The 131163-nt window shown below is 40.7% G+C and overlaps 13 protein-coding genes across 14 annotated transcripts; 5 read left to right on the top strand and 8 right to left on the bottom strand.

Moving 5' to 3' along the window:
• Positions 1-2873: 2873 nt before the first annotated feature.
• Positions 2874-7789, bottom strand: gpr157 (G protein-coupled receptor 157; the record flags this gene model as incomplete). Its single annotated transcript, XM_079225819.1, has 4 exons — positions 2874-3092; positions 3839-4033; positions 4930-5143; positions 7413-7789. 4 exons carry the CDS (start codon positions 7787-7789, stop codon positions 2874-2876), a joined length of 1005 nt encoding a protein of 334 aa, XP_079081945.1.
• Positions 7790-32316: 24527 nt separating this feature from the next.
• spsb1 (splA/ryanodine receptor domain and SOCS box containing 1) lies at positions 32317-34710 on the top strand. The gene is made up of 2 exons (XM_079225917.1): positions 32317-33025; positions 34573-34710. The coding sequence occupies exons 1-2, from the start codon at positions 32332-32334 to the stop codon at positions 34698-34700; spliced, it is 822 nt and encodes a 273-aa protein (XP_079082043.1). The 5' UTR covers positions 32317-32331; the 3' UTR covers positions 34701-34710.
• A 4582-nt stretch (positions 34711-39292) lies between these two features.
• Positions 39293-46670, top strand: slc25a33 (solute carrier family 25 member 33). Its single transcript, XM_079226564.1, has 7 exons — positions 39293-39423; positions 41151-41324; positions 42626-42703; positions 43886-43986; positions 44317-44383; positions 44957-45237; positions 45321-46670. Exons 1-7 carry the CDS (start codon positions 39386-39388, stop codon positions 45518-45520), a joined length of 939 nt encoding a protein of 312 aa, XP_079082690.1. The 5' UTR covers positions 39293-39385; the 3' UTR covers positions 45521-46670.
• A 1796-nt stretch (positions 46671-48466) lies between these two features.
• Positions 48467-53044, top strand: LOC306743191 (uncharacterized protein). Of its 2 annotated transcripts, none has more exons than XM_079225683.1 (8): positions 48467-48576; positions 49296-49334; positions 49420-49728; positions 50074-50382; positions 50997-51311; positions 51538-51687; positions 51771-51843; positions 52409-53044. In XM_079225683.1, the coding sequence occupies exons 1-7, from the start codon at positions 48546-48548 to the stop codon at positions 51812-51814; spliced, it is 1197 nt and encodes a 398-aa protein (XP_079081809.1). In that variant the 5' UTR covers positions 48467-48545; the 3' UTR covers positions 51815-51843; positions 52409-53044. The 2 variants fall into 2 exon arrangements, with proteins under 2 accessions (XP_079081809.1, XP_079081810.1); XM_079225684.1 differs by having other exon boundaries at positions 52406-53044.
• Positions 53045-54057: 1013 nt separating this feature from the next.
• Positions 54058-57826, bottom strand: LOC306743192 (uncharacterized protein). The gene is made up of 7 exons (XM_079225685.1): positions 57690-57826; positions 57412-57510; positions 56886-56914; positions 56429-56454; positions 56250-56303; positions 56095-56157; positions 54058-54634 (listed from the first exon to the last, which is right to left on the bottom strand). The coding sequence occupies exons 1-7, from the start codon at positions 57769-57771 to the stop codon at positions 54430-54432; spliced, it is 558 nt and encodes a 185-aa protein (XP_079081811.1). The 5' UTR covers positions 57772-57826; the 3' UTR covers positions 54058-54429.
• A 913-nt stretch (positions 57827-58739) lies between these two features.
• LOC306743314 (uncharacterized protein) lies at positions 58740-61062 on the bottom strand (the record flags this gene model as incomplete). The annotated part of the gene is made up of 5 exons (XM_079225818.1): positions 58740-58863; positions 58962-59081; positions 59171-59240; positions 59354-59420; positions 59508-61062. The coding sequence occupies 5 exons, from the start codon at positions 61060-61062 to the stop codon at positions 58747-58749; spliced, it is 1929 nt and encodes a 642-aa protein (XP_079081944.1). The 3' UTR covers positions 58740-58746.
• Positions 61063-62255: 1193 nt separating this feature from the next.
• dnase1l1l (deoxyribonuclease I-like 1-like) lies at positions 62256-64282 on the bottom strand (the record flags this gene model as incomplete). Its single annotated transcript, XM_079226659.1, has 8 exons — positions 62256-62336; positions 62418-62514; positions 62662-62819; positions 62920-63032; positions 63585-63706; positions 63799-63885; positions 63971-64059; positions 64142-64282. 8 exons carry the CDS (start codon positions 64280-64282, stop codon positions 62256-62258), a joined length of 888 nt encoding a protein of 295 aa, XP_079082785.1.
• Positions 64283-65167: 885 nt separating this feature from the next.
• Positions 65168-71158, bottom strand: traf3ip3 (TRAF3 interacting protein 3). Its single transcript, XM_079226606.1, has 14 exons — positions 71035-71158; positions 69878-70315; positions 69626-69770; positions 69420-69528; positions 69303-69330; positions 69176-69205; positions 68388-68483; positions 67665-67736; positions 67310-67450; positions 67086-67223; positions 66874-67009; positions 66644-66786; positions 66182-66298; positions 65168-65886 (listed from the first exon to the last, which is right to left on the bottom strand). The coding sequence occupies exons 2-14, from the start codon at positions 70280-70282 to the stop codon at positions 65686-65688; spliced, it is 1761 nt and encodes a 586-aa protein (XP_079082732.1). The 5' UTR covers positions 70283-70315; positions 71035-71158; the 3' UTR covers positions 65168-65685.
• A 713-nt stretch (positions 71159-71871) lies between these two features.
• Positions 71872-76554, top strand: atp5pb (ATP synthase peripheral stalk-membrane subunit b). Its single transcript, XM_079225656.1, has 7 exons — positions 71872-71980; positions 72878-72914; positions 73008-73153; positions 73866-74029; positions 74223-74348; positions 75480-75659; positions 76306-76554. The coding sequence occupies exons 1-7, from the start codon at positions 71953-71955 to the stop codon at positions 76381-76383; spliced, it is 759 nt and encodes a 252-aa protein (XP_079081782.1). The 5' UTR covers positions 71872-71952; the 3' UTR covers positions 76384-76554.
• A 1728-nt stretch (positions 76555-78282) lies between these two features.
• Positions 78283-83519, top strand: eps8l3b (EPS8 signaling adaptor L3b; the record flags this gene model as incomplete). Its single annotated transcript, XM_079225817.1, has 17 exons — positions 78283-78320; positions 78497-78609; positions 78721-78785; positions 78875-79037; positions 79664-79809; positions 79987-80072; positions 80190-80323; positions 80508-80626; positions 80793-80872; positions 81093-81156; positions 81259-81330; positions 81417-81562; positions 82316-82556; positions 82880-82996; positions 83072-83160; positions 83268-83400; positions 83475-83519. 17 exons carry the CDS (start codon positions 78283-78285, stop codon positions 83517-83519), a joined length of 1851 nt encoding a protein of 616 aa, XP_079081943.1.
• Positions 83520-84375: 856 nt separating this feature from the next.
• LOC306744111 (glutathione S-transferase Mu 4-like) lies at positions 84376-87454 on the bottom strand. The gene is made up of 8 exons (XM_079226691.1): positions 87376-87454; positions 86532-86607; positions 86362-86426; positions 86192-86273; positions 85936-86033; positions 85234-85329; positions 84757-84867; positions 84376-84533 (listed from the first exon to the last, which is right to left on the bottom strand). Exons 1-8 carry the CDS (start codon positions 87409-87411, stop codon positions 84438-84440), a joined length of 660 nt encoding a protein of 219 aa, XP_079082817.1. The 5' UTR covers positions 87412-87454; the 3' UTR covers positions 84376-84437.
• Positions 87455-95194: 7740 nt separating this feature from the next.
• On the bottom strand, positions 95195-100647 carry LOC306743157 (glutathione S-transferase Mu 4-like). Its single transcript, XM_079225648.1, has 8 exons — positions 100579-100647; positions 97578-97653; positions 97404-97468; positions 97234-97315; positions 96948-97045; positions 96764-96859; positions 95561-95671; positions 95195-95337 (listed from the first exon to the last, which is right to left on the bottom strand). Exons 1-8 carry the CDS (start codon positions 100612-100614, stop codon positions 95242-95244), a joined length of 660 nt encoding a protein of 219 aa, XP_079081774.1. The 5' UTR covers positions 100615-100647; the 3' UTR covers positions 95195-95241.
• Positions 100648-106603: 5956 nt separating this feature from the next.
• Positions 106604-125020, bottom strand: ampd2b (adenosine monophosphate deaminase 2b; the record flags this gene model as incomplete). The annotated part of the gene is made up of 18 exons (XM_079225624.1): positions 106604-106819; positions 106940-107050; positions 108247-108420; positions 108646-108766; positions 109478-109641; positions 109732-109858; positions 110103-110266; positions 110373-110504; positions 110614-110808; positions 110910-111039; positions 111243-111332; positions 111469-111610; positions 112578-112767; positions 112940-113036; positions 113120-113188; positions 113302-113432; positions 113536-113660; positions 124921-125020. 18 exons carry the CDS (start codon positions 125018-125020, stop codon positions 106604-106606), a joined length of 2478 nt encoding a protein of 825 aa, XP_079081750.1.
• Positions 125021-131163: the final 6143 nt, after the last annotated feature.

Below are 131163 nucleotides of genomic sequence, written 5' to 3'. Positions count from 1 at the left end.
GGATCTTTGATCAAACAATGCTGGAGGGATACAGGAATAATTAGAGGTTAGAACTATGTATGCTGAGAGCAAAATATGACAAAAGAAGTTTTTTTACTTATTTATATATTCATACAGTAACCTGAACAACAGAGCGGTTTGATTTGTTTTAAATACTTAGAAGACCCAACAGACTTTTCTACATGTAAATTGTGTTAATAGCTTGTTAACAGAAACATCTGCCAGCAACATGAAACAGAATCGTTATTATATCCTGTTCTTTTAAAACACAGTATTGGGCCAAGTAAAAGTTCATTATAATAGTGGTTGCAATATTAGCAGTTAACGTCTGGGGGAGCTAAAGATTGGTTGCATCTCAACATTCAAAAAAGAAGAAAGAAGAAGAAGAAAGACATGTCTAAGGTATAAAGTTTAGTTCCGCTGTGTCACTGTAATATTGTACAGCCTAATGACCTCTGGCTTTGTGTATCTAGAGTTTCTGAAGTTTTCCATTTCACTTGTGAACATTGTTCTGCCACTTCTAATCTAAATACAAGGTTGCAGCTCTGAATTATTGCCCGTTACCTTTGGTGGACAGTGTGTTTAAGAACTGACTCTAAGAACCCCTAACGCAGCCAAATGAACAGCCTGTGTTGTGAAAAAAACCTACTTCCATTATCTTGACTGGTGAGTGGTCACCTCACGCAGTGTAGTACGGCCCTCTGGTACTCTTTAACTTAATGAATTAAGTGGGCAGAGAGCCAGCGGGGGAGACAGTATAAACCCCTTCCTTAAGTGTTTCCACGAGCTCCAGTTACTTCAATGTCAGCCAAATCTCACAACTGACACAATGGATTAATTCCTGCAGGAAATACAGTAAGTGTCGATCGTCTGCCGTCCTCAAGGTCAAAACACATTTCACCAGCAGTTTTAGATCCCATCAGCATAAACAGCATTCACTTCCTCCCATTTCCCCAGACCTGGTATCCAGTGCTGTCAATGTTACTGATGGTCCCGAGAGAACGACCTCTGCACCCTTTCACATAACTTGAGGCCAGAATTACCAGAATAGATGGAACTAGTTTGAAGGAAATCACCTTATTCCGTAAACAACTGTGTATTTATGTTTTTAATATTTCTTGTATAAACAGCATAAAGTCTCCATGTTCTGGAAATGTCGTGCGAGAACTAACTGCCCTCATAGGAGCAGTGTTGTTTTACTGTAGTGAAAAGTCTGCCTGATATATAAAATATATAAAATATATATATAAAAGCTTATTTCAACAAAATCCCCCACTTCTACATTGGCTAATTCATCAAACAGGCCAACAGAGACCATCCAAGGTATATTAATCCACCTTTATGATGCCACCTTCACAAATCAAACAAGGGTTTGCCCTCCATGAGTCAAACAGGAATCACTTGAGGATAAAAGATAATTGGCTGTCAACAAGGTGGAATTCCTCCACAGTATGAATCTAATTGCAATTTAGCTCATCGTCTCTGAGACAGGTTCATTAAAACTCAATGGATCTTAGACAGTATTTCAAAGAGCTGAAGGAACTGTGGGAAGTGGCACTGTGTGGTTGTGAGCCAGGTTGGTCCCGTGAGCCCCATGGGGTTCAGTGGGTTCACACTCCTCGTTGGTATGCGTTGGGCCTGTTGCTCGGTTGGGGGGACGGGAGCCAACAACAGCAGGGGTCAAAGGAGAAGTGAGGCTCACAGGGAAGGCTCAGGTTTCAATGAGGAAGGATGGCATGTGATGAAAGATCACACATCCTGACCACAGTGACAGTTATGACAAGTTCATTTTTGGTCGACACGTCACACACTCGTGGGGTGTTGCAACTAAAGTCTGAAAAATGTTGCAACTATGAAGTTAGGCAAGTATTGATATCTCATATCAAGGGAGTGAATACTGGATACGAGCATCATAGAAGAATGTTTCTATATTTTAATGTAAAGTTTAATGTGGATGTGTTTAAGTGAATTATACACTTTATACATTATTCTCGTATCATGTCATTTTCTGAAGAGACAATCAGATATGATCAAAGGGATCTACTCAAAATGTAAACAAACACAAACAAAAGGTGTAGCAGTAAGATGTAAAAAGCTTGCAGTTTCCTCTCTAAAGGCTCGAGTTCATGGTGACAGGTTTTAAACTGGTTTTCACGGAATACACATTCTTTCAACCTTCTCAAAACACACTTGCAGCATCATTAACAAGAACTTCGAGTTAATCCACTCCACTGACATGAACACAAGCTTTTTGCAACATCTTTCAAGAGACACAGACCTTGATAGTCGCAAAGATAAGATTATGGGTGGGTTCTCACTTAAAGCTTTCTGTCAGTGACAATTGAGTTTATCACTGAAAGTGAGAATGTTGTACAGAAACTAAAATGTGGGTAATTTCTTTACCCCATAAATAGAATACTCAATGGAGAAAAATAAAAACTGAATATGCATTAATTTCACAGTGATAACACTAGAATGTAATCAACACAGAGCATGATGAATAAAGCTGCTAACCTGTCTTTCACGGTGTACAGCTGTTCACAATTCAATCAGAAAACATGTGCAAGTTAACAACTTAAAGTGTAATGACCTTTTAAAGTTTGATGTGCAGCACATATATGATGCGGCAATGTTCACGTGCAACATATTCAGTATGCGACACTCAAAATCCTTCATCAAATGTTGGTGCAGAGCCAGCAGTATCACCCTCATCACCCAAAGTGCCGACACGTGACTTTTCTTGTGACACAGATGTGCATGCACCTGCAGAATCTCCAACCTTCTTTGCAGCCACTTGATGTAATGAGGTTTAATGTGAAGCAGCGACCTCCAACACGCCCTCCACCTTTGTCTGTCTTCTCATCCACAGAGCATCATCGATCAATCCCGACCCGACTGGTGCTGTCCTCTTCCCTCTGTGTGGAGGTGTCCTGTCCGGGCAGCAGCCGGTGAGAGGCGCCGTGCGAGGGCTGCTCGTCTGCTCGACACTTGGAGCAGCAGCAAAGCGCGGCGCAGAGGCGTGTGCGGATTGGCCGAGTAAGCAACACAAACATGATGCAGTTGGCTGCTCCCTGCAAGGTGTTGCCTATTCCCTGTTGGGCCCAAACGAAAGCCTTTAAGGGCAATGCAGCAGTTATAGATTATGACTTTAATTTTAATTATATTATCTGACAGAGTGATAACATCATATTATAAGTTCAGCTCGTCATAAGAGTTTTATTTTACTGCAATATCTGTTTTAATTGACCAATACAATGACACAATTTCTTCTGAACTATTGTAATGTTGTTATATGAAATAAAATATTTTACACACAGTAACAATATGATGTAATAAAACTGTCCAGGAAAGTAATACATTGGAAAGGTTTTATGTCAAATTTTCTTTCTATGAATCCTTCAATACACACACACACACACACACACACACACACACACACACACACACACACACACACACACACACAAACATATACTGTATACACACACACTACCGTTCAAATGTTTGGGGTCACTTAGAAATTTCCTTATTTTTGATGTCCAAACATATCAGTTAACACAGGAACCTTTATGATCAATATGTGATGATTCACAGACTTGACAGCGTGAAACCACATCACCACAAGTTTAACAGCGCGTGAACAACTGATCACCCTTTAGATTTTGTCTGCGTGAGAGTTGTTTTATGTGTCACCATACACACAAAACAACTCTCACGCAGACAAAATCTAACGGGTGATCAGTATCACAGAAAAGAGATAAAATACATTTTAGGTTAGTGAATGAGATTAAAGTGAATTAGCAGAGATCGTTGGTTTAAAAGGAAACTTTAAACTCACATGGAGAGTGACCAGCACTGGGTTCAGTCTGGCTGGGGAACCGGCCAGCAGCAGGATGAAGCGCACTGTGCTCCAAATGCGCAGAGCGATGAAGATGATGGGAATGAGAGTTAGCTTCATATCAGCCATGGAGGAGAAGGAATGGGACGGAGGCCTGTCGGCCAAGATGGGACGGTACTCAGACAGTGCAGCATGCTGTGTCAGACACACAGAGAGAGACCAGATTTCATAATAGCAAAAAGAAGAAAAATCATATTTTGATATATGAAGCAGAAACTAAAAGAGAATAAGATGTGTGGAGGATAGCAGATGACAGCTGCTTGAGACAGATGTAACTTAAAAACAAGAAGTTGTGTCTCTTATTCCCTCTGTTTTAATGTGCTCTGTGTTAGCTGGATATCTTCAAAAACAAAACAACTTAGAGGTCAATAAATAACTTTGAGTTTTTTTTTTTAGGTGAATACTTGTCATTGGAGAAAGAACATTTTAGAAAATATGTTGTTATTTTGCACTGCACTTACATGAATGAAAGAAAATGGCATGTGCATATCATTTGTATCCGTTTGTGTATTATGCTGGTGATCCAAACACAGATGAAGATTTTAAAATTCTAAATTCTGTAACTTTGTTACATTGTTCATTCTGTACACATTACATATATTGCTTCTGTCAATCTAAGGAGAAAGTTTTTTTCTGTTTTTGTGGGAGTTTTTCCTGATCCGATGTGAGGTCCTGAGACAGGGATGTTGTGTGTGTGCAGATTGTAAAACCCTCCGAGGCAAATTTGTAATTTGTGATTCTCTGGTCTATACAAAATATTTTATTTATAATTATTTTTTTTTATTTCTTAAAACAAATTAAGAATGCAGCTATGGCTGAAGTATGCACTCTCTCATTGCTTTATAGTTTTGACTAGAATGCATTATACATATTTAATATTGTTCATTTAATACAAATATAATTACATTTTTTCAATCTATGAGTGGTTGTTTTTGTCTTCCACCGCTCATGCCTTTGCAATTGGGTGTGATAAGAGCAGTGCATGTAATCTGCAGCTACATAGAGACCATGTGGCTAACAGGTATCCTCACCGCTATGTGGATGTGCCTCTTGATCAGGATGTAGAGGACTGGCAGAGTGAGGTAAGCCAAGAACTCCCAGATCTTTCCAGTCAGCAGCATCCACAGGACCCGGTCCGGAGCGTGGATCCTGACCCAGCACCAGCCCACCGACACCTCCGACGCATCGTAGCCGATCTTGTTCAGGCACACGGCTGCAACAGTGATGGCCAGAGGGACACCCCAGCTAGACAACAGCACAGAGCGTTGAGAGGATTGAGCATAACTTCTTCAAAAGGTCATCTTTAAACATCTACACAAAGTGTGTACAGAGATGTTTGGAGGGTTAAACATCCACCAATGCTGCAAAGACATGTGACAGCATGTGATAGATTATATTGTCCTTAAGGCCTGTGTGTGATACATAGTGCACTCTGCAGGGTCAGACCACTGTTGTTGCTTTAGCTTTGTGCATCATAAAAGCACTGAATGATTTCACTTTAAGAAGCAATGTTTCCCCACAAAGAATACTTTTTCATCTTAAAACATTACTTTAAAAGGATACGATATAGAGCAGATTATATATTTATTCCCTTGTGCATTTTCTCATGATTTGTTTTAAGCTGTCAAGAATGTCGAGACAAGAGCTTACTCATCAGGAAACTCAAATGTGGCTCAGAAATGAGCATAAAATGTCAAAATTAGATTTTATTTTTAAACAAATCTGAAAACAAGAACGTACATGTTACTTTGGCTTCAAGATTGAATCGGCAACGGCTAAAATCTGGAAAGGTTTAGAAGGTCAGTTCACTCAAAACATTTCTCACTTCCCTCTGATGGTATGCAGATAGTTATGGTTTTCCTTGTGAAGCTTTTGAGATATCAGTCCCAAGATTAAAGTGCTATCATAGTGTGTGTGTGTGTGTGTGTGTGTGTGTGTGTGTGTGTGTGTGTGTGTGTGTGTGTGTGTGTGCGTGCGTGTGTCTCTGTTGTGTGATCTTCAATTCAACATTTGAGAATTCACAGAAGCAAAATTAGGATGACAACCACAAACCCCGCGTTGACGTGTACTCAGGGGTAAAAATGTCCCTGTGTCCAAAAATAGAGCAATGACACAGCGCTACACCCTAGCAAAGCAACTCCCTTCCTACATCTTCAGTCAACATGGACTGAAGGAAAGGAAATAAGGAAACCCGACACAAAGGATGAAACATGTGTGCCGATTCAGAGCGTTCCAAATAACGTCTACCTTTAAAATAAAGCAAGTGGTTTGCTAAACTTGTTAACAACCTTCAAGTAGATGCTCGTGAAACAGTGAAACCTTTTTTAAAGATTTGCGTAGCGGTGAACTGTTTTTAGTTGGGGGGCCTAAAAGACATGATATAATCGGTTAGCTTGTCAGCAACAGGTATTGATTAAAAATGATCGCGTGTCTGTCATATGTGTCATACCCCTCACTCTCTCTTACAGGCGAAAAGGCCAAAACATAATGAAATATGTCATAAATTCTGCCTTTTATTATGTGAAAATGTAGTCTGTTTAAATGAAACACAAATCAACTAAATATGTTGTTACGGTCTACATTTCGGTGCCTGTCTTTGTGATATTTCCATGAGTTGATTTCCCCAATTTGTTATCTAAAATGCTGAAAGGCAGGGTTGGTAATCTTGAGAAACCAGAAAGAGTACACTAGATTGTAAAAAATCATGGGAAAGCATCGTAGTTTATATGCCTCAGGTACTAGCTGATCTTTTACATCACCTTAAAAACAAATTAAAAAGGTGGGATCCATCCAGATCTCTCAATTTGAGTGCACTGACATGTGTATTCAGTTCAGAGTATTATATCTCTTTTTTACATTCTCTTAATGCTTTCTATGTCTCATATGCAGTGAAGACATAGAATTGCTTTGTCGTTAAAAGCTGCTGTACAAATGCACTAAAGAGAAAACAGGTTAGGGCCATTAGGGAAGTTAATCATTATGAACCAGAGAGGAAATACAGTGTAAACTGTCGGTGCAGATCAAGTTAAACGGACAAATACCAAGTTAGTTTGTTCCTCAGTTGTTTTATGAACATAAAGTTACAGATAAAGTTACAGATGTTGTTGGTAGTAAATAATTATATCTGAAAGATCACGAGACCCTTTGGGTGACACGCCCCCTACCGCGATAGTGTTACTATGGAAACGAGGCTCTCAAGGCTACACTATGGTAGCTGGTGAGGTCCAATTTGAAGTCTTAAACTGAATCTCTTTATTTTAATAAGCAAACTAGACAAGTATAACACACAAAAGTAAGCCAAACCCAACTTATGTTACTAGTTACTCCATTTGAGAGTTTAAGGGAGCAGGTGGCCAACGTGTTTGGGTTTTGCTGTCCACAATTAATATAACTACTGTCCCGTGATGCTTCATGGTACAGGCTCACCCAACGTGAGGATCCCGGGACTCATAATTCACCTGTAGCTTATAGTTCACATCCATTAAAAAGAAACGAACTAACGCAACTCACTCACCTGACGAGGTGGAACCACAGCACCAAGCTGTCCGCCACTCTCTGGCTGGACCTCACGATGAACACGTACAGGTAGACGGCAACGGCCACGGTCCAGAAGAACGAGCTGGTGTTGGCGAAAGTGGAGATGGCCCCTTGAGCCACGCAGGCCAGCGAGTCAGTGCGGAAAACCCTCCAGACTCCGAAGGCGTAGGAGACGGCGGACAGCCAGTCAGCCACCGACAGGAAGACCAGCAGTCTCCTCGGAGTCGTCCTCAAGTCCGACCACAAGATGTAGGTGAGGATGATCAGCGAGGAGCCCACGAACGACAGCGCGCACGAGCACAACACGACCACCTGCTCGGACAAGTACACAACTGTCTGATTTCCCTCTGCCATCGTGGTTGAGCGGGATTATCTGCTGACTTTCATGTTGTGCGTGTTTTTAATTACCACGGTCTCTCTGCATTTAAAGCCAGACGAGCTAAATGACTTAATGCACTTCGTCCATTGCTTTTGAGGCAGCCAGACAAACTTTTCGTCCCGTGTTTAACCCCTCCTTCCTCGCCTCCTCTCTCCTCGCCTCCTCTCTCCTGCACCCAAAGCAGAAGTCAGTCAGCTGGTAGTGGGCTCATAATGGTCTATTTTTGGCCCCGATGCTTGTTACTTGTGCAACCCTAAAGCTATGACAAATGTGTCCCATAAACACAGAGGACCATTTGTAGTTTTTACCCCTTGCAGGGATAAACAAATATTATTTCAAAAATAAAAGTAAAGCTTTGCTTTACAGTAAAAGTAATAAAACAATCATATAAAAATGTCCTTACAATTGTAAAAACATAAAAGGGGGCATAAAAAACGTCATCAGGTAAGATTAGATAAGACAGTAAATCACATAAATGCACATTTGTGCAAAGTTTGAATTCATCAATACATCTAACGCTATTATTAATGTTATCATTTATTTCAGTACAACTCTAGCAGCAGAATTGAAATCTGGAAAGAGATTTTGTTTTTGATAATGTCATGTCTGTTCTTGTGTGTAACTGTATAAAAGCGCCAATAGGCATCTCAAAAAATATAATTTGTACTGCAATTAATGATTATTTTGCTTTTTAATAAATCTTTCAATAATTCTTTTGGGTGAGCTGGATTCATTGTATGTCCCAAAAACATCTTACTACTGAAAAAGACCTGTCACAATATCTGAGAACCATGTATTTAAAATAACTTTAACTTGTGTCTCACCAATACAGCAAGTATTTCATTTAGTTACATAAAACAAAAACAACAAATCCTCCAGTTTGAGCACCTGGAAGCAGTGAATGTTTTTTTTGCTTTGTAAATGATTAGAATGATTTATGGAGCATCAAAATGTTATTAAAATTGTGTTCTTTTTCTGTTGATTGAAAAACCAATTCGTTGAATTATAATTTAAGGTCTAATTACTATGATGGAAGATTTTCTCTGTCGATCTGTTAAGGAGGAATGAAATCTCTGAATCAAAGTTGTCTTACGTCCGTTTATTTCTTGCAAGAAGGAAAAGTATGCAGCAGCTACTCAGAGCTGTCTGTGACACAAGATTCAATGAAACAAAAGTCACCACCTTACTTTATACAGCATGAGGGTTACCCCTCCAGGCCACAGTGAAGGAGAAGAGTCTGCAAGACCCATGAACCCCCCAGTTCTCGTCATCAGAGAAATTACATTTCGTTAATATTAAGGTGTTATATTAAAAGCCCTGTGCTCTATTGCTGAACTGACTGAATCCTAACTGAAATATTTGGAAAGATTGCATTGCATTACTTATCCAACATGTAAGCTTTCCAGGAAAACCTGAGACTGTCTCAGCATTCTGGGCAGTATAATACTTTTTGAATGAAATAATTATACAAATTTAATTCCAATGTGCTGCTGGTGGTCACCTTTTCTCTCAAATTAAATGTCCTTGTTATCAAGCAGTTCTTTGGGATCATAGGCCGCCCATAATAAAGTGCACATTTGAGAAATTTTTGATCAATAAGTAATGTCTGCCGTGTTCTGTGTCGCGCAGCTGTTAAATCTTTGGTGTGCTTATAATCGTGGTACCAAAGGATTGAAGTGCAGACAGATTTAAAGCCATAAAGCAACAACCTTGTGCGAGAGCAGGATTTTTTTGCTTCTGAATTGCTGTAGCCCAGAAAAAAACTGCAAGCTCTTTGTGTTTGCAGCAATGCAGTGGCACGGTGTCTTCTTTCCTGCAGCAAATGCATCTGCATTATCGTGAGAATTACACATTTACCAACAAACTGTTTTACAATACACAATGTTTTCCATTAAGTTTTAACAATTAATTAACTAAAGATTCTGTAATTCTGTAGACAGAGGCTTAATTTTGGATCTTAAATCAGGAGCACACTTTACATTCAGCTGCGTCTGTGTTTAGTGTGTGTGTCTGTGAAAACCTAAATGAGTGTGCACCTGGCATATTGGCCATTCTGCCTCATCTGCACTCATTAGGTCTCCTCTGTTCGCATGGCAACATCATTTTTTCAAGGGTCTCAAAGTGCTGCTTTTACACAGTTTATACAACAATACATTTGCATAATTACAAAGTGCATACTGTGAAAACAAACCAGACCAATTCATAAATTTTTAAGTTTTATGTCACTTTTATTTCCTCCTTTTTTTGCAATTACATCGTATGGCGTAAAGAAATTATGAAGTTGAAACTAATAAAATTGGAATCAACCACAATAACCACAATAAGAACTTGCAAATTTATGAAGCAAAATTATATTTGGTGACAAAAACAACATGCATTTGCAACAAAAAAGTAGGAATCTGAAGTCATGGTAAGCCAAGCCTTTTTCTGAATGAAAGAGATGTTATATTGTCTCAATGGAAGAAAAAAAAATAATGTAGGTTTTACAGATTGCTGCAAATGAACAAAAAGTATGCTGAAGTGTGGATTTATGTCACAAGATGGCAGCAGAGGGTCGTAAAGGTACAGTTTGAGGCTTTGATCCAATTGTAAATATTGTAGATGCTGTTAACAAAAAGGCCATGCGCTCAGGTGATCTATCATCTGTTAATTCTATAGCAGGTCCTCAGCTTGTTACTTCCTACAGTGTCATCACATGTGTAAAAACTTACGGTAGCAGACGGCTCCGTGTTGGCTTCAATGCCGATTCACGTTTTTTCCCTTCCTCTTGTGGTGGCTCTGATCCCAGGGCCTCTTATTGCAAAGAATTTCTGCGGCAGTATACTTGCTGATTGCTTCGTTCTCACTTCTCACAACAACCAGCTAAGACACTGCCAGAGAAACACCCACAGCAGCCGCATCCAACCGTCTGTCCCTCCGCCTGCCTCTCCCCTGCAGGATCTGGACGGGTATCTGCCGTACACCTCCACTCGCGAGTCTGGCACTGCAGGCGCTCACACTTTCTATGCCCAGCTTCCTGGTGGTATTGGTTGTTGGTAGGCAATGGCCTCACAATAAAAAACCCAGGGGGTGGCGTGGTTCTATGCCAGCAGCTTGAAGCTCTATAAGAGAAGTATGAAAACATAATTCGGTAACAATTGGTCCATGGAGTAAACATAATTCAACCTCACAAATTGTAAAGTCAAATACAAATAAATATCTGTTTCTTTTTGGGATTCGTGCATTAAGATTTAAAGACGCACTCCCCTGCATAACCCCGTTATATGGCTGCGATGTATTGATAAGTCTACGCTCCGCTGCACAAAGTGACCCAAAGCTAGTTCCCAAACAGATTCTTGATACTCCTCTCGGCTTTTACGCAGCATCACTTTAAGTGCACACAACTTAGGCAAACACAAACACCCCCCACCTAAGAATAGACTTGCCATGACTCATGACTTTGCAACAAAATGCTGTGTTTGATTTAGCTGTCGTGTGTGTGTGTGTGTGTGTGTGTGTGTGTGTGTGTGTGTGTGTGTGTGTGTGTGTGTGTATACCATATAATGCACGTACCTGGGTGTTTATGTACCTCAGGGGCCATAATCCCCTCCCTATCAGTTGTGTTTGCTCGCTGCAGTGCTATTTTGGGCCGGCTGACCACTCCATACTGTCCTCTCCCTGTGGATTTTGCTTTGCTGACAGGACAACATGGATACTATGAACTATCTGCAGTCACTAGCAAATGAAGCAACAGAGGGAGCTCTGAAGGATAGAGAGGTGTGGAATGCGTACAGTCGGATGAACATCCTCTATCTGGAGTATCTTTACTGTTGAAATCCAGCAGCAATGCTATTTGTAGCTCTCCATGCTGCATTTTATGACGCATTTGTGGTTGTATAACTGGAAATTCCTCACTTTATGGGTGGTGAGAACATCTTGACCCTATTTGATGTATTAAATAAAATAATTTAGATACTTCTCAAATAAATGATGTGTGACACCCTCAGGCTAATGCTAACACTAAATATGTATGTGTCTGTCTTACACACACGGACACAGGTGATGTGCACTGGCAAACACTGGCGTCCACTTTGCCAAGTTTGTCTCTTTGTTGCGAGCCAGAAGCTGCCCTTACTGAACACATGATGACAGGAATTCCTTCCTGCTCAGGGCTTGATGTAATCCTTAATACAGGATTGAGGAATGCTAGTGAAAACAACACCCTGCTTGCTAAATGAATGACTGGCTGCCTCCCTGCATCACACAGCAACCAGACGCAGAAGCAGCAACAAGCCTCGACTCACAAACATGGACACAAATACGTTCCAGGCTTCAGCTTTACTGACAGGAGAATGTCTTACTATTTTTGTACTATTGGCCAAAAGAAAAAAATTATGCGGATAGGAAATTTGTTTAGTGGAAGGTGTAGATGAATATTGCATCAATTAATATAGATTTTCAGGTTTGCCAAGCTAAAAGAGGGTATTATTTTGACATAGGTATAAGCTTAATTAGAGATATTAATATCCAAGTAGCATGCAATGGATTACTCATAAGTCCTAAAATAGGCAATTGTCATAGTTAAAGTGTGCAAATACAGCAGCGGGATACTGGTGCAATAATGACTAAGAGGCCTGGAGAGATATCCAAATGAATCAATTTGATTATGCATCTGCTTTCTTTCTTTTTCCTTTGCATTTAATTGCACATAAAATAGAACATTTAACAAAAATATATCAATAATAATTCTATTTGTAAGGGATGCCAGAAGCCTAAATGGCTTTTCACGAGTCTCCCCCAGTTTTAGTTTAAACAAACAAATGACATAAACTTAACTTTTTATAATGTTTAATAGAAATACATGGCTTCAAATGTCTTGTTTTCTCTGACCAACTTTCAAAAATCTTCATTTTTACCATCACAGCAGAGAAGCTGGAACATGGACTTTTCTGTTATTTTGATTTGGGAAATTACTTTGATTAAAATAGCTGTGGATAATTAATAGCTTTGATAACTTATAATGGTAATTTATTGTTTTTTTATGAGGAAATATTCTTGAGTTAAGATGACCAAAAAACACTACTGCTAGTTAAATTAAGTTTGGCTTATTTTGTTGGGTGATAAAGGATTTAAATGAGTGAATAGGTTGTTTTTAAAAGTAGCATTCTGGTAAGTGTACATATTTTATATATTTAACTGACAAATGGTTAAACTTGAGGCATAAAGGTGCCTCATCAAACTCAGACTAGAAGCTTTAAAATCTTCTTTTTATATATATATATATATATATATATATATATATATATATATATATATATATATATATATATATATATATATATTCTTCTTTCTTAAGAGCTAATATTTGTCAGTTTATTAGTGTATTAGTGTCTGTAGCCACTGTTTCAAGTGTAATAGTACACAGAATACAGTGTTTGTCTTTGACTGGCCTTTGTTAGTAACCATTTAACTCTCGTCTATAGATCCTGACAGGTTCAACCTACAGATCAGTAACCTGGAAGATTTCCCACCATAACACCAGAAAAGACTCATATATAAATATACACATATATTATATACCGTAACCCCAGACCCAGTAGTAACACTAGTTGGGTCCCTCTGCTGGAAAGCACGTTTACCAATAGCTCCCCCACATCATCAACCCGCATGCGGTACTTCACCACCTCGCTCCTCTCCGCTGTGCACTTGTTGGTCGTTCCAGTGTCGGGTAGCAACGCTCAAACAGTCATGCCTCCCCGCTGCAGTCCCACTCTACCAACCTAATCATCTTATGGCTAACAATGACACCTATTTAATGCGGAGCCATGTTCCTGAACAATGCTACACATGACAAGCACACCGACGGCTTGCCTGCTGCTGGAGCTTAGCCTCTCTCGAGGTTTAAGTTCCTATATTCTTTTTAGCTTTCTAAATGTTTTACTTTCAAGGTAACTATTAAAATCCATCGCTGGGGGCGTTTAATTTGATAGAAAATGATTAGAAGTAATAAAAGTCTCGTCATGACATATATTCTCCTACCTTTGTTGTCAAGTTTTGAAACTTGTTCGGGGCGATAATTAGTTTTGTGAGCATTAACGTATCATCATTACAGTGTGTTATTTATTATATGGTTTTGAGTCTTGCCCACTGTGCACACTTTACCTGGTTACCAGAAAACAAAGTTGCCCAGTAACTATATGCAGTCTTGACGACACACAAGTAAAATGCAGATCATAGTACACAAGACACCAAATGATTAACATTTGAGCTGCATGAGTGATTTATGTATTCTAGTTTTTACCTTAGAGCTAATCATTGTGACAACATGGATCTGCAGTTAACGTTGTCTTTATCTGCTTCTCTCGCAGTAAACGTACGTAATCGTCCAGACTCAAACAATGATTTTCATTTCGAGAGCAGAAACTCAAATCAGCGCCGTCTCCCCTCCTGTATTTAACCAGATATAAATCAGTTGCGAGACATGAGGAACTCTGAAGTCTTTATCTCTTTGGTCTCGGGAAAGAGAGGCAGCCTGCTGGGTCTCCGGATGGAAACCGGCTTGCAGTCTGAACAGAGGAGAAAACAACAATACAAACAGCTGTCCTTCTCTGTGAGGATCAAACTGCGGTCAGACAATGATGGCTGAGTCCCCAGGGACATGTGAAATGTCCAGTGGTGGTGCTCTGTCTGTGGAGAGGTAACTGTGCCACTGTGTGAGTGGTAACCGCGTGTTTGGCCGAATCACACTTACATTCAGTAACCTTTTGTATAGTTACCATGGCGTCATATTAGCATCAAAACTAACAAGCACAACACTTCCAGCTGTGCACTCCAAGATCATATTTTCTCATTTATACTTCCATCAAATTTCAGGCCGCTTTTATTAAGCAGATATAGAGGCCTCATTTTAGCATATTTATAGTTCAACACACTAATTAGTGTTTCTGAAGTTGTACCTTAAAGTAAAGGAGCACTGTTTTCCTCTTTGCAATAACAATTAACCTATACGTTCAAAGAAGTGCTGAGTTGTAATATTATTTATCCACACTCACCGAGCAGCGAGGCAGCCGTGGAGCTCCTCCATTCACGCTCATCTCCAGCGAGGGCGCTCTGACATCAGCAGGAGTCTGTCCAAAGGTGCTGCAGGGCTCTCTCATTGTGTGGGTCACTTCACACACTGGAACACTGTTGACCACAAGCCTCTCCTCTGTTTCCCTCTCTCCTTCTGGCTGTGTCTCTCTGCTCCACTCAGGCAGCACAACAAGTCAAGGCATGTTCCAACATGCCACCAACAGCTGGACCGGGTGTATGAGCCTGCTCCTAAACCAGAGAGGAGGGAGGAGCAGAGGATTAGAGAGGGGGGGAAACCCAGGAAAAAGAAGAAAAAAACAGCATAACTCAGCCTGCTTCAATCAGTTAGCATGCACAGCTTTTACTTTGAGCTCTTTAACACATGAAGGAGTTATTGTTTGAAGCTACATTAAGATTGATTTTCTAGGCGACGTGGTTAACTAGATTTCTTTATAAAAGAAGAAGTGGTGAGATGAAGTGAGGGATGAGGGCAACTGAATGAAAAAGTCTTGAAGAGAAGAACGTTGCTGTATTGGACTGACTTGTCAGATCATCTTTGCCATATCATAAAGAAGTACAGTTTGCCTGCAGGCAGATACTTCTTTCTATTTTCTCTGCCCAGCAGGTGGAAACATATCCAGCTGATGCAAACATACTTTAGTCTTTACTGGTAAGATGACAGGATGCAAGCCAAATGAATATCAGTATTGTTTTTCATTCATTCTCTTATTAGCAAGTAGTTCTGTTTTCTTTTCATCACAGCAGAATTAATAGTTTACAGATGCTGTAACTGGGCACCGGCACAGCATGCTGATGAACGCTGCTGGTTCATCAAATCATCTTATGACCACAGAAGGTAAGGCCACATCAATTACAGATGAAGCTCATCCGTATGAATTACATGACTGTGAACATCTTAGGGAATGCATTAGCAAAGATACGGAAAACCTGTGATATATTCACATTTTCCTGGATTTGTGATGTTTAATGTCAAATATTAATTTAAAAGCAACTCATTAGTGTAGCAGAGAAATAACCTTTTATGTGATTTATCAGAGAGAGAGTAACAAATGTACATTTCATTCTATTTAGCTTCTGACACATTCAACCGTATCAAATGTGCAGAATCATCACCATTCACGAGGGCTAATTATGCAGAGCTGCTCTGATGCAAGCTGAGTTTTTTACTAGAGGAGGGGTGATGTCAGTTTATCACTGCTGTAGTGGAAGTTGATCACTAGGCAGATTCTGGGTGCAGCGGCAGGAACCAGCTCAGCAAAACTCACCTGCTACAATATGGTCTCAGTCTGTCTGCCTGAGCGTCTCTACAGCCCTGTACTGTACATCACTGGTGCTGCTCTCCACTGCAGCCCGTCAACAGACTGATGACCTTATCAATGAAACGGCAAAGTCACTATGATGTTACGTCCAGAAAGAACTCAAAGCACTTTGCTGCTTGGAGATTTGTTTAGTCCCTGCTGACAGCGACTAAAAAAAGCTGTACAACTTTGTAAAAGAGCATAAAAAGGCGTATTTGCCTGCAGCCACTTGGTTTAATTTATTGGAAGGGGTGATGCGGCACTGCACTGCCAGCAGTAGTTTCACCAACTGAGTTGTTTCTTAATTTATGGAAGCGTGAGCTATCAGTTTGCAAAAGAGGGAAATATGGACAATCGTGCTGGCCCACTCTCAGGAAATGATCTTCTGCACTTTTAGCTAAATAAACAAATAAAAGAGTAATTTATTCATCTTCCTACCTGGGACACAAACTGCAGCTGAGGCCTCCCACTTGCATCCGTATTAATTGGGGGAAATCAGAAATCGGGGGGGAGGGGGGGGGGGGGGGCTAGAGCCCCTAGCCCAGCAAGTTCAAAGCTTGCTGCATTGATTACATCATCGGAACTGGAGTGCTGGAACGGGACAATGCACCATCGGGGTGGGGGTGGTGTGGGGGGGGGGGGGGGGACTAACTAATCTCTCCATTGCCTCCCTGTGGAGCTTCTTTGGGCAGTGTGTGCGTGTCTCTTTCTCCTCTGTCTCTTAACTCAGCCTAGTCCGGTCCAGAGTGAGACGGCCTGCTCTCCCTCATTTACCACCACTGTGTCACGTGACTGAGAGAGAATGATGTGCAGCCCTGTGTGTGATCTTAGAGGCCATGCTGCAGGAACTCAGCTGCTGCAGGATACTGCAGGATTGCTGCTCTGCTGCTGGCTCACTGGCTCCTGCTCTCTCTCTCTCTCTCTCTCTCTCTCTCTCTCTCTCTCTTTCTCTCCCCTCTCTCTCTCTCTCTCTTTCTATCTATCTCTCTCTCTCTATCTCTCTCTCTTTCTATCTATCTCTCTCTCCCCCTTCTTTAGTCACTCAGACAAATTTCTCAAGGAGGATGGTGAGAGCATGTGCTGCATACCTTTTCAGTAGGGGAGTGAGTGTGAGTGGAGGAGGGAGGAGGAGGAGGAGGAGGAGGCAGAGGCAGAATCACAGAGGTGCAAAGCATGCCGGTGAGGCGCTGTGCTGGGCAACTGTACCTCTGAGGGAGACTACAGTAGAGAAATTGGAGACGAGGAAGGGGGAGGGAAGAGGAGGAGAGCGGGCGGGAGGTGGGGGGAGGGCAGAAGTGAGGTGCAAGGAACATCAGGTGAGTGCGGCAATTTCCTTTGCTGGCAGTGCAGCACCCACCCTCAGTGAAAGTGTGAGCAGGAGAACTGCAGATGTTCCAAAATGATGTCAGGCTCCGGATGTGGTGCGGACCTGATGTACAGTTTGCTATCACTCTGTCCCCTCGCGCTAGCCTGCCTGCAGTGTGGAGAAATCCAAAGGCCAGAGAGATGCTTTGGACTTCTGCCTCACAAAGCTGACGACGCAGGGCCGGCTTTTTCAAGGTCTTAGCACAGTTACCTGAGGTGAACTCAGAACAGACCGAGACGGCATACAGGCAAGCTGATCCGTCTAGATCCATCATCCAGATGGCTTTCAGAGCACATTTTGAACTGACTCACTTTAATATGTTGTTTTTTCGCCCACAAACTATTTTTACATAGCCTTTGAAAAAGGCTCGCACTTGAGCGTAGACAGTACAATATGGCATACAAGACAAAAGCCGCCACACTGACTTTTAGAGGAGGAGAGTTGCTGAGATGCTGCTGCAGAGATATTATCCAGAGTATTTCTGCTCTGAGAGATTTTTTTATTTCTGTTTTTATCCAAGAGGTAAATATAAACTTCATAAACGCATGCACAAACACTTCCCTAAAAATAAACAAACAAACTTTTAGGATGGAAGAAAAGTCCTATAGGTACAGCACAACTTCATTACTGCACCACAGCTCCCCTGTCCCATGCAGGCCACTGTAGCCTCATTCTCCTTCCCCCATTTTCAGCTCTCAGACACCGACAGATCAGGACCACTGATACAATAGATATTTCTCTCCAGTGTCCAGCATCATATTCACAACTAACACATGCTGATAAATACAACCACACAAGCACCAGAAAAAAAGTATGGAGCCAGGACTATGTGTACTCTTCTAAAAGCCAAGTCAGCAAAGATGAAAGTCTCCTCTAGTGGAGGAAACTCTTTGCGTCCTTGTTAGTCTATTTGTCCTTGTGTCAAATACAGAGTCTTCTCAACCGGCCGCTATCTGAAACGCCGGCTGCTATTTCCAGCCTGTACCATGTGTTAAACATGGATGAGGGAGCAGTGGAGCCTGACTGCTAACTGACTGGCTGTCTGGCTGGCTGCTGCCTAGTTATTACTGGTGCAGAGGAGGCTGACAATGTAGAGACAGAGGCAGCTGGGAGCTTCAACACTGCAGGCATGCACACACTGACAGACATATATCAAGTCCCGTAAGGCTGATTTAGGAAGTGTACCATCCTACACAAAGAGGTATACACATAAGAAGACAATATAGAAAGGTAAATAAGAAAAGAGAGGAAATATTTACCCAAAGATGAGTCCCGGATGGCATCGCACACCCGGGGCGGAGAGGAGGAAAACTTCTCTGCACTCACGCTGAGCCTCTTGGGTGCTGGTGATGTGCCTTCATGGCGCTGCAAAGTTGACTGCAGCATTGCCTCCTGAACAGAATGACATTGTTTGCTCTCTCTCTTCACTCCTCCTCCTCCTGTATACGCGCTCGCTCCCCCTCCTCTTCTTTGCACGCGTGCTGGCAGCATAAACTGCACAGCTCAGCAGTGTTCCCCCACTGCCGCAGCAGATCCTGCATGAGCTCTGCGTATCTGAGTGGGATGGGACTTTTAAAGGGGAACGCAACCTCCAGGGTCAGTGTGTGTGCACATCCTCAGTCGGCCCTCCTCTGCCTCTCGGTCCTCCTCTGCAACGACCCCCCCTCCCCCGCAATCCCCCTGAGAATTATCCGTGTAAAGGACTCCTCACAAGAGAGACCCCCTCCACGCACACAGAACTCTCCATCCCCTTTTATTAATTTTCACACTACAGCAAAAGCTGCTTTGAGATATGAGTGTGTTCAAACCTCAATGAGGAACAGTTTGCTCCACAGAGAGGCCATCTACTCTGGTGTGCTTTGATACTTGCCACACTATGTTTGAATTTGAATTTCCTCGAGGGATTTATTCAGGTATGAGTTGCAAAACAGATGTGTTTGACCATTTAGTTAAAAAAACTGAAAATTACATGCACGATTTCTTTTTTTAAAGGTAACGGTGTGTCAAGCTAATTGAAGGAAATGACAGACTTGGTCACCATTTTTAAATAAAAATGATTGTCTCCTGGTGATGCACAAAAAAAACGGGGTTACTTTATTTGACCCATAAGCAATTGTTAAGAATCATATAAATCAAGTGCGTAACGTCAACAACGTACAAAACACGAGGAGCACCACAGGATTATTGCACAAAGTCCGCCATACATCTCAACAAATGAGCAATAAACATGAAATCAGTTAGTGAATGTCGCTATCTAAAAGCGGCTATTTCAACGCTGCTATCTCAACGCTGCTATCTCAACGCTAAAAGTTTCAAAATTCTCAAAGGTAAAAAAAATCCCCTTCTGTAAAGTGAAATGTCCTTAATCTGCAATCCCTATTACCTGCCTTTCATTACCCAAGGTGCACTGCTCTACTGGTGCTATTCTGCAGTGCACTAAAATATAGAAATATCTTGACCAACCAAATTTGTCTTTTGCGCGTTGCACAACTCTGCGAGAGTGAGATCATCAATCATTTAGTCAGCCAATAAGGTTGAGCTTCTCTTTCTGCAATGTCTTTACTTCACAAAAATGCACTAGCTAGTACCCTTCCCAGCTTTCAGGGATGACATTTGTGGTGCGCTGCATGGGCTTTGTATGGATAATGGTGACTTCATTCTAAATGTCTTTTGGGCATCAGCCTCTGCAGCAGTGCAGCGCTCTCTGCTTCTCACTGCAGGAGCAAGGCTTTTTTTCATGACTTTGTTCTCCCTGGGCCCCCACTTGAACCCTGTGATCTTTCATCCTTTGGTGCAAAATTTGGAGCTGCATGTGTCGCATATTAACCCATGAATCCATCAAGTTACGGTGTGTGCTTTCCTGTTTTCAGCACATTAGAGTTTGTGTTTTATATATCAAGGCTTTTCTCCCTTATTAGCTTATCAGCCCTTATAAGACACGCCACTGCTAGAACAGATCGCGGAATCAGCAAAACTCCTATAATCGAACATCTCTGACTACCGGGGATCAGCTGCATGAGGCTGTCCATATGAGTCTGTGTCGGTATTAATCATAGGTATGCATCAAGCAAATTGTCCATCAGCTGAGAGAGAAACCTCGTTCTCTGCATGTACGATCTGCATGCAGTGCTGCTGCTGCATCAGTCTGCCGAGCCTCGCAGCATATGTTCTCTCCTCTGTACTCTGTGACACCGGGGAAAATGCTCCCGCCAGCATATCCCTCACATAGCCAACGCCATTCTCAGTAATGGCATCCCCTGTGATGAATAAGCCATGAGGAGGGACCCTTTTACATGTCCTATTAGATTACCTCCCTATGCTTTACCTGGCTATACTGTCACCTCATCGCCTCTGGCTCTGCACTCTTCTTAATATTCTCTCTGGTTAGCCCAGCCAAGGGCACAGTGTGTAAATATGTGTGATAATAGATCATAAGAACGTTGAAGTTTGAGAGTTGAGTCATCTTTGCAGTTCATTGAATGTGTATATACACGACTCTCACTCATGTTTATGATTCACATTTAAGCTCTGGGAAAACTGCCTGGTGATTAGCATTTATTTGCAGTTGATAGGAAATGTTTACCTAAATAGGTGATTGTTTTTTGTTTGTGGCTGGGATCATAGCAGGCCAGCATCATTATATCATAAAACCTGAGCTATAACAAACCTGACATAATGCTCAGCTGAAGGAAATGTTTGAAAATAGCAAGTGTGGACAGTCTTTACACGTGCAGATAATCGAGTCGAGTCAGACCATCGGATGGTGAGTTCAAATCTTTTTTTTCCTCCTTCTTTTTTTGCCATTCACAGCCCATTCCTCAGCCCATTGATCTGCCCAGAAAAGATAATAGACACATTGATTCACAAGCTCAGCAGCTTGCTTGGTTTACACATCAATTCAGACTAATTCTCAATAGTCCTCAGTCAAGGAGGAGAATTGCCTTGACTGACGACTGACTCCTGGGTCTTTTGAAATGGTAGATTCAAAAGACGCGCTGAGGAGGCTTTCTTCTCGCTCTCTTTTGGGTGTACGGCAAAGCAGAATTTACTTCTGAAAATCTGACAAAATGTAAAATTAAAAAAAATGACTTTTGTGTGCATGAATGATTATGTGATTATAAAGGATATTCTCAGAGGGAACCTGACACTGACAATGGAAGATAGAGTCAGAAGAGGTAATTGAGCTAGCTAGCAATGAATTAACTTCACAAAAATCTTTCTCCAACTGTCTGGCACAAAGATTGACTGAATGAAGGGATCTGATTTTGTAGAAGGTGTGTGGTGTGTTTCACTGCACCAATGCTTCTTAGATCTCATTTTGTAAAGCTGATCAGATTCCAAGGCCAAGTGGAGTGAAAAAGACACCGTCAACAGCAGCACAGGTCAAACGTGGTTGTCCAGAAATGGCTGTCAGCACAATAATGAATTGATACAAGATGAATTATTCCAGATGTAATTTATTTTACTGACATGGAAAAACTTTTTTCATTTATCAAAGTATCACTCCTGACATTACTCACCATCATTTTTAAAGATCCCGTTTTGAGAGGCAGAGCTCTGCATGTGAAACACATGAAGTGCGAGGACTCATCAGTTTCTCCTTCAGTATGAAATAAATAGTTGTAAAAGGTCTGTGATGGATTGACACTATGATGAGTGTCTGAACCTCTGACAGCTGGCTGCTCTGTTGTGGCGAATGAGCAGCCGCTCCGTCAGCTGTCGGTGTCAGCAGCATCCAGTTTGCTCTCTACAGAGGTGTTGAGGCAAAGCAGAACGCACAGATCAGCTTTAACAGGGAGACTGCAGCCTTGATTAGGCCTTCACAGACATAGAAAATCAATTCCAAGCATTTCTACGTAATATGTAAAGATAAACTGTAAAAAAATAATTCAGTAAATTGTGTGTTTGTCTGAATTTCTCTTCAATATTGGCTGCAGTTAAATGTGCACATTGTAGTGCAAGTTAGGGAAATATTTCTCTGAATAGAGAATAAAGACTTTGGACTTTGAGTTAATCTTATCTGTTGCAGTCATATGCACATGCCATTACGCTGTAAACCAGCTGCATTGCACCTATACATATTACGTTTCAATGCTGAATTTGCAATATTGGTAGATGCAAGTTTACACTGAAAAACAAAACAAAATGATCATCTTGAAAGCACTCAAGCATCATTTGATATTTTTCTATTTGTGTGATTATGAGCCAGAAAACAATATTGTGTTTCATAGAAAATGTGCCCCTCTACTGAGTTTCCAGTGTTATTTGTGCCATTTTCCTATGTATACATGGCTAGCAGCTTGCTATTTTGGTCTCCTTCCTGCTGCATTGTGTTCTGCGTTTCAGGTTCTTGGAGGAGTGTTGCATATCCTCCACAATAATCCGTGTCATCTGGAGATGTGTGCTGACTCCTGGCCTACATTCACTACTGCCATTTGTTACCGTCAAAAACAGGTATGGCACAGAGGGACACAGAGAACCAGTCGGCTCCTCCAGAGTGGCCTGTCGATGTCTATATCTGCCTGTGAAGCGTTGCAGCAGCAGCTCCGTGACGATTCCTGACATCTGCACCGTCTTCACCAGGAACCCGGGAACTCTGAGAAGTCTGCTGCTCAATGAGAGAGTCGTAAACTGGAGGAACGGACTCACATTCAGAGGTAGTGTGGAACGGAAACCAACAATGCAATGGTTGTGAGTCGGTTTCTTTGTACTTTTCGACTTACCTATCTGTAGCTCTCAGCCCCAACAACATTACAAATTACAAAGCAGTGTAGTGTTTAGCAAAGGTGACTAAAACAGGAATAACTTGTGCTTTTGTTGAGAAGTATTTTCACCCATGGATTAATTAATACACACTCGGTGTGCTAATGAGCATTTTTGGCAGCAGGACGCTGTATGTGGGCTCAACTCTGAATGAACTACAGTAGCTCTGTTCATTGGACAAAGGGAACATGTTATTAAGAAATATTAGTCTTTGGATACAATACTTTCAGATTAAAACTTGGTTTTGATCTTTCGTGGAAGCTGACAATAATAAACATATTAAAAATCACCAGGTTTATTCTTTAAACTTAAATGTGGAATGTTACACTGTTTAGCCCTTCATTATTAAGCCTATTTGTGTTTGCGCTTGCAAATAGTAAATGCATTGTCACTGCAGTATGTCCATTAAGGTATTAACTTATTGAGTTCATATAGTGCAACACAGCGGGCAGTTTTAATACAACAATGTAGTTTTGAGCAACAACTACACGATATGTTTGTTTTTTATGTATGTTTTGCACCGGTCTGATATGCTAGAATGATATTGGTGCAGATACTGATACTTATTAAGCAGATCAGGTGTCACAAGTGATCTATACTAAATACAATACAATATTGTCAATGTCTTCATCACAATTTTGCGTCACTGCATTCAACCGACGTTACCTTATATAAAAAATATTCAAATGAGTTCTATGCAGAGTGATACAGTATGCAGATTTTAAATGTGGGGAACAGGAGCTCTGGCATCAGATTAGTATTCTGCATGGGGAGATGCAACTACTGAGGTAATGATGAAGGTCAGTAAAAACAAATCATTTTTATGCTTATGTATTTCTGAAAGGTATACCAAGCTCACATTGTCATCTCATCAAATAACTCGCCTCTCTCAGTGGGCTTGATATCACAGAACATGGGGGTTATAACACCTTCATCTGCCCCAGCCCGGAGAATATGGACCGGCAAGAGTGAGTTTCTGAAATCTATTCATGACCTCCGTTAAAGGCAGCTCCATTGTATTCTGCAGCTGTTGGAAACTATGATATGCATTACCTCGATTCATCTTCATATTTTCTGTTCACATTCTATTCTCTGTCGACCAGGAAAGTGTTTCCGCTGCTAATTTCCATTCTGGATGAGTCCCACGCGGAGCTCGTTGCCACACACCTGCCTTATGGAAGCAGCCAGGAGAGCCTCGACCACGTGAGGGCCTGCATCCGCCATCTGCCAAACTACTGTGTGACGGATGAGGAGTGCCCACCCGTGTCGTGGACTCTGTCTGACGAGCTGTGTGAGCTGAGGACGGCCTTTACTCTACCAGAGTACAGACGGGCCGGCCACCTCCTGGCTCTGTCTCGGGCTCTAATCCGCAGGATGAGCTCTGTGGGTCTGCCCGTCTACTGCAACATTAACCGGCAGAACCAGGCCGCCATGAGATCACTCGGCTTCTCCGCTTGTCCCAGTATGGAGGAGAACTCAGTGCTGCTAATACGCAAGGACAGAGTCTAAGTCTGAGGGAGCCAAACGACAATAGAATCAATAAAATATTAAGCAAAGTTTTATTGTAAAAGTTGAAAATGTAACAATGCATTTCCTTGCCGTACTCAGGGAATACTGCACTTTAGAGAGTTTAGTCCACTTCTGACAGCGAACTGCAAATAGAACAAACTCAAAAAAAACATTTTCTGTGGCTTAAGGGGGAGGTGATGAATGCCAGCCTTGCTGCTCTATTTTATTCACTGTAAAAATATCCCACCAATATAAAATAATTCTGTAAGGACAAAACAAAACTTCCGTTTGACCCTCTGGCGTGTGCTGAAGATCTGCAGATCACCCAAGGAGGCTCTCGTCCACCTGGGACCCCTCCCTGGAGGTGTGCTGTTCCACTGCCGATTGCCTCTTTGTGTTTTAGCAGCAATGCACCACTCAGTCTGCAGGCCACTTGACAAATGAGCAGCAATCTGAGCAGAGGGGATGCTCGTACTGCACCACACATCCTGTCCCATCCACATCCCCCGGCCCTGCAGTGGTGCACCTCTTTTAACTGACACCCTTTCCTTTTTTGAAACCTTCAAGCGCTCTTCTCAAAGTCACACAAGTACTGTACACTCTAAATGCATGGTTGCTGACGCAGGTACATATAAAAACACAGCTAAAAGAGTCAGCAAACACAAACCTGTATTTTCAGTGCTGCTCCTTTATAGAAATGTTGATCTGTATTGTAAACACGTTGCACAAATTACAATACTTGAAATAATTCTTGTTTTATATTTCATTTTGGAATATCATCTCGATAAACTTGTCAATAAAGCTGAAACAATAAGTCGATTAATCAAATTGTAAACTATTTTGGCAACAAAAAAGCTAATCTCTATTTCTATATCTTTAAAAAAAAAAGAAATTAAAAACAATTTGTCTCCTATGTCTCTGAGGAACTCTGAAATATGTTATTTTGTATTATATGACATAGATAGATATATAGATAGATATATTTTGATAGACTAAATGATTATTGAGAAAATAGTTAAGGGATTAATCTGTCATTATACAAAATATGTTTAGTTGCAGCACAACTGTGAAGAATAGTGTGATAAACAGGTTGTGTAAAGATGTACAAATAATTACAAGAGGTGGATATTCCCAGAGTGAATACATTTCTAAACCTTACTGTCCATGCACACTACTCTGCTGAAGAATAATTGTATCGCTGTCAAAAGATTTCTGTTTTACAAAGCTGGATTGGTTTTATATTGCAAGCCATCTCCTGAAATATGAGAGGTCTTCTCACCTCCGTCATGAATCTGTTTGAGTGCTCAACTCTCAATACAGTCAAAGAGGTGTAGGGCAATAATTTAAAAAAAATGCCCCGGGAGAGTTTTATGCAAGCTGCCTGGGTTGCAGATAGTTACTTATCTCAATGCAGATTTGTGAGTCAGCTAAGTGGTAAAACACTTGAACTACCTGACGACTGAACTAGTTATGTGGCTTCATCAGTATGTTGCCTGCAACTGTAACCATCACTTGAGGACCGCATCCACCCACTGGCCCTTCTCAGAAACTGCAGCCCAGAACAAGTGAGGAGCCGAGAGTCTGACGCAGCATGCGATCATTCCCCTTGGCTGCGAGTGCTGCTCGGACTTGCCTTGGTGCAGCTGTCCACACATAACCCCCCACCAACACCATCCATCCCAACCCCCCTATAGAGGCAGTGCACTCTGCCAACCGTGGAGTGGGACGGACTATCGATCCTGCTGAAATGATGGTTTCTAAAAGGGAGGCAGTAAGCATGTCTACGCTCCCCTCCTCAACTGTGGAGGGGGCCTGAGATATCACCACACTCAGCACATTGCACCATCACTGCATGAAAAAATGGGATTTTCACCGCGAGACAAGCTGAGGGGAAGGTAATTCAAGCCCTGAAGCTATGTTCCCCACCAAGGATGTAAAACGAGCCATATTACCTTCAGACGCCTCATACAGTGGACAAATAAGGTCATTTTAAATGTCCTATTATTAATTACAGTACTTGTCACAGATGCCAAATCAGATGCCAAATGGTCAAATCTGCATGAGCGCCAGAGTTAAGGACATGAAGAGGAGGAGGATGTTCATTCAGTAGTTAACCATGCATTGATGAGCACGTATGCCAACTTGTATGATTTTGAAAGGAATGTTATTCTCAATGAGTGATAAAGGAATGAAGTAGAGCTTTTTGCAGACTGGTTAAATAATCTAATGTGAGGCTCTACACCTCAAGAAGAAGTTGTTTATTCCAGAGACACCACTAGATGGCAACAGTGTCCTCCTATTTCCCAACACTCAGGTGAAATTTGGTGCATGTATGCTGTGACTCACACAGGGCTGCAGATTTTGAGGGAATTCTGAGCAGGCTTTTACAGTTGTTAGTGTTTGTTACACAAACCAAAATTAAACAGGAGTTATAATTGTTTAATGGGGGGTCATTATTTTAGGAAAAATGACTTGTTTCCATTCCCATTTATGAATGAACTTGGTCGTTGTAAAGAAGATGCTGCTACTGAAGATATTTGCCTGAAAGATTAGAAGTGACCGCATCGGTTGTGCAGCAGATGAAGGTTGTGTGCTGGGTGCTTTGTCCTTGTCAGTCAGCACACTTGACATTTCCCTGGGGTCTCAGTGTGTCAGTCAGAGGAGTATGATTTGGACTCACTAAGCAGCAGTAACTGCCTTTTTGAAAACCGTGTCAGCGAGGGACTAAATGGTCTGGAGGTCAAGTTGAACAACAAAGTGCTCCAGTGTGGGTCACTGTGTGAGCAATCATGGCTCACTGGTGCTGTCAGGCCCCTGCTGAAGTTGGTCATATGGGGTGTGTGTCTGTGTGTCTGTCACAGACTGGAGTGTGAATGATCAATTATGGCTATACTTTCACTATCACACATCCCATGGATGCCCTTAGGACAGTCAATAATAGCTTAGTTCTGTCCAAGAATGCATTTACGGAGGACACGAGTATACAGGAAAACATAAATATTCTGTTATTTGTTAGGATAGCCCTAGAGATACAAAGCACAACCCAACAGAGTACTGCAAACAACGTGTAAACCCAAAGCATCTCTTTATAGTTTCGTTATAAATGAATGTGACATGTTTTGACTTACTGTCAAACTAACAAAGACGTGCATGAACAGTGGTTGTGTGATGTCCTACCTGACTTGTTCAGCATGTGAGCTCATTGTAATCGACAGTTCAGGTTGCACATTGAACGAATCTGTGCTGTGTGGCGATGCACTGGACTGAAGTCAGTTTTATATTTGGTGGAGGCATTTCAGTGGAGAATATGTTTTTACCTTTAGTTTCTGTTTAATGTCGAGACTTTGTGAGTTCTATTTCGTGTTTATCTATATTTTTGTCAAATAAGTGAATATATCTGTCTGTCTGTCTGTCTGTCTGTCTATCTATCTATCTATCTATCTATATTTTACAATACATGATATTCCAATTGGATCCATTGGAATAACTATGTCCCTATGAATTACAGCTGTGGAGACAACTGTTTCATGTGTGTGTGTTTGTATATATATATATATATATATATATATATATATATATATATATATATATATATATATATATATATATATATATATATATATATATCCTTACAAAAAACGTCAATATAAACGTGTCTAGTATTTTAATAGTTTCTGAACATGAGAACTTGTTAAAGTCTGAATAGAGTATATAACAACATTACAATAATATGAATTAGAGCAACATTTGTGGTGCAAAGGTTTTTATTCGTATTGTTATTAGCAATATACTTAGCAGCCACAATGCGTTTTAGGATGATACTTAAGACTTTTTTTATTCTACAAGTATAAAATTAAAAAATCTATGACTTATAGTGTGAGTCCTTTTGAATTGAAAGTGTTTGTGAATGTGACTTAAATATCATAAAAATAAAGCAATACAAATTAAAGTTATATTTCAACTGCGACATTTAAATGTTTTTTTATGTGTTTCACGAACATATTTATTTACAAACACAAAAACACGACATCCGCATGAACTGCACTCCCAACACGAAGCGGACTTCGCTCCGGCTGCAGCCCGTCAGGAGGGAGGTCCTAATCTAGCGGAGCAGCTGGGAGCGTTTTATCACGTGACGCAGAGATGGTACAGAGCAGCCATCACCATTCCACCTAGCTCATGTGCAGTCTGAAATGGTCAAAGGTAAGACTACAAGCAAACTGCGATGGAGTAACTAGCCTCTGCAGCCTGTCCCGGTCTCACCCTCTCCATTGGGTCCCAGTGTCACGAGGTGTGTGCCTTTCATCCCTTTCTCTCCTCTCCCTGTTTTCTGCTCATATGGTGGCTGCCGAAGCGCCTGTTTCAGTTTCTGTACGTCTCTTTACGTCACATTTACCTACATTACATGGAAAACAATCCTCCGCAACGGGTTGTCATTTCACTAACGACCAGTTCAGGAGTCTGTTTGTCCTCGCGCCTCATTGACGTGAGCCATGTTGTGGTGCTGCTCATGCTAACTGCTGAGCTGCTTGTTGTGTAACGCGGTCGAGCTTCAGGTGACGTGAACCGGGATCGATACTCCAAATCAACGCTTGACGCACGCGCTGCTCTGGTCTGTGACGTACCTTGAGCACGCGGCTACCTGGCCCTCGAGTCCACGGGAGAAGTGTAGGCGGCTTGTACGTTAGCTAGCTGACGAGCTGCTCTGGGGTAACTTGTCCCAAGGCCTGTACGCAAAGGTAAAAGTTACTGAGGTGTGACATTACTACTTCCCTTAAACACCAGGCAGCACCTGTTCACTTCCATAAGGTGAGGTTTTTTGTTTGAACTGTTATGGTACTGATTTAACTTTATGGTCATTCTGGAGGCTGTAGTTATTGATACTATTGTTTTGTTCTGATATTTTGTATAAGTATATCAGTTGGTCTCGACCACATATTAAAAACACACCTGTGTAATATTTCAGTTCAATAGCAGAAAACTACACCTTCCAAACTGACCTGTTCTTAACTAAACAAAAAGTACCAACTAAGCCTCAGACACAGTTTGAATGTCTTCATCGGACATAGAAAAGACTGCATTCTATTCTGTAACAGTTTTCTGCACAACAGCTTTGTATCTGCACAATGGATGACTTTGTTTTTGGTAAACCTTAAGCTTTGTAGACTCAGCAGGTCAACAAACAAGCCAGGGCTTAGGTTCAGGTGGGCCCGGTCTAAATTGGGTCGTACAATAGAGAGAAGTGTTTCCTTGGCTCAGCAAAACCAGCAAGCCCTTCCTCCTGCATCTTAATAAGCTGCTAACCAAACCAGGGGCCCAGGAACCCCAACCAGGCCAGCCCAGGATCCTCGCCTAAATATATCCCTCCACAAGCCACCTATTATACTACTAATGGGTATGTTTGTTTTTAAGTCCATGGTAAATGTGGGAAGACCTTTTTTAATTGTTTTGTGCATTGTAAGGTGGGACTTTGCTATCGGGAGAGGAATGGTAAACTCCTGGCTCAAAGTACAACAAAATGTGCAAATTAACATGTTTCCCTCTCCCTGGGTGTTGGACAGGCATTGCAAAAGAGATTGTTTACATTCAGATGCTGGCCACCCGCTGCTTGCTTTTTCTCCCCCCCCCCCCCCCCCCCCCCCCCCCCCCAACCCCCTGTTTTCCAATCACTGTAGAGACATGACCCATTTAAATGGTTGTTTACTTGCATTAAAAGAAGAGCCAAAGCACTTCTCAATGAACTCTTGTCTACAATTCAATTAGAGTGGCCTTCCCACATTACACAATGCTCTCTTCAGCCTCGCTGCAACAGAGGTACGAAGACCAAAGAGCAGCCGTAGTCACAGGTCCCCATAAAAGAATGTCCTGACTGTTGACCTGAAGTAGTCCTTATTGGCATTCAGATGGGTTTAAAGTTTCATGGGACTTGTTAGAAATGGCTATGCGAGGTTGGATTCGGCAAGAAGTGCCCCATCAAATCTGTGGTCTATTGTAATGGAGACGGTGAAGTGAAGCACAGCAGGTATTCAACAGGCCTTTATTGTTTCTGAAACTGTTCCTGCCTCAACAGAGCGCCGATCTCCCTCAAACATAATATCACTACTTTTCTTTTTTTTTAAGCCAGACGTTTTATTACTGCTTTTCCTGTTGCCCTCTGACTAGACAACCAAATAGTTTTTTTTCCCCCCTCTATTTTTGGAGATTGTGGGAATAGTAGCTCAGTCAGCCAATCGAGGGCATGGGAGCTACTTTTGTGCTGCTTTTCATGTCCATTATAACTTTGTGTGTGTGTGTGTGTGTGTATATATATATATATATATATATATATATATATATATATATATATATATATATATATATATATATATATATATATATATATATATATATATATATATATATATATATATATATATATTCTAACAGTATTCTAATACCATAAAACTTTCTCTCCTCATACGTTTATACATGTCAGAAAATGACAGTCGGGAAGGCAAGCCCTTTATGTTGTTGCTGCTTGGAAACTTGTTTGGACACCTCATGATCACAAATTCTAGGATAGACTCTAGGATTGTTTTATCAAGAAAAGCTGGGCAAGAAGTAAGTGTAAAATTGAGGACATCAAATCAGGTTTTTTGTTTTTCTTCATTATTGTGCACTCTAATCCAAAATGAGTCACTAAGCAAAAAGGGCACGCATTGTGACTAATTAGGCCAGTCTAGTCTCTGTAGTCCGATCCATTTAACAATATCTAATCAATAGCAAATATTTTTACTACTAGATTGGCAGAAACTTGTTGGTCTTGGTTGGCTCACCATTATATGAACTCAACTGGTCGGGAGTCAGTCCATACACTCTGGCTGCTTCAGATTTCCGATGGCTGTGGGAACACTGAAGTGGTCAGCAGATGATTGTTTTATTCCTGTTGTGTAATGATGTTATTTGTGTAAATGTAGGTATTTGTTTCCATCTCTGATTACACTGCCTTCTTTATGTTTTATACGCTAAACATCACATGAGAACAAAGCCACTTTTGAGGCTGCTCAGTAGCTCTGCAGCTAATGTCCGTTGTCATACACTTATTTAATCAATCTAGTTAAACCAGTGCGTTTACCATTACATGTACTGTAACATTATCTATAAATGCAGTATGATGTAATTGCAATTTTGTCACACTCAAAAGGCATGGTGAGGATAGACTCCCTTATGTTTAGCTTGCCATTGCTTTGTAGGATCTTAATATAATGTTTCCTGGTCTAAAGGAATTTGCTAAGATAAATTAATAATGATCTGCTTTCATGTCTTCTAATCTCTCCAGGTACGCTTTGAACAACACCTGGTGTGACCATCTCTGCCTGCAGCTTGTGACAAGAGGAAGCAACAAACCTGCTGCTTGGGTTGCAGGAGCATAGTGGAGGAGACGTTCTGAGGCTGATTTCTGCCCCCATTAAGTCTTTGAGGAGGGGGGGAGGAGAAGGAGGAAGAGGGAATTGCTATAACCACCCAGAGCATGGGGCAAAAAGTCCCAGGTGGCATTAAAACCATTGATATGCGGGATCCAGCATTCAGCCCCCTGAAGCTGGAGCTCCAGGCCCTGAGTCACACCAAGCCGTCCCGACTAGATCTGCTGCTGGACATGCCACCTGCCGGCGTAGACGTCCAGGTCCAGCACTCGTGGAACAACGAAGACCGCTCCCTAAACATCTTCGTCAAGGACGACAACAAGCTGGTGTTTCACAGGCACCCCGTGGCGCAGAGCACGGACGCCATCAGGGGTCGAGTTGGTTACACAAGGGGACTGCATGTGTGGGAGATCAGCTGGGCTATGCGCCAGAGGGGCACGCACGCTGTGGTCGGAGTGGCTTCGACTGACGCCCCGCTTCACTCGGTGGGATACACGGCTTTGGTAGGAAGCAACGCCGAGTCCTGGGGCTGGGACCTGTGCAGGAGTAAACTCTACCATGACGGCAAGAATCACCCAGGAAAAACCTACCCGGCCTTTCTCGAGCCAGACGACACCTTCATAATACCAGACTCCCTTTTAGTAGTGTTGGACATGGATGAGGGGACTCTGGGTTACATAGTGGATGGACATTATCTAGGGGTGGCATTCAGAGGACTTAAGGGCAGGAAGCTGTACCCTGTGGTGAGCGCCGTGTGGGGACACTGTGAAATAAGAATCCGGTACATAAATGGACTTGATCGTAAGTACAAACTTTACATGTTTGAAAATGGTCTGTTCCTCTTTTCTCTCTGCGCTGACAGTGCTCTGCCATCTGTGATATCTTGTGTGTATCTCTTACACAATCAGTGGCAGCGTTTATTAATGCAATAAACAAAGGTGGGCAGTTGAGGGTTCGCACTACTGTCTAAGCCGGACATATTCCTGCAGACGGTTACTGTAGAGCTGACTTGCATCAGTATTCTCCAGCCATTATGTAAATCACTACCTGTGATAGCATGACATTTGTATTATGGCTTTGAGGTCCAGAATATTTAACATATCCATGAATTGCCTTTTCTCATGTGAATTATGTTTCTGTGTCCTGATCTTAGTAAGGAGTTAACAGGGAATAGGTATCTCACTGTAAACTCCCCTAGATTTAGTCTTTTAAGGTATTTACTTGTAATTCTTTCTAACTCGTTAGAAAACGTATTCTTATTAACTAATTAGCAAACTGTACTTTGCCTTGTTTTTAAAACCATTATAGATATTATAGTTCTGGCTTTGAAAACATCCAGTGGTCCTTAATCTTTAAGTCTAAAGACAAATACATTTTCTAAATATTTTTATTGGACAAATGCTACATTAACTCTACGGTGGAAGGATCATCCGCTTTAAATGAGGAAACAGTTTTTTTTTTATCAAAACATGCTGTACTACCCAATGTCCCAAGTGCTGTGTGCTCATTACACTTTTATGTTCAGCTCGGATCCCGCGACCTAGTTTAGGCCTGTGGAAAACGAGCACTACAGATGCAATGATATGCATAAAAGCCTGTTTTAATTGTAAAGAACATTCCTCTCACTGTCGAATATCGGCAGGGGAAATACGGGCATATTAAAGGAAGTTTGTATCAGAAAATATAGTTAATCTTTTTGGCCCTTTGGATTCAGTATGCAGTTAGAGAATAAGCAGAAAGTCAAAAATATTTTTCCAAGTCAGTTTTTACATGGCAAAAAAGAATTTAAATCACAAATTTTTGTCTTATCTTTTTTTATTGCTGTTGGGCTGCTTAAAATGAAATTCATTAATCTAGATTTTGTTCAATTAAAGGGAGTTTGTAGAAAATGTTTTCCAAAACAATATAGGTACTAAAACTATCGCAATGGAAATTCTTCAAGATGCCCAACCCTAAATTTCCATCACGTTAATACCACCACCTCGTTTCATTAGTTGAGGGTGGATTTCACATCCGTGTGAAGTTCCTCCTTGAATAGCCGCCTTCTGATGGAGGCAGCAGGAACTGAAGCCAACAACTTCATTAAGTGAAGTGTATTAAGAATCCTATTCTTCAAAGCACAAAACCGCTCAAATGTTGAATATCTAATTAGCTGGAGGCAACAAGTTTTCTTCTAAATGATTTGTGAATCTCTTGGTTAATTTGTATTTTGCACAAAAACTACGTTATGGCCCACAAACGCATGAGACACCGTCCCTTGAGTTAAGGCTTGACATGAACACAATCCTGACATGAGATTCAGCCATTGCTAACCTCCTCATGCCTTTCCCCCCTCTTGTCTCCTCCAGCTGAACCCCTTTCTTTGATGGACCTGTGTAGACGTTCGGTGCGGGTGGCATTAGGAAGAGATCGTCTGGGTGAGATCCATAGACTGCCCCTACCGGCCTCTCTCAAGAACTACCTGCTCTACCAATGACGCCGCCGCCGGTAACCACACACTCGGCACACCCTCGTCTCTTTCTCGCGTTTCTCTGGGATTCCTCTTGGGTTGAACCCGTTTGACAACATTGCTCAAGCATCCTGGACTGACTCAGCCTTTAACAAGTATGCTTCTGTGACAGTGGGTGGACACCTTTTTGATTTTCTTATCCTGTTTTTATGACTCTTTGCAAATGTATTCTCAAACTTTATAAAATCAGGAATCACTGAGCGCTATGCACATGCTGATCCAGACGATGCCCTGACGGTCACCATGTTGGTGTACATCCTCTAGTTTGTAGGTTAATGTGGCATTTGTGGTCGGTATCTCTGCTGTGACTTCGTTATTATGAACTTCTATCTCGTAGCCTTTTTAAATTCATGTGTTTATTGATTGTGCTGTAACAAAATTGTGTGATGGAAATTAAACTTTGCGTTGGTGCACAAAGCACTCACCGCATCTGACCACAAGGTGGCAGCACACAATTCTGTTCAGCCTCTCAAATTATATTAAAGTTTTTAGGAATCATGGTTTTTAAATGAATACTTGACACATAAGAGATGCTGACCACTCCCCATGGTGAGTCTGAATGCAGTGTGGATGAATGCACTGCGAGGCAGCTGTAGAGCAGCTCCAACCTCTCACTGTACTCAGGTTTCTCTGCGACTATGGAAGTGTGCCACATTGCTTACCATCAAGGCATCCGACAGGAACGTCCACAGCAGAAATTTTAACATACGGTTAATGTCACTGTGATTATTTGTAGCATGCATCTGCAGGAAATCTTTCTCAATACAATCACGTCTTTTAAAAAAAAAAAATCCTGTCACTCCTGTTTTTTTTCTTTCGTTTTTTTTTTTTAATGCAGTAGTTTTTAGCCGCATGCGATCAGGGCACAAGTGTTGTTTTTTTTTTCTTGTTTTTTTATTTTTTTTATTCAACCAGTCTCGCCATCAGCTGATTTCACTGGTTTGCACATATTCAGCCAGAGAATGGAAACTAACCAATGAAATATCCACTGAAGTGGTTCTTTGTGATGAAAACCTGCTACTCTTGGGTCTCACTGGCACATGGCTGAGAACTATGGATGTAGTGTTTGTTATGACATGTAAAGGGCAAAAACTATGTAGGTGGATGGCGTTGTGCCTGAATCCACACACCTCAGATTTAGGTCACCATAACAAGAGAAAAAGACAATCTACAAAGTGCTGCACAAATGTAATAAAGATCTGATTTCCAATATATTGTCAAATGCCATATCATAGACCTGTTAACTAGTATTTTTAAATGTGCAGACATTGTCCGTATTCAGCGCTCAGCTGGACGTGGACACACTGTGCCTCACTCTATTTTCCTTGACTGATTCCAGATTCCATTTTATTTGTATTCCTTGTTGTAGATTTGTTTATGTATCATTAAAAGTTTATTTCAAAGTATATATTGTCTATTGTGCATTGTACAGGAATCCACTGTGAATGTCAACAAGCTACAGGGGATGGACACACGCTTAGTTGCTGTATTTGGGCAAAATCTTGAAATGCGTCACAGCATGTTTTTCTTTGTAAAGTGAATTTCAACAATAAGGCAATTCAAAGTGGTTTACACAAGACAAAAAAAACATTAGGACAAGATATTAAACAAAAAGCGTAAAATAACATCCAATTATAACACGCACAGTATTCACCATTCAAAAGTCTTCAACCTATCTTGGTCTCTGAGCGGAACGACACTATACAAAACCAAGCAACTGTATTTTAGGCCAGGCAAGAGTCAATGGAAAACAGATTTCAGGAACTGAATACTTTGACCATAAATACAGTACATAGTACAGGGGAACGGCCCTCTGTTTCCAGAAGGGAACTCCTTGCTGTCTGAAACTCTGAGATGTTGAGTCACAACTTAAGGCTTCTTGGAAATGTCCTCTGCTCTAAAACATGTTTCCCTCCTGCTTGCTGCTTCTATTTTATTTACAATCGCTGTTGTGAATTTTATGCATACTGTAGATTCCATTTATTTCCTTTTTTTTGTCTCTTTACGCATGCAAGTAGGAAATACTTTGAAAAATGTTCCCAAGCAACTAGCTACAGCTGATAAAGACAATACACTTTTAAATTAAAATGTCACAAACTATCCACTCAAAAAGGTGATATTATGGTACATTGGGTTACACTCGATTGCAAAAAAGAAATAAGCATGCACACTTTTAAACCACACTTTAAAATGCATGAATGTCATTAATTGTTGCTAATCAAAAATATCAAATATTTTTGTGAATATTTAACTAGCATACTAACCCTGAAATACTAAGGCAAACCAGTTAAACGCTTTTGAAATATATTTAAGTGTACTTTTAGCCAAGCACCAGTGAAAACAAATACTGGTGGGGGTGAATCACTGTTGCACCAGTCTCACACTTCTGTGACGGTTTCAGTGAGGCACTTTAATCCCTGTAATGGTTTAGCTTTTGATATGCGGCACAGGATTAGGTCCAGCTAAATTGGCACATATGCACATGTATGTGTGCTGATTCAAAGAAACGGAGTGATTTCTGAAAGCACCCAGGAAACTCAATAAGATCTCAAATTCAGTGGCAATTTAACAATGCCAGTAGTTAAAATAACACTAATGGTTTTAAAAAAAGAAGGCAATATGTGAACTTAAGTGACAAGAGAAATAAAGCTAAAAGCTGAGCTGTTCTCCAACTGTATGTTTCACATTTGGTCACATGGTGTCGGCATTTCCAACTTCTACTGTATAAAACCATGACAGTCGTTGAAGATCGTCCAGTCTCATTGTGAATCCCTGTGTGACTGACAATCGGTGGTGAAATAATTTAAGAAAGTACCAATACAACAATGTAGAAGTCCTCCATTACATTTTACATGTTAAACTTGTACATTTGCACTCTTCCTACACTGTAATGAAACTGTTGCTCAGGAAAAATAAAATTGTATCTTATCTCAAGGTATTATTAGGAAAAGTATTTCTTGCCCTTTGGACTGATCTTATATTATAAATGACATTATTAGATTGTTAATACTGATGCAACAATGTGCAAGCAGTATTGTACAGTTGTAGCTTCATGGTGGAGGTAGTTAGTAGCCGATGAGAGGATTCGTGGTGCAGGAAAGAAGAAAAAGCAAAGTCCTGCCTGACATTTATGTAATACATAAACATCTCAAATTTAAAATGTATATTTGAGTGAAAACAAAGAAATTGTGCTTTGAGTTAAGACATCTGGGTTCTTGGCCTGCGTCTGACTTTGGACTGGCTGCAGGTCGAAGGCTGCAGCAAAGCCGGATCTGTGGCTGCTGCTGTTCGAGTCCGAACTGAAGGAGTTTCTGGTGAACCTGCGAACATTAGTCCAATTTTGCTCAATCTGACCTGGTGGCACCAATGACGAGCATTAAGCGTATCTTCTCGCTGGGGGTCTTGTTTACTTGTGTAGAGACATTACTAGTAAATTCAGAGTTTTATCACCAGTTCAAAGTTCCTCACACTAACTTTAAGTACAATACTGGAGTAAATGCACATTGTTACTTTAACCACTTTAAAATACATTTGCCAGTTGAAAGTTCCTTTCCAGAAGTATTTCTGTATCTGGTTTGAAGACCTGTTGTGCAATAAGAGAAATGCACTTTATTGCTCAATCACATATTTGTTTACATGTTTATGTCGGTCTACACTTGATGACAAACCTGTGTTATGATTTGAAATAGGACGAAAAGCAAGTGCAGCTGATTTGACGAGACAGTATTGACAAAATTACAAAAGATGTTATTGCACAGACAAAAGGACAGATAAAGCGCTAATATTCTTCAGTAGATTTATAGCCTAGATATCTCCAGGGTGACAGCATACCAACGATGCTCATTGGTACACAGCACATACCATAACATCACATGCCCATCATGGTACACAAACAGGCATGGAGTCATATTTCCTCTCCAATTAAAATCAAGAGCCATGTTGTTCTGTGGTGTTCCATTTGAAGAAGATAAGACGTTTTATGCTGATTTTTAAATCTCCCGATCCATTTCTTATGAGAGTAGGAACAGCCACTAATAGTTTGATGGAAAGTAAAAAATGGCAATTCAGACTTCACTAAAAACCTGAAAGTTCTACGTTTGTATTCTCATGTTGCATTCTTATTATTCATATGTACTTCACAAGTGAAGTGTGAACTAAATAATAGTGTTTGGTTTATAAAAAAATTAATTGAAGACATTTTAGTCTCTTTATGCACCGATTACCTCTTTTTAAAACAAAATAATTGAATGAATATTGTTATAAAATGTGCAGAATGAAACCCGTTTATTTTACACTGAAACCAGTGAAGGTCAGGAGGAACTCAGAAGTACAAAGTGTTGTTCTCGGGGTGTTTTTGTGGCTGGTAATAATTGTCCAACAACATGAAGAAGAAGAAAAAAAACAGCCCACTTGCGCACGGTGGCGAGCACATGTGCTGACGTCACGGACAACACCCCCGTCCGGCCCTCTGACGTAAACCGTGAGCAGTTCGTCAGGTCACCCGGGCGCCGCTCCACCGAGCCGGTAGAGAGATACGGGCAGCACACGGACACGGGGATCACACCGCCGCGGATCCTCTCCTTTCCTCCGGCCCGACGAGATTTTAACAAGCGGCATAACACGAGCATGGTGGCGGTGTGAAGACGAAAAGGATGCAGAAGGACACTCTACTGAATCTCTTTGCAGGGGGGTAAGTGAACGCTCACGTTACTGCTTTTCGCCGGTTTAAGGGTTATTAATAACTCAACAGGTTCAGAGGTAAGGCGACCTTGGGTGCCACGGGGTTTGTTACACGAGTCACCCAGAAATGACTCGTGAACCTCACGCGCGTTAGAGAGCCGCGGACCCGCTAATGGAGGGAGCCGAGCTAGCTCGTGTTAGCTTAGCACTAGCTGCCGCATTTAACACCGGGGACATCGGTTTATTGGGCTGTGCTCTTCTTTGTGGCGCAAATGGGCGATACGGTATATTGACTCACATTTGTATTAAGGTATGGATCCTAAAGATGTTATTAAATAACGTTGTTGTCGTGGACAACGAGCGTCTCGACCACATCTTCAAGTCCCTGGATCAGTAGCTAACCGAAACCTCCTTGCGGAAGTGTGCTAGCACCCGTCCGCTAGCAGGGTCCCGCTGCAGCGTGTCTGGTCTGGAAGGTGCTGAACAACGTGATGGTATACTGCGTTACACCCCTACTGTGTGTAACACAATCCTGTGAGGCTGCTGTCGTGTCGCAGTCACCAGAGACGTCCGGCTGTAGGTCGCTAACCTTAGCCGACGTCCTTCGCGTTATGTAACGTTCAAAGAGGCAGATCAACTCCTCAGTGTCACATTTGGGCCTGTGGTATTACGACAAGCTTGTTGGCTTCCACATGATGTTAAAGTCACATTTTTAAACTGCGCTGACTTGTTCAAATGACGCCATTTTACCCTTGAAATGTTGCGATGAGCCTTCAGGTTACCGAGCTATAACTTCACACGTTGTGGCTCCACACATGAAACCGGTTTTAAAAGGAGTCGACTGTATTATAATAATAATAATAAGACTAAGATGTTGAACTGTATCCACCTGAATCTCCTCATAGACTCTTAAAATATGTGTCGAACCGTCTGAGGAGAAATGTGTGTTTACCTTTCGAGGTAACCATTACTCTGAAAACCGGCCGAGCTCGTTTGACATACTAACAACAATACTTAATAAACACACGCAAACACACCATTTTAAAAACACACTGGTCATTTCCAGACTGCTCACACTCTTTCAACCCCTTCACCTGGATTTCTTAATTTTGTGGTCACAGGTCATGGCCAAAACAACAACGCGTTGTGTCCTCATGGTTGCAGACTTTTGTCAGTCAAATTAGGTTGTGCAACGTGGAACATCATGTAATAATTAAATAACAAAACACTCAGATATGTGTGGACAGGTGACTTTCCAAATGTAATACCTGACCTAATTGCATCATATTTATTTGACTCTCTCCCCTCAGCACAAACCATACAGAGGCTTAGTCTGATCCCTTCCAGACGTCTAAGCCTGTCGCTGACAAGGTTATAGACATAGTTGATAAAGGATGTACCAATTAAACTTTTAAATAGCTAAATTCATGCAATAGTTTATGCTTGAATAGATTTTCAAGAACAGGGAAATGACTCTGCAATTAGAGCGTCTGAGCCATAAAACCCTCTGCCCCAGATGTGTTGGGTTGACTTGAGTATTTCCATTGCAGAGCCAGAGATCGGTCTTTGACCATAATTGTTCATAGCTCCTCAGCTGTGTTACGATGGAAGAACACTCTGCTAGTCAAAGCCGAAATGCAAATGCAAGACCAACTCTAACTATATTTGCTTGTAACATTTTAAACACCCGAGAGTCCATAATCCTTACTTGTATGTTTTTTTTGTGTCAATTTTCAGATGTAGTGGTACGGTGGGAGCCATCGTGACCTGCCCCCTGGAAGTGTTAAAAACACGGTTGCAGTCTTCTGGCCTCGCCCTTCGACCCGTCTTCCAGGTCCAGATGGGCACCCTAAGCGGTACTGGAGTTATTCGACCGGGTACAGTTACTCCAGGGCTGCTTCAGGTCTTACGGTAAGATGTTATTTTCTTTTGTTGGCTGTTTCTTGAGGTAGTTGCATTTTTCTAACTGCAACAAAAGTAACAACAATACACACAGCTGTTGCTGCTGTTTAGTGTGACTACCCTGAAGGGACTGTCATTATTGTAAGCTGGTTGCCTTTACAGTTACAAAGTGACGCCTTGCTGAGTTATGTTGTTTATGTTATGTTGTTTATTTATGTTGTTCATATGTTCTATTTTTTAACTTTTAACTGTTTTTGCACTACCCACTTTGTCAGACAGAAGAGAAACACAATTTCAGATCTTCTGCATGTTTGCACAAATAGAAGTGACAAATAAAACTGACTTATACCCTGCTATATATACATTTATTTATTTTTGTGTAATCTTGTTTTTCAACTGCTCTTTGGGGCAGCCCAAAACAGGGTGTCCCACCATGGCTGACATGTTTTTTTTTTTTTGTGGTGTCCATGCAAGCAGCTTTTTTATGACTAGTAAATCCTGGCGTGCCAAGACGAAGAAGGGGAGATTTTATCCAGGGTGCTTAGAACGACTCGTATTACACTGAAAGGACTGGGGCAACCAACTGAACCAGTCTGGACTGTTCAGATGTTGCAGTTAAAGTTGTATATCAATATGCAAATACATGTATATTTCAAAAGCAAAAAAAAGTATATGTACAAATAACACACATTTTTGTGTAAATCTAGATATTTTGCTAGTTTTTCCAACTTACCTCAGCTGATACAAAAATATTTTTTTAAACTGTGAGGAAATTGTCTTTCCATTTACAGGCTTATATTTATGCAAAACTATTTCTGGACTTGAAACTCCTTCTCCAAGTCATTGACACCACAATAGTGATCACTGTGTTATTGGGTTTTTAAAGTCATTGTTGTGTGAGAGGAGGTGTCCGGGTATCAGCGAGAGAGGTGGAATGCGTGAACACTACTCGAGAGACACGGTTTGCATTACAAACACCAGCACAAATTGCAGTTTTACCCTCCCCCTTAGCAAGGCCCCAGACAGACTTGACTAGCATCTGGCCAGTGAAGTTCACTCCCTTCAAAGAGTTTTAAAAAAAACCTTGAGGCGACGTTACCAGTCTCTGCAGAGAGGACTGGGTTTCATGTTTAAACTTGGTTAAACCAGCTCAAGTGAACAGGACTGGCGAAACACTTTGCAGGAACCGTCATACTCATTCCCATAATAGAACCGGTGGGGACGGTCCTCCACAGGCCTTTGCTGTAACATATGTATGTGTATGTAATCTCAAATAGTAGTGTTTTGATGGTGGTTTTCTTTTGTTGCAGGTCAATACTAGAAAAAGAGGGACCAAGATCACTGTTCCGTGGTCTGGGGCCAAATCTTGTTGGTGTGGCCCCCTCGAGGTACAGATACATCAGTGTCCCCACTACACTCAATCTCACCACCATCCTCACACATTGCTGTTTTTATTGAACAAAGACCTGACACTGGCAAGCTCTGTGTGAATAATAACTGCCCTTTAAGAGAACAGGTTTGTGATGACACCCTTTAAGTGATATTCAAAAACGATAAACAAAACAGGCCAAGAAGACTGCAGAGTGGTGGTTTCTCAGTGAAGTCTGTTGTTGTTATGTGGCAGGACACTTCAGAGTGTATTAATGCACAGCCACTAACTAAAGAAAACAGAAAAGCAGGAGGCTGTGTTTTATATTTGTAACTTTAATGGCTGACAGCATTAACAGTCTGTGTAAACGGGAAGCTGTTGTCATTGGCTTACCCCTACCTTACAGTGTTCTTTGAATCAGCTGTTTTGTTTTTGTGTGCAACGGTGTCTGTCAACACAAATCGTCTGTATTTGATCAAACTTATCTTGGCACAAGACTCATAAGTTGAAGAACAAATAAGAAACTATGTTTTAGGTTTTAGTTAAACCGTTTGTTAAAAAAATATTATACGCAGTACTAACGATGGCTTGATAATAACGAATCTGCCATAGGTCAAAGTTCAGTATTATGTTCGGTACATCTTGTTTCGATTTCACGTTTTTTTTAGTTTCAACAAATAGTCAGGACTTTGGCACGTTACCGTGTGGTTGATAATCTAAACTCAATAAAACCCTAAAATTCACAGTCCTGATGAATTTGCCATAAAATGTTGATTTAGACTTTGAGACTCTGTTAAGATGAAAAGGTTCATAGGTTGCGTATGTTTTTCACCATAGTTAATGAGTAGCCACAGCATGATCCTTTGCCCAGTAATTCCACTGTCCCTCGATTCCACTGGCCAACTTCGACAGGCTCTCATTCAGGGCCGCTCTGTGGTACCCAGTGCTTATTCAGCCCATTCTGGTGCAGTGACAGTTTGTTCCAGAAGCCAAGTAGAGAGAACAGGCATTGGGAAACCGACTGCTCTGGATGCACTCTGTCAAAGGCCAACACAAGTCCAAATGTAATATTTTGCAGAATTGCCCAGCTGTTTATAAAACACACACTTGCATATTCAAATGCATTCATTTAATGACTGTGTTCTAATATTTACAGTAGTGTCTGTGTAGAGTTCTCACCAGTTTGTTCTCTGTGTTTCAGAGCCATTTACTTTGCCGCATACTCAAAATCTAAAGAGACGTTCAATGGGTTGTTTGTCCCTAATAGTGGAGTGGTGCACATGTCCTCTGCTGGTCTTGCAGGTGAGCAGTCTCCTGTAAAATGTAATGCAATCCAGGGTCCTGCAAAAATATTATTGCTCATGCCTTGTCTACCATGTGAATGACATAACAGAATGCTTGCATGCCATTATTGACTATTAAAAACCAACATGGTAGACTTTTTTAAAAGGTCACTCTTTACAAGGCAAGTAATGCTGTTGCACGGTAATCCTGCTGTAATTCCCTGAAATCAATTAGACCGCATACTTCTATTCTTACAACTTTATTATGAGTTGCAATGTTGGGATGAAATAAATCTTGTTAAACTGAAGTGTAAAACTGAATGTGCTTCTGTACCCCCCCTGTTCTCAGCTTTCGTTACAAACTCTCTGATGAACCCCATCTGGATGGTCAAGACCAGAATGCAGCTGGAGAAAAGGTTTGTACACCTAATTTCAGCCATCATGTGTGTACTTGTATTTTAGCGCTAGTATTCCACGTTAGAGCGGTGTTGAACAATATGCCTTATTTTAGGGACTTGGGTGGTGGTAAGTTACTCCATATAATATGACCTTTGACAGAAACCTTTAACAGAGCTCCACGATGGTGTCCTTGTGAGACTGAGTGTGTGACCCGGCTCCATAAATACACACCGCTGACGCACTGACCTGCGTGCAGAAGAAGAGTCTATATTTACATTACAGAGTACAGGGCAGTAGTATCATGTGAGAACCCAGGAACAGATCTGGTCACTCTGTCTGGAAAGAACACCTGTCTTGCAGCATTACAAAAGTCAGCTTCAACTACACTAGATACTCATTCAACTCAATAAGGAAACTCCAGGGTATTGCATACTTCCTCAAATGGCTGAAAGTTGATGAATCACTTGGACAATAAACAGAAACAAAAGATAAGATGATCATTTACAGTTAAAATAGCTGTTATAGTTTCAACATTCCACCAAATATGATTTTGGCACTAATGAGACTGACTGACTGGTTTTACTCTTTAGAGCCCGAGGAGAGAAGAAGACGAATGCTCTGCAGTGTGCCCGATATGTTTACAAAACGGAAGGAATTCGGGGCTTCTACCGAGGCTTGACTGCATCGTATGCTGGCATCTCGGAGACCATGATCTGCTTCCTCATCTATGAGACACTGAAGAAACACCTCGCCAAGAGCCAATTTGCCTCCTCAAATGGTGAAAAGGAGAAGGGAGCAGCAGACTTCCTGGGTCTGATGATGGCTGCTGCTTTTTCAAAGGGTTGTGCGTCCTGCATAGCCTATCCACACGGTAAACACTAACATCCATTGTTTGTCTCTTGCAACACAAGTATTTGTTTTGAAGACTAATCTATTTTCTTTTTTTGTCTCCAGAGGTAATCCGGACAAGGCTGCGGGAGGAAGGAAGCAAGTACAAGTATTTCTTCCAGACGGGGAGGTTAATAGCGGTGGAGGAAGGCTACGCAGCTTTTTATAGAGGACTCATTCCACAGCTAATTAGACAAATCCCTAACACCGCCATCGTCCTCTCCACGTATGAACTCATTGTCCATTTTCTTGGAGAATCAAAGTGAAGAAAATGCTGTAAAGTTGGGATCCTGACAAACGACGGACGCCACACAAAACCCAAAACATGCTGGGCAAAAGACTTTTGAAAATGCAGTACATACATTTTATTTAATGTGGTGCTACAGAGACTTTTATGGTGGAACTGAAGCAGGTTGTACTGTTATCCAAAGAGCTAAACATATTTTATTGAAAGCTTGTTGTTAGGAGTTTATCAAAAGAACTGAAGAAGTAAATTAAAACTCCAAACCTGTGAAAAAGGTCATCTTCTTGGAGGACTCGTGTTAAGTTAACTAAATTATTGTATATTTTGTTCTTTTATGACATTGTTTGTTCCCTTTTATCAGTGGTAAGTGTACCAACACGCACAGGTTGACTATTTTGGTAATTCAGATGAAGTGCTAGTAGTAGTGCTGTTCCTTGAACTGTAATGACCACAAATCCTTTTGAGTTTTTTTGTTTCACAAATTCACTGGTTTTGAAGTTTGATTTACAGAGAAATGTATCATATTTTTCATATATCTACATGTAGATATATTGAAATATATCTATATATATATACACACAATTATATGCAGGCTTATCTGTATGTTTTCTTTGTGGGAAAAAGATAGTCACCTTTTACATAATATAATGAGAACTTGAATGCTTATTTGACCAATGGCTCAATAAAATGCATCAAGAAACAATATAATTTGGTGATTCACCCAAATACTGAAGATATTATTCTGTTATTGCCAAAATCCACCATTACTGTGATAAAAGCAAAAGGGCAGAGCAGAGTTGTTGCACAAGGGACAAGTTGGCTGGTTATGTTCTGAAGTCCAAATATTCCATTGAATTCATTTAATTAAGAAATTCTCTTTGACTGCTGAAAAATAATTTGGGAGGAAATAATGTGTCTTTAAGGAATTCATCCCACTTTTAAGAATATTCTACATTTTTCCAACCTAAAATGTGCAGTAAACGCTCCTTTGCTCTCTATTTGAAACATATGGTAGTCTATTTCTGCTTTGACTGAACATCAAGATGTGTTTTCTGTTCACTTTTGTCCAATTAATGTAGGTTGCTGAGATTGTGTTACCTTTTTACAGTAATGCCTCGCATACGGTCACAGATCTGGAAACGAGTCTTCCACATATGCCTATAAAGATATTCACCCCCTTTTGACATTTTTGTACTTCGTTTTACAACATGAATTCACAGTAGTGCTAGTCTTTTATGGCGTTGCGCAACAAAAGGAACATTATTGATGAATAGAAAAAGGTGGCCACATTGAGCTAAATTAAGTACAAATATAAATTGGATTAGAAGTGTTCACCTTAAATTGTAAAGACACCGTTGGCAGCAATTACAGACTTGATTCAGAGTAAAAGGCTTTATTATTAGTTTTAAACATTTAGACAATTTGCCCCTAATCTTTTTTTTAAACCTGACGGCCTGTGAAGTTGCAAAGGAACCACAGGTCAACAATTTTCCAGTCCTGCCACAAACTACGGATTATATTGAGGTCTAGACTCGGATTCGCTCATTTCCACGACTCCAACATCTTGGCTTTGTGGCCTCTGTGGAAAATACATATTCAGCCAATTTGCAGTTCTCTTTCAGACTGAAGCATGTTTTCATGATATCTATTATTTTGCACTATACATTTTCACCCACTGCCTTCACAAGCTCTCCAGGCCAGGGCCGGCCTCTGAGGAAGTGTCTCTGTTCTGGATGACTTGTGGTCGATCACGGATTCAAATGAGGTACTGAAAATGCAAACCTACAAAACAAAAACAAAAAAAGAAAGAAAAAAACACCCTAGTCCATAAGAAAGCCCAGTCATCTCTGACCGGAAAATGTCATCTGGCATTTTATTGTGTTAGTCACTTGGTGTCGATTTCACATTTCAGACATGAATCCGTACGTATATAATAATCTTCTTTCTGATGTGATTTTTGGTTGAGTCATCCACTTTGTCCTTTCTATCTTGGAAGAACGGGCTTGTGACAAAATGATGGGAAGAAGTGGGAGGATTGCAGCAGGAGGAATTGTGTTGTAATTCTTTGGATGGTGTGGCTATCAGTGTCTACAATAGTGAAGGAGGTGTTGGTCACCCTTCTCCAGCTGTTCTTCCCACGCTCTCTGAAATGTTTAGCCTACTACAGGGTCACAACTTTAGGCTACCAGGTTATGAAAAATCCTTTCTGCTATTCTTTCACTTCCTCATACATAACGGTTACTACATGTTATTACAACAATCTGTCTTTTTAGTATGAAATTCCCTTTTGGGTGCTGAAATAAAATACAGTCACAGTCAATTAAGACGGCCTGTCCACGTTCACATTATAAATATATAAATCAAATTATAACTTCTCGAAAAGACAATTCAACTTTGTCAAATACAATTTCAAAGAGAAAATGGAAAGAAATACATTATTAGTATTCTCCGATTTTACAATGCAGCAGTGTCCCTTTATATTCATGTAGGCATTTTGTTTGTTGGATAAATCCAGTGAACCATTTTAAAATATGCTGCGTTCAAAGACCTTGTAGTGATTGCACTGCCCTCGAGCAGTGACTCCCAGGAGAAGCGAGTGGGATACAGCGGCGCTGCGGCTGTGGTGACCTCTGTCTGCCGCAGGGAGAACTCTGCTCAGCCCCGGAAACCCCGACAGGTCGCTGTTAGGATGGCGGCCTAACGGTGAGTGCTTGTGCTTTCACAACGTTATCCCGACGATGATGATGGCGTAATGGTGACAACCACCCGGACTCATCAGCAGCCTCACTTTATTCTGGTGACAATAATCAACTGTTTACCGCTGCGTTAGTATCGATCAGTTATCGATAAAGCCTTTGGAGTCAGGTGGTTTCAGCTAGGTAGCCGTTAGCTGTACGTTAGTTAGTAAGTTCGACGGGACCCTGTGTAGCACACAAGCTAGCTAACGTTTTTTTTTTCACTAGCTCTCAACGGCTGTCTGTATCCTCGTCACCACGACAACGGGCACCCTTCCCACCCGTACCACTGATGGCAGGGTGAGGGGAGCCATGCTGACGTTCCTCCATATCCCTTTAACAGGTAGGTAACGGCGGGGGAAACGTGTTTGTCAGCTAGCTCTGAGGCAGGACCAGCTGACGTTCATGTGTTATGCAACAGGATCACTTAACCTGAGCTGAAGTTGGCACAGTTCCTTTGGTTAGTTAAGCTAGTTAATTACATTGGAAAGGAAATAACGTGCTTCTCGTATTTATGACTTCCGAAACTGTATCTTGTATATTGTGATACTATTCATGTTAAAACAGTTTCTCGTAGCTCGTTGTGATCCCGTTGGTTAACATTGTGTTTATCGTGTCTATCTAACGTTATCTCAAATAGAGCAGTGTGACACAACGGCCTGTCATAAATGCTACTCCATGAAGGTTATTATGTTCAGTGTTGTTGTTGAGAGGCACTGTTACAAAGCTCTGGTTATTTTGGAGACTTGGGTTATGGTGCTGTTGATTTGTTGTATTGTGTTGAGGGATGTTATAATATTTAGTCCATGCCATAGTTAAATAGGGGGAGCAAAATATAGTTTTGTAAAAATCTCAAGTTACAGCCTTTCAAAATGACCATAAAGTTGAATCGACACATCTCAAAAACACACTGATAAAGGGAGCATTCAATGCAGCACTGTTGTATTAGATCATATTACTTTGTGTAATTAATACATTAGCGACTGAACGTTAGTAGTTGCCATTTCTGTCATCTTTAATGGATTTTAATCTGTATTTTTTTTGGTTGTAATTTCCTCACAGGCCTGTTAGGTGTTCTGTGGGATGGAGTTGCTGCTTTTGGTATGCATGGGATTGATATAAACCTCCTGCATCCATAGCTGTTCCCACATTTTCTGTCTCTGAGTGATTTCTCTTTGATCCACAGGTGGGGTCAGACTAGTGGATGGGGAGAACAAGTGTTCTGGCAGAGTTGAGGTACTCCGCCATGACCAGTGGGGGACCGTGTGCGACCATGGCTGGGACCTTCGGGAGGCCGATGTGGTGTGCCTGGAGCTGGGCTGTGGCCTAGCTGAATCGGCCCTTCATAGTGCAGTGTTTGGTGAAGGCAGTGGAGAGATCTGGCTGCGACATGTCCAGTGCTCCGGCCATGAGTCCAGTTTGACACGCTGCGCTGTTGTCCTTCACAGTAACGCCTACTGCACCCACGAGAAAGATGCAGGGGTGAAATGCTCAGGTGACTGTCTACTCCGTTGAGGCATTTGATCCACCAATGAGCAGTACGAGGTGGTTGAGTGATTTCTGCTGGGTTGATTCATAGAGGCTACTCTGGTCGGTGACCAGTCAGACATGTATGCATTCAAATTCATACTGCATACAATTTTCAGGAAATCTAAAATCTTAATCCAAACTCTTTTGCTGCATCTCTGCCTCCGTGGTGGAACGAGTTCCCAAACTCAGCAGAATCCCACACTGCCTTCAAAAATCACATGAGAACCTATCTTGTCTGCGATAACTCACTTACTCACTTACATTTCACGATCTAATTCACGTTTTGTGATCAACCTGTCTTTACTCGCAGGTACCCTTTTAATGCCCACCCTCACCCTCCTGTCGCCTCACACTGTGTTCTCTCCTGGCGAGGCTGTTCGCTTCGCCTGCAATGTTTTGCTGGGTCACCACCTTAGTGACTTCCACCTGTACAAGCATGGAGTGTCTACACCACTGGTTACACAGAGGGCGGACCAGACCCAGACCAAAGTGGAGCTGACACTGTCAGACATAGAGACCTTCCACCAGGGCAGCTACAGTTGTGGGTACAGGATCATGGGCGGCTTCCCTTCTCAGCTGCTGAGCTCCCCACCAAGCAACTCCATAAACATCACTGTTGGTGAGTCATAACCACATCGCCTTATGTGTTATAACTCTGTTGCACCAGTGCCCATTCCCATAGCACAGTGTTTGGTTATGTAATATTATGTGTTTCATTCGATGTCCAACTCAACCTAATGGGTGTTTTATTTTAATTTCAAGTCCCTTGCCTTAAATACATTTTGATTTCAGTTTATTAAAATGATTTACTTCTAACATACAGTGTGTAACATGTAATACACATCATGTTTCACCAAATACTAATCTCAAGCACAATAGTTTACGTTTAGCCGGCTCTATTTGCTATTGTTATTATTACACATTTTTATTGTCACGCCTACTCTGAACTGTCATGATTTGTTTGTTGTGCTTCGTTTGTTGTTAATATGACTGTCACCGGTTATTTATTAGCAAAAATCTATAGTATACCCCGACCGAAAAGGTCATTTTATTTAAGATAATTTGTGAAAACATTTAAGAGTTGTAAGGAAAGTTATAGTTTTAATGTTCAAGTCCAAGTTGGGTTTATAGAAATGTTAATTTTTTTTTCAAGGTTTCTTTTTTTTGCCTGATCAATTGTCTGTATTACCCTGAACACAATAACCAATTTAATTATTTTCTGAATGATCTCAGTGGAACTCCTGACTCCCCAACACTGGTACAACACGTCCGCTGAGGCCCCGGCTGGTTCCGTCATTAAAGGCCACAACTTTAACATCACCTGCTCCACCCCGCAGCAGTACCCTGGAGGCTCCTTCCAGCTGCGTCTGATCCGCTCCAACGGCACCGTGCGCCAGTCCCTGCCCGCCCTCACCCCAACCGTCACTTTCACCTTTCCCAACGCGCAGAGCTCCAACGAGGGATACTACTACTGCCTGTATCGGGTCCAGCTGGGTGGGCGCACCTTTGTCTCCAGAGAAAGCCAGCCCCTGCCTATCGCCATCAGAGGTGACACTGATAATATTATAGAGACCAATGAAAGATCAGTAACATTGCATGTGTTGTGCTTACATTTTTTTAATATTTGTTATTTAGATTCTATGTCGATATTCCTGTGCAGTTATTTTTGGTGTTTCTCGTTTTTTGACTGTACTTGTATCACATTGCTGCAGTGGAAGATGCAATCCCATTCATAAAAACTCATCCTGTATGTGACATCTCTTCCCATCCTCAGACCCAGATCCAGTACTGAGTCCAATGGTGATCAGCTGGCTTGTGTCCGGCCTGACATTTCTTGTAGCTGTCATCGTTATAATTATTGTGGCCAAGGTGCTGTGTTACAAGGAGAAGAAGCCCACTGAACTGGAGCGAGAGACCAGAACCTGTAAGTTCCTTTAGACAGAGATGGGATTTCTCGATAACATCCTATATGTCTGCCCAGACTAATAGATGTGTTTCTGCCTACAGGTGTGGATAACACTTATGTTGCCTTATCGATTAACAAGCTATGAAGAGTATGCAGGCTACCATATCACTAAAGGTATTGAAGGTCATGCTTCTTGCACATTAGCTGCCTATCAAATAGTATTTATACCTCCTTGGAAGTTGTCATGTTTATAACAATAAATCAAAGGGGATTTTATTTTATATTTATTGCACCATCCTATCCTTATAGTGCTCGTTTGTCGTCACTGTAGGAGTTTTCCCACTTGTATTGTGGCAAGTGTTACAGGTGTATAATACTACAATCAACTGAAACCCCTTGACCACACATAGGTGCGGTCCATAAAAAAAAAAATCTATCAGCACCAGAAATATTTTAGTTGTCCTATTTAATGGGGTGAAAGTCGAAACATGTTTTTTTTGGTAATTCATTTAGATCACTTTGTAGTCTGTTTTCATTTGACAAAGGATTTTTTTGTTGGTGTCAAAAATCCACATGAAATCTACTTTGATTCATTGTTGCTTTAATGAAAACTTGCAAGGAGGGGTGAATACATTTTATAGGCACTGTAATATTTGATTTGTCATTGTCTGTGGGTGTATTCTTAATTGTGTCACACTAATACATTAAAGTGAAGCATGTCGTTTCATCCTTTAAGCAGAATCACACATGAGGACAGTCGAGGGGCTCAGACAGCGTCCATCGTGGATTCAGCTGGCAGGAGACGTGACGCAGAACCAAACAGCTCGGTCTGCCATCCACTCCTGAAAAGAAGCCCCACCATCCAGCTCAGTAGTCTGGATAAGGCAGTTTTTATTGGACTTTTTATTGGACTAACATAGACCTACATAACACTAAATGGATGTGCTTGGCTTTAAAGCCTTCTGTTATGAGATGTAAACTACAAGCCACAGAAGACTGACCGTGTAGATTATTTCCAGTTCAACGTCTGTAGGGGTTTCAGATAGACTTTAGATTTGGCTACTGCCATGACACCAGATGTATGAAGTGGAAAACTGCAACAAAAAGCCAAACTGGGGAAAATGTGATGCAGATCCTTCAGGTCTGTGTTGATGCATTTTAAAGAAATGTAGTATTTATTACAAAGTAACACTAAAGACGGGCTCAACTAGCTTATTAGGTAGTCGCTTCTCCAGATCAATGATCCTTAAAGGATTAGAAAATGTTTTTGTATTTGAAGTCTAACCCAATGCATCTTATGCCATTTACAATATGTAGATCACTGCACTTTAAGTTAATAGAAGCTGTAGTTGATTAAAACGTGCTGTTGTTGGAACTTCTGGGTTCAATTTGTTTTTGTTGACAATCTACAAACATTTCTGCATAAACTGTAGGTGGATTTCTCGCATCAGATTGAACTACATTGGAGGAAACATCTTTTAACATAATTCATAATTTAATCAATTTATATAACCTCAATTGTGTAAACATTTATTGTTGCTTTTGAATAAATTACTAGGTGCTTCAAATGTTTACATATGCAAGCTCTTTTAATAGTTTGAATAATGCAATAGCAATACAAAACACATCACATCAAACTCTACAGAATGTAAAGGTTGGACAATATAAATGTGTAATATCTCTGCTGGAACCAAGCATAAACATGTCATTACAACTTGTATAAACAGTTAAATTTCATATTTTTACCCAAGATAAAATGTTACTACTTATTAAACGCTGAAAAAAAACAATTAAATCCCAATTATTCCTACAAAACCACTTAGGCACTTGTATTACAGCATGTCTGAAAGCTGTACTTTTTAATAATTATTTGTGAAAACTGACAAATGTGTGTATATATATATATACATATATATATATATACATATATATATATACATGTATATATACATATAGTATATATACATATATATACACATATACATATATTTGAAGAAATATCTAAAAGTTTATTACAATTTGGCGAAATTAAAAATTCTCTTGATGGAATCTCAAATTTAAACAATGGCCGATGAAGTCAGAGATTTGTGTCCAATTCTGATGTGAAGTTATACATTGTCTGTCAAGATGTGGATAAAAAAGTGTGGTCTTCCCGTGCAGATAGATTAATTGTGAATTGCTGAGACTTATAGTATATTTAATTGACTGAGGCTAACAATAATAAAATGGGGTTGACTGGCAGTTTGATCCTTTATGCGCAAAAAACAACAACTCAGTCAACATAAATATATCTCTTTCTAAATATCAAACATATTATTATGATAATCCACTGACCTTAAATTGAGATAAAAATCCGTGGATATGTAATATGCAGCTGCGACGTATTTAGCCCTAAAAGGAGATCACCAGTGGGTGCACTGTGATGTGGATGATGATGATGATGATCTCAAAAACTTCAACAGATCACACTGAAATTGTCCAGGTAAGAGGAAGAAGGCTTCTCTGTATTTCTGAGTGATCTTTTAGAGTGGCATCCTCATCTTTTCTAGTAGTGGTCAGTGGTCATATAGCAATGCTGCTTGACAATTTTACCCATAAGCAAGCAAGTAAACTGCAACTATAAAGCATAAACATATTGCATAAAGCCCAATCTCAGCAATGTCTAAAATAAAAGGCATTAACCAAAATACATTCATCTAATTAAAAATGCACAATTATGTATAATATCCTCAAACTGAGCATGAATTCAAAATAAAAAAATCATTCTATTCCTTGGAGGGATTCATTTGTCTCCATACTTGAAAAAACTAAGTAGAGGAAGACTGCCACAGCCAGGAACACCACAAACTGAACCCAGAGAGGGATGAGGCGAGACTTCGGTGCCTTCGGAGCATCTGGAGATTTCATGGGTGCCGAGTTCATGTAGGTGTTTCTGTAAGTGGACGGTGTGTCGTACATGACAGGCCTGAAAGGAAATGAAATGATCCTTGAGTACATTAAAAGAGTGCTGTTATCACGGTTCTAACAATGTTGGGTTAAGTAACAATGAAGAGACTAAATGTATTGTCACCCCAAATTTGAATTGAACAGCATTGCGATGCGGCCCTTTGTGGGACAATCAATGTCATTTTGACAGAACTTTAAACAGCAAGACCTTTTGATTATCAATTAATTGCTTTAAACCCTCATAAATCACACATTTCTGGCACATTTCAAAAGACTGAAAGAAAACGCCAAGCAGGACTCGGACAAAGTTTCATTTCTGTTGGTTGGACAAAATAAGAAGTTATCACCTCGCACTCGAGGAAACTTGTGCTGGGCTTTTTGTAGTATTTTTAAAAAGTATTCCTACATTTTATAGACTGAACAATGAGTGGGGGAGGAAGTATTCAGATCCTTTACTTAATTAAAGGTGCCATATACGAGATTGGGAGCATTTCTATTGCCTTTCAACGACTCAACATGGTGACGGCTCGCAGTTTGGGGGGGTCGGGTGAACAGCTAAAGTCTTCACCTGAGGCTGAACCGAGTGGTGGGAGCTTTCTAACATGGCCTCGGCCAGTCGGGACGGCGTTATCAGCTGTAACCGCTCTACGAGAGCAGTGCCGTGAGCTAGCCAGTGGGGCACACTCACATGCACAAACATGCCCAAATACCATGAGCAGCCAGTCCGGTATGGCAGGAAATCAAGGAGAAGCTCCAATTACAACACGCGGAGAGCAAGAGACTTCATTCTCTGCTCAGGGAGACGTGACTATACGATATCTATACACACAAAATAGTTGTTTGCTGTTGATGGTCTGAATCACGTATATTGCACCTTTTAAAAGTAGCAATACTGCAATATAATACAAAACTAAAAAGGTAAAAGACAGGTAAAAGTTCAACATTGAAAATACCACTGAAGTAAAAGTACATAAACATACTTGGCACAATATACTTAAAAAGGTCAAAAGTAAAGTGAGTGTTTCTGTTATAGTTTAAATTATTCAATTGTTATTACTGATGCATTAATGTGTGCGTAGGATTTTACTGTTGCAGTTGGTCGAGTTGGTGCTCATTGTTGTTTAATCTACATCATATTTCAAATGCTCAAACATTTTGTATGTAAAATCTTAATCTTTAAAGTAACCAGCCACCATAGCTGTCTAATAAATGCCCTAAATAGTCCAATATTTGCCTCTGGAACTATGATGGAGTAAAGGTATGAAGTGTGTGTGTGTGTGTGTGTGTGTGTGTGTGTGTGTGTGTGTGTGTGTGTGTGTATATATATATATATATATATATATATATATATATATATATATATAGTAAATAGTCAAGTAAGGTACTTGAAGTAAAGTACAAAAGGTGACTAACAAATTTCCCAATTTGAACCAAAATAGATTCTGATGACACTATTTGACTTTATATAAATACACTTACTCATCGACAAATTCCCGTCCTCTGTATTCAGGCTTTGGCCGTGAGTAGGTTGAGTAGGATTGCCTGTCGAGAGTAACGTAGAACAGAACATGAGTGGAAACGTCTCACCAACTGAGACAACAACAACTGCAAAGATGTATATATTTATAACTTACTCATGTTCAAATTCCCTCTCATTCCACTCTGGTCTTGACCTCACGTAAGAGCAACTAGATAGACAAGAAGGAAAGTAATCCATAAATTAAGAGTTTTATTTTTCAATTTGATTTACTGAAATAGAAGAAAAGCAATGAATGTTTGGAGCTGACAATAGAGGACGTGAGAGAGAACTGACCTGTCTCCTGCAGCTTCACTCTTGACCTGCAACGTGGGAAGCAGTGATAAGTAGTGAGCTTTTACAACAGTGTTGATATAAACAATGTATACTTTTAACTGTCCCTGCATTTCATTTACATAACGTTTCATTTATATTTGTATCTCTGGCCCATCCATGGGACACCCCTCCTCAATAAGATTAGAAAACAAAGTATAATTTACTTGACTTTTTGTCAACAAACTAAATCTCTCAGACTCGGGGCCCTCAAACTAAAAGGAGAACCTAAATGACATTTGACAGTAATGGAGATGCCTAATTTCAGGGCCAATAATAATGGCAGGTTATAGATGTACCTGTTGAATTCCCCGAAAAATATTTTTTTTACCAACAGTCCTCAGCAAATATGAGTCTTTGTTTATTCATTAGACGAGCAAAAATATTTAAACGGAAAAAAAGCATGGACAGATTTACTTACAGGTGTCCTGTACTCATAGGTGACTTCCTCTGAAAAGAAAACAAACATGAGGATAAATGTCAAGTGTGCATTTCCATGACATAAATATAATTAGTTTGTAACAGTACAGCTATAATGGCAAAATATTACAGTTATACAGTAAATGTAGATCTTTTTTTAAAGGGATAACAAAGTTTACTCATACAACATGTAAGTAGACTTACATGTTGTATGAGTAAACTTTGTTATTCAGAGCCACAGCAGACTTAGTCTAAGAAAATAACTTGGATTATCTTGTTTTTGGCCTCCTTACTTATCCAATGTTTTTCTTAAATCATTTTTTTTCTCCAGGTAGGTCCCATTAAGGTTATGAGACTAAAGTCCGAATATCTTGGTTTATATTGCTTACATTTTGCGACGATGTATATGTAATCCTTTGGAGAAAATGAGTAACACTATGAGGAATGTACAATTATCTATAATTAGACTTCTGGTACATTTGTGGACTTGTGTATGCTCTCTAACTGTCCTGTATTCATCAACGGACCCTCTTCTCTGTAGTAGGTTTTATCAGATGACGGCTTCGCTGTCTTCCCTTTGGCCATGGCCTCTTTCAGCTTCCTCTCATACAGACTTCTGGTGGAGTCTGAGAACACAAACGAGTCATTAGAGATAACGAACACGTGTAGAAAGTGAGACACACGGATTGAACGCTTATTACAGGAGTGGAGTTCGTTCACACGCAGGGGAGGCCTGTGAAGTCAGCTGCCAGAAAAGTGGATTCAAAAACGGGCGCAAAGTGAGCGTTAACCGCGAGCCACTCACCGACCACAGGCCCGTGCTTTATCCCGTATTCTTCCAAAAGGTCGCTAATGTCCTCCGCGGATTTACTTCTGAGCGAAGACATGTTTGTAATTTGATTTGTTCGTTCAGATTTCTGTGATTTGTTGGTATTTTTTGGCGTGTTCCTGTCTCGGTTAGGCTGTTAGTTTATTTTACCCAAAACAGACCAACAGCCCAAACTCTTCCCTCCGAGGTGACCAGTGGCAGCTCGTTTTGTGACACTGGTGGGAACAATTCTGTGTGGAGTCGAACACGAGTTTAGAAAAGAAGAGAGGGTTAAACCCCGCTCCCCTTTATTGACCCAGGTGTTAAAAACATTCGCCTTTTCCTTCAAACGTTACATCGTTTCCGTTTGACACATTCTTCTTTTATGGTTTCTAGTCTGTTTTCTTTCCGGAAATATAGCAGCGTCACCTGCTGTCTAAATATGTTCACGTTCACACATGCTAATACTAATGTAGGTAAGTAAGGTCATGCTTTTATTACTAACAGCATAACAGTAACTATCAAAAAGGAGTTTCCCGTTTGAGTGTCGTCTTATTTTTTTTTAGCATTTTATTTCAGATAACAAAATACTTTAACCAATACTAAATAAATAAATTAACCACTTTACACACTGTTGCACAGTTTAAGCTGTAGTAATGTATTGTATATTGGAAGTTAAATTCGGTATGGCAAAACGTGTATCTGCAAAGCATATAACTGTCAGATACTTTGTACCAAATGTCCCTCTGTGTTGATGCAGAGAAGAACCAGAAGTATCTCAAAACTGTAAAGTACTATGGTAAATGTACTGAGTTATTGTCCACCGCATTAGATGCCTTATATTTAGGCCTATTTAGCCCTGAGAAAATTGGAAATATGACTTATAGTTCATACAAACACATCATTGTAAACAAAGATATATCTTTATTAAGCACACATGAATGTGTAGCACTTTATATTGCATTTTTACAAGACAATATTGTCATTTTGGATGTTTCTTTCATCAGCCGTAAGCATGTGAACAAATCTCAACTACCAAAAATTAGGGTATGACCTAAAAGTGCGACACATGGCTGAACCAGCCCGCGTGGTCTGTGGCAAACCAGAGCATCAGCAGCCCCGTAAGTATCACCAGAGCCATCTTCAGTGTCAGCTTCAGCATGTTGAAGCACTGCGGGAACAAAGGACAGGGCCGAGAGGCAAAGTAACTAAACCATTCAGGAACAAATGAACAAAGTGAATGTCCAGAAAAAGCCAGTGAGTACACACTTTGTGTTTCCTGGTACACATGTGTGTGGTGCTGATATCTGGCACGTTCTCCGGTAGCTGAGTGTTTGGGGGGTCACAAGCCTGTGACATTATCGTGGCGTCGTCAAGCTCCGTAAATTCCTGGACAAAGGCAAAGCAGTTAGTAAATCTAGTTAAGTGTTCATCTAAATGTTTTTTTTTAATGTGTTCTCATGTGTCCACATGAAAACCTCAGATGTCTCTGCAGAGCTCAGGTCCTCCTCCCCGTCTGTGGAGCTGCTGAGTGAAGCTCTGTCACTGCTGAGAAACAAAAAAGCAGACACAGTTGTGTTTTGTTTGGAACTGTCGTAGCTCAAGTTGCAGCTTTATTATTACACAAAAAGAAGTGTAATAATACGAGGAATCTTGCTCACCTGTCAGTTTCATAGTGAATGACTTGAGACAATGGATCTGCACAAAACTGAACTTTTATCTGTCTTCCTATAAAATGCACAAATGGAAACTGATCAATTGTTTGATAATGTGATTCCATATAAAGAGTATATACCCTTCATCGTCTTCACTCACCTTCTCTTTCGTTCTCACCGTCGCTGTCGTCATAAAATTCATAGAAAGCCTTGATTCTCTTTTGCTCTTGTTCCCAGTTCCTCTCCTCTTCATACTCGTCTTCTCCCAACTCTCCAGTCTGTGTGATCCCAGAGGCTTCAGTTTCTGTGTTGAAGAAGAAGAAGCTATCATCCAGGGATCCCTGGCTAGAGGGGTTTGTTGTTTTTGCATCCCCTCGCTGTACCACTTCTTCTGCAGAACGCTGAGTCACATCTGAAAGCGGTGTATCTGCTTCATCTGTGTCCTCTGTGGTTAACAGGTCTTCAGACAGAAGCGTATCAGTTGTTAACCCGTCTAGATTCCAATACTTGTTGAAATCTGCTGGATCCACTCTGTGGTAGCAGCCAGAAAAGGATGCACCGCTCCCACCGTGAGTCTCCTCCAGTTGCTCGTTGCTTTCAAGATCTTGTAGACTCATACAATCAAGGAGTTCCTCGTCACTCCTTTTTTCTTGGACCTCATCATCACTGGAGGTGTAGGAATCACTCTCACCTGTCGCACCTCCATCATCAACCGCTGTTTCAGCTGCATCACCAGACACATTCTCCACATTGTCTTTTTCTCTATCCGCCACAATCAGGCTCCTGAACTCATTGGCATCCACTTCTAGATCTCTGCTGTACAGATACCCGTCCCCCTCCTCATCAGGTTCATCAGCTCTTCTAATCCACATTGCATCTGTTACAGCTCTTTCCTGACAGGTTTTCTCCTTTGTAATTGAATCGCTGCCGGATGCACAAGCCAAGGCCTTTGACTGTTGATTCTTCTCTTGACTTTGACCTCCATCTTCTACATATTCACATGAGGAAAAGTCTGAGGGGTAATCTGCAAAACTCTCACCTGCATCTTGGTGCTCCTCCCCTGAAAAAATCTTAATTTTCTCTCTATATTTCTCACTATCAACTTCAGCAATAAGATCCTGCAGATTTTGCACTGATATTTCTGGAAACTCCAAATTGGCTTTCGCTGGGCCATCCATGCAAGGATTTTCAAGCTTCTGCTCACGGGACAGAGCGAGAACGGCTTCTTCTTGTTCGATTTTCATACCCTCACGCTCAGAATCACACGAGTCCTCTTCCTTTTCTCTTTCTTGCTTGTCCTCTTCAATCCCATCACCTCTTACCATCATCTCACTGCCACGTTCAGGGACTCTCTCAAAATAGGACACCTCCTCATTACTCTCGATCTCACCTTGCTCCTTGTTTCTAACTTGAGGGTTTTCAGCACCCTCCGGGGCCAGAGGTTGTCCCTCAGTAAAGATCCGGTCCTCTTTATTCCCATCGCAAAACTCGTTGCTGCTGCAAACCAACCTCAACACAAACTCTGGTTTCTCTCCTGTTCCCATAGTGTCTTCCTCATCCTCTTCCTCTTCTCCAGAGCCTATCTCTTCAGTCTCTCCATCTGAGCTTGAGTAATCCTGCTCCGGTGTTTTGTCCCTGTTCAAGACCCCTCCACCTTCAAAATCCTCCTCTTCGCTTTTATCACCACACTGCTCTTCGTCAACATTTTCAGCCATGTTTATATCTTTAGTTTCCATGCTAGACAAAACTGCAGTTTGACAAGTTGCTTCCTGTTGCAGAGACCCGTCTTCCTTTGTGAGAAAGTTTTCTTCAGATCTGTCTGCCTCAAATCTTTCTTCTGAATTGAAATTCTCAAAGTCCAAATCTTCATCAGGGAATGATGTGGCAGCTGTTTCTGTAACATCACCGTTTGAAAATTAAATACTTTCACAACTAGTTTAAAAAGAAAAGTAAATACAACAGTACTAAGACATATAAGACGTATGCCTTACCTGAAAAAGTATCACTTAGTAGATCAGCAAAACTTTGTTCCATCTTTTCAAAAAGGGAAAACAATAGTTCATATAGTACGAGTTATATCAAGACAAACATTACTGCCACAGATCGTCTCTTCTCATAAAGGAAGAGAGCGCGATCTAACTCTCATCTGCTGATGCTGTATGTGGCTTCCTGTCAAACAGACGTTGCATAGATTACACATTAAATCTAATGTATTTGGTTCAATATATAACTACAAATGTCTACATAATGTAAGCCCTACCGTAACACTGAAGGTGATCAAAACGTGTGTCTCGCTAAAAAGTTAAATCACAAAAGTAATGTTTTGCATGTCTTCAGGAACTTACCTTCATGAGCTCATGAAATGAGGTCAGCTTTGATGTGGTCTTGGTTTCAGATGCACAACACTCCAGCAGTTGTTCCTTCATGTTGAAACAACTCATGTTTATTGTGTCTTACTGTACATAACTTTGTACTGTTGTATTGAAGACTTTTCTGTTTGTGGTTGCCTTTAATTTAACCAGATTCTAGGATAGCAATACATTTCTGCATCTCACTACTGCATTTTAGTTCTTAAACTGCACTGCAACTTTTATTCTATTTCTTGCTTTTTGACTTTTTTTTCTATTTTAATGAATGTTCTTAATTGTTTTAAAATCTTGTTTTCTTTTGCATTATGTTTTGATGCTTTTAATGGTTTTATGTGAAGCACTTTGAATTGCCTTGTTGTTTAAATGTGCTATACAAATACACTTGCCTTACAGTGCCACTTTAGTGATGAGTTGGAGTCATTAAAAAAAACTATTATTGTCAGTGAATCTTTTGATGGTAACTTTGATTTATTTTGACAACTAATATCCAGTAAAACTACAGTTCAGATCAGACCTCATCCTGGTTTGTTGCTGGTTTCCTACAGCTCACTGCGGAGGAGGTAGCGGTGGTTAGGCTTCAGGTCAACTTCCACAGGAAAATGATCACTCACCTGAAGAGCCTAAAAGTAGAAGAAATGAATGTTAATTTGTATGTAAATAACTGAATCAAAGGAGGGTATATGTATAGATGACATGTTTACCTCCTCCTCTGTTAGATGGAAACTCTTTTTAAAGTTGAACGGTTGAGCTGAACCCGGCACTATACTGGAAATGATCTCACGTCCGTGGACAATGATCCTGTAAAATCCAAATTGTGTGTATGACATTACCCTGCAGCAGAAAACCCTTATAGAAAAATATATTATTATAGAGCGTATACATGCATTTCATTGCTGAACACTTCTTCGGTGACTTTATGTAATTCAGTTTTCAGCAGTCACAGACCTGTCATAGGCGCAGTGTGTCTTCTCACGGACAGTAGTGTCTTGCTCATCTCCAATTAACCAGCGGAACTTTGGGTCACTCCTCAAGCGCACGGCTCTCCAGCCCTTGATGGTGACATAGCTACAGCCGGCGTTGAGGTCCCCTAAGATCATCACGTTCTGGGTGAATGAAGGGAGGCAAAAGGGGAAGTTCAAGAGCTAAAAAAAAGAAATATATATAAATATACTGTGTTTTAATGATGATGATGGTCTAACTTACATCAGTCTTCCATTTCTTGTAAATTCCTTTGAAGACAGTATACAGTTCATTAATCTCCTTCATGGCGTTTCTTGGACAGGTGTGTTGCCCAATCAGGACAAAATCCTTCACCACTGCAAAGTAACAACAACCACTCAAACATTTATATCTTCAATGAATGTGTTTACATGCAAACTTCAGTCTTTTCTTGATTTTGCTCATATGGTATGATCACACATATACTAGTGCTCACATGGAAAATAGAGAACCCTGATTATTAATATCCCTGTATACATTACTATAATATTACCCAGGGTTTAGTTGTCTGTGCACGAGCAGACGTGCGTCTCTTTTATTCCTCCAAATCCTGTATAGCAGTTATTTCAACAGGTGTTGTTACCACAACTGTTGAGGATGAACCCAGCTTGGTTTCTGGCTGTTTGAACTCGGCTGCATTTATCATTCTGCTGCTTGATTTAGTTTTTTCATCTGATCGTCAGACATGAGAGAATTGTTTTAAAAACCTGAATAACGTGTCAATATCCACCTACCAATCAGGTTTTTAAAACAAAGGAAAATAAAGTCGATCTTTGTGAAACTGGCCTCAAATCTTAGCTGGGATTATATTGTGTGCTAATGTGGCTACTTTCTGTTTCTGTGTGATTCCAAAGATTGCCTCATCGTACGTGTCGTTGGGGAGTGAAAGCGAACGATGAAAGGCTCTCTGGAGAAAACATCTGTTTCATTGGTTCCTTCTCCTTCTAGTTTAGGATACTGATAATGCTCTTTGATCGTCAGCACATTGGTCCTGGAGAAGATGAGAGAGAAAAAAGACAACATTAAGGATGTCATGTTAATCTGACCCTTGAGAGCAAAAGGTTGTGTTTGATTACGGGTTACCTGTAAATGTAGACATACTGCTCTTTGTAAGTCTTCCTGCCCAGCCTTTCACTTTCCACATAGGAGTATGAGTTGGATTTGTCAAACCTGCGGATCACCACGTAAATGAGAAGTTTAAAGTTGCAGTTGTGACAGAGCTCACTCAGCAGTTTCAATCAAACAAAGCTCGTACCTGTTGAGATCCTTAACCAGAGTTTGTATTGCTGCTCCTTTAGAGTCTCGGACCTCCTGAATAAGACACAAGTCGCACCGAGAAAGAATCTTGGGAGCAAAATATAAAAAAAGATCTATCAGTCATCTAGTTCTGCGTGGATATCGCTCTAGCTGTTGCACAGTAGAGTACCTTTAGAAGAATCCCCATAACCTTCTTGTTGTTCGCCTTTGATTCACCAAAGCTCTGAACATTGAAAGCGCAGATTTTCAAGGAAGATGCGGCGTTCAACGCACAAAACCCCACGACAAACAGCAGAACTGCAGTCCTCATCTTGTGTAGGATTATCACTCTGTGGGTAAAAGAGAGTTCTGCAAGATCCTCCCAGTCATATTGTGAAATATGTTACAAATACTTCTTCACTCATCGGCATCTACTTTGCAGCCTCTTACCTTCCGTGCCAGTTTCAACAGGAGACTGACCTCAGTCCAGCAAAGAGCCATCTCTTCAATGAGCTGTGGTGTGTTTGGGGAATATGCAGGTAAACGTGTGTGAAAGATCTGTGTGGTGGATGTGCTGTGTCAGTGCCGGTGGAGAATGGAGCTTTATCTGGAACAGTTAAAACCACCGAATACAATGAACAATAGTGTGTTTTGTCTCTGGGTTTGAGTTTAATCAGACAATAGACGGTGCCATGTGTCATGTCTGTCAGTTTCATGAACATTTGTTTAGAATTGACAACATATTATTCATTTCAGTCATTTTAGCATTGACATGAGCAGCTGGTAGTTGCCACACAGAGCCATCACATCACTGGGACAATTCATGCTGTACACTGGTGCAGTCTTAACTGTGATGGGGATGGTTCTACCTCAGAACTGTGAAGTGACAATCATTTTTGTTTCATACCAGATCTTAGAGAATAAGTATGAGTGAGTCCAGTGGTACACAGGGATATTTAGTCTCTAAGTAGGAGGAGATCTTCCTCAAAGGGGAATATATGTTGGTTGATGGATGATGATTTGTTTAAAATATATTAGGATTCAACCAAGAAACGGACTAACTTAAATGGTCCTTTCTTACAAAGCCTTCATGTATCTCACGTATCTGTTTTAATCTTAATCCAGCATGAACTCAAGACTCCAACCAATGACACTGTATTTGATTTCAACGCACAAAGCTTAAAAATGTTTCTCAAAAAAACTCAACAAACAGTAATAGTAGATATTAGTTTATTTCTGACAATGTAAAACTCTAATGGCTCTTTATTGCATCCTCACTCTCCCTTCTTTAGTTTAGAGCAACAGCTGACATTTTCCATTTGTATAATGTTTTTTTTAATGGCTTTTTATTAATTCAAGGTGCTGCTATTGACCAATCAAGCTGTTTACAGTACAAAGAATACTTCCAATGTTCTTACTCATGGCTATTGTGTTGATATTATTGACACACAACTTCTTAAAATCGTATTAACCTCAGCCAGCTTGTGACATTTGCTGAAACATGTTTTCATTGTTGTAATAATTAAAAAGACATTTATACTTTTTCACACTGGAAGTGTTTCTTTATATTCTGCAAACATCCTACTACTCATGTCAAATCAACATTTCCACAAATACTCTGAGCTCCAAGTCTCAAATTATTTGAAATATAAAATTAGAACTAAATCCCATGTTTTTTAAAACAAAGCAACACAACAACAACAATAATTCCAATGTTCCTGAGCAGTGACATCATCATATCGGTCTAAAACAGCCAGAGTGTTGAGGAGACGCCATGTCCATGAGATATTCTTCAATACGTGCTTCTATGTCTGAGTACAGGTCTTCAGCTTGCTCCCTGAAAGGAGGATGCCACAGCCACAACATGGCAACCCCCACCACACCAAGGAGAAGAAGGAAGGTCATAGACACTTTCCACCAGGAGCCACACTGTGTCTAAACAAAGTGGGAAGAAAATTATAATTATATATATACAGCATATATTAAATCGATGTATCTTATCTTATTGCTTAAACTGATTTGGCCAATGCAGCAAAAATGAAGCAAAATAAATTGTGACAATGTAAGGGCAAATGAGCATTTGAGTATAGCAAGGACATTTAGTTTCTCACACACACAAACACACACACACACACACACACACACACACACACACACACACACACACACACACACACACACACACACACATTCACACATTCACGCGTGCGCACACACACACAGGGCTCACCGGTCTCCTGCTGCGGTGGCTGAGTTGCCGGAGCTCGTCCCTGCACTGCGACAACCGGGCCTGGCTTGACTTACACTCCTGCTCCATGGCATGCAGCTCTGTCTGCAGCTCCTCGCACTGTGCGCACAGACATATGCAGATCAAATTTGGCTGCAAAATGTTACTTGAAATAGCAATATTTAATATAAAATGCATATTGATAGTATTTTTTTTTATAGATTTTGACTTTCATTTGAAATGTATTAGTAAAGTAGAGGGTATACTGAGTAATGTGGAAGCTGAGTTAATTTAGGATTTGTTTTGTCAATAAATATAAAATACATTATCATTATGCATTACTCTAAGCATTGCAGAAATTGTAAATGAGGGAGATATTATGTTTGACTCACAGTCATCAACTAATTCAAACTAAACGTTTAGCTTGTGAATGTGCGACATTGCACTGTGATAGCTCCACTTCACCTCTCTCTCCTTGAGTCGGAGTTTGTCCTGAGTGTGATGGAGCTGCTCCTCCTGAGAGTCTCTCCTCGGTGTCAGTCGTGGCTCCTCTTCCTCCGACGTCAGAAGCCCCTGCATCATGGAGGCCTGGCTCTCCTTGCTGCCATCTAGGAGATATAAAGCGGTTTAAATAAATTAACCATGTTGCCTTGCACTCTGTATAAAAACATGACTTTAAGGTCTTAAGGTCTTGCCACTGAGGTGCTGGATTTCTTCTCTTAAAATCTGATTGTCTTCTTCCAGCAGGCAAATGTTGTACTGTAGCTCCTGCTTCTCTTGTTGCAGTGACATCAACTCCTCTCTCGTCTCGGCCTCTCTGGCTCTGAACAGCTGCACAGGACACACGTTTTTCACAACCATACACATTGATACACATTGCAAATCCATATGGTCACAGATACCATACCTCCACTTGGCTGTGCAGCTGTTGCAGCTGTTCATTATTGAGGTGTTGGTTTTCCGTTAGCTGTGCAGAGCTCAACTTCAGCTCCTCGCAAAGGCTCTGCCACCTCAGTGCTTCTGCCTTTGCTGTAATTAGTGCTTTCTAATGGCAAAAATTACGAAGTTATTGACAGTGTCTTTCAACATAGTCAAATAAAAATTTTTGGGGTTTAAAGCTAGATATTTGACCTGCATTGTCTCAGACTTGATGACCGCCTCAGTTTTCTCCTGTGTGACCTTCTGCAATGCGACCAGGGCCTTCTCCTCATACACCAGTTTCTGCTTCTCCATCTGTATCACCAGTTTCTTCACTCCATCCTTGGGAAACTTCTATAAGGACACCACTGTTGAGTTAAACCTACAAATGCTTTCCAAAACCAGAGTAGACACTGGATTAACACTGCATGACTGAGGGAAAATGATAAGCAGGTCGGCTGTTTTAGGAAGGACCAAAGGTTTGGGTTTTTACATTGAAATGACGTTTTAAAAAAAGTTTTAAAAAACACTCAGTGTTTGCGTCTTTACCACCGGCTGCTGTTCTTACCTGCAGGCAGACTTGCAGCTGCGCCTCCAGAGCTTTGATCTTGTTTCTCAGCAAGTCTTCACTGCAGCGAGCCTGTGGGTTAGAAAGGAAATGACTGACTGTCACGCTGTAGCCTGCAGATGGAAAATGAATGGTTCATCAACCAGAATCTGTGACAGTATGTTCTTTCACTGTCTACACTCACTGGTGCACAAAGGCAAATTGCAGCATCAGTGAGCCTCAAGAAAGACCAGAATGTCTGATCTTTGTGATCCCTTTTTTTTATTCGAAAACATATATAACATATAAGTTGCCTAAGGATGACATACCTGAGTGAGAAAGAAAAAGCATAAATTATTTAAACTAAACCAACTTCTAGATCCACAGCAGTTCAAATCCAAATTAAAACAACAATTAAACAAAAAAGGGAAACACTAAGAATTAATGAGGATTCATAGCACCCATAGCTGCTGACTGTCACGCCCTTCCTGTATAAGAATGGCAGTGTGCTCTCCTCCTATGCAGCAGGTTAGAGCAGAAGCAGGAAGCTCCAAACCACAGACTACATAGGCCTTCCTGAGGTAGCAGCCACCATACATGACTTTGACAAAGACATTTTCAGTGTAATATCAATCAGAGAGCCAAAAAAATAACATGACCTTATAAAACGAGAGATATGTGTTTGGTGTTTGGAAACTGTAACTGTGACCCACTAGGGGTGTTAATACTGATGCAGAGTCTTACCGTCCATATTGTGTTCGAAGAGTTCATGAGGCTTAACGTGCTCTCCTGGAGGGCGACAAGCTTTTTCTTCACGGCCTCCTCTCTCCACAGGGCTTCCTGGTAGAAAACAGACAGCAGAGGAGAGAGAGAGAGCTACAACATTGTGCAAATACTGAGTGTAACTTAAGTCAGTCAGAATCTTCTGTTCAGGTTTTAGACTGATAAAATATGCTCGCCTAAAAAACATCAATAAAACGGATCTATTTTTGTCTCAAACATTAAAGGCAGGAAGATTTACTTTGCACAGGAATGTGCTTACAGTAACTTCAGAACAAACAAACAAAGTAAAAACATCCTTTAGTCGGTTATACAACTATCTAACTAGCATCTGCTAATATTAGCCACTATAAGCTACAGGCCATACAGTGGCTTCAGATAATATAAGAAAGCATCTGTTTAACTTCTGTTTATTAACAACCACGGTAGCAACCAGGGACAAGTATGGGGTGATTTTGAGTGGGAAAATGTAGTGTAACAGAAGGATAAGAAGAGAAGAATCCCAAACTTATTTCAGTAATGTCATTTCAAAGCCAACTCTAGCTAACCTTTGCTAGCATTAGCCACCATAAGCTTCAGATCATACCAGATCAAGTGAGGCTATATCAGTAAAATTATGAACTTTATTGCTTATGAATTTAACTTGTAATTCAGTACAGAAAGAATGTGTTATTTAATGTCAAAAGTGACAAAGTCCTGATTTAAAGAACAAACAACAGCATAGAATTGATTTGGAAAATAATGATGTTTACCTGCAAGTAGTCAGTTAACCTCTGAAGATCCTATGTGAGATAAGAGACAGCAAAAACAGTTACATTTGATTCAATTTTAGTTTTCTAATATGCAATTCATAGATTGATAAATCTGTTTGAAACGTACTGACTCCTTGACAGTGATGAGACCAGACCTGCACAGAAGACAACATCTCATTATAGAAATACAAAGCATTATCACAGCTGCCTTTTACAACAAATTTGAGATTCAAATTCAACCCACTCTGTCTGCGCACTAGTCTCTCGCTGTATATTCTTTTTTTCAGTTTGGACGGAGAATCTTTGGTGAATTTTTTCTGCTTGGATGAATGTTCTGATGCTTGTCTTTTGAGCTTTGAGAGAAAGTAAAAACAGCATTATTAGTGGGCCAATAAAAGATTATTTGACAGTCTCTGATACACATGTTAAACAACTGGGCAAGATGCTTACCATTAATAGTATTCTCTCTTTTATCTGTGCTTTTCGCCCTGTGCTGGTTATATTCCTTCATTGCTGGTGTGGAGGTAGATGCTTGCTTCTTTGCATGGCCCTTCTCTGGCCTCATCTGTGTTACCTGTTCTGTCCATAATGAAGCCTGAGGAAATGAGGAGAGAGAAGATGATGCAGGTATTATTCCTGTGGATGTGGAAAGATTAAACATGGATCTGATGAAATAACACTAATAACAAATAAGGATATTACCCAGTTGCTGGTGCTTGGGCCTTCAGTTACGCTACTGTTTGGTGTTAAAATCATCCTTGCATGCCTCCCACTAGCGGTTGGAGTATTTTGGACATCTGACTTGATTGAACTGTATTGTTTCATTGAAAAGGTCTTTGGTGAAGGTTTTCTCCTAGAATAATAGTTTGTAGTATTCAAGCCACACGGCTCCGGGCTCACTGATCTCCTCCTCAGAAATTCAAGTTGCCTTTTTTCCTTCAATTCATTCTTGATCAGCCTCGTGTTAAACTCTCTTGTTGGGCTCCGACATGAAGTTACGTTGTTGCGTCCTCGCAGGTGTTCGCGTTTCTCTGCTCTGATGTCCACTATTTGTTCAAAGTGTTTCACTGGGGAGAGTTGTATACCACTGACAGTCAGGGCGTCCATGGCAGCCCCTCTGGCTGTTTAAGTGTCTCGAGCCTACAACGAAAATGTATCATGAAATGAATTAGAATAGTCTTAAATTCTGAAAATTACAGCATGTAAACATTTGAGATGAAATCATACAATCTACTGCTGGGTATCAAATGTAATAGGTAGCTGAAACATTTTACTGAATGATGTGTTTCAGGTGGAAAATGATGGTTCAGACAGTACACATGTAGATAAACTGTATATAACAATTCAGTTTTTAAAAATTCATTTACATGGAAAACAGTGTTTGAAATATGCCCTTACACTTCTGTGTTATGAGTTTGTATATTTCCAACACCTTTCTTGATATTTTAACCTCGAGAGACAAAAGTTAGTGTTTGGGCTCCAAAGGTATGTATGTATAGGAGTAGTATGCACAAAAAAAAAGCTAAATGCTAAACATCAACAGTATATTTTACATTTAGGATTCTCTGTTTACAGCAATGCGTTTTCTACTTGAACCATGCGGGTCCGTTGTAGAAGCAGTAGTAGTAGCTCGTATAGGAGGACTTTTAGTTGTAGTAACAGTAAATGTAATGTAGATGTTGCAGTGGTTGCATTGTTATCGTTGTTTTTTCAGCAAGCTCCTTTAACACTGAGTATCAGAGTTATCAAAGATGGACTAGGCTTTGGAAAGTGCTGATTGAGGTTGTGGAGGGAACATTTACAAGATAATGCAAAGACAATATGTTGCTTAATAAGCAGAAAATCCTGACAGATCTTACCTAGAATGCCATCTCATTCAGTGAGGTAAAGTATTCTTGAGGTGATTGAGAAGTCATCCATTTTCTCACTCTTCTGAAATAATGCCGGGAGGTTTTTTCTGTGTTTCACATGTAGCTGTTTCTGTTGAGCATAATTTTACAGGAAGTGCAGTGAACCACAGCGTCATATGTTCCTCTATCTCACCAGCCACTCGCATCAAACTGATGCCATACACGGGTGGGCCCCAAGATTACACACAGACTCAGACAATTCCCCCTACATGCAGCCATGGGATAAAACACACCACATGGTAGAGAGAGAAAGAGAGAGAGAGAGAAAGAGAGAGAGAGAGAGAGAGAGAGAGAGAGAGCTGTGTGTGTGTGTGTGTGTGTGTGTGTGTGTGTGTGTGTGTGTGTGTGTGTGTGTGTGTGTGTGTGTGTGTGTGTGTGTGTGTGTGTGGTTGCCTCATGGAAATGTACATTCTTTTGAATACCAGCAGTCAGATTTTTCATTATAATGAGTTGAGAAGCTGTACATGTCATTAACTTCAACATTTTCTAGTGGTGTGTATGCCTGTGTAAGATTATTTGTTATTTGCATTAAGCTGACTGACTTACTATTGTACTTTTCAGAAGTTTAGATTAAAATCAAGAGTATTTTTTAAGATGAATTAACACCAGACACCGGATCTTAGCATCACGTATAACCTAAAATTCTCCCCATTAATATCTTTATAAACCACAGCTCCTTTGCGTACAGCGCCACCTTGTGGTCACGCCCTTTAACAACTCTAAAAATAGGAGCTTTCCTCTGCTCTCGCGATGCTTCATGAGGATATCTCGTGGTTCCGCCATCCTTACGGCTCTGAGCAGAAGGGCACGTAGAGACCAAACAAGTGTGCCCGGCGTAGCAAGAACTCGGCACTTCATCCTTCAAACATGCTGTCCAGGCTCGTTATTGTGTCAGGTATGTAATGCTGTTGCTTTTGTTGATTAATAAACATCACTTCTCCGCGACACAAACAGACTGTCAAGCAGCAGGAACAACCGTTTGGATTGAATGTAAAGCTGAAGGGTAAAGTGAAGGCCGCACGTTGACTGAGAGGCATGCTAATGCTAGCTTAAGCTAGTTACGGTAACTGCACGTAAGATATACGAGTTGAAACTGAAGTTAGTCTATTGCATGTTGTTGTATGGGCAGTTATTGTTAATGCGGTTGACTGTGTTACGTTTCCTATGTGTCCATCAGACATCTCTACTAGTTATATGACAATAGCTAACGTTAGCTGGAGCTACTTGAGCTAGCGTTGTTCTGCACGCCTGTAAATGTCACCTCTCTGACAGCTAAGGTTGGTCGGGTTTGTGTTCTTTAAAGTTTATGGTAGGAGGATTAACTACACTGGCTACACAATGCAAATCCACCAGAAGTATGCTTTTTTGTTTAATGCTCTCCCAAATTGTTAATTTATAGCCTAGTTGCTGCCAGACATTCACATAGTTTGATGCTATGCTATCATCAGGGATTGAAATGGTCCTGTAACAGGTTTCTGTTGACTTTTTTGTCCTTGGACAGTGAAGATATATATATATATATATATATATATATATATATATACATACATACATACATACATACATACATACATACATACACACACACACTTCGTTCCCAGTGTATTAGTTGCTCTTTACTAATGCAACAGTCCTGTTAGCAATCTAACCTTCATGACTGCTTTAATGGGCAGCTTTTCATTCCACATCTTTTAGAGTGGTGTTAATCATGAAAATAAACCGATTTAAACATGACTGAAAACAACCATTATTGGCATCCCTGAATTAATGTCATTGTCTCCTCTGTTTGCAGCTGGTGGGCTGAAAAGCATCGGCCCCCTTGGAGCTGGGTATGTGTCTTTTAGAAGTAGTATTTTATGATTAATATCCAACAGAAATATATCAGACATCCATTATATAAGCTAACATGTTGTTTCCCACAGTCTGGTCCAGGCGTCTCGCTCTCTGCACACATCGTCCCAGAGTCTGGCCCCAGTGCCCGCTCTGCCAGAGAAGGGAGGAAAAGTCCGCCATGGCATCTTCCCCGAAGAGATTTTCCAGCTCCTGTACCCCAAAACTGGAGTCACAGGTCAGAAGGCAAACTCAATTTTCAGTTATTTCAACTTAAATGTTGAAAATGTGAGTCCCGCTATACCTTTCACTTGCGTAAAATAATGAACAGCAGTTTCATCAAACCTAAAAGTTGTGTCTATTCATTACCATAAACACATGAGCAGAATATACTTCAGTCTTCTGCCCTTAGTTTCATAATGCAGTTATTGTATGTGCAAGATATGAATAAATAGTCCTTAATTAAAAAAAAAAAATGCAGTCGCAATCCTGATTTTAAAGGATTAAGAGTTCAAGCAGATCTCACGTTTTCTGATAGATATGTGGTATTTACAAGCTGAATATCGCTTGTCCATTTCGGGTTTTGAATCTAGGAGCACACAAGGCTCATGGGTGAATGTAATGTGTTGTAAAGAGCAGTGTATCTGATGGCAACATATTGCATGTGCAGTTCTACTGTTTATATAAACACTTGTATGTGATTACATGTATAATGTTAATATAAAATTAATATAACTTTGGTGCAACATTACCCTGCCAACATATGTTGACTTGTGACTGTGAGACAACTCGTGGGTGGCTTAGGATCATGTCCCACCAGTGTTATTATTTTGTGTTTTTCTTTGTCTTCCTGAATTTTGTAAATTGTCATAAAAAACAAACCGCTACATGAATATTATTTCATTGACAATGAAAGAAATTGTAATCTTTTTCTTCTTTTTTCTCACTAGGACCTTACATGCTGGGCACTGGTCTCCTCCTCTACATACTTTCCAAGGAGATCTACGTCATCAACCATGAGACCTTTGCTGCTGCTTCCATCGGCGGCGTCATCATCTATGGTATCAAGAAATTTGGCCCAAGTGTTGCAGCTTTTGCTGACAAATTGAACGAGGTAGGGTGGTAACCAAATGGCTTTGCATTTTTTCCCCTTTTATTTTTGGTTTAATAATTAGATATCAGAGTAGTGTGTTTTCTTTTACAGAGATTATTCAGAGATTACTAGTCGAAGATCATTGGTCTTCTTTTTTTGTGCACAGCCATTGTAAGCACGACTTTGATCCTGCTGTGTGTTTGTTTGTTTGCAGGACAAAGTGGCTAAGGCTCAGGAGGTGAAGGACGTGGCCATGTCCAGCCTGACCCAGGCTGTTGAGGAGGAGAAGAAGGAACAGTGGAGAGTCGAGGGAAGATCAATGCTCTTCGACGCCAAGAGGGTAAGCAGCATTGGCGTCGCCATTTTTATTTCCAATATATTCTTTGCTGTTCATAATGTACTGCTTCACATTGACAAAATAATGAATATTGACTGCTGGAAGCTGCCAATCGTCATTATGTGATCTTGGATATTTATCGCCCTCTGCTGGCAGCAAGTCGACATTGCAACCAAAACAAATGCAGTTTAACATTTTATTATGGCTACATTTATTGGCATCCTTGTAAATGTTTTTCTTCATTACTCCAATAATGGTAATTTTAAAGAGACAATTCACCCCAAAATACAATTTTTCTTTCCCTCATACCTGTTATTTATCAATGTAGCTTGTTTTAGTGCAAATTGCCTAGTTTTGGAGATATTGGCCATAGAGAAGTCTGTCTTCTCTTTTAATATAATAAGATTATATGGCAATCGACATGTGGCTCTCATCAAAGAGCCAAAACATGTATTAAAACAAACGGTAATGTTTCTTTCCAGACATCATGACCTGGTTACTCAAGATAATCCACAGAACTTGTTGTGGGATGATGACAACATGAGCCATTAAACATTTACTTATGTTGTACTTTACTATAATGAATGGGGCAAAAACAGTCTTTATCGATTTTCCTTTTTTTATTGATTTAAAAACGGCAATAATCTCATCAAATATATATTGCAATGATAGCCAATAAAAACAAATTTGCTCATACATAAACAAATTAATAGACTAGCCTGTGCCAACATATTAAATAGATTACCTGACTTTGAGACTTTGTATCGATCTCCTGAGAACAGCAGCCTCTATCTGAGGCTAACTCTTATTTTAATTTTATTTTAACCTTTATTTAACCAGTCCCATTGAGATTAAAAATCTCTTTTTTGAGGGAGACCTGGACAATTAATAATGAATGTTGATGAATAATGTGATTTACTATTTCTTGTTTCAGTCTAGTTGGAGTATTTGGGGGTATTGCATAGCCTATGTTATCACTATAAAAATTGCTGAGGCATTCAAATACTGATTTGGACGTTGGTTACCACCGCAACAGTTGAAGCTTTGAAGCAGACATTTTAACTGCATAAGTATCGAGCAGGTATTTCCACAGTGTAGTTACAAGGATTGCATGGGCTCCTCTTTTCCTCTCAGAACAATGTGGCCATGCTGTTGGAGACCAACTACAGGGAGAGGCTACACATGGTGACCAACGAGGTGAAGAGGCGCTTGGACTACCAGGTCGCGCTTCAGTTTCTCCACACCCGGATGGAGCAGGAGCACATGGTCAACTGGGTGGAGAAGAGTGTCATCGGCAGCATCACTCCTCAGCAGGTCAGTCTTTTTGTGTCAAACTTTTTCCAGCTGGGTGATGATTCTCAGTTTGGGTGTTGATGTGTGTGAAAAGAGGGCATTACTGTTACTCCTAACACGTCGTTTTCATGATCCAACATTTCATCGCCTCGGGTAGATATCAAACCGTAATAGTGTTTTGGAAACACTTTTAGGGATAACTGAGTTTGTACCGCATATATATATATATATATATATATATATATAATCAGTATGTACTGCATACTGCCGACTAAATTAACAGTTAACTCTGCAGGTTGTTCACACCGAAGTAAACTCAAGCATTACGTCTTCTCTGCATGACTGGGTTGATGATGGTTTACCGATTTGAGCTACAGTTTTAATTTAAATCTCAAATTAGGGCTGCCAGATATGAAAAAAAGAAAATCTTTCATATTCAACAGTAAAATCTAATTAGAGTACAGCCCTATCACAAATCAAGATTACCTTTTCCACTTAATGCAATATTTTCAAGTATTACATCAAAGGTAATTCAAAGGATTAAATATTAATGTTTAATGGGTTTTCTAAAGTCCATTTTTTTTGCATGTGTGCGTTCTTAGTGTCTTGTACATACATCAACAACGTGACACTTGAGGCATTCATTCCTGTGTGTTTTGTTTTTCAGGAGAAAGAGAGCATCGCCAAGTGCATCACAGACCTGAAGGCTCTGGCCAAGGCCACTCAGGCCAAAGCTATGGCCTAAACTGTCAAGTCTTCAAAGAAGACTTCTCTAATCCCCAACTCATGGTCCCAAGACGAGACGTGGACTTTTCTTTACGGAATAAACTATTTGTCTCTGTCAATATGTTATGGGTGTGTACAGTATTTACACGTCAGCTGATGGTAAAATAAATGGTTCTCTTATTCAACCTACTTCAACTGGCTCGTTTTTTTCTCTTAAAGTCATGTTCTTTCTTTCAACATTTCTTTCAACCTTTGCTTATGTATTCTGTCAGTGACGTTATGTGTGATTATTGAAAATAATTACCATCACAATTTTTATTGCCATAAAAGATTACACTTCAGCTCGATAATTGCAGAAGGGCATTTTCTTGAGCACTTAAGACCTTTGATCGCTTTGAGGGAGATACTGTGAAGCATTTTCTAAACCTTTGGACTCATAATGAGCCACAGATACGCCGCCTCTCTCAGTACCTCAAATACTTAAACCTCAATTGACAAACCCAGCCAAGCCTGTGGATCCGTCACTGCCAGCAGATCGTTGCACTTTGATCCTGGTGACTTCAAGCAGGAAGTTAAGACTATTCTCTCCATAGTTTATGTGAGGAACGGATGCTTGTTGCTTGGTAGAAAATCTATTTGAAAGAAGGAAAAGATGACACCAGAGCAGCACCAACACTGACAGGTAGCCAATATGTTGTGTAAAGCTGATTAGCGATTGTAGTGAAGGTAAATAAACTTGACCGACGGTGGCATAACCTCTTGCTTAGACGTGAAATGTGTTTGCTCTTGTAGAAAGTGTGCGGTGTTGACAGGAAACTCATCTGGCAGCCTACATTCAATTCAGGGTCTGTGATAGTACAGACTTAAACAGTAATGTGTGTTATTGGGATGAGTTTAATCTTATTGTTGAATTAGAGCAGATGTTCCCAGAATTTGTGTCTTTGCCTCAAAATTACCTTTTTTGATCTACCATTTATCTTCAAGTCTTCAAGACACAGATTAATAATTACTCAATCTTCGCTCATTTTAACTATTAATTTCTAACCGTTAGTTAACTGGAAATGTCCTTCTTTGTGCCTCACTGCTTCGGTTTACATTAAAGTTTATTTTCAAAGCTATGTAACTGTTGCTGAAGAGCAGACACTAGCAATCACAAGATAATGGTAAATAGAAATATGTATATGTGTATATATATATGTATATGTATATGTATGCATATATATATATACGTATATATATATATATATATATATATATATATATATATATATATGTGTATATATATATATATATACGTATATATATATATATGTATATGTGTATATATATGTATATATACATATATATACATACATACTGTGTAAAGCGTATGTATGTATATGTATATACAGTATGTATGTATATGTATATATACATACATACATACTGTATATATATATATACATATACATATATATATATGTATATATACATATATATATGTATATATACATATATATGTATATACATATATATGTATATATACATATATATGTATATATACATATATATATATGTATATATACATATATATATATATATGTGTATATATATGTGTATGTGTATGTGCAATCTAAATATACTGACTATAGAGTGACAGTGCTAAACTGAGAAAAGGTGTATTTTATTGCTTGTGAATTAAACTTTTAATTTGTTGTTCTTGCTTTATGCTGTCAAATTCTGTAAATATCTTCACTGGGTAAAGGAATCCTTAGTGTGTTATGTGAGTGGGTCTATGCAACCATCTCTCCTGCTTCACATGAAACAGTTGTAATGTTGTCAGAACATCATCTTCTCAATCTTCCAGGTTCGAGTGGCTCCAAGGAATTCTTGGAAATTGGAAGTTTTAACATTCAAAAAATAAAGACGTAGTTTAAAAATGTTTGGAAACAGTGCACCTTTCTCATATTCCCCGAGGTTAGTAAATTTAATTTAATTTTCAGGTTCCCCAATTACTAGAATTCATTTTGTTAAGCTTTTGAGCACTAATTTGATTCTTTACAGCACTATAAACATGTGCTCACACCCTTTCATGATAAAACACCATTGTGTTGTGGTTACCATGCTGCTTTATCTTCAAATCACTCCCTCAGGGGTTTCTCACCGGAGGACATCCCTCAGAGGCGAGCTTTCCAACAAGATGACCTCAAGGTTGCTCCACTGCAGAGAAACGACATGTCCAGACCCAGTGGAAAGTCAATATACAGTATGCTCGACATAAACAACCCTCTCATCTAGTTATATTTAATTTTTTTGTGAAAACCAAATGTATCAAACATCTTATTTTTTTTTATTTAAACCATTTTCTCCCCATCAGTGCAGAGGAAGGAGTACTCTGAGGCACTGACCAGACACCCGGACAACTTTCACGTCAGAGTGGAGGTAAATGAGTGTGAAATGTGCACCAGCATGGAGACATCATACAACCCACAGCTGTCTTCATCCAGGACTTCTCCTCATTGACCCCACAGCACCTGTTCACCTGTGAGCTGGACGGCCGGGAGGTGAAGACAGTGGACGACTGCTTGGCCAAGCTCAAGAGGCTGGATGCCAAAGGTCGCCTGTGGCCTCAGGAGATGATCATGGAGGTGCAGAGGGGATATCTACTGCTCAGTGACATCGAGACCAAGGTTGGTAGCCTCACGTTTCAGAACGTTTTAACAAGTACGCTGCGTGGTCAAATGTACGTGGACGTTACAACATTCATTCTGAATTCCAAGTGTTCTGCTGTTTATATTGAAAATGTGATACTTAGTAGGTTCAGCGTGTAGAAGGAGGAAAGTGTATGACACATCTTAAAGACGGAAGTAATGTTGAAGGTCTCTCATGAGTTTATAAATGCTGTTGCTGACAAAAGGTGGTGATCAAAGTTTGCATTTTTATTTAAAAAAAAACAACCATTCCTTTGTCATTGAGTAAGAACTAAATCTACAAGCATTTTTTTTGGGGGGGGGGGGGGGGGGGGGGGGGGGGAATGGACAACATTCCAATATATTAATAACAAATACAACATATCATACTTTGTTGCAGATAGAAGCATAAAGTTCATATTTCCATCGTTGTCAAAAACAAGACTGAAAAAGACGTTTCGTGTCTGACATTGAGATTTATTAGAATATAAAAACAAAGAACTAGAAGACAGAATCGTGACAATTCTTTTGAGAATCATAACTCTGTGAGCGAATACTTTCAATATTGATTTACTGACTGTATTTCTGTCGTCATAATGTTTGTCCTGTTTAATCTGATTCTAAAGTCAGAGCTGGAGTCGCTGCCTTTGAGATGCATCTTGCAAACCAAAGCTGTGCTGGATAGCTGCGCCTACAACTCTCTGCTGACGGTAACTTTGCAAGAACGCAACAAGCGCATCCCCCAGGTCTTCATCTTCCAGTGTGAGGAGACTGGGGTGAGTCACATTTTACCCTAAACTTGACCTTCTGAAAGCATCCAGGAAAGAAAGGATGTGTTAGTCATGTTGTCGTGTGCAATCTCTGAAATCAAGGCCATTATCTGAAACCAGTATCACTATTTCATAATAATGTTTTTTGGTGTCATGAAATTTAAAGCATATGTGTTACATCAGGCGGTGCTCGTCAAGAGTGATCTGGATAAAGTAGTCCAAAAAGGAGGTGATGTTGTGGAGCCACGCAGAGACCAGTCTGACATCAGGTACAATATCACATGACAGGAATTCAGTCTAAAGGGAGATGAAATTACATAAATGAGAAGGATGTTATTGTAACGGTAAAGCTGTCTTTAACAGCTGTCTGTCGTTGACGTTCTCAGGACTGATCTTGAAAATATCATCGGACAACATGTTCCAGGAAGTGTCCGGCAAGCGGGGCCTCGTCCCGTGCAGCAAGAGAGGACCCCACCACCGCCGGACCACCCGGCCCCTCAGTGGAGGAGCAGAGAACCAGGTACGACTATGCACTGAAAGCATATTTATAAAAATGTGCTTTCTTCATGGAAGACAAACTCTTTAATTTAAGGTTTACGGATGTGTTCTGTGCAAATAAGATGGGCTCAGCAATAAAGTATCCAATATGTTTTATACTGTGTATTAATGTTCGTCTTTGAACAATTCATTTTGTTGCCTTGTAGAAAATATGCCGCCTCCACGTTTTGACGCCCCAAAAGAAGCAATGATGCACCATCCTGATCTTCAGGATTTACATATTAACCACGAGGTCGCTGTGCAAACGGACACAGAGAGGAACACAGTCAGTACTGCCAGTTGCTGTTTACATTAGTCATGAATTATAAATGATCATAGATGTCTAATCATTTCTCTCATCTCAAGGAAAACATGTTCACACATGACACATTGTTAGAAAGCTCCTACACGCCGCTGAATGATTTGTGTCATTCATGTGCTCCTTTTCAAAGGACATTTTAAACCACGTGATCGGTGATTTGGAGATCTTCATGGGCAAAGTGTCTGCTGCAGCAAATGCATCTGCTTTACCGCAAGAGGACAACAACAACAAGAAGAAGAAGAACGCATTTAAGATGAAGAAAAAAACAAAGAACAATGGTAATATACTTCTTTTCCCTGTTTCTCTTTCCAACACATCTTCTGGAAGTAATTACTGGAGAAGTGACCTCCTATCGGTCCTGACATGAAAATAGCACAGATGTTTGTGTCTGATACAGTTCCTTTCCTTCTCTTGAAGCACCCACTTTCAGTCTGCCACTCTGGGAGGAATATGTCTCCTATCTTCAGAAAGTCAAGTATGGATTCAATCTGCTGGTAAATGTCTCCAAAGATTATAAACTGAACAGAGGTTTTGGAAATATTGTGTGTGAACAATGTGTTGGCTGGAGTGTGATTAAAAAGCTCTTTGTATTGCAGGGCCAGCTGGGGACACTAAGCAGCCCTACTGCTCCTGACTTTGTCCACATCTTCTTCAGTAGTTTAGGCGCGGTAAGCTCTTCTTAACGTAGTTTTCACTGGATGAGTTTACTTTCAAGGCACAGCAGTTGATACTTACTTCCTTCATTCTTCCACAGATACTTCCTCAGTATCCTGCAGACCTTCCTCCTACTGTGCTCTCACCGCTGCTGACGGAGGCGGCCCTGCAGCTGCTGAGTCAAGTCGTAGACCCGGAGGAAGACCTCCTGTGGAGGTCTCTGGGAGACAGCTGGAACTTCCCCAGGTAGAGAGGCCTTTATAGCCCTCACACACTTACACAAGTCTTTTTTTTATCAAGCTTGTTCCCTTCACATATATAGCCCTCTCATTGTAAGTGTCACCTGCCCTGACACGCCCCAACCTGGGCGTAGTGTGTGTGTGTATTTGCAGTTATGTAAATATAGGTCAGAGTTAATGCTTCAGTCACGTGCTATAGAAAAACGTGATAGACAGGAGTGGATTATGTTTGGTCAAAGAAACAACAGGAAGGGAAAATATGTGTTTAATTTACTAATGCTATGATGATCAGTGTTAAACCATTAAAACAAAGACGTTTTCAGGTTGTGCTGGTGCTTAACTTCCCTCCAGCATGACACTTAGTCTCTTTAGCTCAGTAGTTCTTCAGGAACACCACTCCAATAGACTGTTTGACCACATAAACCATATTAACATTTATAGCTGCATTTTAGTGAGGATAAGTGAAGCCATCTGCTTTTCCTTTTTCTAGTCTTTGTGCCAAGCTAAGCTTCTGCTGACACCAGCTTCATGTTTACCGTGCAGACATGAGTGGTATCAATCTCATCTAACTCTTGGCAAGAACGCAAATAAGCATGTTTCCCAAAATGTCAAAATTACTGTAATTCTATCTTTTAAACTCTTCAGGAAGGGTGCACCAACACACAAGTGGTTCCAAAAGCCAAGTTAAGAGGTCACTTCAGCTTTAAATCCGTCCTTCCTTTTATGCAACTTGACTGACTCTGCTCTTATCACCTCGTAGATCTAGATGGCCGGACGATGACGTCCCACTTTACATCCCACAGTTCTATGATGGCTGGCAGCCGCCTGCCCCCACGCGCGTGCCTTCCCCACTCCCTTATCAGAGCAGTCCAATAAGCAGGAGCGGCAGCCAGCACTTCCCACCCAGCGTCCGTGAGCCACCCCTGTACATGCGGGTCATTTACGACTTCATGGCCAGGAACAATCAAGAGTTGAGCATTATGAAAGGTGATGTTGTTGAGGTAAGATGAGCAATATGGTACAATAACCTTCTTCACTAAGTACAAGTATAATATAAGTACAAATGCTTGTCTTGTCTTGTCCAACACAATGCAAAGATTGCTTGTAGTTGAAAATGTATCTGCCACCATCAGGAAAATTGTCCAGACTTGAACTTAAAAAGTCCAAAGTTACTGGCACTGGAGTTGGGTTTGTTTTTTGGATACAGCCTTGTTGACAGCCAAATTTTGATCAAGCTGTTTCTATATTTCCAGCAGTCACACTCATTACTGCCAGTATCAACATGTGGGTGCTTGAGATGTGTGGTTCTTTGGACTTTTTACAGGTGGTTCAGAAATCCAAACAATGGTGGCTTGTTCGGAACGCCCGCGACGAGGAAGGCCACGTTCCTCAGAATGTTCTGGAGCCGATGAAGCGTGAGGGGCCCATGGCAGATCTACCGGTGAGCGAAGTGACACGTAGCGCAGCTGAGAAACCAATATTTTTCCCATGTGACCTTAATCGCTCTCCCCAACAGCGGGACAATCGCGGCCCTGTGACTCTGGACATGACTTCCTCACCCACAGAGGTCAAAGCTTGGCTGGAGTACAAAGGTTTCTCCAAAATGTGAGTGAAATCATGCACAGACTGGCTGAGAGCTTTAACACGTTTGTACCGTAAATAAGACTCGTAAGGCAGATGAAGTCAGATATTCTGTGTCTTTTCGTCTGCAGCACAGCGACCAGCCTCGGGGTGCTGAATGGTAAACTTTTTCTGGGGATGACCAAGGATGAGATTAGGACAGTGTGTCCCGAGGAAGGAGGCAAGGTCTTCTTCCAGCTACAGGCCATTAAAGCAGCCATTGCAGTAAGTAGTGTGTTTCGTGATACGCACATTGTAACATCCAGCACATCAGTAATGTTTGATCCTGTTTCCTACAGCTCGCCAGTGAACCCTCAGGCCTGTACAACGGCCGCTATTATTGACCCGCAGCTCTTCAGTTAGTTTTCTCCTGACTTTTCATCCTCAGAATAACAACTGGAATTATTGTGTCTAATTTATCATTTAGTCTTACATTTTTCACATTTGTTTTTAAGGGAAAGAGCTTTTACAGATTTAAACTTATAATTTATCACCAGCAGCAATTCTTGTGAGTTACTCAAATTAATTATTACTGCAATGTACTTAATGTACTGTGTTATTTTAAGCAAATGTAGCAGTTTTCCTCACTGAGTAAACCAAAATATGTATGTAGACATTTGCTCAATTCAACACCATTTATATTCTTTAACAGCTGCATTTAACAAAGTTGCATACTGTAAAAACAGTCTTGAGTGAGACTCCTTCCACAATGTTGTCACACACATCTAACAGAACCGGTCAATGGCAAACTAAAGCACTTTCACATTGCATGCGAGAGGCTGCTTTCTCTAGCGCTTTTCCTCATTACTGGACCAATTCTAAAAAGGTGTTGCCCAATAAGTCAGTAGACCAAAAGACGTGGGAAAATAGTTCCAGGTTGAAAATTACCCTTAAATTATATTTTCTTTAAATTGATGCTTTGATGTTATGTACTGTACAGAAGGTGAGGTTGAATTTGAATCCCAAATTGAAAGTCACTAAATTTGCTTTAATCCGTCAAAAGAATAATAAAAATGTGACTAGTAAATGAAGTGTTTTAACTCAAATGAAAGTTTCTACTTCTCTAAATATCAAGACAAACGTGGGTTTATTTTGACACTTTTCTGATTAAACAAAAAAATGGTTCTTACAACAGGCATGTACATGTTTGGGAAAGTGTAAAATGTGATTAAAAAGGACTGCAGCTAATAAAAAAGACATACTACAAACAATCTTTATTCTTTATTTATTAATGAGTCAGTTGCACTTGTGAAAATGGTCTTCTACTCCTTCTTGTTTCCCCACTTGGCCATCCTGTTGTTGATAGGAGTCTTCATGAATCGGTTTGACTTCATGTAGACAGCAATCTTCTCAAGAGCCTACGATGACATGATAAAATACCAAGGCATTTAAAAAAAGGCTTTGCAAGGCCACCGCAGGGACAACTTCACATAGACAAAGTTTACCTACAGACATCAGAGACCATCATAGCAACACAAAGACAAAAAGGTGCTAGAGTGCATATTTCCTGACTGTTAGATACAAACAGCACATCCAACACTTACCACTGAAAGTTGCAAACAAACATTTGAGTGTTCTCACCTCAAAACGGTCTAAAAGATCTTTGAGGTTCTTGAAGTCATCCAGGCACATTGGATGAAACGTCCTTTGGTGATCCAACAGCTCATACATGATGAAGTCAACATAAGTGATCTGTTATGGAGATAAATTAAAATTCACAAACATGTTAAAAAGCAAAATAAAAAAAAGGCACAAAACCAGAGACTTTATAGCTGTACAAATATCAAGTTTTATCTGAGAAAACAGTCAAATGACTCGAGTGCATCTCTATCTAATGATAAAGTTAATAACATACAGCAGCTCAAGACTAAATTATATTTAATAAAACAACTCAGAATGTAAATGCTAATGTTAGTTCAAAAGACCATAATATGTCAAATGCATGTAATTAATGTGATTGAATATCATTTTTGGTCTGTAATTTTAGTAATGCAGCTTTAAAATGGTCTGTACCACAACCTAACATATGAAGCACACGTTTATGGCTGACTGACATACCTTTTCACCAGCAAACCACTTCCTGTCCCCCAAGTAATTGGAGAACTGCTTCAGTAGGCCTGGCAGCGCCTGAAGGTACCCCGGCTTCAGATTGTCCTGGTTTCAGAGAGGAGATGTTGGCATTAGTGAAGACTTTGGAGGCGTAAAGTGACACCATGGGAGGCCATGTCCACACTACTACGTTTCCATTTCTAATAGCATATCTTTTGCTACGTTTACACTGAGTGTTCACACTACGTCGGAGTTTTAGAGCACCGAAAACGGATATGTTTAAAAACTCTGGAGTGGACGCGTGTAAGCAGAGAAGTTGGGAGACAATGACACGGACACCTGAGTCCGCTATTTGATGGTGCCTAGTCAGTCACAACGTTTTTTTTATTGTTTTTTTTTTTTAGAAGAAAACTGCTCCCCGCCACTGCTGTTCTTTTTCCTGCAGTATTTTCTACAACTAAACCAATTGCAGTGTGTTGGAAATTTGCTTCCTGTTTACACTGTTACGAAACTGCTCAGTGTATGCGAATGGTCATGTGATATGGGTTTTCAAAAGGTTGCTATGGGCAGCATAGCAACCTTTTGAAAACGCATATCACATGACCATTCCCATACACAGAGCATTTCAAAGACAATGCTGAAACGCTCCGTTATGAAACAAAAACGTATTATTGTGGATGTAGCCTCAGTGTTAAACTCTTTAGTACTCACAAAGTCAAAGTAGCACATCCTTGCAAAGCCAATTCTGAAGTCCATCGCCTGGTTCTCCAAGAAGTCCACACGGCATTTCTCATCCTCTGTCTCTCCACCTGTGATTAGATCAGATTCAGTGGGGAGCAAAGACTGAGAAACACCTGAAAAGTGTATACTTGTGTGGTTCCTTTTAAAAAAGAAGACCACGAGAAATATTGGAATGGATATGAAACAAAATGTATATTAATATGTGGAAAAAAAAAACAATACTTACACAAATTGTGTTTACGAGCAATGTATCTCATGATGGCATTGCTCTGCACAATCTTCCTGTCTCCATCCTCCAAGTAAGGCAGCTATGGTGAGACATTAATACCATTATTAGTTTGTGTTTTATATTTGCCTTTATACTTCAATTAATACTCAAAAGTTAAACTCACTTACATTGGGAAAGTCCATTCCAAGTTTATTTTTTTCATCTAACCAGGAGCTTTTGTCATAGTTGGGAGCTGTGAGTGAAATACATGTGGGTTAAATGATTAAGTAGATATGATGTATCGACACTTAACTATTTTGGTTAAAATCATTAACTGTAAGCTGAATTGGTAAGTTACCTTCGCCACAGACGTACAACTTGTCCTCATACTTGGAGCCAGTGTACTCCAGCAGCAGACGGGCAGGCTGGGCGAGCTGCACGAAAATCAGAGATGAGAGAGGGGTTGGTCAATTTCTTATCTTATACGTCAACACAATTGGACTCTGAGATTAACACATGAATGTGAGCAGATGACATGAATTTACATTGACCAATATCAGTTGTGGCAAACAATTTTAATTGATTAATCTATTAGCCAATTAAATTATTTAAGTTAGTTATTCAAAATAAATATAGGTGACAATAAGTATGTTAATTGTTGTTGTGCTAATGAGTGGTTTATCAGTTAAACTTACAAAACATTTGCTGAAGACTCTCAAATGTCAAGTTTTGCTTTGTTGTGCGATACAATTCAATCATTCAAGTTAAAAAGAACAACCATTTTATTGGACACAGACATTTTACAACTTTGGCCGTTAGTGTTATGACTCGGGGCAGAAGACTAGCTATCTCTAACGCTACATTGTTGCACCACTTGCGAGTAGTTCACCTAATAGCCGACGTTACTCTCACGTGTCTGGTCACTTTTATACAATAAATGTACCATCAGATGTTACTAATTTACGTAACATTTAACCTGAGCGAGGCTCTGTCGATACTTCCTATACTCACAAAGCACAATATAGTTATGGAGTACAATTACAATGTTTGTAGCAAGTGAGGAATAGTTTGAAAGGCGGTGACGCGGTGGGTGTGTGTGTTTTAAATCGGTGTTTGTTGGCTCTTCAGCGGTAGTCGTTAAAATCCGCAGCACCGCACACAACAGGGACTACTTTATGAACTAAGAAGACGGCTGCACTCACCCCACGAATATCCCAGTAAGCCAGTTTCATTGTCATCTTGAATAACTCCTAGAGACCAAATGTGGCTGATAGCGACTCGCGCAGCTTTAATTTGCTGGGCGGAGAGGTGGGCTGGCTTCTTTCTGCAGGTGGGCGGAGCTGAGCCGGGCGGGGTAAAGCGGGCGGTTATGAAAGTCTTTTTGTGAATGCACCCTCCCTTAATTGTGTTAACGTCAAAGCAGTTACTGGCCGGTTCTTTTGTATGCACAGTCTCATTTTCAGGGTGTGTGAATATGAAGACGCTTGACAGCTGCTCTTACAGGTATATCCATCTCACGTGACAATGCAACCGATGACATTTACGTGCCACCATATTGGCTAGTGCATACGGTTTGCAGCATTGGCGCTGCACATCGTCATCATCACTTCGCCAAAAACGGACAGGGGGTCACAGCCAAGCAGTGGTGTACAGTTACTGTCTACTCCTTAATTTATAACCCGCTGCACAAAGACAGGATGTTGGAAATAGAGGCAGGTTTTCAGAGCTTTTTTGACGATCTCAGGATATTCTGCCGTTTTAATCCAGAACACCGACAGAGTTGAAACAGACTTTTAAGTTTCATTTTTAGGGTAACGTCGCGTAGCCTCTTGACATATGTCAAGATGTTCCGTCTGCGGTTAAGCACAGACGGATGTATCCGGTCATTTTTCAAAATAAAACATCTTTCTGGCCTTGATTTTATTTATTTTTGTATTCATTCTTTCGGAATGAGTACTTATAAACGCACTGTTACAACTCCTTCATAGTGTCATATTGCTTTTTGGAGAATGATGATGATAAATTCACAGTAGATGCAAAAGTATACATATGTACAATATATTATGATGAACATAATATATATATGGATGGATCACAGCCAACCCAATTATGTTGGCTGTGATCTTGTTCCTCCTTGTCCTTGGTCATGGTGGCCACAGCACTTAGAAGAATAAACTTCATAATTAAAAAAATTCTGACCCTTTGCTTTTTTATTAACAGCGTGTACTTGTACTTTCAATACCTAAGTACATTTAATATTAGAAAATTACTTTTGATACTCAAGTACATTAAATATCAGATACTTTAAGACTTTTACTCAAGTAGTATTTTAATTTTATTGTGACTTTCACTGGAGTAATTTTCCATTAAGGTATCTTTACTTTTATTCAAGTATGACTTTTGGGTACTTTAGACACCACTGCAGCCGAGCCATGACAGTATGTCTTGTTTTTTCTGATAAAACCCAGTTTTTATCATTTTCTTTAGCCTGTATATGGAGTTCAGACACATATTCAATCTTAAAATTGCCTAAAGTTATGTTGTTTAGCCTCTTTTTGGAAGAATGATTTACTCCCATTATTTAGACAAGTCACAATGTTAACATATACTATGCATAGATCACTATTGTGGTTTTGGTTCTTACAGTTAATCTTTCCACAGAATTGCATCAAGTGTTATATCAATATGTGGGCTGCACGTGGTGCAGTGGCGAGCACTGTCACATCACAGCAAGAGGGGCTGGGGTTCGATCCCCGATGGTCCTTCTGTGTGGAGTTTGCATGTTCTCCCCGTGGCAGCGTGGGCTTCCTCCCACAGTCCAAAAACATGCAGCTGAGGTTAATTGGACTCTAAATTGCCCGGCGGTGTGAATGTGAGCGTGAATGGTTGTCTGTCTCTACATGTGCCCTGCAAGGCAAGGCAAGGCAAGTTTATTTGTATAGCACATTTCAACAAGGCGATTCAAAGTGCTTCACATAAAAGCATTAAATGCATCAAAACATAATGCAGATTTAAAAACAGTTAAGAAAACATTAAAACAGTCAAAAAGCAAAATAAAAGTAGAAAAAGCAACATAAAAAATAAAAGTTGAATAAAAGTTGCAGTGCAGTTTAAGAAATAAAATGCAGTAGTGAGATGCAGTAATTGAATCTGGTTAATCAAAGGCAGCAGCAAACAGAAAAGTCTTCAATGTGGACTTAAAGGAGCTGAGGGTCTCAGCAGACCTGCAGCTTTCAGGGACCCTGTTCCAGATGTGTGGAGCAGAAAAGCTGAACGTTGCTTCTCCATGTTTAGTTCTGACTCTTGGAACAGAAAGTAGACTCGTCCCAGACGACCTGAGGGGCCGGGGTGGTTCATAAGGTAGCAGTAGATCGCAAACATACTTAGGCCCTAAATCATTCAGTGCTTTATAAACCAGCAGCAGGATTTTAAAGTCAATTCTTTGTTTGACAGGGAGCCAGTGCAAAGACCTCAGAACTGGAGTGATGTGATCCACTTTCCTGGTCTTAGTGAGGACTCGAGCTGCAGCGTTCTGAATCAGCTGCAGCTTCCTGATTGACTTTTTACAGAGGCCTGTGAACACACAGTTACAGTAGTCAAGTCTACTGAAGATAAATGCATGGACAAGTTTCTCCAAATCCTGTTGAGACATAAGTCCTCTAACCCTTGATATATTCTTCAGGTGGTAGTAGGCTGATTTTGTAATTGTCTTGATATGGCTGTTCAGGTTAAGGTCTGAATCCATAACTACACCTAGATTTCTGGCTTGGTTTGAGGTTTTTAACATTAGTGATTGAAGCTGAGCGCTGACTTTCAATCGTTCGTCCTTGGGACCAAAAACAATTACTTCTGTTTTATCTTGATTTAATTGAAGAAAATTCTGGCACATCCAGTTATTGATTTCTTCAATGCATTTAGCCAGCCCTTGTATGGGACTATAGTTCCCTGGTGATATAGTTATGTAGAGTTGTGTGTCATCTGCATAATTATGATAACACACTTTGTTGTTTTTCATAATCTGAGCCAGTGGAAGCATGTAGATGTTGAACAGAAGAGGCCCCAGTATTGAACCTTGGGGAACACCACATGTCATCCTAGTCAGCTCTGATGTGTAATTAGCTACCGACACAAAGTATTGTCGGTCCTTCAAGTAGGATTCAAACCAGTTAAGTGCTGCGCCAGAGAGTCCTACCCAGACTTTCAGTCTGTCTAGTAGTATGTTATGATCAACCGTGTCGAATGCAGCACTGAGATCCAATAATACTAAGACTGAGATTCTGCCACTGTCTGTGTTTAAGTGGATGTCGTTGAAAACCTTAACAAGAGCAGTTTCAGTACTGTGGTGCTGACGAAAGCCGGACTGGAAGACATCGAAACAGTTATTTTCAGCTGAGAAGTTGTTCAGCTGTTGAAAAACCGCTTTTTCCATTATTTTACTTAAGAATGGGAGGCTTGATATTGGTCTATAGTTTTTCAATATTTCGGGGTCTAAACTAGCCTTCTTTAGGAGTGGTTTAATAACTGCAGTTTTTAGGGCTTGTGGGAAGACACCTGAGAGAAGGGATGTGTTTACAATTTGTAAAAGATCAGCGGTCATGCAGTGTGAAATATTTTTGAAAAAGTGTGTTGGTAGAATATCCAAGCAGCAGGAGGATGTGTTCAGATGTTGTATAATGTCTTCTAGGCTTCTTTGGTTAATTGAGTGAAATTGTGTCATGATATTTGAATGGATGCTATTTAAAGATGGGGACAACACATATCCTGTGGTTGGTGTGGAGCCACCGACTGCTTGTCTAATTTTCTGAATTTTATCAGCAAAATAGGAGGCAAATTGATTGCATGCCCAGGTGGATTGGAGCGTAGCCGTTACCGACACCGGAGGATTTGTTAGCCTGTCCACGGTAGCAAATAGGGCGCATGTATTGTTTTTGTTTTGGTTATGATGTCAGAGAAGAAGGCCTGTCTTGCATTTCTAAGTTCCAAATTATAATTGTGAAGTCTCTCTTTATAGATACCACAGTGAACCTGGAGATTAGTTTTTCGCCACCTGCGTTCAGCTTTCCGACACTCTCTTTTCTCTATTCTGACCAGTGTGGCATTTCTCCAAGGGGATCTTTTCTTACCCAAGACAACCTTCACCTTAGTGGGTGCAATGGCATCAATAACATTTTTAACTATAGAATTGAAGCCATCCACAAGCTCATTGACTGAGATGCAAGAGAGGGCTGGTGTGGAGCAGAACTTCTGAATAAATAGTTCACTGGTGTTTTCAGTAATGTAACGCTTTGTCACAACCTTGGTTTGGACATTTGTGTGCAGGGAGATTGCACTCTCAAAGAAAACACAGGAATGTTCAGAGAGTGCAACATCCGTCACAGCAACCTTGGAAATGTCCAGACCTTTGGTGATGATTAGGTCTAGAGTGTGCCCCTTGTTGTGGGTGGGACCTGTTACATGCTGAGTCAGATCATAGTTATCAAGGACACCACATAGCTCTATAGACCCTCTGTCCTGGGGATTATCAACATGGATATTAAAATCACCAACAATGACAACACAATCAAATACAGATTATAGACAGCAGTTCAGTAAACTCATCAAAGAAGGTTGCACAGTATCTAGGTGGTCTGTAAATGTTGAGGAATAAAACTTGCGTGAAATTGAGAGCCACATATTCAAAGGAAGTAAAATGACCAAAAGACATCTGCTTGCATTGAAGAGACTCATTATATAAAATAGCAACTCCACCTCCTTTCTTATGCACTCTGGTTTCACTCATGAAACTGAAGTTGGGAGGTGTTGCTTCAATAAGAACAGCTGCACTGTTATCTTGGTCTCACCAAGTTTCGGTTAAAAACAAAAAATCAAGTTTGTGCCTAATAATGAAATCATTGATTAAAAATGTTTTTCCTGACAGAGACCTGACATTTAATAAAGCTAAGTTTAATTTGTTTAAAACTATATTTGCCCTATTTCTTTGGACAGGCTGACGAGGAATGAATGTTAAATTGGATAAATTTGCAGATTTACTAATGTTTCTTCGCAGCCTCACCTTTCCTTTTCGATAAGTTAGGACAGGAATTAAGAAGGTTAACTTCATACAGGGCCCCGACTGTTCCTGGAGATAATCAGTGGTGTCATTAACCTTGTAGTCCGGACCCAAAAGATATCAACCAATGTCTTTATCAGGTAGTGGAGATAGAGGATGGTTGTGGAGATGTTGTGGAGGCGGGAGAGGGGCACGGCGCTTTAACTTCGGTGTTTGCGTCAAAGCATTTAGAATCAGTGACGGAGGTCTAGCTGGAGGGGTTTCAGCACGGGAAGTGGGAGTGCGGAGGGGAGTGAATTTGGTTCCAGCAATGACCATCTCGTTCATGCTGTAAGTGAACTCCATTAGGGGGGAGGATGGGGAGGAGGGAGAGAGTAGAGAGGAGAGGGACCTGGATGAAGTGTGGGGGGTGGAAGTAGGTGCTGGTGAGGGAAGTAAAGACCCGTCCTCTCCGAGAGGGGGATCAATCCTTGATGATGAGGGTGGAGACTCCTCCTCTTGGCTCTCCTTTGGTTTCCTTCCCATGAGGTCTCCACGGCGATGCTGTGTGGTTATCTCTTGTTTAGATTCCTCTTGTCTCCTGTCCTTGGAAGTGGGAACAGACGAGTGACGCAGGAAGAAAAATAAGTTAGAGGTGAAGAGTTTTACCCCTGACTTGTTCAGGCAAACTCCATCTGCCTTAAAAAGATGCATACGCTCCCAGAAAATGTAAAACTTGTCGATAAAATGTACTGTATGGTCAGTACATGCAGTTGACAGCCATCTGTTCAGTTCAAACAGCCTGCTGAATCTTTCATCTCCTCTCCTGGCTGGTGGAAGAGGGCCACTGATAAACACCTCAGCATTGACAGAGCTGACTGTGTTTAACAAGTCAATAAAGTCTCGCTTCAGAACTTCAGACTCTTGTTTCACAATATCACAGCTTTCCGTATGCACAATGAGGTTTTTCACCGTGGGATGGTCAGCCATGATGTCCAGGATTTTATCTCTCATGTTAGACACCATATCTTTCGGAAAGCAGAGTATTTTGGTATTCTTGCTGCACATCGTTCGGACATCTTTTACAGCATAGTCTCCAACGATCAGAGTCTCAGGCCCAGTCTTTTTCTGCGGCCTTTTATGTTCGGTTCTTACCCTGCTTTGTGAAGATAGCTGCTTATCCAGATCATCAGATTTAGGATCCTGCGACAGTGGAGCGAATCTGTTTTTAAGTTGTAGGCTTGGTTGTTGTGGAGTTTTTTTGCTGGTTTTACTTTTGCCAGCTGTTTTCTGCTGTGTCCAGCTGCGTATCGGGGTTGAGGAGGAATTTTGCCTGCGTGGTAGTGCAGGCCAGCCAGTCGCATCAGAGATCTCAAGTGCTGGGCGCTGCCTGTTAGTCGTCCTGTTAGTCGTCCTCCAACATCCCGAGGGTGTGAATGCCGCTTCGCACCGAGAGTTCCAGGGAGGACTACCATTTGAGGTTTCGTTAACAGCTACACAGCCCTCCTGTTTCTTATTAGGCCTGGTGGTGCTAGTTAGCTGTGTCTTAGCTTGCATTTGTACAGGATTTTGAGTCCATGGTAAAGTGGTATCATTCTGACACAGTCCATTTACCTCCACGTTCACTTCTATTCGGTGGATTTTTTGTTTCCAAAACTGCAATCTTCTGCAGGAGTTTGTAGTAGTTGTCCATGGAGAGGGATGGCATCTTGCTGCTCCTTAGCTTTAGCTTAGCTGCTAAGTAGCCTTTAGCTTAGCTGCTAAGTAGCCTATAGCAATGTATCTTTAAACCAGCAGAATTAGGGCAATAGCCAGCCAAATCTATAGAAAAATAGAGTCCCAGTGGTTTTCAAGTGTCCGGGAGCTGCTGCTCAAAGATTCTCACAGAAGAAAAAACAAGAATATCAGAAGGTATTAGCAGAAAAATGCAAACAGAGGCGAGAGCAAGCAGAAAAGCGTCTGCACAGAAAGAAAGCAGACAGGAATCAGGATAAACTGGCGACAGGTATACAGTCAGGTCCATACATATTTGGACATCGACACGTTTTTCATTATTTTGGCTCTGTACACCACAACAATGGAGTTGAAATGAAAACATCAAGATGTGCTTTAAGTGCAGACTTTCAAATTATTTTAATTTGAGGGTATTTAGAAATAATTACAAATTAGAACTACAACAAATTAAATGTGGCCACCCTCTTTTTAAGGGAACAAAAGTAATTGGACAATTGGCTGCTCAGATGTTTCAAATTCAGGTGTGTGTAATTCCCTCGTTTTTTTCATTTACAAGGAGTAGATCTAGTTCTAAGGAGTAAGTCTAGAGTTCATTTCAGGTGTGGTATTTGTGTTTGGAATCTGTTGTGGTCAACTCTCAATATGAAATCCAAAGAGCTGTCACTATCAGTGAAGCAAGCCATCATTAGGAGTTAGCAAGTGAAATGCATGCTCAATTGGATTCAGGTCAGGTGGTTGACTTGGCCATTGCAGAACATTCCACTTCTTTACATTAAAAATCTCCTCGGTTGCTTTGGATGCAAGCCATCATTAGGATGAAAAATCGAAACAAAACCATCAGGGAGATAGCTAACACAAAGGTGAACATTTTTCATTTCAACTCCATTGTTGTGGTGTACAGAGCCAAAATAATGAAAAATGTGTCAATGTCCAATTATTTATGGACCTGACAGTATATAGACTCGACATTTAAGATCATAGAGACAGTTATGTGATCTGTTGTAGCCAGCTCATACAGGACTGCAACATCCCCGAGACAGTCATGAGCATCAGCTGTGTATATACACACTGTGATCCAGCCAAGCTGTTGTGTCAGACAGAAACCACAAGGAAAGCTACTGTATGTCTGTACTGCACGAATGTATGCAGGGATTACCATATACATGTTTGGGAAGGTGTAAAAGGACTTTAAACCTACACAATCAGCTAGTAAACCAGCTTATAAAAAAGAAATATTACAAACAATCTTATCTCTTGTCTTGATTTTATTAGTTACAGAGTCAGTTGCACTTGTGAAAATGGTCTTCTACTCCTTCTTGTTTCCCCACTTGGCCATCCTGTTGTTGACAGGAGTCTTCATGAATCGGTCTGACTTCATGTAGACAGCAATCTTCTCAAGAGCCTACGATGACATGATGAAATACCAAGGCATTTAAAAAAAGGCTTTGCAAGGCTACCGCAGAGACAACTGCATATAGACAAAGTTTACCTACAGACATCAGAGACCATCACAGCAACACAAAGACAAAAAGGTGCTAGAGTGCATATTTCCTGACTGTTAGATACAAACAGCACATCCAACACTTACCACTGAAAGTTGCAAACAAACATTTGAGTGTTCTCACCTCAAAACGGTCTAAAAGATCTTTGAGGTTCTTGAAGTCATCCAGGCATGTTGGATGAAACATCCTGTGTTGATCCAACAGCTCATACATGATGAAGTCCACATAAGTGATCTGTTATGAAGAAATGTAAGAAAGAATGTAAACCTATACATTTTGTTTAATCATATAATAATCGTATGTCAAATGGCGTGAGTGTTTTACTACTACCAGCCCCCAACTCTGCAGTTCTCACTCTATGAAGCTTTATGATTTGATAAAGCTCATAGTTTGGAGTTTTCACCTCACAGACTTACTGCTTGGTTCAGTCTCACCTCAAATAAACAGCATTTCCATCAAAAATGCTCTAATAAATCTAATATAAGCCACCTGCCCAGCAGCAAATGACAAAGTTAATAACATAAAGCTTCAAGACTCAATTCTATTTATCAAAACAACATGTATGAATGTAAATGCTAATGTTAGTTCAAAAGGCCATAATATGTCAAATGCATGTAATTAATGTGATTGCGTATTATTTTTGGCTTGTAATTGGAGTAATGCAGCTTAAAAAAATGGCTGTGCCACAACCTAACAGGGGTCAGCAACCTTTCCCCATCCAAAGAGCCATTTTGCCCTTTTTCCCCCCCCACACCGAAAAATGTGTCTGGAGCCGCAAAAGCCATTTGATATCATGGCTTATAAAGTTTTATAAATAGTCATATTATATATACAAAAACTATAGTTTGTTGTATTTATGAAATTATAGAACAAAGACAATTCTTGACATTGTATTGCTATTTTACCTATTATAACTATCAAACTCTTAAGAGGAGAAGAAAAAAAAGAAGTAATGTGTCGGCCTACATTGAGGTCAATTAAAAACAACTATGGGGAACATGAGTCCTGTCTATATGTGTGGCTTATGTGGTAGAGTGTCCATCCTGTAACCAGAAGGTAGCAGGTTTGATCCCTGTCCTCCTCACGTGAGGTTTCCATTTAAAAATGCATATTTTTTGCTACGTTTACACGGCTTGTAAACCGTGTCCTCACTTTGCCAGAGTTTTAGAGCACTGCAAACAGGGGACGGATCCGTTTTTACTAACGGACGCTTCACTGTCTCATGAGCTGCCACAGTGGCCAAAGAGCCTCATGCGGCTCCGGTGCTGCGGGTTGCCGACACCTGACCTAACATATGAAGCACACGTTTATGGCTGACTGACATACCTTTTCACCAGCAAACCACTTCCTGTCCCCCAAGTAATTGGAGAACTGCTTCAGTAGGTCTGGCAGCGACTCAAGGTACCCCGGCTTCAGATTGTCCTGGTTTCAGAAAGGAGATGTTGGCATTAGTGGAGACTTGGAGGTGTAAAGTAACACATTCAGTGTCGTTAAACTCCTTAGTACTCACGTAGTCAGCGTAGCACAGCCTCACAAAGCCGTTTCTGAGGTCCATCGCCTGGTTCTCCAAGAAGTCCACACGGACTTTCTCATCCTCCGTCTCTCCACCTGTGATCAGGTTAGATTCAGTGAGGAACTCGGGGAGCGAAGACTGAGAAACACCTGAAAAGTGTATACTCGTGTGGTTTTCTCTTTTTAAAAATGAGACCACGAAAAATGCATTATATTCATTTTCAAACTTTCAGAATGGATAGGAAACTAAATTTAAAATATTACGTGAAATAAACAATACTTACACAAATTGTGCTTACGAGCAATGTATCTCATGATGGCATTGCTCTGCACGATCTTCCTGTCTCCATCCTCCAAGTAAGGCAGCTATGGTGAGACATTAATACCATTATTAGTTTGTGTTTTATATTTGCCTTAATGATTTAATTAATACTCAAAAATTAAACTCACTTACATTGGGAAAGTCCATTCCAAGTTTACTTTTTTCATCTAACCAGCAGCTCTTGTCAAAGTTGGGAGCTGTGAGTGAAATACATGTGGGTTAGATGATTAAGTAGATATGATATATGGACACTTCAGTTACCATTTTGTTTAAAATCATAAACTATAAGCTGAATTGGTAAGTTACCTTCGCCACAGACGTACAACTTGTTCTCATACTTGGAGCCAGTGTACTCCAGTAGCAGACGGGCAGGCTGGGCGAGCTGCACGAAAATCAGAGATGAGTTGGTCAATGTCAATTTCATATATATATATATATATATATATATCTCTCAACACATTTGGACTCTGAGATTAACACATGAAGCAGATGTGAGCAGATGACATGAATTGACAAACATCAGTTGTGTGGCAAACATCTTAATTGATTAATCCAATTCAATGATGGTGCGGTGTGTCAATAGAGGGCGCTAGGGCGCCGCCCCTCTTAAAATTTTGCGATAAAAAAAAAAAACACAATAATAATATATACTGTCAAAAAACATTATATACCAAATAATTTAAATACGAAATATACCGTGTTGACGATAACAACAACCACTTAAAACTAGTTAAATGTGACCAAATATAATATATCGCCATTCATCACTGAGAAAAGCCCCTCCCCTCTCGGGGCGCCGGACAAATGTGAGTCAATAGGCTCGTTCGTTAGAGCTGCGCCTCGCCTGGAATCCAGACGAGAGCAGGCGGCCGCAGCAGGAGGCGTTGACAAAAAACTGCGATCAAGTCGGACAGTTGTCAGCTGTCAGCTGTGTATACGCAGGAAGTCACAGAAAAAAGTACTTCCTGTTAGTTTCAAACTTTTGTTTACTTGTAGTTTACAGATCACGTTTGGATTTATTACATGTGTTTATAAATATATATTTATGTAAAAATGAGTGTGTAGCTGCAGCCTTTGTTCTTTTGATGTCTGCCTGTGAAATACATTAGTTTTGATGTGTGTAAATACGATTTTGTATTAACAACCACACAATAAATGTTTTTAGATCAAACATGAGACGAATAGTCAATAATCCAGCGTTAAGTATTACAACTACACATAAAATAAGAATTTTCTACAACACGTGATGTTTGCTGTCAGATCTAAGCGGCATGCATTGCACGCCGATGAACGCCGATCGATTCTGCGCAGAACTGGCTCATCTCGAACGAGCCTACTGTGTGCGACTTGGTCCCGACTTGCTCTGACGTCATGCACACGTGGTCAACAATACTCTCACGAGACCAAGCCGGCTGTCGATTTCAGAGTCAGTCGCCGCAGTTGCTCTCAAACGACTGCTTGGCCCAGTGCATGATGGGAAACGCCTGGCTCTCGCCACATCAGAGAGCTGATTGGCTCTTAGATCTGACAGCAAACACCACGTGTTGTAGAAAATCCTTTTTTTATGTGTAGTTGTAATACTTAACCCTCGATTGACTATTCGTCTCATGTTTAATCTAAAACACATCTTGTGTGGTTGATAATACAAAATCGTATTTTCATAACACATCTAAACCAGTAGTAATGTATTTCACAGGCAGACATAAAAATACCAAAGGATGCAGCTACACAGTCATTTCTACATCAATATATATATTTATAAACACACATAATAAATCCAAACGTGATTTGTAAACTACAAGTAAACAAAAGTTCGGAACTAACAGGAAGTACTTTTTTCTGTGACTTCCTGTGTATACTTTGAAGGCAGCTGACAACTGTCCGACTTGATTGCAGTTTTTTATCAACGCCTCCTGCTCTCATCTGGATTCCAGGCGAGGCGCAGCTCTAACAAACGAGCCTTATGGAAGCGAGCAAACAATTCAGGGGCGTTACGGCGAGGACAGCTTCTCATTGGCGGATGAAACGAGAATTTTTGGGCGCACACCCGGAGCTTCTCCTCAAGCCGATATGCTAACCGGAGCTGGTTCGCTGGATGCTAAGTGTGGAGCAAAGCAGTGGCTCTGAGCAGCCGAGGAAGCGCCGGGCAGATGAGCTTGGAAGGATTGCTGCAGAAGTGAGTGTCAAAATCGGTGTGTGTGTGTGCGCGCGCGCTCCAGGCTAGCGCATCAAGGTGGCTCCTGGCCTTTTGTCTGTTGATGAGCCATCAAGACACACAAAACATAGTTGTTTGTCAACTCTGATTGTTGGCTTTTGTCTGTAGTATGAAGCCTGTTTGTAGTATATATATATTTCCCCACATCTTATCTGTCTGTCTCTCTATATATTTATCTGTAGGTTTGTGACACCACACTTGGACACAGCAGGGAACGCTTTGCCTTCAAAGACCACCTCACCAGTGCCACCTTACTGCAGGACCCCCAGTTTACATGTCTTTACAAGTAGTGGGGCATACTCTGTCAAACACCCAATGTAAAATGTGATGTCCCTCTTTCTGAATCTATTCTGCTCTAAACCTCTTTCATGTGACGGTGTGGGCACCTCTTTTATTCTGTAAACCTCTGAAACCCAACCCAATGTTTCTTAAACCATTCTGCTCTGAACCTCTCATGCCCAAAGTTACAGTTTGTTGATAGTTGTTATTGGACAGTGTTGAGTACTGTGTTTTCTTGAAATAAAGCTTTGTTTTTTAGAATATTCTACTCAAAACTTTTCTTCTCATTGTAGAGTGCTAGTTAAACCGCGCCGTCCAACTCCGCCCCCCCCCCCCCCAAAAAAAAATCACCAGCCGCCACTGAATCAGAGGTTATGAGTCTTGATAAACTTAACAAAAGTATGCATCTTATCAAATCAAACTATTTCCATGCAAGTGCAAAACATAAGTTAAAAGAACAACCATTTCAATGGATATAAGCATTTTGCAACTTTAGCTGTTAGAGATAACTAACGCTACATTGTTGCACCACGCGAGTAGTTAACTCATCTAACGATACTCACGGACACTTTTATACAATACATTTCGCATCAGCTGTTACTAACTTACGTAACATTTAACCTGAGCGAGGTTCTGTCAATACGTCTAATGCTCACAGAGCACAATGAAGCTATGGAGTACAATAAACGTTACAATGTTAGTAGCAAGTCAGATATAAATAGTTTGACAGGCGGTGTTTGTTGGCTCTTTAGCGGCAACAGCGCTGCACACATCAACGACTACTTTATGAACAAAGAAGACGGCTGCACTCACCCCACGAATATCCCAGTAAGCCAGTTTCATTGTCATCTTGAATCAAATGTGGCTGATGGCGACTCGCGCAGCTGCTTTGAGCCGCTGGGCGGAGAGGTGGGCTGGTTTCTTTCTGCAGGAGGTGGGCGGGGTGACCCGGGCGGGGTGAATGGGTTTAGCCGTGGAAATCTCAGACCTGCTCGAAACTCATTGGCTACTGGTCTGATGACAGATTCAAATTCTTCTTGTGAATGCGCCCTCAGTCTGTGTAAACAATAAGGCAGTTACTGACCGGTTCTTTTGTCTGCATCTCTGCACAGTCATGGTTCATCTCCAGAGTGTGTGAATGTGAAGACGCTCGGCAGCTGCTCTCACCAGTACATCCATCTCACGGGACAATGCAACCGATGACTGACAACAGGTAGCATGTATAGAAATCCTGTTTTAGCCAAACAGACGCAAGCCCAGACAGAAAACACAATGAAAGCTACCGTTTGTCTATACTGCAAGACTGTATGCAGGGATTACTTTACGAAGCTTTTGAATAGCACCATGGATCACGTGCATTCAAACGAGTTTCATCAGGGTGATGTTGAGCAATCATTTGCTTCCACACAAAAAAGTAACAGGGAAAGGGATGAAAGTTAATTTGAACCTTTGGTAAAACAATAAAACCTTAAGTTCCAGTTAGTAGCTTTCTTTATGGAGCTTTTAAGAGTATCACATGGTATTCGTCAGCAGATTTGCTCAGCTGTCTCTTCAATGCAAGCTCAGTAGTTTAAAAAAAACAAAAATTCATCAATAGCACTTTTTCAAGAGGTCTAAAAGTAGCTGGTAAGTGGACAAATAGGTACAAGTGCAGTATATGAGGGCTATTTTGGTTATCAATTAATGTAATAATCATGCTTTGATTGCGTAATGAGGAACCTGCAACATATTGACAATTGAACCTAAAATGATAAGAACATCAGTCTTACAAATACTGAAACTAATTTAATTTACAATGATAGCATTACAGAAATGCTTGCACATTTACATCTGCTTATTTTTATATGACAAATGACAACATTTCATCATTATAAATATCATCTATTACTTTTCAGTGGATCAGCTAATTGACAATCGTTTTAACATTACCAGAATCCCAACACAAATAATACAGACATATTATAAGGTTTATGCTACAATGTGTGTGAGCTATAGGGATTTATTATTTGCAGCCAATCCCCAATCCTTTGTATCTGAAATTTGTGTTAGACTTTGTGCTCACTTTGACCCACATTGGAGAGTAATGAGCTGACACACCACACAATGCTCACTTTGTTTCACATCCTGTATTGACTCCCACAACGGGCCATAGTAAACATAGCTAATAACTGCATAAACTACAAACATACCTTTAACATTAACAAAATGTAACTATTACAAACAGCACAAAAAGTTCTCTGCAGGGACACTTCAGGCTTTTTAAAAGCAACATGACACCCGATAACATCAGGACCCAGACTGAAGGCAGGAGTTTGAAAAGGGTGTGTCAAGTTAGTCGACTTTCAGTCACTGAATGACTTGGAGTTTGTGGGTCTGGGGTTTGATAACTCCGTTGCCAATGATATAGCCAAGATATTCAGTCTCGGTTTCGGCAAACTGGCACTTTGAGGGGTTGATAATCAGTCCGGCCTCCTGGAGCTCTCTGAAAACCGCCTTCAGGTGGTCCATATGCTCCTCCAATGTGTCACTGTGAACAACAATATCATCCAAATAGGCTACAGCTAAACCAGAAAGTCACAACAATTCCTGGTCTATTAATCTTTGGAATGTTGCTTGGGCGCCATGCAGTCCAAAAGGATTACAGTGAATGGTGTTTGGAAAGTGGTCAACTTACAGGTCTGCGGATTCAGTGGCACCTGCCAGTTACCTTTGCAGAGATCAATAGTGGTTAGAAACTTTGCTTTCCCCAACCGGTCAATGAGTTAATCAATGCGAGGAACTGGATAGGAATCAAACTCAGATTGCATTCAGATAGTGGAAATCTATGCAGAATCTTATGGTGCCATCTTTCTTTGGAACCAAGACAATGGGGTTACATCACTTACTGCGCGATACCTCAATGATGCCTAGGGCCTGTCGCTGTGACGGCTGGTTCCAGCCGTTACACACATCATGACGGTTTGATACAAATAAAAGCAACTGCAAACTATAATCTGGGTGATACAGCTGAAAAAAAAGCCTTAATAATCTAAACTAAACCACTTTCTTCAAAATAATATAGTTTGCACAGTCACACAGGTAAATATATAAGTAGCATATAAGTATAAAATAACACCGAGCTCCAAAACAATATATCAAGATCTGACAGGAAGTCAGAAACACATTAAATCAGAATGCATTGCATGTATTCATAACTCATAATATACATTTTACGTCATCTAAAAGTTGGCATAACCATTACAAACAGACATACTGCTGTGGCAGCATGACTTGTCCAAACACATGGCAGCAGACAAAGGGACCAGAGCCCACCCAACCCTAAAATAAGCTTTCCCTCTCTTAACTCCTCCCAGCACGTAAACAGGTGAATCACTCCACTGGGCTACGAAGGGAGTTCAACATACGCAGGATATCTTTTCGTTATCTGGCTTAACTAACCCCCAAAAATGCTATAACAGCCCTACATCACTGGTCATCAACTTGGCAAAACCCAGGCTTTCTTAATTGCTTGATTGCTTTCTTTTTGCTCCAAATTTTTTCATCCTCCTGAGCAATTTGACCTGAGATGTTGGACGCCTGTTTCACAGAGCTTTTGTTTAGCTCGACAGGGGAGACGGGATTGGATCTTTTCACTTTAGACTTTTGTTGTGGTTTCCAGCTTTTCTGGCTGAGCCTCTTTTCTGGTCAGAATTTAGGTGTTGGTTGTTGGTTTTCTTCACAGGAAGGAGCAGGGCAGGAGTTCATCTCTCAATTTCACATCCACTCACTGACCTTTTCTCTAATCTTTTAGCCTTTGGTTCCCACCACCCACCATTAAGGTTCAAATGAGAATTTTGACATACTATGCTATTTATATTTCATTACTTCTTTTGACGTACTAACCGTTGACTTTTTTTCGACATACTATATGACTTTTTTCGACATTCTTTTTTGCTACAAGCTATACTAGGACATTCTTTACAGATTCGTTATGGCATATTCTTTCAATAATAGACCATTTCCTTTTTGGAACACAATAACAGCTAAATGGATGGCTACGTACGCACATCATGCGCTGTGAACGTCTGTTATTTTGTCTCATTCTGCGCAAATAATAAAAACAGGCGCATGCAAGTGATACGAGCGCACACTGCAAGCGGATAATAGGGGTAAGGCGATACAATCCACCGCACAGCACTTCTATAAACAGAATATACGTCACTTTTAAAGCAGGTTGCAGACAAACTATGTAGTAATTATAAGGATATGTGCTCATATATAAAACATACGGGTGCTACATTACATCGCTTCCAGCATCAGTTTGAACCAACAATTCGCAGGTTTAGTTTAGCTAAAAAACACACAAACACACAATCTGTAGGATCATTAGCCCGTCATCCACTACAGAGCTTGTTTATGAACGGTAATATGACAACATTGTGCCGTGTGGACAACTGCTGGAACTCAAGCAGATCTCATTTGTCTAAATAAATTCATCGGCCTTTTGTTTTTATCAATTTTATAACTTGCAGTTTTCAGTTTCACTCATTCTCTTTCTGGGATGTAAAAACGACAGCTATTCAAGCACTCCAATGCGAACATTTATTTTTAATCGACACAAATGCAATTAAATAATATTTCACAAACAGCACAAACAATTCTCTTGGAGGGACACTTTGGGCTTTTTAATAGCAAAACAAGAAACCCCAGAGATAACACCAGGACCCGGACGTAAGGCAGGAGTTTGAAAAGGGTGTGTCAAGTTTGTCAACTTTCAGTTCTCAAAAAAAAAAAATATTCAAGATTTTTGGTAAAAAAATGAAAACTGAAGAAACAGATCATGCATCATTCACTGTACTATGATTTAGAAATGTACGTATTTTAAATATCTCAGCGCAGAGTTACTGTTCAGACTGAAACAATCATAAAATAAGAGTTAGTTTAATAGGATGCTACAACTGAGTAGCATTACTACACATCAGAAACATATATTGAGGAGCCAACATGCAACTCTACTGAATAACTGAAGGACTGTAAAAAAAAATCCCAATGACCATTTGACAAAGAACAGCTGTGGGAAATATGTTACATTACCAGGCAGGAATACAGAAGGAGAAGGTTTTTCTCTGCCAGTTATACAGCAGAAGTTAATGTCCTGTAGATAATTACACTACAAAATGTCAAACAAACAAACAGAAATCCATGCAGTTTGGCAATATGAATATTCTTGAAAGGTTTTGCATGTTAAACACATTTTGCTGCACAAGTTTATGATTTGGTAAGGTTGGTCAGGGCCGTAGCAATACTAGAACTACTGATGTCATCGGTTGTAGTCCACCTCAGCCATTACTTTGGCACCAAAAGAAGTTATTTTATTTTGGACTTTCCAAGTTTTTTTTTCAGTCAAACATCTTTAAACTTATCGTAAACTGCCAATTTATTTAATTTGAAGGAGTGGAAAATTATATATGATTATGCTGACCTGCTAATGTTAGCTTTGGCAGGTAGTTCAGTTTGCTAGATAGAAGCTAATTACATCAGACTATGTAAATATTTATCAACAACTAATCTCTTTGTAAGAACTAGTTTGTGTGGTGGGACATGTGTTATTTTAGTGATGCATAAATCTCTACTGAACTCTTCGTTTCAACTTAAGGTGCAATGTTTAAGATGTGGCCACATACTCCAAGGACATAGGAGACAGCATTTCATATCTATACTGGGTTCATACAATCTCAATTTACAGTCATCGGTTCTAAAAAGAAAAAATGAGAAAAGCCAACTAAACACTAACAGCATGGCAAAAATATGCAACAGTTAATCGCTAACGGAAAGCCCGCCACCCAAGACCCGCGAGGACGAAGCGCTAATCTCGTTTCTGCCTTTTCTTTATTTCTTCTAGTTAATGAACACGTTCAATGTGACAAGCCAGTTCTGGCTAGAAAGGATTCGTCTTGTGTAAAACTCTCGCAAGAGTTTGTATCTGTTCGACAGAGTAATCTTACATTTCTATAATAGAAGGTAACGTCTGCATTGCTTGTTCACATGCTAGTTTGAATAGAATGTGTTATTTGTTTAAGAGTAAGGTTCAAAGTTAAGGTTGCTTTTATTATCTTAAAGTTACATTGAGGAACTTTCATTTTGTGTTGATTTTGACAATAGCGTGAATATTTACGAGCACCAGAAAACCAGTCTGACAGTCTACCCCGCTCAGTCCTGGTTCTGGTTTTCCCGTGCCTCCCCTTTGCTCTAGCGGGCCCACAATGACAATGACGATGACGGAGGCCCACTGGGTCTCCGTCATTGCCCCACTGGCAGAGATGCTGAATCTTTAGAAGCGTCATTATTACATTGAGACTTTTTTTCATAACCAGCTAAGAGTAAGTGAAAATTACTGGACACAGCAGTGACTCACTACCGCCTCTCACGGAGCAAGTGATATTACTCTTATCCTGATCGTCTTCCTACTTTAGTCGCTCAGTGTAGGATCAAGTTTTTAAGTTTTTTTTATGGGTTGAATCTTGAATGTCAATATTATTCAATGCTTGGTACAGGAAATACAGACTCTCCACAGAAACTCTGACAAAATGTCGTCACAAACCACGAAAATCGTAATATTTAAAAATAAATACATCAAGAGACAACGTGAAATTGACATGACAAATTACTTAAAGTGGTACCCTAAAGGAAGTAAACCTCTTGGGTACACAGATTATAGGTCCGCTCTGATACCGCCACAGTAGCAATTCTCATGACTACTTTTCTCTTTTCACAGGTGTGATATGTTGATATGCAAATCTGTACAATGTCCTTATGTGAAAACTGGGAATGTCGAGAGTGTTTGTGTTGTGGTGCATGTTCACTTCTCTCCCTGCCCAGCTCCCATGCACAGACTCCCCTCTTCCTCAATGGTTTCCAGCTCATCTGTGCGGATGGCCTGTGTGATTAAATTCAACTCCTCACACATGGTCTCATACCGATACGCCACTCGAATGCCAGGAACGTTGGTGCGCCTGATGTCGTTACACTCCTGCCCCTCCTTGGTGTGATTTGGGCCGAGCCAGGATCTCTTCACCTGATACAGGAGAGGAGCAAAATTAAACTGTCTGCAGAACAATAGACGGAGGAGGGAGTGGTGTAATTAAGGACAGTACAACTGGAGAACGTGTTTTGTGAATATAAAGATAAGTGGTACCCTTTGAGAGAATCCGCTCATCAGCACGCTGTTTCGGGCAAGCTCACACATGTCGCAGGAGCTCAGTTTCCATACCTGAGCAGCAATGCTGTACTCCTCCATCAAGGGCTCCTACACAGAGCACATATCAAGATCAGGCATTCAGGATACAGCACACTGATACCCTAAAATAGGTTTAAAAGTGAATTACAACATACTATTTGTCTTGCAACTGAACCGTCTACAGATAGGCTCTACATGTATTGTAAACATGTAGAGCCTACATGTTTTTATATTTGATAAACTTTTTTTGTGGCTTTGACTGGTTAATTAGGCAACGTCTATAGTTATGATAAAAGCAAGTGTGTAGGAGCGCAGGAATGAACGCAGCCGGCAAAACTTCTCTCTTTGGCTGCACAGGTGTGCGGCCGTTTATTCACACTCACACAAACATTTCGCCCTGTGCCACTGACAGCCAGTCACCTTTAACCCCCCACCGCCAACCCGTTCCTATGGTTACGATACCTACTCCTACAGGGACAATTACTCGTATCGCGTAAGCCATCCCACTATTATTTTAAATGATACCAGTCTCAGACATTCTGTCTCAAATAACATGTGTTTTGACCACTCGTGGAATCAAACACACCTGGAGTGGCCAGAAGTCAAACTTGTGTATCTTTAATTCACACCAAAACAAACTATGTTCTGAGAGGATTCAGAGGATTCATCTTCTGACATTGTTTTATTAAGAAGACTGTCAACAGTGTCTTCAGAGGAGATAGTGCTGTCCCTTCAGGCGTCCCTCCAGAGCTACTTCCTCAAAATTATCATTATGAAGATAAACAACATAAACATAGCTATTGCTAGTACTCACAGCTGTCAAGATAGCAGCTTGTGTAATGAGTGAGCGGACAGAGGGCATGCAGGCAGGCAGGTGGGCCGATTTAAATGATTAAATAGGTTTATTACAGTCCTGCGACATGTTTTTATTAATTTGATTATTGATTGCTTTAACAAAACATTTTTAAAGAAGAAAATAAATCACCAACTCTAGCTTTAAGTGTCTAATTAATGTTTTATTGAAGACAGATGTGCAGGAAGTGTCGGCTAATTAAGCCCTGCGACTGAGCAACAAATGAGCCAGTGTCAGGTGTCTAATTAGAGTGAGTGAATAACATAACATCTCTTTCACTTCACTATATATATATATACCTATCCTCATCAAGTACCTTTATTATTACATTTTGCTTATACAATTCTAATTGTGAGAAATAATAAACTTACAGAAAACCTAAAACTCTAAAATGTACAACAATGACTCTGACCTTGGTGAAGTGAAACTGCAGAGGGTCGTCCGTGGACAGAGAGACCACGAGGCCTCTGGACAGGTACTCTGGTAAAGGGTTACGATAGTAGCTGAGGAACAGGCTATTATTGCTGAGAGGGGACATGGCGATACCTATCTGGGCCAAGTAGTACAGGTACTGCAGCACAGGAGCCTGGAGGACCATAAGGCATAATGTGTGCTGTAATAAACAAGCAATGCTCTCGGAGTAGATTAATACCACAGTCCTAATATTCCATGAGCCTTAAGGAAGTAACATTAAAACTCAATTACTACTCAACTGAACAAACAATTATATTATCTATCATTAGAGTTATAAATTCCTGACGAACTCTTGGACTAATAAACTCTGAGCAGAGTTATGAAATTGAGGCCACACCTTCCTGAGCAGCAGCCCATGGGAGATGTTCTCTGATAGCATGAAACCAGACACCAGGTGATGGATCGGCCCCGCCTCACCACAATGTGGACGTAGGACGAGCGTGTAAAACCCTCGCTGCCTGGAACGAAACACACACAGATACCAGAAGGTGACTTCAAAGGGAGATATAGCATATAACAGGTTTCAGCTTCGTTTGAGGAGTAAACAATCAGGCAAAGTATGGTCTGCAGAGATTAACCTTCGTTGCTCTCCCCTTCAACAGATGAATCCCTAAGTACGAAAGTGTATTTTGTTGTTTGTTACCTTGTACTGCAGTAATATGAAGCGAGTCTGCGCACACACGTGCACACATTTGACTTGTTAGGAAGGTTTTTGTATTCTGTTTTAAATGAGGAGGTGGAGTTGAGACAATTTGTTTTTAAATCAGTTCAGGATGCATTCAAAATTAAATCTTTTCAGGAATGAGTCCTGTAATTAAGTAGTGTCATAAAGTTATTAAATCTATTCCATTCCAAACTATTTACGTATAAAATATTCTCTCTTTCTCAAATAATTGTGTTTATATTTATAATGTTTTGTAGCTAATGTGAAGGAAGAGAAGAAAAACAAAGTTTTAAAATGTAGAATTGTAATAACATAATAATATAGGAGATTAATAAATACAAAAATATATATATAAAAAAGACAAAGTTGAACCATTGGGAAGAAAACGTTCCATTATTGTTTGCGTACAAATTGCAATTTGTCTTGGATATTTAACATATTTTTTAACTGGTTTCGTGCCTCACGTATAAAATAAAAAGGGAAACATGAAAAGTAGATTGTGTACCTGCGCAGGTGATTCAGCACGGTCATGTTTGCATACATATAGTAGAGATAGTAGGAGTAGGGCGGGTTGTCCTCCTCTGTCCAGTTGCCGGGCAGCGGACTGTCCAGGTTGAATATATGTTGCTCTGGTTTCGATTCATCATCCACGCTGTCAAAACCCACAACCTGTGTGAGGAACCAACAAGAGATCCATGAAACCTTTGAGTGAACATGTGAATGATATAAATTCAAGATTGTACAGCAAAGACTTCATACGTGCTGCAGGAAGAGGTGCAGCTCTGGATGGCTGCCGGGGTCGACTGTAACCTCAAACAGAGGCATGAAGATATTCTCCAGCATCTCTTGGAAGTTACACAGCTGTTTCTTGGTGTGGTAGACGTCACTTTGAGAGAGAAATGCAAATGAAGAAGTGACTTGTGAGATGTTTGTGTTTATAAAATGTACTCATGTGTGCTGCAGATACTTCAAAGATGCTCAGTGACTAATGTGTGTTTGTATACCTCAATAAGGTTTATTCACTGGTGAAGGAGTATTCAGCTATTTGACTTAAGTAAAAGTACACAAGTATTAATCTCGTTATGGAATGGGATACTGGGATCACACTTCCCACCACTACGGTTACTCACAAGAGTCTTGGCACTTGCACAAGCCAGCGCACATTGCTGGAGTAGACCTGATGTTTTACAGCCCACTGGGCCAGTTTGTCCCACTCGTCCCTGGAGCGTCCGTAGATCGACAACCTGAGCTCCACGTTCTGGTATTTGCTCTCCTCCAGGTCTGCCATCACCTCCTGAAAAGCAGGGACACAGTCCATCAGCAGATGGCGCCAGTATCTCATGCACTCATTCTGCAGCTATCAGTTTGGTAATGGCAGTGTTTAAAGTGCAAGTTAGCACCTTAATAATGTGGCCGAAGTATTTCCCCTCGATGTGGTTGTCTGTTTTGATGAAGATCTCTCTCAATATGGACTCGCCAATGGGATTGTATTTGGCATTGAACTTGTCAAAGCGATGAAAAGTGTTACGGTCCTGCAAGAAGAGTTGAAACACTAATTTAAAAAATCTCAGAAATGTACACTTTGGTACTTTTTCGAACCACTGATTAGCTTTTTGTCTATCCATCATGGCCGTTACTCACTGCGTGCATGTCCAGGGTGTCCACGCTCAGGTCAAACGCTGTCAGGTTCATGGTCTCAAACACCTCCATGAGCGTCTGACCTTTGCCTCTTTCCACATGCACAATCTCCTTAGGATACTTCTTCATTGCCCTTTTGATAAAACGCAGAAGATGCTTCTGGTTCATGCAGGATGAAGCGTGAATGTGTGTGTCCACCTGTAAAAACAGATAAATAAGGTAAAACAAGTTATATATTGGAGCTTGGTTCTGGATAAACAATTTTGATTAGGGTCAGTAGAAATATCTGTCAAGTTCACCTTACGGATATTGTAAAAGTCGCGATGTGGGACTTTCTTCTGTGCTGCCAACTCTTTCATCTCATTAAGCAGAATGTGCATCTGGAACTTGGAGCTAAGATACTGCAGACGACGGTAGCAGAAGGACTTTCTATAGCAGAGGGGAACCAAAACTAGTAATTGTTACTTTCTGAGAGAGATTGAAAATGTGGTTCAGCTGTTTCAAAAAGTAAAGAGACCAGAAAGTCTTGTGATAAACAATTTTAACTGTCCGGTATCATCATTTAACAAAAATAATTAATCTAACATGCGTGATATACACACTGTTCTGTAATCAATAATAAGGAAGCGTACACTGGTCCGTTGATGATGAGGGCCATCATCACGTTCATGTCAGCGATGTACTCCTGCAGGTTTGGATATGGCAGGTCCAGCTCTGTGCTCCTGTTGGCAACATCAAAACTTATGCAAGAAAGTCTCCACTGCCAACAAAAGGTGTGAGTCTAAAAACAGACAAGCATCCAACCACATCGAGGACGACAAGATAAAGCATGCAAGTGATCCATCATAAATATCTAACTTTTCCATAATGTCCCTCGTTGTGTACACATGCATGACACCATCCACCATCTTGCAGCTGTAACCCATGTCATGGGGCATGCTGGCAGGGTCCAGGTTCTCATAGGGGTGCCTTTCAGGAGCCGGAGGGTGCATTGAGGCATCTGAGAGGAAACAGAATGTTGCGCTGTGTCACGGCTCTGAACGAGGTGGGAACACACATGCAACTAAGGTCTGATTTTAACAGCCTGCACGTGAGGAGTGTGTGACAGATGGATTGTGAAATCTGTGGTTGTGCCCAGTTACGTCTTAATATAAGAGTACGGCACATGACACTGGACATGACTTGCATTTCCATATTTAAGAACCGGTGTGAAGGACTTAGGGGGATCAATTGGCAGATCAAATGGAATATCATATTCATAACTATGTTTTCATTAGTGTATAATCAATTGAACTACGAATCGTTGTGTTTTTGTTATCTTAGAATGACCCCTTTGTATCTAGGGAACAGGTCCTCTTCCAAATAGTCCACAATGTTGCACCGCCATGTTCCAACAGCAGCCCAGAGCGGACAAACCCGACACTGGCTCTGGAGAGGGCCTTTTGCGTTTTTACACACCCTGAAGGCATCGTAGATTATACCTGCTTGGAAAGTGGGAGGGGTGTTGACTGTTGTTTTGTTGTTGTTTTGGTCTACAGATACAATATCTGTCTTAGAGGAGGGATTCCTCTTTGTTTTGTTTGCAATGTTTTTCTCATTCAACCTTTAGGGTCTGAGAACAGAGGATGTCTTATACAGAATAGTTTGAGAAAATGTTTTGGATTAAACGAAAAAATTGATAACATTGATATTCTTGTGTTATTACATGTAAGGAAATGGCATAAAAGGTGCCCAATACAAGGTTCCAGAGGTACAACAAAGAAAAGAATATGAGAAGCTGGAATGAGAAAATTATAAAATACATAAAGACTTTAGGATTAGTCAATTATAATTGTTGGAGAATTCTTTTTGAAACAAAACGTTTAAGCACAAATCAAGGCCTGCTTTTTTTTTTATAGATGCATGTTTTTTTGTGCCTTGTATATGAGGATATCAGCGTGGTGGTGTGGATGTGTCTATGTATACACCTGCAGTGAATGAGGTCTCTGGGATCTCCTCCTCAAAGATATCCAAGTCCAGAGGTCTCTCACTCAGCTCCTGAAGGCAGCGAGCGGTGGTCGTGCAGAAACTCTGCAGCGACAGACCCATGTACTTCTGTCTGATGAACAAAGCCTTCACAACACATTTGGCTGCATCCAACAGATCTGTGAAAGGAACCTTGATAGAAGAACAGTAGAATGAAAAGGAATCAAGATGGATGAAAAGAAAAAAGAAGGTGTCCTTTTCAGAGAGGGGGCGTTACTTAATTGTGAGAAACACCACAAAGTGCTTATAGTAAGAGAATACTTTCTTTCCCAACTCCCCCTGCATTACTGGTACTCTGACTTACACCACATTTCTCCTCTCCAGAAATAGCGACTCGCTGGTACTCTTTAACTGGTTCTCTCTCCTGCAGATCAGGATCCTGGCTCTGCTCCTTCATGTATCTGATAACAGATCAACAAAGAAATGACTTAAACTATTCTGGCATAATGACACAATGTTGCCTATAGCCAGTGAAAACACTCACTCAAGATCTGTGACACTGTCAGTCTTCATGAACTCCTGTTTGGCTCGCAGAAGGATGTCGGGTTCAAACCTGAGCGCAGAGAGGCTCATCATTGTTAGCTTTCGGGCCATTCAGAGATTCTGATTGCAAATGCAGCTACAAATGTTAGTATATTAACTAACAACCTCCTTCTCTTCACTTACTTCACATCCTGGCTGATCTGTCGCTCAAGTCGATGACGTCTCTCCTCCAGCTGCTCAATGGGGCTGTCCTCTGGGAACTCATAAGGGGCGCTGCGCATCTCACTCTCTGCCAGAGTGCGTGAGAACAGCTCCTTCACACAGACACACAAACAGTAAACAGCATTATGAAAGTCTACAAAGCTACAAGTCATTTTAAAGTAAATATTTTAGGTGAATAATTCACAGAGTACTAACCTCAGCAATCTCCTTGTACTTCCCGTCCATGGATGTACGCAGGTCAATGGATTGTTTCAAGGCCACTGGGATCCCAGGCAAGGAATGCTGGGAAGTGAGGAGGTGGCGGGCACCACGGAGATCAGCTGGAGATAAAGAGGAGAAAGAGGGAAACTCATAAAATGACAGAGAAAATGATGTATCTTTGGAAGTACTGAAGAATGTCTCTTCTAGAATAATCCAGGCCTAATTTCAGGCTCTAATGACGCACACAGCAACTCATTTCAGGTCGAAAAAAGATCGTCAAGCTTGCAACAGCTGCATCCAATTAACTGTCAATGAGATTATCAAGCAAGATAAAAATAGAAAATGTCTGATATGAAAAAAGTGGGCGAGACATGAAAATGAATCAGCTAAACCAGCTTAATCAGTTTAATGACAGTATTCTGTCTTTATGATTTATCATTTTTTCAACATGTAATTCACAGTGACCCAAAACAGTCTGCAGAAGATTGTGAGTGGGCCTTTACACAACAGTGGAGGCCTGAGGTCAGCGCCTCAAGACACAGTGGACCATTGGGGTGGAGCGCCCATTGTTGACATTTCAAGGCTCAAGTTTTAGACAAACCCAGTTGTCATGGAAAGAAAAAAAGAAAAAGAAGGGGGTGGCCATTGAAAAAAGACAAAGACGGCTGGTGAGTGGAAGCTCGGCGAGGAGGTTGTCAGCAGGGTTGAGGAAAACAAAGATCTGAGGCATTTGCCTTTAAGAAACAAATGGTGAGGAGAGACAATGTTTTCACTGCTGTGTTTTCCCTCTGGGTGTATATTTAGCAGTCTGTCTGCAACGATGTTAATCTTTCCCTCGAAACTACGCACCCGCCACTGAAATATTCATCATCCTGTTAAATATTTCATCCTGTGGGTGCTAGGGTGTCATTGATCCTGTTGTCTGTCAGCATTTATTTACCATACATGGAGAAAGGTCAAAGAGCGCACACTGTAGGATACCGGCAGTCTGTGTTAATCCTGATTTATTTAACACAGCTTGTCTGAGTCAGTCTAGTGAACAATAGAGGATCCCAAAGATGCCAAATAACCGGGCTGATTAGGACTCAACTAAAAGAATCATTAAAGGTACAAAACCACTTGAGAAGGAGATGGAACGGTGGCTGTGAAGAGAAAAGAGGTGATGGTGTAATCATTGGCCACAACTCACCACGTTGCTTATCACCTTCTGCTTAACACTGTCCAATCAACACTTCCCACTCAACACGCTGATTAAGTTTGCCTGCTCCACAAGGCAGCGACGTCAAAACATACACAAGTAAGTCGGACTAAAATACCTCAGCGAACACGGAGGGAAACACAAACTTCTTCAATGTATAAATATTCAAGCGGGCTCGTGCCTTGACCTTTAAAAGACTGAAAAGTCGAGCTCCAATAATAAGCTTTGAGTTTGAGTAAGTTCAAATCAAGAAAATGACATACAAATAATAATACTATTTATTATTGATTAATGAGATCGCCTCTACATTTCAATCATTTTAACCATATGAGTTAATCTGTGAGGTAATTTGGTTGCATAAAACACAAAATGATGGTAGATAGAGAAAAATATATATTTGGAAAACATTAATACAAATAGTCATTTTACGATTCTTAAATAAAATAAGCAAGAACTTTAACAGACTGAGAGTAAAACAAAACGTTTACAAATGTTACTAAGGGTTGTAGAACATTAAATAGTTAAATACAAAATAAACACAGATTAAGAGTTTGTCCACTCACCAACATATCCAGTGTTCTCTGTACACCTTGAATGCCATCATATTGATTACAAGGAATGTATTTGCTGAGTCATTATCAAATGTGCACATGATACTAATGAATAAAGTAATGAGGAGATATATTTAAATATTTATTGACAATGGATATAGTTTCACATTATGCATAAGCACATACACCAGTCAGAGAAACCTCTTCCATCAAATTTGGGGTTTTGAACTTGAGACCAAACAAGACATCCGAAGACAAGACATCCGAAGACTTCATCTACAAAGTTAGGAAATACTGTACAAAGGACATTTCACAAACAAATACTTAGCAAACTATAAAATAATGAAAATAGTTACTAAAGTCAACTTTTATATGGAAAAGAACAACTGTTGCATCATCTGCAAACATTATGGAAGAACCTCCACTGGACACATTTGTTCAATCATCGCACATACACATACAAAATATCACATAGCTTAAATGAACAATAATGACAACACATGCTGTGGTGCCAAACTGTCCTCAAGTCTCAGTCAAGTTCACAAAGTCAAGCCACAGATAGATGCTCCTCCGGTGATAGGAGGGAGCATGTCTCTGTAATGCAATGGCCGGCTAAGATGTTATCTCTGCTGTCGGTTTGGCACACATCAATTTCTCGTGATAACAGTGGACACTGGTTTGGAGGGCAAGAGCCAACCAGCGGCAAAGACATCCATACGGGGCCACAGCAAAGCCGAGCCTAGCCAAGCCTGCTGGGCCCTGGAGCTAATCCCCTAATGGCTGCTATATTTGGATCATAGCATCTCTGGTTACATAACAACTCATCCCCCCACTGTTTGAGAGCAAACCACTCAGAAATTAAAGTCAGCCATGTTTCATATGAACATATAATCTAGTTGCATAAAGCGTTTATTGATCAAGCAGGAAGAAAGTAGCACAAGGGCCAAATATAAGCGGATTGAAGGTGTCTAATATGACGTTTCCAATCAAAGACAATGCAACACATCATCTTCCACAGCCTCAGAATGAGGTAAAATAGTATCAGCTCACTGAAGGACTTCCACTGCTTGTGTATTTCAGCAGCAACACAAAGTATGGAGAGCCCTAACTCCAGTATAACTGAAACCGGATGGTGCGGTGTAATAAGTCCTTGGGGATGAGCTCACTAGTGGAAAGTCTACAGGCCATAGGGGAGTAAGAGGTCAGATGTCAAGAGACTCTGTGTGAATCTTCCTCTCCAGAAGTGTTTTTCTCCCTGCCCTTTTGTCAGAAAACTTGTCGTTACAAAGAACAACAAGAATCCCTGTCCCAGCACATTTCTAAATGATTACACTGGAGCATAAAGAGATTCTCTTTCTTTTACCCCCATGTCATCTCATCTCTACTCTCTGTGTTTTCTGCCGTCGGCAGGCGATGCATAATCAACCACCGTGTACCTGTTTCTATTGAAGAGGCAGATTTGGTATTCAGTCCACAAGAAAATGTCAGTGACTAACAGTCTCCGTTGCAAAAGTGCTGCTGAGAAAGCAGGAATAACAATATAAACAAAGCAGGACTGGAGGTTAATTTTGTTATGTTTTTAGTAAGGATATTTTTCAAACTATGGAAATGGTAGTACTGTTACACCACCTCCGTTTCAGTGCAGATAATGAAATCATACTTTTTTTCAGTATCTTACTTTTTTTTTCTGCAAAGCCCCTTTTTTGATTTGACAAAAGAAGGCAAACGTCTAAAATGTTCCATGTGATCTAAACGCAAGCAGGTGTAGAGGCATTTTGCCAACATGAGATATCCATAAACTAGAAACTATAACAGAAAATATGGCAGATACACAATTGAACATAACAACAATTCTTCTCACTATCACGATTTAAGGACGCCCGCTCAAGCAGCTGACGTCTCTCAAGATATGTAATCAAAATATTGTGTTTAGTCTTTGCAGCTGCGTAAAATTCAAGTAGAAACTTATTTCCTGTATTTTCTTTACTACTGTCAGTTTTCTCACTTGAAGCATACAGAAAGGGAATGCTAAAAAATGAAGGCAGGATCTCCACTAGCCCTAAAAACAACCCTCTTGATCAGATCCCACAGCTGCAGGTGTAGTCAGCACAATTTATCGATCCGATGTACAGTTGCACCTTAACATCATCTCCAAAAGATATGAGAAAGCTAGTATGTGGGACAATCAATCAACACACTAAAGCGCACTAAAGACAGCACTGCTCAGGGCTATTACACAAAGCCACCAAGGGACAGGCAGAGGAGAGTAGTAGAGGGTGTGAAAGAGGGAAAGTAAAAAGGGGGAGAGGGAGAGGGGAAGAGAAGAGAGTGTTTATTGGGCTTTTGCACAGGACGAGGGTAGTGGAGCGTACCTGTCTACTCAGAGCCTGCATGAACCAGCAGCTATCAGGCCAAGAAAGAGAGAGAGAGAGAGAGAGAGAGAGAGAGACAGAGAGAGAGAGAGAGAGAGAGAGAGAGAGAGAGAGCATGCCAAACAGCAAATGGCCCTGGATGGCGTCTGCTATCATTGCAAGAATGGTTAAACATGATGGGATGGGAGGATGGAGATAAATGGCAATAAATAAACACTTTAAACACTCTAAAAACTGGATAGAAACACACACATACGCTCACACATAATCAAGCTCTCACAGAGTCAAAGAGTCATCTCCTCTATTCCCTGAATCTGTCCCTGTCATACGTACAAAGAGCTGGTCCAGCAGATCCATGAACTCCCCCTCACATCCCAGTGGGTGACCCCCCTCTGCTCTGTCTGCCTCCTGGTTCAGGCCAGCTTCGCTGCACTAGCTTCCTCTGGAGCTGATCCTCATTGAAATGCCTCTGACATGTATCTGGAACGTACCACAGGAGGGAGAGGAGGCGGGGGGGAGGACAGCATGCATCACTGGAGGATGTGGGTCCTCCTGCTGAGAGTTATACCAACAACACCCCCGCTGTCCTCTACTTTATCCTCTGTGCTGTGTTTTGCTGAGGGGACCATGTGTTCGGGATGTTTGTGTCGTCTGTGTGAATAAAATGGTGCTGGCTCAGCGGTAAGGTTTGAGATGTCATGGTCTTTTTTTTTTTTTTGCCAGCTGAATAGCTGGAGTCTGAGGGAGATGATCGTTTAATAAACAAGACCTTGCATCCATGTCCTCTCACGTGAATTCAATTAAAGGGCCAGCACATTGTCCCCATTATAGTTTGGAGCAGTAATTTCTGGAACATACTTTCTCATGCCATCAACACAGAATCGTGTGTATGCTATAACTGTTTAAACAACACATTCATAATTCATTAAACTGATGCAATTTCATTACACAGAATGATAGACGTTTGTGAAATCCGTCATTGTGTCTGTTTCTCTGTGGTCACATTTCTCCTCTTATTATACTTATGCAGTCAGTGTAAATTTGCTGCATGCTTTAATTGCAAAAATATGTAATCAAAAAATGTTTCAAGAGTGTACTGGACTGCACTTTAATTTAGCAATACGGTACGAGAGGCAGTACTGTGTCGTCAATAGTGTACAGTTCAAAGGTGTTGTTAGGCAAACCCTTGAACAGTACATTATTGTAGATACACTGCCTCAAGTACATTATTGCTTTTATAATACGGTTACTACTTGCAACATTGTAAATAGTAAGTAAATAGTAAGCTGCCTTTCAGCACAAAATAGTTGTAGCCACCAAACGTTGTGTATCGCATTTCAGCGATAGAGAAAATAGTCCCGTGTGTGTGACGGTTGCTATGCACACACAAACACACGAGATAGAGAGAGTATGTGATTTACTGACGGTAATTATCTCTCACTGGAAATCATCACGATTTTGTGATTAGCCATCAAACCCTTTTCATTCCTCATCTTAGTTTCAGGTTTTACGCACTCGCTCCCCGCTAATGAGTCTGCTCGCTCAGAGCGTTATCTGCTCTCCTACCGCTCGCCCACATTATTCACCGCTGCCATTCTCATCAAAAGTCATTCCCCCCAAAATATCAAAGTTTACACGAAACATGTTTGTTTGAAATGACAACTAATGGTTGTGCAAAACCCCCCAGTTATTTTGAGTGCGCACTGATATGGAAAGCTCTGGTAAATGTAAACAGGCGTACAGTACATTATGGCTCAATAAAGTACACCCCGCGACTCACTCTCAACCAATCAGAATGCTTGATTTCATCTACCCGTATTATAATTGCTGTTAATACCTGGATAACAACTTCCAGCCAGATCAAAACATTGAGACGTTCATCCAATATTCCATACCTTCAAGAATGATTTGCAAAAATGCCCATTACTGGGTGCTATTTTAGGCTTTTCAGAAAGTGTTATAAATATAGACAAATTTATGATTATTAAACCTGTTGTAAGCGAAGACTTAATCAAATGAATTTGCCACCAATGAGTATGGGCCTCATCAACCCCAGTTTGTAAAGTGTTTGCTGCCCATCTTATCTCCTGTGGCTCAATACTTCTCGAGTTCAACTCAATTTGTCCTAATTTGAAATTTAAAGCTGAATAAGAAGTCTTCACCTTTTCTGACCCTAACACAGAATCCTGTTTTCTTATACTTTTCTTACAAAGGGTAAGACAGGCAACAGTCAACATATTTGATATTGTTGTCACTACCCTGTCTATGGTACTCAGCCCCAAGCCTATTGGTTCTATTTTAGGACCCTGATCATCCAATAATAATGTCCATACAACTCCACATAATATCATACATTATCATACACAACTATTGGCTAAAATCATCCTGACAGTCAGAACTTAATATACTGCAAATAAAACACATTTTCTCCCCTTTTAAAAGCTGATGGAGAGCTGCTGATGAACAGGAGTAATCCAGTTTGAAAGCACTGCTGACAAACTGGACAGAAAAAAACACTGAGTGCTACAAAAAGTCAAACGCAATCAGACTTCAGGCAAATTGCCGCTGTCCCTCTCAAGGTTAACTTATCTTGTTTCTTTTCACGGCACTTAAAACCAAAATATCTTTCACGAGATCTAATCAAATGGATGAGGCCTCAAGAGGAGCACAATAAACCAGATTGCTGGTGATTGATTCATCAGGGCAGCTCCATATAATCAGACCAGGCTCCCTCTCTTGGTCCAACGCTGCATCACACACAACCCAAGATAAGCTTGTCAGTGTTTAAAGAACACATTTAACTGGAGCTGTTTTCAAAGCATGAATCTACCCGACCTGAATTGAATTACTAGAATAAAAGCCAAAGTTCTGCCTAACACATTTTACAAAAGTAAAAAAATATCAGCAAAATATAAGCACTCGCCATGCAGAATTGTCCCTTTCAGTGTGTATATGATATTATTGCATTATTATTGTGATACATTAACATGTAAATAGAATTCAGATTTTGCAGCTGGTTGAGATGGAGCTCATTTTAACTTATGGTATTGAGCATTTCCCTATAGCGATGCATCATACTTTTTTGAGTACGTATTTTATATGAAAATGTTTAGGGTTGCAACTAAGGATTATTTTCGTTATCAATTAACTTAATGTTCGGTGATCAATCGATTGATTAATAATTTAGTCTATTGTGAAAAAATGGCTTTCAAAAATAAAAAATCCACTGTATACTGTACATATACAATACTTACAGTACTTAGTATACTGTATGTCTATTGAATAAAAAAAGCCAGACAGACAATATTTCAGCCTCTAGATATTTTCTTTAATGTCATATCATGTCAACAGCAGCATGCACCGTACCTTTCAACAAGATTCTGGCTCTCCACAGGTCGATGTGTTGCAAACCGCAGCTGGCATCAAGCAACTCTCTCTCTAAAGAGCCACACTATTGATTATGAACAACTATATTAAGAGGTGGTCCCACCCACAGGGCACAAGTCCACAAGACCTTTTAACAGGCCAGATGTTGGTTCATGTGAGACACAGACCACTAAAGAAATGCATGCAGTGCAGATGCACACGAGGAGTGAGTCACTAAAGGTTATCAGCTGAAGGTGTGTTGGGGTGGGAGTCCCAGGGCTCGGCCAATCATTATTTGTACAGATTGCGTTACTGAGGGGAGTGACAAGGCTTAACATTTAACCAACAGGGTCTCTCTCCTGTAATTACTGTATTTGTTCATGACACAGACATAAAAAAAATGTGTGCACACAAAACGATGACAAGGGGTGACACAGCCAAAGGAGGCGTGAACAAGATGTGGGCGAAGTACAATGTGTTCAAAGGTCCATCATGAACCTCATGTACTGCATGATCATTCTGAATAATGGCCTGGTTTAGTCAATCATAGTTTTGCATGTGTTATGTTATTGTAGTATTGCTTTCCTGCAGAGGTGGGACGTAATTAAATACTTTCATTAACCAGCCATCTGACATGCATAATTACTTGTTGCATTGCAGATTGTAATTTTACCTACAAAAACATCTAATCAGTTTATAAAATATGATGGATTTGTACAAGTTGAAGTAGCCAACAGAATTTGAAGCTACATATTAAAAAAATGTTGTTTACACATTAACTTTAATATATGATCATATACAACACTGACAGTAGCCATTATATTTCCTATTGAGCACTTTTACTTTTGATACTTTTCAGAAAAAAGTACTTTTGTGCTTTTACTAGTTGAATATATTTTACAATAATTATTTAACAAATACCAAGTATTAAAGAAACAGTTATTTAATATACATTTCATTCTTGTAAACTATTATGTTGTGTTCTTGTGCGTAGTTATAATGCCATTGACAAACCCATCTGTAATATCTATATATATATATATATATATATATATATATATATATATATATATATATATATATATATATATATATGTATATATGTATATATGTATATATAAAAAAAACACACACTATATATATATATATATATATATATATATATATATATATATATATATATATATATATATATAGTGTGTGTTTTTGCCTTTGCTGAATATAATACAAACTGTTTATGCCACTTACTTTACAAAGCCTTCATTAGTAAGACATATATATTGCTACGTTTCTCTTTAAGTGGTTCAGCAAGTGTAAAACAGCACGAGGCACAGAACAGGCCGACTGGTGAGTGGGTGGCGCTCTAATTTCAGAACTACCTTTTTCACAGCCAGAGAAGTGATTCACACACTGCCGTTCTCTGCAGAGTTCACTCCACAAATCTGCAATGATGTCAACATGCAGACAACACTAAACAACACTATGCCTCAGACAGAAGTCACGCTGGCCCACTGACCAATCACAGCGCATGTTAATGGTTACGCCGGGCCACTGACCAATCATACGTCCACGCCATTTCGCAGGCACTGCACGTCAAAGAATACACACAGTTTGTCAAACTAAATATCTGATTTGTTGAAGTCCATGACAATCAGCCACAACGTCCACTCCCTGTGTACTTTAATCTGCAGAGGCCTGCTTAAACTGCTTTGCTTCCATAGAGACACAGGAAGAAAACATCTGATTGGATGAAACTATCCTTCAAACCAGCTGCAATGGAAGTAGTGCTGCTGGCTGAAGGCAGAGCAACAGAGGAAGACAGGAGCTGTGCAATGAGAAAATAAGCTAATAGGGAAAAAATAATTATAATACATGTAGTGTGTTTGTGAAAAACAATTAAATTATTAAATAGCTATAACTTTGTGATTCTGTTTATGCCAGCAGAGAAGGCTTAGCAGGCCCACCACTGGTTTAGCGGGTCCATAACCTCTAAAGAAAGATTAGATGTAAGTGATTCAAACTTATTTCATGCTGATTAGATGAGCTGCAGCCTTCCACCTCTATTCTACTCTGCTGTGCTTATTGATTGGCCCATTAGATTGGATCAAAAGTTCAGGATCCACAAGATAAAACTCCTCCAGAATGCTCAGTGTCAATTTAGACAACCGTTAAATAGACGATTTACTTCATGATCCCGTTATGAGCGACTGCACCAGAGTCAAAAATAGCAAATCATTTAGCATTTAAAAGACAAGACACTGGCAAGTATTCAAACAAATCAAAGTCCATCAAAATACAATGAAATGATAGTGTTTAGTTTTCACTGCACTTATTATACACAGACTGTACTGTATAATCTGCCCAAAATTAGAATAATGCCCTTTTTAGGTGATGAGTCACCTAAATGCCATCTTTGCCTACTCAGACGACTCCCTGGATGCTTTAACAACATAACATGTGAATGTTATCTTAATGTGCTTCTGCAGAATCTAAATCAAACCTCAGAGGAAGAATCTGTGCACAGCACTCTGCACACAGTACGTCTATAAAACAGAAGGAAAACATATTTTCCTCAAATATAAAAGCCTCTCATCATTTCAGTGACTATTTACTTCTCCATAATAATTTTTGTAATAGCCACTGAGCTATAAATGAGGGTAATCACAGAGAGCATCCTGACTGGAGGGGTTGGTAATCACTTAGACCTCCAGCTGTTGTATTTATTGGCATGGCTACAAATCAATCTCCGGCCACCTTGAAGAGTCATCGTAATGTCACAGCATGTCACTGTCTGTCGTAGGTGTCTCTAGTGGTCACGTGACCTGGGGGATTTTTAAAAGATACAACATATGCTTGTGTGTTGTTATGTAATTCTAATATGTAAAGTGCCAGTAGAGGGAGATTATATCTTATATCATCCGCTTCCAATTCAAATAAACTAATTTCAAGAGGAAAAAGTACACCAGTGTTTTTGATGAAATGCATGATGTCTATATGAACTGAGTAAACATTTTTTACATATTGAAGAAAATTTGTTGGATTAGGAGATGACACAATGAACAGAGGAGGGGTAATGTCTGGCATTTCGTCATATGGTCATTCTACACTCTTTGTAGTTTGGCTGAAAGGCTGACCAGTGTGTGCATACATCAGAGTGGAGGCTAATCCTCTCATTCAGCTTGGATCAAGTCCTGAAGTACCAACCTACATATTCTATATAGGCCACATACAGCCACCAGGCTACATGAAAAACACTGTCATCACATTTGTCGAAGCAACACATTAATACCAACAAATTATTTTCAGGTACATTTTCTCACATGGGCCGTGACAAGCCAAAAGGCTCCCCAACACATGAAGGACCATCTAATCAGTTAAGTTAAAACATGAAAACTGACGAAATGACTTTTTCTCTCACAACAACGAGTTAAGCAACATTTCAGCAACGTCAAAATGGTTTAATGGCTGATCCTACTGTAAATTAACCTCTGGCTGACGATACAGAATGCATGTGTTGTCCCTGCAAAAACCATAAGGGATGAAAATAAAAGCTGTATACCAGCACACTGACATGAAACTGCAGGGTACGAATGCCGAAATCCTCCACAGAGAGGACCTTCAGCTACACCTCTCTAATCAACAGGTTTGCATTTCCCCAAACTACTCGCAGAGAAAAAGTATTGCACAATGGTTTCCTCTGATGAGTGCTTTGTTTCTTTGATAATTTATCATAAATCAAAGAATCATGTTTCAAAAAGTCAGAGCTCACATAATAATGCACAGTCCAGAGCCACAGTACCTCAGGCTCATTTCATGTGAGATTCCTCCTCTGTAACTGGACCGACACACTTCAACTGTCCTCCTTCTCCATCCCCATGCAACCTCCACTCACCTGTGCTGGCTGCATACTGCAGGCTGCCCCGCTTCCTAAAGGGGGAGAGGGGCTTGTTTTTAGCCCCAGCTGCGGCCCCCGGTGGCAGGTTGGAGGACATGTTGTGTGTCCCAGGTTGTGTGATTCAGCTAGGCAGTGAGGGTGAAAAGAGAGCGGAGTGAGTCCGTGCTGCAGAGGACCGAGCGTCGGAGAGCTGCAGAGGAGAAAAGAGAGGAGAGGGAGGAGATGTAGCACAGATGCTGGGAGCTTGAGAGGGTTTGATTGCAGTCAGCGTAAGTGTGTGTATTTATATGTGTGTATGTGTGTGTGTGTGTGTGTGTATGTGTGTGTGTGTGTGTGTGTGTGTGTGTGTGTGTGTGTGTGTGCTACGTGCCTGATTTCCAGACTGGTTGGTCCAGCGTGAGGCTGCAGTGCATCCCTCTGCAGCGAAACAGACCCCTCCCCCTCCGAAAGGCTCTCGTGCCTGAGCTGCAGCGCTGATGGAGGCTGAGGGGAATGGAGGGGCTCGGCTTCCCCCCTGCCACACACACGCACACACACACACACACACACACACACACACACACACACACACACACACACACACACACACACACACACACACACACAGTGCATAATAAAAAAATAAAAAAAATGGTTGATGGCAATGCATTTTTCAAAAGTGCATTTTTCAAAAATAAAAAAATGGTTGTCATTGGAATACATTTTCAAAAAGTGCATTTTTCAAAAGTGCATTTTTCAAAAATAAAAAAAATGGTTATCATGCAGTGCATTTTTTTTAAAGTGCATTTTTCAAAAACAAAAAAGGTTGTCATGGCAGTGCATCTAAAAAAAGTGCACTGCCATGACAACTATTTACCCAAGCAATTACTTATAAGAACCCGGACCCATTTCTCCTTCAAGGAAAATTATGGGGGACATAATACAGATTAAATAGAACACATAGAACACATTTCTGACATTGTTTTCAAAATAGTGTTAAATATTTTAAATGTTACATATATGTCACTTTGGGCGTTAATGGTAAAACAATTGTATTCATAATTTAATTAATATAACATGATTTTTTGGTGTACCTTTTTTTATATGCTTTGGATTGAACAAAAATATGTTACCTAAATATCATTGATCAGCCAAATTAACTGAGCAGATCATAATTATTTTTCGTATTGTGCATATATGTCACAGCAGGTCTTTTGTGACATTTTTAGGTTAAATTCCCGATGTAAGTATGTGTCACAACGATTTTTACCTGATTTGTTTTATATCAGTTTCTTCAAGAAATGTGCTCACAGCAGGTTCAATATATTATAGGACATGTTATGTAAGCATTAGAATTCTTAAACGGGTGAATCATACCTTTAACAACGAAAAACAAGCTTTATTAAATTTAGCACTTCCTTCAGATCTGTTACAACATGGAGCAGACATCTTGGTTGTTATGAGAACACAAAATCCCATGACCTGTCACATGACCCACCAATATGTTTAGTAGCTGTCACGTAGGGACTTCATGAGTTAAAATCAAGGATAAAGCATGATGGAACTTTCCAGAACATTTAAAGGATGTGTGACACCTGTGTCACCGTGGGTCCTAACAGTGCATCTCCAGTGATTTTTCCACCATACTTAATCAGCAGTATGATTTTACAGGGCAAACATTTCGAGAAGAAACAAAGGTCAGACAAGCGTTGTGATACGTGTAAATATTGGAATAACTATTCATATAGAAAGTTTGGTCTTTTGCAGCGTTATCTATGGTCGTATGTCAAATTGCATATTTTTGTCAAAATTCTTATCCTTGGGGGAAACCCAAAATGTCCTATCTTTTATTCAACGTAGAAATTCAGAGTGACTTTTTATCCTGCTGTGTACACCAATCCTGACTAATATGCTTCTCCTAAAACCTAAATAAATAGTTTTTTATTCAAGTTTTTTGAGCAGCCTGGTGTTACTTTCAGGCTGTAGGCATCCTACAGTAAAATATGTTATAGAGTGATACTATAGGCTACAAATAACACAGGAAAGCACTATGGGTAAATATACAAGTACACCACCATAACCCTATACTGTTTCAGTTGGAGTATTATTGGGGTAATATAGACCGGCTAGAAAGACTTGGCAAGCCCAAATGTGGGGTGAGGGTGAACTGGGAACGTCTGGCAAAGGATCCTGTCCGGGAGGTCTTCAACTCCCACCTCCGGAAGAGCTTCTCACACATCCCGAGGGAGGCTGGGGACATGGAATCCAAGTGGACCATGTGCAAAGCCTCTATTGTGGACGCGGCCGCTAGGAGCTGTGGCCAGAAGGTCATCGGTGCCTGTCGTGGCGGGAACCCGAGAACCCGGTGGTGGACACCGGAGGTGAGGGAAGCCGTCAAGCTGAAGAAGGAGGCCTTTCGGGCATGGTTGGCCCAGGGGTCTCCTGAAGCAGCTGACAGGTACCGGCAGGCCAGAAGGGCTGCAGCTGTGGTTGTCGCGGATGCTAAAACTCGGGCATGGGAGGAGTTTGGGGAGGCCATGGAGAAGGACTTTCGGTTGGCCTCAAGGAGGTTCTGGCAAACCATCCGGCGGCTCAGGAAGGGAAAGCAGGGCCTAACCCAGGCTGTTCTCAGCGGGGGCGGGGGGGACGACGACGACGACTGCTGACCCGGACTGTGGACATCGTCGGGCGGTAGAAAGAGCACTTTGAGGAACTCCTAAACCCGGCCAACATGTCCCCTGGAGAAGGGGCAGTGCCTGAAGTCTTTGGGGTGGATGCATCCATATCCCTGGGAGAGGTCACTAAGGTAGTCAAAAAGCTCCTTGGTGGCAAGGCGCCGGGGGTGGATGAGATCTGCCCTGAGATGCTGAAAGCGCTGGACACTGTTGGGTGTCTTGGCTGACATGCCTTTGCAGTGTCACATGGGGGTCGGGAACAGTGCCCATGGACTGGCAGACCAGGGTGGTGGTTCCCATCTTCAAGAAGGGGGACCGGAGAGTGTGCTCGATCACACTGCTCAGCCTCCCGGGAAAAGCTTATGCCAGGGTGCTGGAAAGAAGGCTCTGACCGCTTGTCGAACCTCAGATTCAAGACGAACAGTGTGGATTCCGTCCCGGCCGTGGAACAGTGGACCAGCTCTTTACCTTCGCAAGACTTCTGGAGGGGTCCTGGGAGTTCGCCCAACCAGTCTACATGTGCTTTGTAGACCTGGAGAAGGCTTTCAACCGGGTCCCTCTGGGGTTTCTGTGGGGGGTGCCGGACCCGTTGGCACGGGCCATCCGGTCTCTGTACGCCTGCAGTAGGAGCTGTGTTCGTATCCTTGGTAATAAGTCAGACAGGTTCCCGGTGGGTGTTGGCCTCCGCCAGGGCTGCCCTTTATCACCGGTCCTGTTCGTGACTTTCACGGACAGGATATCTAGGCGCAGCCAGGGGGCGGAGAAGATCCGGTTCGGGAGTCTTGGGATCTCATCTCTGATGTTCGCAGGTGATGTGGTCCTGTTTGCCTCCTCGGACTGTGACCTCCAGCATTCACTGGGGCGTTTTGCAGCCGAGTGTGAAGCGGCAGGGAATAGAATCAGCACCTCCAAATCTGAGGCCATGGTGCTCTGCCGGAAACCGGTGGATTGCTCCCTCCAGGTGGGGACAAACTGCTTACCCCAAGCGAAGGAGTTCAAGTGTCTCGGGGTCTTGTTCACGAGTGAGGGTAAGGTGGAGCGGGAGATCGACAGGCGGATCGGTGCGGCTGCAGCAGTAAAACAGATCCGTCTTAGTGAAGAGGGAGCTGAGCCGGAAGGCAAAGCTCTCATTTACTGGTCGGTCTACGTTCCAAACCTCACCTATGGCCACAAACTCTGGGTCGTGACCGAAAGAACGAGGTCTCGGATACAAGCGGCCGAAATGAGCTTCCTCTGTAGGGTGGCCGGGCTCAGCCTTAGAGATAGAGTAAGGAGCTCGGACATCAGGAGGGAGCTTGGAGTCGAGCCGTTGCTCCTTCGTGTCGAAAGGAGTCAGCTGAGGTGGTTCGGGCATCTAGTCAGGATGCCTCCTGGACGCCTCCCATTAGAGATTTTCCAGGCACGTTCAACTGGTAGGAGACCCCGGGGAAGACCGAGGACATGCTGGAGGGATTATATCTCCCGGCTGGCCTTGGAACGCCTCAGGATCCCCCAGAATGAGCTGGAAAATGTTGCAGGTGAGAGACAAGCCTGGGTCGGCCTGCTGAACCTGTTGCCACCGCGACCCGACTCCGGATAAGCGGTTGAAAATGGATGGATGGATTTATTTGTGTATCTATTTATTTGTGATCCCATAAAGTGACAAATGTAGCAATTTATTAATGCCTATGTTGGTCAAACCTAATTTTTGGGACATGAGTCACCCAGGGAAAAAAGTTGTGTTAACAGAAAATTGGATCGGAAAATTAAATGCTCCAAAGAAATGTGACAAAATGCTTAAGGAGAGAAACTTGCAAGATTTTAAGTCATTATAATCTAATAAAAGTGAACCAAACCCCACATTAGATGTAATATATTGCTAACAGAAATCTTTAGATAAAAAAAACGGAACATTTGCTACACAATTAAAGGACTGAAGTATTGTCAGGAGTAATTAACATGACGTCACTGCAAGGTGCAGGTGTAGAAATCCATTTATGTTCCAGAGAGATAGTCTATAAATGGAGATGAGAGCACAAATCAGTCGAACATCCATCTTTCCTATTCATGATTTATGGGTTTTACATCACAATGCCTTTGTGAATACAGACCAGGAGGAGCTCACAGAAACATATGACAGGATGATGGAAACCCAATGTCTATTCAGTCCTGATATAATCACCTCAAGAATCAATATATCAGAGCCACCTCCTGGCTTAAAAACATAGAAATATAAATGCAAGACAATGACCATTTGTCTTGCACATTCCTTCACTTTGTGTGTGCACTGTGGAGCCAGCGCCCTCTTGTGGTGTGTTTGGGGAAGTAGCGCAACAAATCAGAAAACAGTCACAATGTAGGAAACTGGCTTTTTTGTGTGTGTGCAGCTGACATTTTTTTTTTTTACCCAGATGGTTAAAACGGTTTTAAAGATTCCGGAGATACTTTCACATTTGTTGTTGAACGACCTTGTGCGTTACTCAAAGGTTGCCAGGTATTTATCTTTCTGAAAATCAGATGCTTAGCACAAACTGGGGCTATAGGGAAGCTCTATGACATCAGTAGCTGATCGGGTGATACAAGATGTTTAACAAAAAGGCCAATATTGATCCCATTAGGTGACTAGCTGTTGCACCAGTCTGTTTGTAAAAAGGAAGATCATGGTCAATGAGCGTGAATATGTCCAAAGTAAACCAGATCCAGATATTATGGTGTTTTAGCAGGAGTGATGATGCTGATGATGGTAATGTGTGACATCTTCTTCTTCCCTGAGAACATTTTCAGAGTTGATGGAGATGCCATGTGAGTGAACAGAACAGTTGCTCTGGATTTCACTGTGGATTTTTTATGCTGTGACTGTCAGCGATTGAGAGCTGCAGACAGCTCAAGACAGTCAAAGTGTTTCTCTATCAGACAGCAGTAAGAAGTTAAGGAGTTAATGGATGAATGAGGACAAGGAGTCTGATATATTGTATCCATTAACAAAATCCCATCAACTCCACTCTTGTGCACTTTTCTTCACTCGTTTCCTCTGAAGTTAATCTGCCTGTGGTTAATTCCTCTTCAGGACCTTGGACACACAGCTTCCTCCTATGGCAAAGACACATCTATAAATGCAGAGATTGAGCAAAGCATTAGGAGAGAATTTGGATTATGTGCTATTTACTAAGTATCCCAGCATGCTCTGTGCAAACAGCAGGAAACACGCTGCATATGGCCAATCAGCAACACAGCAAAGGACGTGAGATTCAAATCGTGTATTCAGCAATCGTAATTCTGTTTCTGCTGTGCTGAATATCTGTGTTTTTCACAAGACTGAATTTTGTGATGCATAATTCATCAATTCATATAATTAAAAAGTATATGGAAGAAAAATACTTTAAGTACTCAAAATTAGCCCCTTTTCTGAATATTTGTGCAATTTTGAACCCTGATTTTCGCTCAGACATACATACGAAGATCTTTCAAATATAAATTCACAAGCATAAACACCATAGTGTCCATTTATCTCTGTAATTCATAATTAAAATCACAGAAAGAATATGACTAAGAATACCCCAAATAGTCTCTTTCACTGGTTGATACATATATATTCATGCATATACTG

This window comes from Taurulus bubalis (genome assembly GCF_910589615.1).
Source record: "Taurulus bubalis genome assembly, chromosome: 11".
Lineage (NCBI taxonomy): Eukaryota > Metazoa > Chordata > Actinopteri > Perciformes > Cottidae > Taurulus > Taurulus bubalis.
The sequence above is the reverse complement of the archived record's forward strand: the minus strand, read 5'-3'. Positions and strand labels throughout refer to the sequence as shown.

Coding starts and splice junctions, on each gene's coding strand:
- spsb1 (XM_079225917.1), top strand. CDS start 32,332: ATGGGGCAAAAAGTCCCAGGTGGCATTAAAACCATTGATATGCGGGAT. Junction 33,026..34,572: donor GTACATAAATGGACTTGATC/GTAAGTACAAAC, acceptor TGTCTCCTCCAG/CTGAACCCCTTTCTTTGATG.
- slc25a33 (XM_079226564.1), top strand. CDS start 39,386: ATGCAGAAGGACACTCTACTGAATCTCTTTGCAGGGGG. Junction 41,325..42,625: donor GGGCTGCTTCAGGTCTTACG/GTAAGATGTTAT, acceptor CTTTTGTTGCAG/GTCAATACTAGAAAAAGAGG. Junction 42,704..43,885: donor GTTGGTGTGGCCCCCTCGAG/GTACAGATACAT, acceptor TCTGTGTTTCAG/AGCCATTTACTTTGCCGCAT.
- LOC306743191 (XM_079225683.1), top strand. CDS start 48,546: ATGCTGACGTTCCTCCATATCCCTTTAACAG. Junction 49,335..49,419: donor GGATGGAGTTGCTGCTTTTG/GTATGCATGGGA, acceptor TTTGATCCACAG/GTGGGGTCAGACTAGTGGAT. Junction 50,383..50,996: donor CTCCATAAACATCACTGTTG/GTGAGTCATAAC, acceptor GAATGATCTCAG/TGGAACTCCTGACTCCCCAA.
- LOC306743192 (XM_079225685.1), bottom strand. CDS start 57,771: ATGTCTTCGCTCAGAAGTAAATCCGCGGAGGACATTAGCGACCTTTTG. Junction 57,511..57,689: donor AAAGCACGGGCCTGTGGTCG/GTGAGTGGCTCG, acceptor TTGTGTTCTCAG/ACTCCACCAGAAGTCTGTAT. Junction 56,158..56,249: donor GAGAGGGAATTTGAACATGA/GTAAGTTATAAA, acceptor TACTCTCGACAG/GCAATCCTACTCAACCTACT.
- traf3ip3 (XM_079226606.1), bottom strand. CDS start 70,282: ATGGACGCCCTGACTGTCAGTGGTATACAACTCTCCCCAGTGAAACAC. Junction 69,771..69,877: donor GCCCAAGCACCAGCAACTGG/GTAATATCCTTA, acceptor TCATTTCCTCAG/GCTTCATTATGGACAGAACA. Junction 69,529..69,625: donor AAGAGAGAATACTATTAATG/GTAAGCATCTTG, acceptor TTTCTCTCAAAG/CTCAAAAGACAAGCATCAGA.
- atp5pb (XM_079225656.1), top strand. CDS start 71,953: ATGCTGTCCAGGCTCGTTATTGTGTCAG. Junction 72,915..73,007: donor ATCGGCCCCCTTGGAGCTGG/GTATGTGTCTTT, acceptor TGTTTCCCACAG/TCTGGTCCAGGCGTCTCGCT. Junction 73,154..73,865: donor CCCCAAAACTGGAGTCACAG/GTCAGAAGGCAA, acceptor TTTTCTCACTAG/GACCTTACATGCTGGGCACT.
- LOC306744111 (XM_079226691.1), bottom strand. CDS start 87,411: ATGACAATGAAACTGGCTTACTGGGATATTCGTGGG. Junction 86,427..86,531: donor GTTGTACGTCTGTGGCGAAG/GTAACTTACCAA, acceptor TTTCACTCACAG/CTCCCAACTATGACAAAAGC. Junction 86,034..86,191: donor TGCTCGTAAACACAATTTGT/GTAAGTATTGTT, acceptor ATCTAATCACAG/GTGGAGAGACAGAGGATGAG.
- LOC306743157 (XM_079225648.1), bottom strand. CDS start 100,614: ATGACAATGAAACTGGCTTACTGGGATATTCGTGGG. Junction 97,316..97,403: donor TTGGAATGGACTTTCCCAAT/GTAAGTGAGTTT, acceptor GTCTCACCATAG/CTGCCTTACTTGGAGGATGG. Junction 97,046..97,233: donor TGCTCGTAAGCACAATTTGT/GTAAGTATTGTT, acceptor ACCTGATCACAG/GTGGAGAGACGGAGGATGAG.